We start from the raw sequence: 143,716 nt of genomic DNA, 5'->3' as shown, positions 1-143,716 counted from the left end.
ATGTTATTTCCCTCATAGTCAACATTCTTTTAGGTTTTTGGTTGAAATGCAGCTTGCATGTTGCCATTAAATGCATTTCCTAATTATGATAGGAACATCGTGTATCCAAATGTCCATGGGAAACTCGTTGTTTGCCTGATGTTTGGCAAAATCTTATGCCACTGTTGTAGCTGCTGCAGCTGATGACCTGACCGCCTTCAGACTAACTTGAAACCAAACATTTTAACCAATCCTTCCATGTAAAATGATCTGGCAAAATATGTTCTGACCCAATGTGGACGAGGCTTACTGTATTCTAACGCCAGATGTAAAGGGGGCCAAATATGAGAAATGTTTTGCCAACAACTGAACAGAGGACACAGGGAGATGTTGCTCTTGGCCGTCATAAGGGGATGTTTGGGAACGATGGTGTCATCACTGTGTCAGGTCATTGTTGGGGGACTGAGAAAGCACAAAACCCAGCACATGGAAGGGCAGGAGTGCTGCTGATGCGCCACTTCAGTGTCGAGCTTCTCCTGAAGTCAAAGCTGCCCGGAGGCAAGACCGAGAACCAGCCTGATCCCAGTGCAGAACCACGATATGCCCTTCATGGAAATAAAGCTGCAGGCTTTACTTGGTAAGTCAGTCAGCCCATCTACACATGTGGTTACAGCTATTGCCAGGCGGCCATTTCTTCCTTCTATAATTCATGATAAACTGCAACGGCTGATTGTTTTTCTAAATCTTTGCCCTTTCATTTACCAAGTTTTCTTTTCACAACACTATAAAACAATTCCAATGTAAGAATGCCATTTAAAGTTACAAGAATATAACGTCTCTAAATGTATTACTGATGTAAAAACAAAAATAAACATTTGGAGTAGCCGCGGTTACTCAACTGCTTATACATAGTAATTACAATGTTTCATTTTACATGACTTCTAATCATTTTCAAGCTATTGTAATGTAATGAGACTTGCTTATGGGCAAGGGCACTAGCCGCATATTATATCATTTATAATAAAAAAATATTCATAAAACCAACTGTCGTTTGCTTGCAATCGTTGCATCGGTTGCTCGCTCCTGCAGATTTCTCCTCTATAACATCAGGAGGATTCACCCATTCCTCACTAATGAGACGGCACAGGTGCTCATCCAGGCCCCGGCATCGGCCATCAGACCTCTGGAGCTTGTTCAGAAAGCTGCAGCTCGTCTGGTGTTCAACCGCCCTAAGTTCTCCCACACAACCTCCCTTCTCATGTCCCTACACTGGCTCCCAGTAGCTGCTCGCATCCAGTTTAAGACTCTGGTGCTAGCCTACAGGGCAGTGAAAGGAACAGCTCCTTCCTATCTCCAGGCCATGGTCAAGCCCTACATCCCCGCCTGACCACTTCGCTCTGCTGCCTCGGGGCGCCTGGTTGCCCCGTCGCTCAGAGGCCCCTGCTGCCGGTCGACCCGGTCATGGCTCTTTTCTGTCCTGGCCCCACAGTGGTGGAATGAACTCCCCACTGATGTCAGGACAGCAGAGTCGCTGCCCATCTTTCGGCGCAGGGTGAAAACTCACCTCTTTAAGAGCTACTACCCTGTTACTTGCTCTTAGCACTTATTGTATTCATTCATTTACTTTTGCGCTTTTACTTTAGCACTGGTGTTGCTCTTAGATGCTTGTTTAGATGCACTTATGACCTCTGATGACTAGCAGTTCTCCTGATTTCCTACGTTAAATGCACTTACCGTAAGTTGCTTCGGATAAAAGCGTCGGCTAAATGACTGTAACGTAACGTAACGTAACGTAATGTAATGTAAATGTAATGTAATAAAACAACATGAAATCACATCTTGTTGTGCTAACATTGTGCTGGATAGTCTTTCGGTTATTTGTTTGAATAATGCGTTTTTTTTCTTTTTTTTCTTTTTTTATAACTTGCGTTCTAGAACGCGTCAACGGCGACATTCCAAATGGAACGTGTCTGCAGACTAAATGGAACGTTCGCACACTATAAATAGGGGCGACGGCTCAGTTCAAAATCAGTTAGTGCCTCGATCCCCAACGTAGCACTACTGCTTCTGATTGCTCCTTTGGACTCGACGCTTATTAAGAATTTCTCCAACACCTCTACTAGTGCATCGATCCCCAACGTAGTACTGCTACTTTTGATTGCTCCTTTGGACTCGAGGCTTATCAAGAATTTCTCCCAACACCTCTATCCATGGATTGGATATACGATAATGGAAGGGTCTTTTACAGACCTCTTCAGGTGAGTGGCAGCTGTTTTGTTTTTTTCTCTCGCTGAAAATGGAAAACGTTTTGAGTTTCGTATTACGAGCTGCAGGCAAGTGTTAATGATGTAAAGCAGTTGTATTTGTATGCTTTTTACAGGACTTTTGCAAACAGCAGCTGTACACTCGGTGCCTGGACCTCTGCTGGTGCACCGACTATCTCATATTGGTAAGTTCAATACTTGTTTCAGGCCCAGCACAAACATAAAGATCAAATTAATTTTGGTGAATTGTTTCCATGTTTTCAAACCACCTCTCGTCTCTTCTCTATCCACACAGAGGAGGATAATGACCAAATTTCTGCTCCTCCACATTCAAATGAAAGTGCCGGTTCACCTTACCACTGAGCTACTGGCAGAATGGTTGGTGGAGTGTGGAAACAAAGCTGACAGTGTGAGGTAAGTGTATTCTACCCAGATACAGTCCACTGGAGCATCTGTCAGTAACTGTTGTTTGTGTCAAGTCGCTATATTTGGGGTGAGAATAACAGAAATAAACGATTTCTGTTCTTTGTATTTGAAGCCAATGGAGGAGGTGTGTTCTCGAGATGGAAGATAGCAACTTGCAGTCTTTACTTATGATGGTAAGTACATTATCAGTTAGTATTAATGAAACTGAGTTCAAGACTTAATGCAATCAAACTAAATCCATACAGTGAAAAATTGCCCATATTGATAAGTCCTTCCTGTTTCCTTTTCAGACCTGGGACTTGAACATTGCGTTGAAACTGGGTGACATCGATTTTGAGGCTCGCATGTTGCTCGCTTCACCTGAAAGCGACTGCGCCTCTTCTGAGTAAGTCACATATGTCAAGAACAAGACAAGGTTAAGACAATGAGGTGAAATTGCTGGTCTTGATGATGAACTGATGAGCTGACCTGTAATCCTTACATTCTCCAGACCGATTGAGGAGGTTATCGAGCTCCTGGTGAAGAAAAAACGGGAACAGCCCAGCTCCAGCCTCCTTAGTTTCCAGCAAGTTGTGGTAGAGCTTATTCCCAGAGTGCTCCAGAGGCTCTGGGATCATCCGCACAATGATTTAACCATGCCCTCGCGCGATCTGAGCGATGTGGCTATTGGGATTGCAAAGGCTGTGATGGATAAGCTCCCTGACCTCCAGGACCGCAAGGTCCATTTCCCCAAAAAGGACTGGGACGAGAAGGTCCTAGAGATAGTGGGGAAGGTCGCGGTAGAGTTCAAACCGCATCAGCTGACTGTGGAATTAATCCTCACCGGGCCTAAGCTCCTGAAGGCTGTGGTCAACATTATGGCGCTTGAAGTCCGTTTAATGCTCGAGGCCGTCAAAGCGGATGAATCTCCTGCCGAGGACATACCGGATGTCAACACCGAGGAGGTAAGAAACAAATCAAAAATCATGAAAGCATGGAGGACCAGTACTGGATACACCAAAATGTAAATTTGCAATATCTGATTCATGGCTCATCTCCTTCCTTAGTGTGACCTGAATGGAGACCAGAACAACGCCCATGATTTAGATGGAGTGGATGGCTCCCTGGGCCCCGCTGGTGAAATGGACAAGACGTCCCCAGTGGTCCAGGACTCAACAGCGCTCGACACTGCCGTTGGCCCGATAGCCCCGGCTCAGGGTGCTTCTCAAACCAGCATGGTCGACGCAAATTCTTGCAACACCACCGACGGTAGGGTTCATTCATAATTGCTTGTCAGTTGTCGCGGCCTTTCACACCACAGCAATGGCCAGTTCCACCATAACGAACCAATACATTTGGCTCGCTTTTTTTCCCAGGGGTCAGCAAGCCCAAGAGGAGACTCATCTACAGACTGTTACGCTTCTTCTGCTGTATAACCTCGATGGAAGACGTCGATTAAGTCCCACCGCGAATGATTTGGGTGGACGGAAAAAGAGGCAAAAAAAAAAAAAAAAGAAAAAAAGAAAAAAGAAAAAAAGAGAGGCAGCGATGAAACATTTATTTTGTCCCCTTTAGAAGGGGGGGGGGGTGGTGGAGAGGCCATTAAAATGGTCCGGGCTTATCGTGTAACGCAATGTATTTGGACCCAACAGCAGAGACGAGGCCGTTGTTAAATATTAAGGCGCGTTACCGGACACACAATAACCAAAAACCACTGCCAAACAGGGCAGGCACAAATGCAGACGCGAATTAACATAAAATACTAAACACACCGAGGAGGCAGACGAGGGTTCAGGAGACACGGGCATCCGCAGACCGACGCCAGGCTTCTCCCAGACTCGACAGCGTCCGTCTGCAAAGCACCCGGTCAAAGAGTCCCCAGCACAGGTGCACCTCATCACAGCCAGGTGCCACTCATACTGGCCGACAGGGACGCGTCACACCCGTTGGTTGCTGACCCTCTGGCTAGTGATCGTGTCAGTAGCCCCCCCCCCCCCCCCCCAGGGACGGCACCTGACGTACCCCTGGCCCGGCCCGGGCCACGGCGCTGGAAATCGCGGATGAGGGTCCGGTCCAAGATGGCCCGCGCCGGAACCCAGCACCGTTCCTCCGGCCCATAGCCCTCCCAGTCCACCAAATACTGGATGGGCAGGCGGCCCGTCGATCAGGCGAGGAGGAGGCGGGACATGGAGGAGACAGGCTTCAGGAGAGACACATGGAACACTGGACGGACCCGCATGGAAGCAGGCAATTGCAACCGGTAGGAGACTGGACCGAGCTGCGCCACCACGGCGAATGGACCCACGAAGCGCGGAGCCAGCTTCCGATTCTCCGCCCGCAGGGGGAGGTCCCTGGACGACAACCACACCTTATCCCCCCGGCTGGAAGGAAACGGCTGGTTGGCCTGCTGAGGGTACCAGGACCTGGCATGTAACAGCGCAGCTCGGGCCCTCCTCCAGGTCCGCGCACACCGCCTCACAAAGTCGGCTGCTGCCGGAACCCCCACTTCAGCCTCCTGGTCCAGGAACAGTGGCGGCTAGTACCCCATCTGGCACTGGAACGGTGACATGCCGGTTGAGGAGGACTGCAAGGTGTTGTGCGCATACTCCGCCCACAGCAGCTGCGAGCTCCAGGAGGACGGGTTGGAAGCAGCCAGACAGCGCAGCATGGTCTCTAGATCCTGGTTCCCCCTCTCCGTCTGCCCATTGGACTGAGGGTGGAAGCCGGAAGAGAGGCTGGCAGCGGCCCCGAGGAGGGAGCAGAAGGCCTTCCAGAAACGGGAGACAAACTGAGGACCACGATCCGACACCACATCACGAGGAAGGCCATGCACGCTCCATCATCAAGGCAGCGGTCTTCCGAGCGGACTGGAGCTTGGCCAGAACCGATCCACGACGACCAGGATGACCGACTTCCCCTCGGACTGAGGGAGGCCGGTGACGAAGTCGACCGACAGGTAGGGCCAGGGCCGACGTGGGATAGGCAACGGGCAGAGCAGGCCGGGCGGACTTCTGCTGGGCACAGGTGACGCAGGCTGCCACAAAGGAGGAACCGTCCCTCCGCATGGTCGGCCACCAAAACCTGCGGCCCACAAACTCCCGAGTCCTCCTCTCCCCTGGATGGCCCACCAGATGAGACGAATGCCCCCCACTCCAAGACCTGTGGCCGCACCGCAGGGGGCACATACAGACGGTCCCAGGCCCTGGATCCTATCCCCCACAGGACCGGTGCGAGGATGCGGGATGGGGCCAGGATGGGCTCGGGCTCCGCACTCCTCCCTGTAGCGTCAAACTGGTACGACAACACAAAGTCAAACCGGTTGAAGAAAAGAGCCCCACCTGGCTTGCCGGGGGTTCAGCCGTGTGGCAGTGCGGATGTAGGGCAGGTTTTTGTGGTCGGTCCAAACCACAAACGGATGCCTCGAGCCGTCCAACCAGCGCCGCCGTTGTTTCCGAGCCTCCACTACTGCCAGCAGGTCCCGGTCCCCAACGTCATAACTGCTCTCCGCGGGGTTGAGACCCCGGAGGAAAGAAACGGCACACGGATGGAGCTCACCGTCCGCGGGCGCCTTCTTCTGCTGTAGAACCGCGACGGAAGGCGTCGATTGAGTCCCACCGTGAACGATTTGGGACGACAGAAAAAGAGGCAAAACAAAAGAAGAAAAAGAAAAGAGAGGCAGCGATGAAACATTTATTTTGTCCCCTTTAGAAGGGGTGGTGGTGGAGAGGCCATTAAAATGGTCCGGGCTTATCATGTAACCCAATGTATTTGGACCCAATAGCAGAGACGAGGCCGTTGTCCCCAGCACAGGTGCGCCTCATCACAGCCAGGTGCCACTCATACTGGCCGACAGGGAGACGCCACAGCGGTTGGCTGCTGACCCTCTGGCCCGTGACTGTGTCAATAGCAGAAAAGAGGCACTCGGAGAAGTCTCTTTACTGGACCTCAGCGAAACACCAAACTACAAAAGACCACTGCCAAACAGGGCGGCGGCGATGCAAATAAATAAACGACCAAGTAGAAGGTTTTTGTCTCGTTTGTTTAACTGGGTCCTCTTTATCCACGTTTAGGACTCTGGTGATGTTTTAGGCCATACTTACAGAACATTCTCAAGGGTTCCCAAACTTTCAAGCGCCACTGCACATTTTGGGATTATTCCTTCTTCTTTCTTTTTTTTTTTAATGCTGTTCACATTGGACATATTCAAGACATCTATGTGACGTCATTGCTCCAAAGTAATGGGTGGAAGTGGGGTAGCAGCGTGTAATTATGACGGATTGCTGTCCTCGGTTTTACATCTTCAAGTCTATCACGGCAAAGCAAACAGTGAATAAATACTAGTAGTAGTAGTGGTGGTGGTGGTGGTAGTAGTACTAGTACTAGTAGTAGTAGTAGTTTTTTTCCCTCCCCAATTGTATCAGGTCAATTACCCCACTCTTCTCTGCTCCACCCCTCTCTGCCGATCTGGGGAGGGCTGCAGACTACCACATGCCTCCTCCCATACATGTGGAGTCGCCAGCCGCTTCTTTTCACCTGACAGTGAGGAGTTTCACCAGGGGGACGTAGCGCGTGGGAGGATCACGCTATCCCCCCCCCCCAGTTCCCCCTCCCCCATCAACAAGCGCCCCGACCGACCAGAGGAGGCGCTAGTGCAGCGACCAGGACACATTCCCACATCCGGCTTCCCACCCGCCCGACCAAGCCGGAGGTGGTAGGCCACAGAATAGACCGCCATGCTACCCGGACGCCCGATATCATCCTTTTTTTTCTTCAAAAATTTATTTCTGATTTTTCCCTTTTTCTCCCAGTTTGGTGGCAAATCGATCCCTATTTTAGTTCAAACACCCACCCTCGTATAATGCACGCGTTCGCCAACTGCGTCTCTCCGGCCGGCAGTCTGGAAGGAGACGCCTCCCCACTTTAGTGACAAGGTGAATCCAGGCCGAACCACTGCTTCCCCCCCCCACACACAGAGACGTATTCATGTGACGAACACAAGCCGACTCCGCCCCCCTCCCGGAGACAGCGTTGTTGCTGCTTCATCGAGTCCGGCCATAGTCGGATCTGACGGGACCGGGGCGCAAACCCCGGTCCCCAATGGGCAACTGCATCGACACAAAGCCAATGCTTAGACCAGTGTTTCTCAAACCCAGTCCTCAAGGAACCCCTATCCTGCAGGTTTTCTTTGCAACCCTGAATAGGTACCCGTTTGTAGTAATTCAGCAGTGAATGTCAAGAGTTTGCACACCTTGCACAATTAAGTGCCGTGAGATGATTGGTCGAGTAAGTGCAAGCAGAGCTACCTATGCGGGGTTACAGTGAAAATCTGCAGGATAGGGGGTCCTTGAGGACTGGGTTGAGAAACACTGGCTTAGACCGCTACACCACCGCGGACCCGGATAGCATCCTTTTTTATATTAAAGCATTTCTACTGTCACACCAACGGGGGGGGGGGGGTACTCTTGAGTCTTGGAAAACAACTAAAACTGAAGCAAAAACTCACAATCTCTGGTGCTTGAGTAAAATAAATAATTTAATTTGAATTCAGAGTCTGTATGAAGGTTGGCTGCTGGTGTCATGCTGCTGCTGTTACCACAGATAACACATCACTCCAACTACCACATCACATGAATGATGGGCCGAAGATACCAGATACCTATACATTTAAATAGTTACGTTTAGCTCAAGATAGTATTTAATTTGTTTATAGTCATCATACATGGTACAACACTTGCAGTCTGCATGCCGTGAAAGATTAAAAGAGTGAGGATTTGGATGGAAAAACATCATACTATATTGTGGGAGTGCAGGAATGAGGAGACGGAGAGATCGAGTCGAGTTAATTCCGTTTCCTCGCCACACAAAACGACACCGATACAGCACAATCCCTCGTGGCAACAAGCTAATGGCTAGTCAGTAGAAAACATGGCTCCACCCCGGAAACTCTAAACAGTGCCTACGTCAGAACTCTGAACGTCTGCCCTCAAGGAGCAGCAGCCCCTGTGGAATATACCCTCATTTGTGTATCATCACACAGGCCCCCCCAGAATTCACCATCATGAAAAAATGCAAAACAGTAATGTAACACAACAGTATTCAATGAAACACAAACAGCCAACAGGCGAAGTCCCCAGTGAAACAGTCAACGTCTCGGGGGGGGCGGACCAGGTGGCCAAAACGGCTGCGCTGAACGGGTATGGGGGCAGGGGCAGGGGCAGGGGACAGAGCTGGAGCTCGGGCAGGGGCCGAGGCCAGTTCGACCGGCCCACCCAGGTCCAAATGGGCAGGCTTGAGACGGCCCACCAGGGCCTGCTTCGGCTTGCTCCCCATGTCCACCATAAAGTTGTTAGGCCCCGCTTCAAGGACGCGGAAGGGCCCGTCGTAGGGGGGCTGCAGGGGGGTACGGTGGCTGTCGTGGCGGATGAAGACGTACCTGGTAAACAGCAGATTCTTGGGGACGTAGGACTGAGGGCAGCAGCCCGATGAGAAGCTGCAGACCAGGGGGCCACGGCATCCGGGAGAAAAGTCCTCCGGGACACGCAGCGGCTGGCCATAAACCAGCTCGGCAGACGAGGACTGAGGTCTTCCTTGGGGGTGGCGCGAAGGTCGAGCACGAAGCGGCCTTCATAGACCGATTAAACCGCTCACAAAGTCCGTTGCCCTGCGGGTTGTATGCCGTGGTGCGGTGGAGCTTCACCCCCAGCCCCTCCGCGACTGCAGTTCAGACGTGAACTGCGCACCCGTCGGAGGTGAGGTCAGCCGGCGTGCCAAAACGGGCCACCCAGGACCAGATGAACGCCCGGGCCACCTCAGTAGACATGGTCGAGGACAGGCGAACAGCTTCCGGCCACCTGGTGGTCCTGTCCACCATGGTGAGAAGGTGAGTGAACCCGTGGAAGGCGGACAGGGGGCCCACCAGGTCCACATTCACATGGTCGAAACGCCTCTCGGGCACCAGGAATGGTGCCAAGGGGGCTTTGGTATGACGGTGTACCTTGGAATGCTGGCACGCCACGCAGGAGTCAGCCCAGCTCTTGACATCCTTCCTGAGGCCGAGCTAGACGAACTTGGCCCCCACCAGCTTAGTGGACGCCTTCACACCCGGGTGGGAAAGGCCATGGATAACGTCTAAAACACGGCGCCGCCAGCAGGTGGGCACCATGGGGCGGGGATGGCCCGTGGGAAAGTCGTATAGGAGCATGGCGTTGGCGCTGTCAAACACCACATCCTCCAACCGCACTTCCGTAGCGGCCGTCCGATAGGTCTCGATGTCCGCGTTAGCGGCTTGGTCTGCAGCCACGGCAGCTTAATCGAGTCCCAACTGAACGGACCCTGCCAACGCCCGAGAGAGGCAATCGGTGACCAAGTTGTCCTTGCCAGCCACCTGCCGGATGTCTGTAGTAAACTCCGAGATGGCAAAGAGCTGACGCTGTTGGCGCCCGGACCACGGCTCGGAGGTCTTGGCCATGGCAAATGCCAGCCGCTTGTGGTCAACGAAGGTGGTGAAACGGAGGCCTTCCAACAGGAACCTGAGGTGTCGGGTGGCGAAGAAGAGACCCAGGAGCTCCCGGTTGAAGGTGCTGTACTTCCTCTCGTTGTCTTTAAGCTGTTTACTAAAGAAGGCTAGGGGCTGCCAGGCGCTGCCCACCCACTGCTCGCACACCGTCCCGATCACATAGTCAAAGGCGTCGGTCGTGAGAGCAATCGGGGCGGTGGGGGACGGGACGCCAGCAAAGCGGCGTTGGCCAGCTAGCCTTGGCGTCGTCGTAAGCTTCGTCCATCCCCGGGGACCAGTCTACCTCGCCCTTGGCTTCCTTGCCCCGCAGGGCCTCGTACAAGGACTGCATGCGGTGAGCTACGCAGGGAATGAACTTGTTATAAAAGTTCACCATGCCCAGGAACTGCTGCAGGGACTTCACATTGCGGGGGCATGGGAAACTGGCAACGGCGTCCACTCTGGCGGGAAGCGGAACGGCTCCCTGCGGGGAGACGCGGTGGCCGAGGAAGTCGATGGACGACAGGCCGAACTGGCACTTGGCTGGGTTGACTATGAGTCCATGCGCACTGAGCCGCTCGAACAACTGCCGGAGCTGCGTCAGGTGCTCCCCCCGCGGATGCATTGGCCACGAGAATGTCATCCAAGTAAACAAACAAGAACGGCATATCCGGTAGCACAGAGTCCATCAGCCGCTGGAACGTCTGCCCTGCTCCCTTGAGGCCGAAGGGCATCCGCAGGAACTCGAAGAGTCCAAACGGCATGATGACCGCTGTCTTGGGCACGTCCCGAGGGTGGACCGGTACCTGGTGGTAGCCCCGCACCAAATCTACTTTGGAAAAGGTGGTGGCCCCCACCAGGTGGGCGGAGAAGTTCTGTATGTGCGGGACGGGGTACCGGTCAGGGGTTGTGGCATTGTTCAGGCAACGAAAACTGCCGCAGGGGCGCCAACCGCCGTCAGCCTTAGAAACCATGTGCAGGGGGGAGGCCCACGGGCTATCCGAGCGGCACACGATACCGAGGCGTTCCATGGTGGCAAACTCCTCCCTGGCGATCGCGAGCTTAGCAGAGTCGAGGCGCCGAGGACGTGCGTAGACCGGGGGGGGGGGGCGTCGGTGGCAATATGGTGCTCCACGCCATGCTTGGCCACCGCTGACGAGAACGGAGGTGTGGTGAGGTCGGGGAACTCTGCGAGCAGTCGTTGATACGTATCTCCGGTGGCGAGCATGTTTGACAGGCCGAGCGTCCCTGCACCTCCCAGTGTGCACGGGTATGTAGCGAAAGAGACAGTATCGATCAAGCGACAGTTCGTAACATCCACCAGCAGCCTGAAGGCGCACAGGAAGTCCGCGCCCAGGAGGAGAACCGACACCGCGGCCATAACGAAGTCCCAGCCGAAACACACCTCCACATACCTGGTGCCGTAGGTACGTATGGGTGTGCCGTTCGCGGCATCCTTAGGGGGGCCTTGACCGCCGGCCATGGTGTCCGCGGCCGATGCAGGTAGGATGCTACGCTGAGCGCCCGAATCGACCAGCAGCCGCCGGCCAGATAAGGCGTCCTCGATAAACAACGGCGCTCATAGCTGCTATTGAGCGCCGGCGCTGGCGTTTCCCTGGACGCTGTAGCTGCATGGCGGGCGACACTGCTTGGCCCTGGCACCGAACCTGTTGTGGTAATAACACCACCCGCTGTCACGTTGACGGCGGGCAGCCACCGCAGCCGCGGTGCCCGCTGCGTCCTCCAGCGGCGGGGGCGAAGTCTGGGCGGGGAGCATCGCATGAACGAACTGCTGCCGGTTGGCGAGGAAAACCCTGTCCGCTTCCGCTCCCAGAGCGCGGTAGTCTTTGGTGGAGGAGAGGGGGGGCGGGGAGCTGGCTAGCACTGTGCGCACAGGCGCTGGGGGCTGCCGCAGAAAAACATGGGTGAAAATGAAGGAGGGGTCCGCCGAGCCCAAAACGGCCAACATCTTCTCCAGCAGCTCGGAAGGTTTGCTATCGCCGAGTCCGTTGAGTGACAACAGGCGATCCGCCTGGAAGGCCTTGAGTGCGCCGTATTGTCCCACAGCCGGGGGGCTTCCAGTAGCCCCTTAGCTCGGGCCGTCGTCCGGGCATCCAACGCCGCCACCACATGGAAATACCTCGTAACGTCCCGCGTTATTCCTCCCAGCTCGAACTGGGCTTCAATGTGCTGAAACCATGGCCGGGGACTGTGCTGCCAAAAGTCGGGCAACTTCACCGTCGCTGCTGAGATGCTAGCGCTAACATGAGCCGTACCGGTGTCCTCGTCGTTGTGAGTCGACATGTTCGTTGTCAACGTGCGGGGTCACCAATGTGGGGGCGCAGGAATGAGGAGACGGAGAGATCGAGTCGAGTCAATTCCGTTTACTCGCCGAACAAAACAACACCGATATAGCACAATCTCCCCTGGCAACCAGCGAACCGCTAGGGCTGCTGCAAACATGGCGCCACCCCGGAAACTCTAAGCAGCGCCTACGTCAGAGCAGCAGCCCCTGGTGAATCTACCCTCCGTTGTGTATCGCCACACTACGTTCGTTTTGAAGAGGTCATCACAGTAGTCGCGCTGTCGGTTGTACAAATCGTACAGATGGTAAAAACAAGCAACCGCGTTTTTATCGCACGCCCAAAGGGAAAACTCCAATCGAAGACGAAGAAGACAGGCGTGGATTCATGCGATCCGTCGGAGGACCGGAAGCCGTGGTCAGAAGAGCAAATATCAAACACGAAGCCTTGCGGAGAACATTTCCTATCTGGTATGTATCCGTTTCTTACACAAATAGGTATTGTGACTGATCATACGTAAGTAACGGCTCTAAATGTGATACTGTCCTTGTAGAGCAACTGCCAAACCAAAGTTCGAGTTGTTAATGCCCAGCCTTCCTCAAGTTTGACAATGATTCCATCAGCTTTCTTGTGTCATGATGTCTGAGGTCATAGTTTGACTCCAGCCTCGATCTCATAACCATACAAACAATTCAACTTTAGTTGAATACAAACAATACGACGCTTCCGGCCGTATTTGCATGGCAGCCACTTCCTCATCCGCACCAACCGCGCCTCACTTACCTGGCTCCTGAACTTTAAGCTGGAGGCCCTTCAAGGGTGTGACTTGGAAATCCAGCATTGGGTGGGGTGACATCGTGGCAACGCCGACGTACTCTCCCGGCGCGCCCCCTGTGCAGCATTGGAGTGCCGCTACTGCCAGCAGCAAGAGGAACAGTGGCGGCTGTCCAGACTGACAGCAATGAGGAGAGGTGGTTCCCGTTGACCACGCAGCAACTGTTGCAGCAGCAAGAGGCAGACCCAACCCTGGTGAGGGGGGCTGGTTGGAGATGGGCAGCACCCCTAGTGGACAGAGGTGTCGGCGCTGGGGCCCAACGTAAAGCCCTACTACTCTCAATGGGGCAACTTTGAGCTCCACAACAGGTTGGCATACTGGAGGTGGCAAGCTCCCAGGCGAAGGAGCAACCTCCTGCAGCTATTGGTGCCCTGTGTGCTCGGTCCCCATGTTCTCCAGACGGTCCATGTTTCGGTGGGCGTGGGGCACTATGGGAATGCCAAACCCTTCCACCGCTTTTGAGGGTGGTTCTACTGGCCTGGCTGTTGACGAGACGTGGAGCTGCACGTGCACTGCTGTGCCTCCTGCACTACCCTGAAGGGACTTACCCAGCGCTCCCACACCTCACTGCAGTAGTAATTGATGGGAGCCCCAGTGGCGCAAATAAGGGTTGACATTCTCGAGCCTTTCCCTGTCACTGACTCTGGCAACCACTACGTCCTCGTGGTTATGGACTTCTTCACAAAGTGGTCAGAGGTGTATGTGGTGCCAGATCAGAGCACCACCATGACAGCAGAGAGGCTGGTGGAGATGTTCGCCTGCTTCGGAGTTCCCACGGAGCTGCACAGCGACCAGGGGCAACACTTTGAGTCCCAGGTCTTCAGTGAGGTCTGCCAGCGGTTGGGGGTGAAAAAGAAGAGGAGTGTTGGGCTGGTGACGGGCTGGTGGAGCGGTTCAACTGCTACCTGGTCACCCAGCTTGCCATCCTCACCAGCCAACACCAGTGGGACTGGGACCACCACCTGTCCCTGGTCCTGTGGTCCTACCGGAATGCTGTCCAAGGACTCCAACCAGTGCACGCCTGCTGCCCTCATGTTTGGGTGGGAGCTCCAAACATCGGTGGACTTGGTGTTCGGGACCCTCCCTGAGCTTGAGATTGCTGGGGGAAAAGAAATGGACTACCTCCGGAGATTGAGGGATAACCTGCAGGTGGTCCACAACCACAACCGCTGGGTCCAGGCCAAGTCTCAAGTGTGGCTGAATAGGGCCTATGACACACAGCGCCTTGGGCAGGCTTTCGTGCGAGGGGACAAGGTATGGGTGTATTGTCCTGTTCACAAGAGAGGGATTTCCCCCAAGCTTCACAGCCACTGGCAGGGGCCCGGCAAGGTCGTAGGCTGGTTGTCTGAGGTAGTGTACCGGGTGTGTATGCCCAGTCAGGGGCACATGGTGGTGCTGCACCAGGACAGACTCCCCATACCGCCCCTTTGTTCCACCTGTTGTTGGGGCCGGGGGCGACAGTATCACCCAGTGCACTGATCAATGTGTCTCCTCCCCAGTTGCGCAGACTGTGAGCCCAAGGCTGCCTGTTTGCCAGCGACTGCACCCTGGACATTTGGGGGACTATGTATTGGTTGATGGGTTGATGGGGTTATCGAGGATAACTGACCCCTCATTTGGGGGCTATGTAGCGACCGGAGGAGGTGGTCACTCTTGACTGTTGGCGGTTCTGCGCTGGGGGAGCGCAAAGGCTGACGAGACTGTTAACGTTCATGTTAAAACTGTGTGTTAGTGATGTTGTCTTCATGTTTTGGTTATTGTGTTGTTTGAGGATTCGATTCAGATGGGTAGATGACCGTTTTACTGACTGACTGTAGGACCGTGACTAAGACTGGTGTTCTTAATAGTGGGAAAGCCATTGTTTGGCAGCCGTTTTGGGGGCAAATAAAAGAGCTCTCCTGGGGGATCGTGCGGTGTATGGGACATGGGAGCTGCCATTTAAAAGGAGATTTCTGCCTCTTGACTCCTTCTTGCGTGCCGGCTCGCCGAAATACTTTGTTCGGCTACTTACCTCAAATTAACTCATCACACTGACTGACTCAGGCTGACTATAGAGTGCGTATGCGTGCGGTTTTGTGTGCGTGCTTTCTTTCACCATAGTGAAGCTCGGTGCCCACACAGTGCTCGCCGCTGCGGCAGGAAACCGGGAGGGTGGAGGGCATCGCCCGGGAGCGCCAGTCTGCCGACCAGATATTTTTATTCAATCAATAGCTGTTCGGCAGGGCAGGCTGTGCACAAAAAGGAAATTATTTATCTATCAAATAAAAAAATACAGAAAAAACCCCAGATGAAGGGCCCTTTCTCTCTAAGAGGCCACCCCCCCCCCCTTTGAGGTCTGGCTTTGCACGTGCCTAACTCCAAGCAAATATTTACTGTGGATGTAATGTGTTTTTGTATTTAAACAAAGTTATTCTTGGGTTGACAGTGTACCAAGAAAGGATGCCATACTGGACCAAGTTGGGCGCTTTAGTGCCTCCGAACTCTAGTATTCTTATTGTCCTTCCACTTTTGATGCCTACTGGTTCAGTTAGCCACATTCATACTTTCTCATGGGAGGCAGAATCTTATGAGACTTCTTATTTTATTTCCCAAATGTGAAAGGTGAGATGAGTCCTCACATGTATACAGTAAATCCGTCTCATTTTGATAACTTGGCTACCTACAGTGTATTTTTAAAAGGTTACTGTCTTCAGTGTCTACTACTACTACTACTACTACTACTACTACTACTACTTTTGGCTGCTCCCGTTAGGGGTCGCCACAGCGGATCATCCATTTCCAACTCTTCCTGTCCTCTGCGTCTTCCTCTGTCACACCAGTCACCTGCATATCCTCCCTCACCACATCCATAAACCTCCTCTTTGGCCTTCCTCTTCTCCTCTTCCCTGGCGGCTCCATATTCAGCATCCTTCTCCCAATATACCCAGCATCTCTCCTCCACACATGTCCAAACCATCTCAATCTTGCCTCTCTTGCTTTGTCTCCAAACCGTCCAACCTGAGCTGTCCCTCTAATATACTCGTTCCTAATCCTGTCCTTCTTCGTCACTCCCAGTGAAAATCTTAGCATCTTCAACTCTGCCACCTCCAGCTCCACCTCCTGTCTTTTCATCAGTGCCACTGTCTCCAAACAATACAACATAGCTGGTCTCACAACCATCTTGTAAACCTTCCCTTTAACTCTTGCTGGTACCCTTCTGTCACAAATCACCCCTGACGCTCTTCTCCACCCACTCCACCCCGCCTGTACTCTCTTCTTGACCTCTCTTCTGCACTCCCCGTTACTTTGGACTGTTGACCCAAGTATTTAAACTCGTCCACCTTCGTCACCTCTACTCCTTGCATCCTCACCATTCCACTGTCCTCCCTCTCATTGATACTGTCTTCAATGTGACAGCTGTTTTTTGACCCGCAGCTGAATACCAGGGTCGAGTATTGGTGAGACTCTGGCGATACGATACGTATCACGAGACAGGGGTTACGATTCAGTATATTGCGATACTGTAAGAAAGACGATATATTGCGATTTCACAGGCCCGTGTTCTTTGTGCTTATGCTACTTCCTGTCTCGGTTTACGTTGTTGCGTTGGCGTGGAAGAGTCAAATGGCTGAAGATAGATTACAACACTGGCATCTAGCGGTCACGGGGTTACACACAACACATGTAAACAATTGGAAAATCGATATGGTGGTTTTGAGAATCGATACAATATCACAAAAGATACTATCGCGATACTCGAGTGTATCGATTTTTTTCCCTTACACCCCTACCGAATACAGACACTAGTCCCACTATGAATGTCCCTTACTGATACCCCAGCTGTCCTCAGTCATGGCTCATACTGTCCATCAGCAGGAGGAACTCACGCCATCGTCACCCTCCTTCAGTTTGCTTATGAGGGGTTGTTCTGGAACAAAAATAACCGTCGCTGGAAACGAGTGGCACCCACCACTGCACCACAACTGGTGGCACAAAACTCAAACAAATCATAATGCCTTTCATTTCAAAGGACACCTCACTACTCTTCTAGCCTGTGAATCAAACCATTGTCACGGTTTTATTTGACTGTCCTCGGATTTTCATATTGAAAGTGAGAGGTGACTCGTTTCAGAGGCCATTGGGCTGTTGGGCACGTCTGCAGGAATGCATGGGCGTTGATTCATCTTGTCTTTATGCGTTTCAGTTTGGCTTATGCCAAGAGCGTCTTCTTCGTAGGTTGTGGCCCTGATTACTGTTTTACTTTTTTCTTAGCTGGTTTTGCATAGCAATGAAGATGTGCTGTTTGTGTATGTGACTGTATGCAGATTAACCAAAAAAGGAGTCTTGTCTGTGGTAGTTCGTACTCTCCCGGGTGCTGATTATGCCACAAGATATCAACCCCACAATCTTCAAATGAAACAAAAGGAGAACCGTTGGGTATTTGGGTTGTGGTCTATTCAACCTACATGTGAAGAGGTTTATCACCGGAATAAACTTTAAACCGACCAAACGAGCTGCATGAAAACCTCCAGGCTGAGATGGTGTAACTGGGCACCGTGACGGTGGTGTGATTAAACTTCAGAGTTAGCCCAGAACAGTGGTGCCCAACCCTGCTCCTGGAGAGCTACCATCCTGCAGTTTTTTACTCCAACCCTAATTTAACACGCCTGATTCTACTAATTCTCTACCGACCAAGACCTTGATTAATTGAATCAGACGTGTTAAATCAGGGTTGGGGTGAAAACCAGCAAGAGGGTAGCTCTCCAAGAGCAGGGTTGGGCACCGCTGGTCCAGAAGCTGGGCCTTGCTGTGGCCCGTCACGCCGACCGCAGGGTGGACGGGAAGAGTCCGGTCCACAGGCCTGGTGGCTAACAGCTCCTCACCCAAGGCGCCGCGCCCCTTCCGTAAAGGTTTGGGTAGCAGCTGGATTGATGGGGACTGTCGTGAATAATTTAGCCCTGCGTTAAACTGGGAAGGAAACGGTGACTCATCCGAGAGGAGAAGCTGAGAGAGGCCGCTGCCTGGTCTCGGGGCCCGGCTGCTCTGCTTGGTTTCAACTGTTTATGAAACGGGCTGACGCACTAAGCTGTGTGGTAATTCGGCGTAGATGACACCACGGTGTAAAAAGATTAGTCGGTGCGTAAAATCAGCAACTGCCACTGATGGGATTTTCAGCAAGTGGACATCTGTGCAGATGCGTGGCATTGCATTGTTCAGCTCCTCTCTCTTACACACTATACACACTATACACGCACACCTACTCTTTGTGTAGGTTAAGGCTTTTTAGATTTAGTGGCTCGGCCTTCTCCGACTGAGCTGACAGGGGAAGGGGGCGACGTCCCCCATCCGCCCACTCGCTAGCTGGTAGGCAGCCCACCCGCCTTTACGTCCCTGGATCCGGTGAAGAGACGACTAGTAGGAGCTCGTCAGACCTCCACCCCGTGTAACCATACAGCGTGCTTGGGAGCCGGGCGCATAGCGGAGTGCTCTATAAATAGACCTCCCCTGCAGCTCCAGAGTCCAGAATAGATTCGGTGTGTGCATTAGCGGCGTGGCATGCAACTGGAAAGACTGGGGGACTGACCGAGGGGGGGGGGGGAGGAAAACAGCCAGGCTCTGAATATACCGCAGGAAGAAGCAGCCTCCATGGTGCTTTTACCAGGGATCATGACTGTGACTTGCTTTGACATGCAGTGAATGATGAAGAGGAGGGGCTGTGTGACCTCACTCCAGGTTCTGTGGCTAGCAAGAGTACTTTAGCAGTGGGCACCAGACTGTGGATTAAAGATGGTTATGTACACATATTCAGAGTAACAGCTCCTGCATTATACATGATGGGCAGTTCTGTGGCCACCTGCCTCCCTCAAGTTGTCAGTGTTTGCACAAAGTACGTCGTAAAATGTGAACCGTATCGAACTCCTGTCTCCAGATCTGTAGGAAAGTCCAGCGTGGACTCATTCGGCACTATTGACACGACAGGGTTCGTCCTGTGACGGGGTGCGGGTCCCGCTGCCGTTGCTGCCGGGATGTTTAGGGGGACCCACAGCTCAGGACTTCTGCTCGTGAAACGGGCGTGCGCGTATGGCGGACGACGGGACTATAACCCCGCATGCCCTGCGGAAGCCGACATGAGCCCTCGGTCGGGGTTCGTGCCCTCGGCTTTTACGTAACTGCGGGGAAGGCCGGAAAACCACGCGAGTGTTCTGCTTCTGACCCGCTTCTGTCTGCACGGAGCCCGCGGTTCTGACCGGTACCTGATGCGATGGTTCCCGTCAGCCTCCCTCACTCGGCGATGTGAGACCCAGTCTTCGTGTCACAAATGGTACAAGACGAGCAGGGGCCGGACGAGGTGTTGAGACTGACTTATGTGCGATATCACACATGTTCAATACCAGCTCCTACTGTTTGGGGCCTTATTTGACATGTATTGTGAAATTCACGTGCACATTTCCACCGTGTATCGCGGATGACAGAAATATCATATCCACTGGGGCGTCCGGGGGCGTGGCGGTCCATTCTGTTGCCTACCAACACGGGGATCGCCGGTTCGAATCCCCTTGTTACCTCCGGCTTGGTCGGGCGTCCCTACAGACACAATTGGCCGTGTCTGCGGGTGGGTAGCCGGATGTGGGTATGCGCCCTGGTCGCTGCACTAGCGCCTCCTCTGGTTGGTGAGGGCACCTGTTCGGGGGAATAGTGTGATCCTCCCACGCGCTACGTCCGCCTGGTGAAACTCCTCACTGTCAGGTGAAAAGAAGCGGCTGGCGACTCCACGTGTATCGGAGGAGGCATGTGGTAGTCTGCAGCCCTCCCCAGATCAGCAGAGGAGGTGGAGCAGCGACTGGGACGGCCCGGAAGAGTGGGGTGATTGGCCGGGTACAATTGGGGAGAAAAAAAATATCCATACCTTATGGAAGCTAATGTAAGCTGATGATGACATGACATGACATATATTATATCTATATTGTCCAAGCTCTACTCAGGGTCGCTGGAGCCTTCCCAGTGGACATTGGGAGGCAGGCGGGGAGACACCCTGGACAGGCCGCCAGTCCATCACAGGGCCAACACACACACACACACACACACACACACACACACACACACACACACACACACACACACACACAGATTCACACCTAGGGACAATTTAGTACGACCGAGTCACCTGACCTACATGTCTTTGGACTGTGGGAGGAAACCGGAGCCCCCGGAGGAAACCCACACAGACACGGGGAGCACATGCAAACTCCACACAGAGGACGACCCGGGACGACCCCCAAGGTTGGACTACCCCGGGGCTCGAACCCAGGACCTTCTTGCTGTGAGGTGACCGCGCTAACCACTGCGCCACCGTGCCGCCCATATATTATACATAACACATATTTTGGTTTATTTTAAACAACATTAACTCTGCATTGACGCTTCCGTTTGACATTTTCTTTTAGTCTTAATTTAATTAGGTAACTAATTAAACTTATTAAAACTGAAGAAAATTGTCATGCAACTACCGGTCTACTAATTCACACCATAGATGGATCGCATCATTTCCTGTTGAATATGATTGACCCTGTTTTTTTCTGCACAGCTGATCATCAGATGAGTTATCTGCTGTCATAGTAACAGATCATTAGATGAGTTATCTGCTGTCATAGTAACAGATCATCAGATGACTTACCTGCTGTCATAGTAACAGATCATCAGACGAGTTACCTGCTGTCATAGTAACAGATCATCAGATGAGTTACCTGCTGTCATAGTAACAGATCATCAGATGAGTTACCTGCTGTCATAGTAACAGATCATCAGATGAGTTACCTGCTGTCATAGTAACAGATCATCAGACGAGTTACCTGCTGTCATAGTAACAGATCATTAGACGAGTTATCTGCTGTCATATTAACAGATCATCAGATGAGTTATCTGCTGTCATAGTAACAGATCATCAGATGAGTTACCTGCTGTCATAGTAACAGATCATCAGATGAGTTACCTGCTGTCATAGTAACAGATCATCAGAGGAGTTATCTGCTGTCATATTAACAGATCATCAGATGAGTTATCTGTTGTCATAGTAACAGATCATCAGATGAGTTACCTGCTGTCATAGTAACAGATCATCAGATGAGTTACCTGCTGTCATAGTAACAGATCATCAGATGAGTTATCTGCTGTCATAGTAACAGATCATCAGATGAGTTACCTGCTGTCATAGTAACAGATCATCAGATGAGTTATCTGCTGTCATAGTAACAGATCATCAGATGAGTTATCTGCTGTCATAGTAACAGATAATTAGATGAGTTATCTGCTGTCATAGTAACAGATAATTAGATGAGTTATCTGCTGTCATATTAACAGATCATCAGATGAGTTATCTGTTGTCATAGTAACAGATCATCAGATGAGTTACCTGCTGTCATAGTAACAGATCATCAGATGATTTATCTGCTGTCATAGTAACAGATCATCAGATGAGTTACCTGCTGTCATAGTAACAGATCATCAGATGAGTTATCTGCTGTCATAGTAACAGATCATCAGATGAGTTACCTGCTGTCATAGTAACAGATCATCAGATGAGTTACCTGCTGTCATAGTAACAGATCATCAGACGAGTTACCTGCTGTGATAGTAACAGATCATTAGATGAGTTATCTGCTGTCATATTAACAGATCATCAGATGAGTTATCTGCTGTCATAGTAACAGCTCATCAGATGAGTTATCTGCTGTCATAGTAACAGCTCATCAGATGAGTTACCTGCTGTCATAGTAACAGATCATCAGATGAGTTACCTGCTGTCATAGTAACAGATCATCAGATGAGTTACCTGCTGTCATAGTAACAGATCATCAGATGAGTTATCTGCTGTCATAGTAACAGATCATCAGATGAGTTATCAGATGAGTTATCTGCTGTCATATTAACAGATCATCAGATGAGTTACCTGCTGTCATAGTAACAGATCATCAGATGAGTTACCTGCTGTCATAGTAACAGATCATCACATGAGTTACCTGCTGTCATAGTAACAGATCATCAGATGAGTTATCTGCTGTCATAGTAACAGATCATCAGATGAGTTACCTGCTGTCGTAGTAACAGATCATCAGATGAGTTACCTGCTGTCATAGTAACAGATCATCAGATGAGTTATCTGCTGTCATAGTAACAGATCATTAGATGAGTTATCTGCTGTCATAGTAACAGATCATCAGATGACTTACCTGCTGTCATAGTAACAGATCATCAGACGAGTTACCTGCTGTCATAGTAACAGATCATCAGATGAGTTACCTGCTGTCATAGTAACAGATCATCAGATGAGTTACCTGCTGTCATAGTAACAGATCATCAGATGAGTTACCTGCTGTCATAGTAACAGATCATCAGACGAGTTACCTGCTGTCATAGTAACAGATCATTAGACGAGTTATCTGCTGTCATATTAACAGATCATCAGATGAGTTATCTGCTGTCATAGTAACAGATCATCAGATGAGTTACCTGCTGTCATAGTAACAGATCATCAGATGAGTTACCTGCTGTCATAGTAACAGATCATCAGAGGAGTGATCTGCTGTCATATTAACAGATCATCAGATGAGTTATCTGTTGTCATAGTAACAGATCATCAGATGAGTTACCTGCTGTCATAGTAACAGATCATCAGATGAGTTACCTGCTGTCATAGTAACAGATCATCAGATGAGTTATCTGCTGTCATAGTAACAATCATCAGATGAGTTACCTGCTGTCATAGTAACAGATCATCAGATGAGTTATCTGCTGTCATAGTAACAGATCATCAGATGAGTTATCTGCTGTCATAGTAACAGATAATTAGATGAGTTATCTGCTGTCATAGTAACAGATAATTAGATGAGTTATCTGCTGTCATATTAACAGATCATCAGATGAGTTATCTGTTGTCATAGTAACAGATCATCAGATGAGTTACCTGCTGTCATAGTAACAGATCATCAGATGATTTATCTGCTGTCATAGTAACAGATCATCAGATGAGTTACCTGCTGTCATAGTAACAGATCATCAGATGAGTTATCTGCTGTCATAGTAACAGATCATCAGATGAGTTACCTGCTGTCATAGTAACAGATCATCAGATGAGTTACCTGCTGTCATAGTAACAGATCATCAGACGAGTTACCTGCTGTGATAGTAACAGATCATTAGATGAGTTATCTGCTGTCATATTAACAGATCATCAGATGAGTTATCTGCTGTCATAGTAACAGCTCATCAGATGAGTTATCTGCTGTCATAGTAACAGCTCATCAGATGAGTTACCTGCTGTCATAGTAACAGATCATCAGATGAGTTACCTGCTGTCATAGTAACAGATCATCAGATGAGTTACCTGCTGTCATAGTAACAGATCATCAGATGAGTTATCTGCTGTCATAGTAACAGATCATCAGATGAGTTATCAGATGAGTTATCTGCTGTCATATTAACAGATCATCAGATGAGTTACCTGCTGTCATAGTAACAGATCATCAGATGAGTTACCTGCTGTCATAGTAACAGATCATCAGATGAGTTACCTGCTGTCATAGTAACAGATCATCAGATGAGTTATCTGCTGTCATAGTAACAGATCATCAGATGAGTTACCTGCTGTCGTAGTAACAGATCATCAGATGAGTTACCTGCTGTCATAGTAACAGATCATCAGATGAGTTATCTGTTGTCATAGTAACAGATCATCAGATGAGTCACCTGCTGTCATAGTAACAGATCATCAGATGAGTTATCTGCTGTCATAGTAACAGATCATCAGATGAGTTAGCTGCTGTCATATTAACAGATCATCAGATGAGTTATCTGCTGTCGTAGTAACAGATCATCAGATGAGTTACCTGCTGTCATAGTAACAGATCATCAGATGAGTTATCTGCTGTCATAGTAACAGATCATCAGATGAGTTATCAGATGAGTTACCTGCTGTCATAGTAACAGATCATCAGATGAGTTATCAGATGAGTTACCTGCTGTCATAGTAACAGCAGGAGCAACAATGTCGGTTATTTTTACACTGCATCTGTTTCCCTTTATCTCTTACAGACACTCATCGATGGTGATGTCGTTGGGCCTTAAATTAGACCGAGGACGCCACTTATATGAAGACGGAAAGTGGCGACGTCGTGTAAACGGCATGCACATCCACACCGGCGGGCCCCGGACACTGAGGAGGAGGAGGAGGAGGAGGAGGAGAAGAAGAAGAAGGGAGTCGCTGTGCTGGTGGGTTCTTTATTCTCAGTTTGTATAAATGAATAGAAGTTTAAAGCCAAGTCCAGGTGAACAACAGTCTTCTACAAGTCTTAACTGACAAAAGAGTGATTGAACACAACAGGCAGTGAGAGAGAGGGAGCGAGCGAGCGAGAGAGAGAGAGAGAGAGAGAGAGAGAGAGAGAGAGAGAGAGAGAGAGAGAGAGAGGTTGAGTTTACTCCTTGCAGGGCTATACTCTGTGCGGGGCCTATTTGTAATGGCAATACTTGTGCTGCATCAGATGAGGAAGGATCAGGACTTGCATTGTGTGTGTGTGTGTGTGTGTGTGTGTGTGTGTGTATGTGTGATGTGATGTGATGTGTAGAGCGAGCATGGCGACAAAGGGGAAGAGCGTTTGTGGGCGGAGCTAGCTAGCTGGGGATTATCTGGATTCAAATGAAGGGTGTAATTACAGCAGAAAGAGCAGGCATGTGGCACTGGTGCAGATGTGTTTACACAGGGTGCACAGCCGGGGTTGGCTCGTTATCAGCAGCAGAAGGAGGCGCGCCGCCGCCGCCGCCGCCGCCGCGAGGGCAATCCCCTCGCTTCCCTCCCACAACGAGCTTGGCACGCAGGGGCAAGTCGACTTCAGAGGAAAGCTTACATCTTGAGGCAGCGATAAGCTGCTCCCTAAACCCTCCTGTTTTACGGAGGGATGGCAAAAATGTGGGAACTCTGTGTGTGTGTGTGTGTGTGTGTGTGTGTGTGCGATAACATGGAGATAGACATCAGTGTTTTTCCTCCTTCTTTGAGGAGTCGGTTTTGGCCACCACGTTGACGGGGATGGAGACCTCAGCGGCCTCAATAGCCGGTCTGGTAAGAGGAGCCTCCACGGTCAGCACGCCTTCGGGGGACAGCGAGGACGTCACCTTCTCCGCGTCGGTGGACGTGGGCAGCCTGGAGGTGGGTGAGAAAGTGCCGTCAGATTGCGGGTCAGTCAAACACGGCGAGGCACAGCGCCTCCGAGGCGAGGCCGTGCGGCCGGCCCCGCTAGCGCTACACAGACAACAGAGTGTTTACGGCTTTCTAGCTTGAACACGCCGAGGTGGCAGAGGGCCGGTGGCTGGTGGGGCTCTGAGTGTGTGTGTGTGTGTGAGTGTGTGTGTGTGTGTGTGTGTGTGCGCTGTGGCCCCTGGATGGCAGCAGAGCCACACGGAGTTGCCGCTCAGCCCAGACTGAGGAGACTCGACTCGGCTGAACTAACCTAAACTACAGAGAGCCCCACGGCCGCGGTGGCGAGAGAGCGGCGAGCGTTGTGGGTTCGGCCCGAGAGCCGTGTGCGGGTCAAGGAGCCGCTGTGAAGTAGTGGAGTCGGGTTGTGTTACCGCGAGAGCTGCAGCAGGTCTGAGTGTGTGCGCACACACGGCCTCCCTCTTGTGCACACGAGGGTCAAGAACACAACAAAAAATAACACACAAACCGCCTCGGCCAGTGTGCAGCACTTCAGGTCTCAAGTCTACGTGTTTGTTCTTCCCGTTATGACGCACGGCAAGTGTATCACGGCCTCATTTGTGCAGCGTCGGGTGGTGTAAAAGTGTTGCGGTACGTACGTGTATTTCCTCGTGAAGCATCTGGATATGAAGCCGTGCTCGTCTTTCCTCTCTTCGTGCTTGCCTGTTGACACAGAAAACACACTTTTCAGTGGCAGCAGTGGGGGAAACCCTGAGCATGTGAAGGAGAGGAAGCAGCAGGGTGGATGACCTGTGACCTTGGGTCCCCCTACAGAGAAGCTGCACTTCGAGAGGGCCTCTCTCATAAACACCGGCTACGGAGCTGCTTAAGAGCCACGTCTGTTTTTTAATGTCGAGTTTGATTATTTATTTATTTTTTGGGGGGAGTTTCACTTCCGGTGTGGGAAGATGGCGGCGCGGATTCAGGTTTGCGGCGGCCTCGCCCGGTGTCGTCCATGCAGTGTTTTTGTCCACGCCTGCGTCTAAGTTTGTGTTTTCGTTTGATGGCCGGGAGAGCTGGCGCTGGATCGGCTGGGAGACCCTGGTCTGGGGGTGTCCAGTGGGCCCAGGGACCACGGCCCTGCCTGGAGTTGCGCACGAGGAGGAAGCACCGAGGGGGGTCTGACAGGACGCAGAAACGGGACGGGCTAAGCTAGCTGCTAGCCCCTGCAGACCGGCAGTTCTGATAACACTCGAGGGCGGTCTGGCGGCGGCCTCGCCTAGCCTTGACTGTGTTTTTGGTGTCATCGTGTGGGGTGCGGGGAGGTGTGTCGAAGGTGTCTGGCTGGGAGAGCTGGCGCTGGATCGGCTGGGGGACCCTGGTCTGGGGGTGTCCAGTGGGCCCAGGGACCACGGCCCTGACTGGAGCTGCGCACAAGGAGGAAGCACCGAGGGCGGTCTGACGGGACGCGGAAGCGGGACGGGCTAAGCTAGCTGCTAGCCCCTGCAGACCGGCAGTTCTGATAACACTCGAGGGCGGTCTGGCGGCGGCCTCGCCTAGCCTTGACTGTGTTTTTGGTGTCATTGTGAGGGGTGCGGGGAGGTGTGTCGAAGGTGTCTGGCTGGGAGAGCTGGCGCTGGATCGGCTGGGGGACCCTGGTCTGGGGGTGTCCAGTGGGCCCAGGGACCACGGCCCTGACTGGAGCTGCGCACAAGGAGGAAGCACCGAGGGCGGTCTGACGGGACGCGGAAGCGGGACGGGCTAAGCTAGCTGCTAGCCCCTGCAGACCGGCAGTCCGGCAGTCATCCTGGCGTTTGCTCTCTTGGACAGTATTTTCTTTTTGTTGATATGTTGGATATGTGTGTTGTTGTAGTTTTCAGTAGTTTGGATATGTGTGTTGTTGTAGTTCGGATGTGTGGTTTTGTCTTTGTGTGGCACTGCTGTGGTCTGGGGGGGAAACGAGGTTTCGTTTCATTTCGTGTGCGCAGGTGCATGGAACGAAATGGCTAAGTGCTCCTGATCCCTGATCCCTGATTCCTGATCCTGATTCCTGATCCTGATCCTGACTGTGGGGGGGGGGGGGGGGTAAGATCTGCCTCCTTGCTGTCTCCTAAAGACCGCGGCGTCCGCCTCTTCCGGACTCCACTCGGTTGCTTGGCTGGTAACTCGCTGGGTTGCAAGGTACCCGGCAGGCTGCGGCGCCCCCCCCCCCCCCTCAGCAGGCGGCGTGTATGGAGCGCACGTCCGGGCGGGGGACGCGGGCGGGAGAACGGACGTGCGTCTCCGGTCCTCGCGGCGTGCGCGAGCGCCGCCACAGACACGAGGAAACGGGGCAACGCGGTGTGATTAATGAGGCTTTAGCCGGGGTGGGGGGGGGGGCGGAAATAGACCCGGCCCGGTGGCATTCTGCAGCATTAACTAGGCTTTGTCTGTCTCCCGCCACCTCCCCCGCAGACACACACACACACACACACACACACACACACACACACACACACACACACACACTTGTTGCAAGTGATGGAACATGGCCCCTCGTCCTGGCGCTCCGTGTTGTGTTTGTTATGGCAACAGGCGGATTAAAGACCGTGCTCCGAGGGGACCTGCCCCTCTTTCCACCAGACACCGGCCACAGCGGGCGTTGGGTCCGATCGGACCAAGCAGACGGTCTCAAAACCAGCACAGGCCCCGAGTGCGCAGTCATGTGGCGGAGTGGGCCGCTGCGTTGTGCCCGCTCTGCCACGCCGGGGTTGTGTTTTGGGGGTTTTCAGGGGGTGATTTTGGGTTAGGTCCTGCCTGCCCGCCACGGGGGGGGGGGGGGGGTCGGTCACGTAGCGGCGAATATAAATACGAGCACACGCTGCACCCTGGAAAGGGTCCAGCGGCCCCATTTAAAGCAACACAAACAGCGGCTGACTCACAACGTTGACGCCCCGAGTTATGCGGAGAGGCGCGGATAAAACGGGGGGGGGGGGGGGGACGACTGAGCCGGAAAACGATTCAGCGGCTTAAAGAAAGCGTCACAATTTAGGAAAACCCGCTGAGCCTCCTTCCCCCCCCTAACGCGGCTCCTCGGCAGCCTGAGATGAACTCTGAAAACACCGCCTGGCAACTACAGGAAAGGGAAGAAGCAGAACGCGGTTCTGGCTCAGCGCTCATCTGACGCCGGACTCCAGCGTGTCCCGTTGTGACTTTCCTTGTGTGTTCCCGGACCGAGGAATCCGGCTATCTACCGGGCGGCGGTCCAAGGCCTCTCCCAACCCCCCCTCCCCCCCTCCATGCACGGGGCTCTGCGTATTGTCTGAGGGTGTTATGTAACTCTGCAGCGCCGCATCCGCCAGCACAACACTCGTCTCACTTTTTCTTGTTCTTCTGCCTGGGAACTTGTGCAGGGTCCGCTAAACCTGGCGCCGGGGGGCCCCGCTGGACGGACGGTGGGGTGTGAGGTCCGTGTGCGTGACTTGTGGGTCGCACGTCAGTGAGGACGGCGACACTATCCAGGGCTTCCTGTAATGGCAGCGCGTAAAGAAGTGTGACGTTCTCGCGTTCGTAAGAGCTGAAACCTCCCCCCCGGTGTTTAACCCAACAATTCTGGTGCCTGTCGGGACCACGGACGGCTGCTTTGTCGACAAAACTAAATCAAAACTCTACTTTGACTGTATAACGTACGGCATTAGTAGCATAAAGGTGAGCTCAACGACTCACGTACCCGTTCGAGGGGGGACCCGGTGGGGGGGGAAATAGTTTTGCACACTTCAGAAAGTTCCTGACAGGAGCTTTGGACCGAGTATAACACAGTGACAATAGAAAAGCCCTCACCAGTGATCTCCACGACGCCATCTTTGGTCTTCACCACCAGCTCCTCGGGGGAGAAGTGGTTGACGTCCAGAGTGACCTTCCAGTTGTCCGGCGTCTGCTTGATCTCCGACACGCCGCTGCTCAGCTGGCGGGTGAACGCGCGGGCCTGCTGGGCCTGCTGGGCTTGCTGGGCCATCGCGGCAGCAGAGGCCATCACCGGGTTTGGTGCCATCATGCTCTGGGCCATCATGGTGTTCATGTCAGGGGCCAGGATGGAGGGCCGCATGTATCCGGGCCAGTGAGTGGTGGGGAAAGAGGGGAATTCCTCAGGCAGGGTCGGCATGCCGAAGGTTTGGTCGAAGATGCGGCTGCCCTGGTGCCAGTCCCGGAACGGGTCCCAACTCGGGGTCCGGAGCAGGGTGAAAGGGATGCGCCTCTCTGTCATGGTCTCTGGTTTCAAGATGCGTAGGCGAGAGAGCTGTGCTGGAGAGCCGCGGGACGCTACAACGGAAGAGCAGCCTTTCTTTTGGTCTCTCCGGAAAAAAAGGTTTTCTGGAAGTGCCGTGTGCCTCGGAGTTTAGAGCTTTTATACAGACTGACACCCACCCCAACCCATGCGGCCCTGCCCTCTGTCTGGAACCCCCTCCTCCCCCAGCCCCCTTGTCTATTCATGGAAGGTACTAGAATGTCTATTTGTGGCAGACGTAGCACTAGAATGGAATCCAGAGGAAAGCTTCCCCCCACCCAGCACACTGTTTCATCTCCCCCCCCTCCCTCAGTGCCATAGAGGACCAGAAGAATCTAGAGGGTACTGTTACTCCGGTCCACTTTACACATACAAAGGCCGGACTTGACTTGGACAAACAGATGGTTTCTGACTGGGCCCTGAACAGGACCTGATGTGACATACAGGGCACGCCTGCACTGTCGGCGCCCTGATACAGCTGCGAATACGCAATGGAATCTCAGTCATTCGGTTGTTACAGAGACAGTACGCGCGCGCGCACACACACGCCTTTAAAAGTTGAGCTGAAACTGAAGTTAAAAAAAAAGATAACTGCTAAGGCAGCCAACTGTTCTGTCTGTCGCGTCCTTTCCTGATATCTCCGGTTTTATTCCCAAGACGACTCCGCTGGGAACAAAACACACCGGTGAACGCCACAGGAAGTCGGGGGGGGGAGGGGGAGGGCCGGGACCGGGCTGCAAAGATTAGCAGGGAATTAATAAGTGATGCTTTTTCGGACCAGGATTATAATGGCTGTAGTCCCGTATCTTCATCTAGCAGGGCTGTGTTGGAGCCCCCAGGCTGTGGCACGGTGGAGATAAGTTCCTGAACACTTAGTCAGCATTGGCATTCGCATGAGCGGCTCCCCCATTCGAACAGGGGCTTCCGGTCTCGCTCCACGGCTCACAGTCTCCCACAACCAATCAAAAGTGGCTTTGTTTACCGAAGCCGTGCTTTCAGCAAGACTTACGTAAAGCCCGCCCGCAAGTCGTCCCGCTCGTCTGTTGTTGTTGTTTTTGTCGTCCACAGTTGTGTAACGATGGCCCCTTTATCTATAATCACCCTGCCAACCGACTGCGTTACCTGTGGTATAACTGTAATCGATGGCCATCTTTGTCCCGGAAGGAAGCAAGAGGGTGACGTCACGCCAGGGCGCAGCGGAACGCTCTAGGCGTCTTGCTGAGGTCACAAGTTTTCTCGAGAGATTTGGCGCCACACACATTCGCAGCGCCCTCTGTAGGCCAATGTGCGTACAGCACGTACAGAACGGTGAAGGTATCCGGTCCTATTTTCGAAAGTCCGGTTTCGCGTAACTTTGTACATTTTGATAAAGAAAAAAGAAACAAGCACACGCAAGACAACACTGACATGGAGCCATGTTCCCATTTGTTTATGTTTATTGTCAGGAATAATTTTTTTATTTATTTTTTTTTACACTACAAATTATGACTCTTACAGAATCAAAAGGGCTAATACTTGGAATAACTGAACAGGTTTTGCTGACTATCTGGTTACACGGGGGGGGGGCGGGAATGTTTACACTTTGAGTGACGTGAGGCTCGACGAATGGGAAGGAAGACTTAGGGCGTTCCCTGATTGCATCATCAGTTTCTCAACCAGTCGAGGACTGCGATGGAGGAGCACTTGAACGTGTGTGCAGAGCCGGCCGGTTTGCCGCGGCAGATCAGACTTTGTGTGTGTGCGTGTGTGTGTTTGTGTGTGTACTCTTCTGAAAACAAGCCCAGAGGAGCCCATTACATGGGAGACACTGTTGGCTGACAACGTAGTGTAGCAAATGGTAGTTTAGCCCACACAATTCCCCACTTCCATGACAACATTCCCCACTTCCATGACAACATTCCCCACTTCCACGACAACATTCCCCACTTCCATGGCGCGGAAGAAAACCAGAGCTCCGGGTCAAGGTTTCTTTCAGCGGACCCACGTGGACCACGGATGAAGTCTGACGCCTTGGCTCCTCGCGCAGGCAGAAGCTGCGTGACAACTCGCACCCAAAAGGAACCGTTCGGACAGCAGCCCCCGCGAGCGGCACCGTTAACGCACGTCACAGACGCGAGTCCCGCGGACGCGCTGGGTCTCGCTAATCTTACGTCATAAGCGAGCCTTGGTCATCGTCATGACGACTATGAGGGTGAAACGCGGGACGACACGGATACATTTTCACACGCGGATACACATCTGCAGCAACCTCACGCGAAGACACGACACACCTCTGGGGCGTGGTTACGCCGCTTTTAGAGCGCGTGGCAAGAAACATAGAAACAAAAAAAACACAGAAAAGATTCATATTCAAATAAATAAAAAGATAATAAATAACCAAAAAAAATAAATAGGTCAATAAATTAAGATTCATAAATAGGTGTGGTTAAAACAGACCCACGTTGAGTGCATGGATGCTTTTTGCAGATAAGTTTTCCTTGTACAGCAAGGTGGCGCTGCAGCCACCTCGCAGGTCACACAGAAACAGTCATACGTAGCAGAATGAATATAGAATCACGTAGACAGGGGAGAGAGGAAAAGTACATCACGGATCATCTTCTTGTTCCCCTCCGCCGTCCCCGTCCGGCTCGGCACGCCGGTGGTGGAGCTAGTAGTGTAGGGGCCAACGGGCGAGGGAGGGACGGGTACATCCTGGAGCCATCACCGAGTCCAGGTATCCCAGGCCTGGGAGCAGCAGGTCTCTCTCCTCTCTCCTCTCTCTCTCCTTATGCGGCATGCTACGTATCCACCAGACAAGCCTTCTCCAGCTATATGGAATATACAGTGCATAGTTTACAAAAGCCAGAGTTAAGATCTATACAAGGCCGGCCTATTATCGTACAGCTTTTAAGAGTTAAAAAAAAGTTGTTTTATTTTGCACCTCATTTCATCTGCTGAGTTTTTATTTACTTATTTACTTATTTTTGTTCTGACTTTTGTTGATCTCTGTGCTTTGATCAAACAGAGCAGTTTGTGGTAAATAATGTCACGGGATGGGGGACAGGGGGGGACGGGGGGGACGGTGTTTCCGATCTAATGTGTCCTTGAAAATGGACGCCCGCCGACGTCTCCTGTTTTTATCTCGTACCTCCGCCGTTATGGGTTTTACTGTATATTCTTGTTTTTCTTTTTTCTTCGGCGAATTCGTTTTTGCTTGGTTTTGCGTGGTGGGAAGATAGAAAAGTGCTCACGCACAGCAAGATTTGTTCTTTAGGCTCGGCCAATTGATTTCTGACTCGGGACAACTCTTGTTTTTTTTTTCCCTCAGGACTAGCTTGCGCAGGGGAATGCACCACGGCGCTACACGTTTCAAGCAGGACTCCATACTAGTAATGCACTACATCAGAACTCTGGTTTATCCGGGCTCTGCGGTGGAAAGAGGTCCACAGCACGGTACGTGGTGACAGCTAGGGATGAGTAAGCAGGTCTGTGCACGGTGTGGTTCAAGATACACGTCATAACCAAACCAGAGCACAGTTAAACCTAACCGAAACCTCCTCTCTCTCCTTTTTTCTCTCTCTCCCCCCATTTCCTTTTTTGCCTCTTCTCACGTCCTGGTGCGCTCAGAAGCCAGGGCTTTCGTAGCTGCTGTAGCTGTGGTTGCTGCGGGAGCGGCTCCGGCTCCGACTCCGGCTCCGGCTCCTGCTCCGGCTCCGGCTCCTGCTGTGGCTGTAGCTGCTGTAGCTGTCGTACGTCCGGCTGCGGCTGCGGCTGGAGCGGGAGGGGCTGCTGGCGGAGCTGGAGGATGAAGGGCTGGGCCGGTAGTAAGGGATCGGCCGCTTCCGAGCGCTGCGGAGAGGGGCGGAGGAGGAGGAGGAGGAGGAGGAGGAGGAGGGGGGAGTGTTAGATGGAACGAAGACCACAGTTAAGACGAGTTAGTGACAGGCGGGACCAGCTCGTTAATTTGCTCTCCGCGGGCCTATTCTGTGATCCGGAGGGGGACGGGGAGGGGTGTTGAGGTAGGTGATAAACCCACACGGGCCTGACTAGTTCTGGGGTTGACTCGGGAGCTGCTCGGCCAGCGGAGAGCAGATTAAAGGTCGGGTCCCAGAAGTGGTGTTATCGTTAAGATCAGTTCAGGCTCTGTGAGAAGACTGAAGGCTGCTGAAAGAGAGCAGCAGTGAGGGTTAATAGAGTCCAACGTGTCTGAGTAAACACAGAAACACCCTGCAAGCACCTGTGCTTATGAGCCCCCCCCCCACACACACACACACACACACACACACACACACACACACACACACACACACACACAAAGCAATCAAATGTGCTGTGGCGTCTGAAGCAAAAAGACCGGCTTGTTAGTAATCACCTGGACAGGCTACCTGTAAGTTAAGAACTGTTAGCTGCCAAAGAAACCTCTTTTTTCCCCCCAAGACATGGGGGGGGGGGTCACCCCAAAAGTTAGAGTCAACAGCGCAGAAACTGATATCAGCGCTATCAAGATACGCCCGCTGCCATGAGGGACACTACACATTACAACGTTATGATTTCCACACAACTGTGGGTTCTCCCAGGCGGGCACTGTGAGACACAAAACCTTCACAGCTCAAATGGGAAACGAGCTCATTACAGCTCCAGTTTGGATGTTAAAAAAAAAAAAAAACACAATTATTTGTCCTCAGGGAAATAAATCTTGATAGCGCATTCATCAACGTCTCTGTCATGAAACATTAGTCCGTACGGCCGTGAGTTTGATGCTCTAAAGCTGGCGTGAGTTTTTTTAATCGTGTGATTTAGAAAACAGGAGATGAAGAGGGAGGAGAAGGGAGGGAGGGAGAGAGAGAGAGAGAGAGAGAGAGAGAGCGCGGAGTGGGCCAGGTTTACTCAGGGAAGGGCTGTGGTTTAGAGCTGCTCAGCCAAGCTTCAGGAGACGGACTAGCAGAGTCCTGCTGCACGGCAACTGTTACCAGGGTAACCAGCCTGCAGCTCGGCTCAGCTCAGCAGCATCCCGCTGTCCTGGCCTCAGGAAAACCTTGTGTGCTGGAGTGAGAGAGTGACAAGTACACACACCGTTCACTTTCATCTACATACACTAGTCCGACAGAGGCGACACGGTGGCTGTGTGTTTGTTTGTACTGAGTTTTCCCCTTAGACGTCACCGACGAAAACCAACATGACATGTTTGTACTGTGCTTCAAATGACGGTAAACCAAACCTCGACTTACAATCAAAATACTCGAGTTAGGGTTTTGATGAGCTGTGTCGCTTACAAGTTCACTTTAATTCAAACATGTACTTAACGCCTCTGGGTGGACTGACTGATGCTCCATCCATCCGTCATCCAAACCGCTTACCGTTACTCGGGGCCGTGGGGATGCCGGGGCCCATCCCAGCAGTCACTGGGTGGTAGGCGGGGAGACGCCCTGGACAGGCCGCCAGTCCATCACAGGGCCGACATACACACGGTCACGCCTAGGGCCAATTTAGTACGGCTGATTCACCTGACCTACATGTCTCTGGACTGTGGGAGGAAACCCACGCAGACGCGGGGAGAACATGCACCGATAGTCCATTCTCCTCTCATAAAGCCTCGTTTTTACCAGTCTGGCGGTTCTGGTTTAGGGATGTTGGTGAAGAATGATCCGTTTTAATGCCAGCTTGTGTTCTCCTACATAAGAATTCACTTCATGCCGTCAGGTTGCCGCCACTGGTTTACGGTCACGGTAACGGCTGGTCTCCGCAGAGACGGTGTTGGGTACTTTTATCGAAGGTTACTGGTTAAAACAGTTTTGTAGACCAACACCTGCTCGGTTACTCGCCAGCCAGTGGCGCCCACTGATTTTTTTTAGATACTACGCTCACCCACGCCGACTGCTGTCGCTAATGGTAACGTAAAATTAAACGACGCGGAGAACTGCACCAATACTACTTGTGTAATTATGGCACGTTACAAGTGGAAGGAAACCACTCCTGCATACACGCACCTGCACGGGTTGACTGACCATGTGACCACAGTAATTAGTCAGTAATAATACTGAACACAAAATGTCCCGTTACACAGCAAATCCAACAATGAGCGTGTCGAGAAAGGAAAGATTCATCTGCTAGGGTAAGGCAGACGTGTCGTTACCGGCAATCTAGCGAAAATGATTGGCACATTTCCTGCCTTCACACATCCGACTTAATGTCATTATGCAAAACGCCGCTGCTTAACTTCAGGGGGAAATAATTTTCTACTCCGAGAAAGACCGTGAAGGCAGCAGGTGCAACGCGGGGAATTGGGTGTTGAGCAAATATCCTTTATGGCATGTCATAAAAGAAATGGCGGCACGGTGCCGCAGTGGTTAGCGCGGTCGCCTCACAGCAAGAAGGTCCTGGGTTCGGGTTCGAGCCCCAGGGTAGTCCAACCGTGGTGCGTCATCCTGGGTCGTCCTCTGTGTGGAGTTTGCCTGTTCTCCCCGTGTCTGCGTGGGTTTCCTCCCACAGTCCAAAGACATGTAGGTCAGGTGACTTGGCCGTACTAAATTGATCCTAGGTGTGAATGGGTGTGTGTGTCAGCCCTGTGATGGCCTGCTGCAGCCTATCCCAGCTGGGATAGGCTGCAGCATCCCCGTGACCCTGAGAGCAGGATAAGCGGTTCAGATAATGGATGGTAAAATATTTCATGTATGTTCAGAACTTCTGGTGCCCACAGTGCATATAATGTGTGCAACCTCTCGGTATCAGCACTGACACTTCTTAACGCCAAATATATTCATGTGGAGCATAGCGGTTTGCTTTACTTCCTGCAGAAGATACTGGATCACCGGGTCTGCATGTCTCCTCTTCACAGAGCTACGAGACGTGTCTGACAGAGGGTAACTTACTAGGCTGTAATCTTCACATGGCGTTTAAAGCTGGGTCAGAACCGTCTTTGTCCCACCCAGTGTAAGATCATATACGCTACACTTCACCCACATGTGTGTTATGTATGAGTGCTGATATATGTGGCGACAGGAAAAGGATTTGAAATCGGGGTGAAAACATATCAGGCATGAGAATAAGCTGCCCCGTGGATGTCTGTTTTGCACTTATACTTTGCAAGGGGGTGGGGGTGGGGGGGCAAATCCACAGTGGTATGTAGTACAAAGACAGCTGAGTACATGTGTCAATATACAGGGTAAACTTTTGACAGCTTCTGTGGTGCCTGCCAGCCGGGATACCTGGTGATCCTGCGAGCTTCCATGAAGCTGGGTGAGTCTCTTCTCCTTTTGCGGATTGGCGAGTAACTCCGTGAGCGACGGCGAGCTCGGCTGTCGGTGTCGGAGTGGTTAGGACTGTCTCTCTCCCTGCGTGCCAAGAAAAGATCACCGTCAGAGTGGCAACGTCAACAGGACGACAACAACATCAACAAGAGGCAGTGACGTTGAATTTGCAGTGAAACGTGGCAGCGAGTGAGGGGGTTTCACCTGGAGTTGTTCTGTCTTTTGTGGGGAGACTTCGCCTTATTGGGGCCTCTGTCCCGGGAGGCGGAGCGCGAGGACGACCGCCCGCTGCTCCAGGAGCTGCTGCGCTGTCGGTGGTTCTGCCCGCCACGGGACTCGCCTCTCTTCCTTGCCGAGGTATGCGAATGGCGTCCCGGGGCTGCCGACGGGCTCCTGTGGTGTGCCTGGCCCCGGCCGGAACGGTGGTGGCGCTTGGACGAGTGGCCACCTTTTGTCCTAGGAGTAGTCCGGACAGAAAATGAGGATGACACGCTTTTAAAATGAAGAGAATGTCAACTCTTCCCCCTATATATGGTTCCCAGCTCTGGTGCTAATCCAGGGGGATGAGTGAGAGAGGGACACCTGCACACACACCATCACTTTCATCCACTTACACTTGTCCAAGAGTGCACAGGGCTGCAGACTACCACATGCCTCCTCCCATACATGTGGAGTCACCAGCCGCTTCTTTTCACCGGACAGTGAGGAGTTTCACCAGGGGGACGTAGCACGTGGGAGGATCACGCTATTCCCCCCAGTTCCCTCTCCCCCCCTGAACTGACCAGAGGAGGCGCTAGTGCAGCGACCAGGACACATAACCACATCCGGCTTCCCACCTGCAGACACAGCCAATTGTGTCTGTAGGGACGCCCAACCAAGCAGAGGTAACACGGGGATTCGAACCGGTGATCCCTGTGTTGGTAGGCAACGGAATAGACCGCCACATTACCCAGACACCCTGACCTACATGTTCATATTAGTCTAAACTGTTGGCTCATCCCTCTATAGGCGAGTTTTCCTGCCCTTACCTAGGGCGCCGGGGTGGGTGCATTGTTCTTCCGGTTTAAACATCTGTAGCTGGATGTATGTAAACATGCAAGCCTAGATCTGCGACATCTTCAACAACATTAAACATTAACAATGGACATTAGAAAATAAAAAAATGGTTCAGGGGCACATTGTGCGGTGCGTGGCTGTACTAATACACGGAAACGCCTGAACGAGTGGTAGGATAGAGAGTGTGTTGCCCATCGACCTGCCACAGAACGGCAATGTCCCTGCTTTCCATTGTTTTCCTTCCACAGAAAACCAACAGCAGATTTCGAATCACGGATGTGGTTGAAGGCTTTGAATTAGAAGAAACCACCGAAAAACGTCTTTGTTTGTTCCCATCACTTCATTGCCAAAAAGCCGACCAAGGAAAACCCTTTCCCTGAACTGTGGTAACTAGGTAGCTACTCGTTACACCGGAAAAGAAAAGCACAGGGCGGAAATGGACCGGAAGTGCCGCGTAAACTTGTCTCTAAAGGTGGGACCAAGTCATTGTTTTCCAAGTCACAAGGAAGTCTCAAGTCTCAGCAATCACGTCCCAAGTCCATCACTTTCAAGTCTTAATCAAGTCATTACGCTCTTAATTAATTTCATAATTTTTTCATCAAATAAAATTCTTCTCGAAATCGGAAATTTTATTTCCCAATTTCCGCAGGGAATATCAATAACCGTAAATTTAAATAACACAATAAGATAAAATTCACAAATACTTAACAGAATTATTAAATGATAAATAAATTCAAAAATACTATTTGGAAATAAAGAAATTAATTAAGAGCGTTTTTAATCAAATAATTCTTTTCAAAATGATTCTTCATCAAATAAAATGCCACTTCAGAGTTTTAACAACAGTTAACGTACTAAATTTATGGAAATCCTGAAGGATTTTTTAAAATTTGTGATAATTGCCGATTGATTCAAAGTGGATCTGTAATTTCTTTTGAATGAGTCGATCGGCTGCACGCCTTCTAAAAGCACTTTATCTTCGGGCTTGGAGAAGGTCTCAAGTCATTCGAGTCAAAAGGCTCGAGCCCAAGTCGAGTCGCTGGTGTTGAAGTCCAAGTCCAGCTGCAAGTCTTTCAATTTTGTCAACAAATTTGTGATTCGAGTCTGACTCGAGTCCCAAGTCATGCGACTCGAGTCCACACCTGTGATTAGTACTGATTCGAAAACAAGTCAGTTACAGGGAGGGGCCTTGAGGGAAATACGATAATCCTGTATGACGTAATATACATATGGTATAGGGGGGGGGGGAGGGGCTGCTGCTTACTTCCTCTGGTGCTGGGAGCTCTTCCCTCGGTGTGTGTGGTTGTGCGGGGAGTGGGCCGAGTCGCTGCTGTTAGCGGGGGAGTGGGAGCTTTTCGCCTGGCCTCTCTGGCCGCCTTTTCTCCTGGACGACTGGGCGGAGGCGCTCCCCGCGGCCACGTGCTTACCGTCCCGAGCGCCCGCCTCCTCCGCCTGGCCCGCTTGTCCAGCCTGGCTCTTGCCGTGGAGTTTGGGCTCTCTCGGGTGAGTGGCCTGGACGCCCGCGGAGCCGGCGGTGGTCAAGCGGAGCTTCTGTAAACAAAACCATAACCAACAAACGGAAAAAAAAAGAAAGGAAAAAAAGAAAAAAGGAGTAAAAGAAGCATTAGAGTGTTTCCACATCGGCGATCGAGTGCTACGGTGTACTTTTCAAACCAAGGTAAACATCTAAAAGAAAAAGTTCTAGTTCTCTTCATATGGCTTATAGATAGTCCTCTATGGTGCAGCGCATGCAATACTTGGCATGCAAAACCATAATGAGTTGAGGAAATCATAATCCCAAAAAACAAACGAACAAAAAAAGAAAAGAAAAAAAAGAAAGAAAGAAAAACTAAGAAGAGGAGCGAGAGAGGGAAAAATAGAAAACTGTGAACCAAATTAAGTTGAAGAGCGGAGGCAGAGTAGAGAGCTACAGAGTTTGTAGAGTAGGAAAAAAAAGAGGACTTCTTCAGTTTATTCTTTAGTAATGGTTCAAAACAAATATGAAACAAAAAAAAAAAAACAGAAAAAAAAGAGTAGACAACTTGACGGAACATCACAGAAATGGAAGGAACAAAATAAAGATTCACAATTATTGAATCAAATCGAATCAGAAAACAAATCGTTTGCTACTCAATTTCTGTTTGTGGATTTATTTATTCATTTTTTTTTTCCTGTAGACAATTGCTGAGATGTGAACAGCGACCCATTTTCTTTGCTTTTTTTTTCTTTTTTTTTTTTTTTCAAATCTTGTTTTAACTCCCTTCTGGTTAACATCCACTTACCAATAAAGTGGTATTCCCTCCTTTAGTAGGTAAGGTATGAAGAAAAGGGAAAAGTGGGGCAACATAAGTGCATCATTAGATTCACAAAATGCAAGAGAAAAAGACACAAAACCCTTCCCTGCCAGTGACTCACGAGACAATGCATGGAAATCAATGGAAAACAACTCAAAAGTAAAGAGGAGAAACACCAATGTGCAGGGTAACCCTCGCTCGTCCTCCGCGGGGCCCGGTCACCTTCCCCGTCCCTCGCGTGCCCGAGGACGGCGGGCGGCGACGGTGACCGACGGGCTCAGCTTTTCTGTACCGCTCTCTTTTATCGGGGGAGCATCCGTCCCCCGGCCCGTTTTACACAGTAGGCTAAACTCCACGGTTACGGTCGGGGTTTCAGCCGGTCCATGCCTTGACTTCTAACATGCTCACTTCATAAGCTGGCTTATCGAAGCGGCGAAGGCCTCTGCTTATCGGGGGGGTACACACCGGGGAGCTGTTCGCTATATCGTAATACGAAAATATAACATGACTGCGAGTGCTGAAACCTCATTAGAGGCGATTACTTAAACGTGTCTTGGATGCGGTCATCTTGCTACAGACAGATACGACCCATCGTTTCTACTGTGTTGTGTTTCAAAGAGTAGCACTTGGGTCATTTTAGCCATTTCAGTCCCAAATAGACTAAATTACCTTTAAGCCAGCAGCCGTCCCAACAGTTATACAGATAATCTGTGTTTTTCTACACGTTTACATTCATTTCAGCTTCAGTTTGAAAGAGAAACGGCGACAACACGGTTAAACCACCCACCAAAACGACAGGACGAGGGACTCATGAAGCGCCTTGGGAACGTAAACTCCTTGGGCAATTTGAGCATTTGACATAGTTGTGTATTACCCCTTGTTGGATGGTCCTGACTAGAGGGTAGCTCTCCGTCACACGTGTTACGTACAGCTGGCTAGTTCACACTTATTCTCCACTTCCTGCCAGCGAAACCTTGTAAACTAGGATACAGCAGAAGCACAAACTGTTCCTCACAGAAGAGCAGAGGGGGGGGGGGGAGCCGTTCTCCGCTAAAGCAGAATGTGACTAGGCGGCGTAATATAGGGAACACACAACCACTGACTCTAGAGTACAGTTGTTTAGAAACAGTCGAGGAACTCAAAGTGACGAAATTCACCAACAAACAGAGAAGATGCTGGACAAACAGGAAATGCATTCTACCAAAACAGGAAAAAAAAAAAAAAGAAAGAAAACGGACAAAAAGAAATGGACCTGAAAAGATAGAAGAGTGGGATACTGGACTTCAGACTGACGTTTAGGAGGAAAGAGCAAAACCAGAGCTCTAAGTAATCCTTTTTTTTTTTTTTTTGGTTAAAGAATCAAATCATAATTGATGAGGTAAATGAATTTGTCTTGAAGACCACTGGTAAATAAAAGAAGTAGAAAGAGAGGAGGAGGAGGAGGAGAGAGAGAGAGAGAGAGAGAGAAACATGGACGTCACTCAGGCTAGGGTGCTTCTCACATTCTCATCTGCATAAAGATCACGTGCGTAGGCAAAGCTTTACCTACCTTCCATGTCAATCAGTGACACGTATGCAATATCAACAAAAAAACAGGAAAGAAAGAAATAAAGAAAAAGGAGAAAGGAAATGTTCTCTGCAGCGAAATGGGAAAAAGACAATGACCTCTTTTAGTATCAAAGCTACATATCTGTCCAGAGGATAAGGGGACAGAAATAAACAAAAAAAGAAAACAAAATGAAGTGAAAGAAAACAGAGGGGGTGGGGGGGGGGCGGGGGGCGGGGGAGTCCAGGCGAAATTCAAATCAAACTAAAATCAGAAGAAGAAGAAGAAGATGAGTCTATCAGCTATATGATTTGCCGTCTTTTTCGCTTGTACAAATGCAGCCGTATGTGTGTCAGAGGGGGGACGGGACGGAGGGACGTGGACATTGTAGGGTTAGCAGTTGTGTTAGTCCAACATCCATAGAGAGAGAGAGAGGAGCTAAAGGGAAGGAGGGAGAAGGGGGCATGCAGAGCTGGCAGATGACAAAGATAAAGGGGTGAGGGGGGGTGGGGGGGATGTCAGGACAACAGAGTGAGACGTGAGTCACAGATGACACAGATGAACAGATAGGGGGCAGTGTGTCGGAGGGGCGGTCGCTGCTAAAATTGACAGCTAGAGAGTCAGCACATTTAAAAGGGACCCCGGTCACATTCTGTGAACAACTGCACAAAACCCCTCGCCAACTTTGTCCCCCCCCCCCCCCGACCCCACCCCACCCCCCACCATCGGCCTATCTTCCATCCAGGGGGCCATTGTTTTGTTTTTCCTGCTTTTTAAACGAGGTGTGGCAGGAAAGACACTTGGGGGAGCTTGGCCAGCTCACTACAATGTTTTTACATTCAAATGGAGGACGGGTCTCGCGTCCAACATGCCTCGGGTCCCTTTGAAATACAGATGTTCGTTAATGTGCGAGTCGCCCAAACTTGATTTCGGAGCTGCACTAAAAACCTGCACACTTTTATCTGAGGTGTTAAGAGACATCCGTTAATCACAAGCAAAAGCATGAGCACCTTTACAGCAGCAGTCTGAGATGTAAAAGACACAGGTTAAAGAAACCAGTTACCGTACATGAGCTGAACAGCAGCGCTACCACAGTACAGTCCAGACAATAAACCTGTGTGTTGAGCCTAGGACTTTCAAAAACATCTAGTTGTCAACATCAAACATTGACCATCCCACGGTATAAACTGGAGACTAAGAAAAAAGGTAGAAGAGAGGTTTTAGCTTCCGGAGGAGACTCACGAGGGCGGGAGTGTCCCGTTACCGGTACAAAGGTGCTGCGGAAAATTTGACGGATTTGAGCCAACCACATGCTCTGTTGTTGACAACGTCAAAAACTGACTGGCTCAAATCTCAACGATCCAAAAAGGCCTCCCTTTTCATCCTCCACTAGGCATGGGACAGACGTGATACTGCCACCTAGAGGCCACATGCAGATTAACATTGTGAATCAAAACAAAGTCAGTGGAGAGACGGGCTTATTCAACACCCCGGTGGTTTGGCAGCAACCTCTGGAGGAGAAAAAGACCTACCCCGGAGCAGAACATGTGCTTGAAAGAAAGACAACTGTATGGACAGGAAGAAACATACCCATTTAACCTACTTGGTCCAGTTCCAAAGCATATGTGTGCTTTTTACACAAACAAGACAGAGAGGTTTGGGCATTTATTCATCAGTGAATACCACTTGGATGCATTGGAAAATACAGAGGAAAAAACAGTTATGAGTGAGACAACCAAAGAGAGAGCGGGAGACAGAGAAAGAGCGAGAGAGAGAGAGAGCAGGTGACATCTTGTAGATACTACATGCAAGTTGTAATAGGAAATGGGAGGCAGCATTGCTAAATAATTTCTGGAAGAGATTCTGCAAGGGCTAATAATCTGGAGAGGTTATCATGGCCCTGTGCAGCCCATTTAGTTGCTTATTAAGAAGTGAAGGACTATTTCACTAGCTAGAATTCGGTCTGAGGGCTGCTGCATGCTTCAAACAAATTGAGGTTCACAACTTCAGATAGGATTTCCCACATCCAAACTGGGGAGTTTTACGTCCGAACAGTTTTACAGCCACGAAACTGACATTCTGCAGGCTGTGCCCACGTCCACCAGGGATTAGCCAGGTGTGCGTAAGTGGGACAATGTAGGGGGGGCTTCGTCTGCAAGTCCATCCATTATCTGAACCGCTTATCCTGCTCTCAGGGTCGCGGGGATGCTGGAGCCTATCCCAGCAGTCATTATGCGGCAGGCGGGGAGACACCCTGGACAGGCCGCCAGGCCATCACAGGGCCGACACACACATTCATACCTAGGGACAATTTAGCACGGCCGATTCACCTGACCTACGTGTCTTCGGACTGTGGGAGGAAACCGGAGCCCCCGGAAGAAACCCACGCAGACACGGGGAGAACATGCAAACTCCACACAGAGGACGACCCGGGTCGACCCACCAAGGTTGGACTACCCCGGGCTCGAACCCAGGACCTTCTTGCTGTGAGGCAACCACGCCAACTACTGTGCCACCGTGCCGCCACTTTGTCTGCAAGTCCATCTGTTCATTCTGTCTGTGTTGACTGCTCACCATGGACAGCTAGCTTCGAGGAAAAAGTGTTCGCACAAAGTGTTTGCATTTTCCACATTTTCCGCATTTGACACTTGGTGTCGTGATTACAACGACTTCATGTTGATGATCCTACCCCTCTGTATGATGGATGGCTTCTCACCCCACCGTCCCAGTTCAGCTAGTTGGAAAAAGGTATGAGTGACTTGGCCAAAACGACCTGTCCAACATGACCGGATGGCGTGTCTCATAACTGGTTTGTTTGAAGCGTGCAGAAACCTTCAGTGAAGTTCTTTGTGTCCTTAGTGGGGTGGTGGTTTTACTCTTACATAATGACTGTCCGCTTAGCGCCAACGGTTAATTCACACCGTGGAACATCAGGATGGTTTACATAACAGCTGGTTTAAACCCCAATTCAGCCTTTTCCACCAGAGACCAACACTAGGGGCTACTGTTTTAACACTAGAACGACCGGGATTTCACTCCTACCTAACACGACCATGGGCGGTCAAAATGGCCACCGGTTTTTAAACTCTATATCCTGTCAAGATAAATACCCAACTGACATATTAGAGCATTGCATATGTTAGTATATCTGTTCGGAAACTGACACCAAAATTAAAATTTTAACAACTTTAATACTATTTTTCAAACAATTTAAAATGGCCGCTGTCCAACGCCTGTAAATACCGCAGCGCCTCGGTGGTAGTCATGGTGCGTCTGTAACCAGACATGTTGGAAATCATCCAAAATCAGGTGTAGACTATTTCCCTCCGCTGGAGGACGCTAGTGTGTTTCTAGGACAGAGCAACGAACTTCGCGAAGGAAATGACGCGACCAGCACACGTCATAAATACTGACATGACGCGCACGATGACGCACAAATTATGTTTGGTCACTTTGACCGCTCGTGGTCGTTTTAGGTAGCTCTTACCATAACTGTTTCTGTGCAATTGATCTAAAACTCATTTTCATGCAAATATATGCAATTTTAGGAGCATTCAGGGAGCAGCAGGTCTGTATCTTTTTTTTCCCCCGCAAAGTTATTAAACGTTGAAAATCCTAAACCGTCAAAATGACCGGCTTGGTCGTTCTAGTGGAGCCAGAGCAGAGGAGCAGCTCCAGATGGAAAAGCGAGTGAATAAAATGATCAAACCTAATTGTGATATTGATATTTTCATTGTGTGTCTTCAGATTTATTTATTTATTTATTTATTTTATCATATTTTGGCAAATCAATTATGACCAGAAACGAGACTATTTGATGAACAGAGCCTACTTTGTCACTCAGTGGACACTGTGTGTATAATTATACAATTTCTGTGAATGGGATTATTTAAGTTACCTTATCTTATATTATACTATCCTTGGGCGCTGACTTTGTCAGTTCATGCTTGGATCAAAATGGTTCCCTTTCTATCTTATGACTGGATTAGTCAGCTCAAAGTCATATCTGTCATGTTTTTAAAGCACCCAATGGAAAGTCGGACCCTGATTTGAGCAACGTTAATCAATTAAAGGCCCGTTGCAGTGGAAAACAGCTGTTTTAGTTATCCGGATGGTTTGGGGGAATTAGGGTGCATCTCAATGTGATTAAAAATCAAAACTTTAGGTTTCACATGTTTGTTTTCCCCCCTCTCCTGGAGAAAAGCAAATTGATGTTGTTTTCAAACTGGGTAAAATACTTGACATGTTGTTATATCACACATTTTAACCCCTGGGTTAGTTTGTTTCTCCCGCCTGTCAAAGTTCTGCCCAGTTTTTAATCCCCCCCTATTCTCAGCAAGTTGCTTACAACATGCCTTAACCAACGACCGGGATTTCACTGCGACCTAAAACGACCATGGGCGGTCAAAATGACCGCCGGTTTTTAAACTCCATATTCTGTCAAGATAAATACCCAGTTGAGAGGGGGACGCTAGTGTGTTTCTAGGACAGAGCGATGAACTTCACGAGGGAAATGATGCGACCAACACACATCATAAATACTGACATGATGCGCACGATGACGCACAAATACACGTGGTCATTTTGACTGCTCATGATCATTTTAGGTAGATGTTCTCATAACTTGTTTTGTGCAATTGATCGAAAACTCATTTAATGCAAATATGTGCAATTTTAGAAGCATTAAGGGGGCGGCAGGTCTGTATCTTCTTTTTCCCCCCACAAAGTTATTAAACTTTGAAAATTCAAAACCGTCAAAATAACTGCCTTGGTCATTCTAGTGTTAAAGTGCAGTTAGCTCAGACATGCAGTCGTTGTTCGATACCTGGGTGTCAATAGTGAGTTTACACACATTCACAAAGAGGGAATGTGTGTGCATATCATATGTGTGCATATCTTTCACTGTAAAATGCTGAACTAATCCGTTTGAGCCAGGTCGCTTTGCAGGCCCCGTCCCTGCAGGTAGCGCATTATGGATTTTCCTCAGTATCATCCATTTTTAATCGAGCTTACCACCGCTACATCGTGTAAGGAAGATATGCTGTATTTACAATTTTCCTGTTCCCCTCCGGTATTTGACCTTCTGTCAATTTGTCAGTCTAACATCTTTTGCAAAAAAAAAAAAATACAAAAAAATACAAAAAAAAACATACACTCCCACACAAGAGTTGTGGTGAAATTGTTGGTGCATAAAACATCTAGCTGAAAGGCTGGTAAATGCATTATCTCATTGATTTCTTGCACATTCTCTGCATTTTTCTGCGATATTTGGATGATTAAAAAGCACTGGAATGGGTTTTACGGGACTTATCTGCCACATATCTAAGAAGCTTTCCTTATAAATTCAAATCAGAGCATTTTAAGGTTCTTCATGTTTGATATATCTTGCCATACAAGGACCTTCATGAGAAACAAATGTGTGATGCTCTCATACGGTCCCTGGTTCGACTGATATGTATCTCGTGTGTTAGCAGGTAAGGGCTTAAAGGAGACACGTTTTCTTGTCTGTTCATTAAGAATCGTTGGTTCTCTGTGTTTCTGGTATTAACGTGCTGCATGTGGCGTGCTACTGCTGTGCTCCGACTGAGAGGCCCTGACCTGTCCTCAACAGAACCACGACAACCCTCTTCCTCGCCCTCTTTCTCTGACACCACAGCAACAGAACCAAGATGGCAGAGGAGTCAAAAGAGAGGCAGAAACAAAGCAGGAGCAGCAGGAGCAAGTCGTACACAGGACAGGATTGTGATTTACACTTCAGGAAAAAAAAAATTGGCTTACAAAAGGAATAACTTAAAAGTCAACACAAAGAAAATGTCTAGACAGTAAATACCAAATCAAAGGAGAGGAGAATTCATGTCAAAACAACACAGAATGTAAGATAAAACTCAAGTTAACTTGAGGAGTCTGTGGTAGAGACCACTGGCGTGGGGTTGGGGGGCAGTGGTGTATTTGAGGGTGGGGTGGGGGAGGGGGTCGGGGGGCAAAATAGAGGAGATTACATACATCGTGACCCTTCTCGCTCTCGCTGTGGTTGAGTCGGCTGGCCTTGCCGTTGCGGCTCCGCTGGCTGTGGTGTCCGTTGTGCCACTTGGTGGGACTGGTGGGGCCGGGGGACAGCGAGGAGCTGGATGCCTTATGTCCATCTGTCTTGTGCTTGGAGGAGTCTGGAAGTCTGGACAGGCAGACAGGCAGACCAAATATAAACCACAGCAAACCACCCCCTCCTCCCCCTTTTTCTGCAGGGAACGAGTCAAATGATGCAGTGTGAGTAATCATGGGCATTTAATGGAGTGCATTACAAGATACTCTGAGGAGCACCATTTGCATCATAATCTATCCCCTGACGTTTGAGAATAATTGGTCGCAGTGAGAGAGTAAGTCTCAATAGCAACTGTGCGACATTTTTAATCAAATCAGTATTCGTGTCTGTCATGTGGCCCTAGTACAAGACATAATTTGAACCAGTGAAATATCAAGATTTGAACAACTTGGCACATCACTGTGTGTGTGTGTGTGTGTGTGTGTGTGTGTGCTCAGGGGTCTACCTTGAAGGAGACTTGGAGGTACTCTGGGTGGAGGAGAGAGAGGCGCTGCGAGAGCTACAGCAGCTGCCTCGGCGCTGAGACCTCCTGGTTGGGGACTCACCAGGGGACCTGCTGGGTCACACACACACACACACACACACACACACACACACACACACACACACACACACACACACACACACACACACAAAGAGTAAAATATCATGTCACATATAAATAAACAGATCCAGGCTCTGAGGAATATACACAGATGCACATACAGATGCACATGGATGGATAGATAGATAGATAGATAGATAGATAGATAGATAGATAGATAGATAGATAGATAGATAGATAGATAGATAGATAGATAGATAGAGAGTGGAGGAAAATCGATTCACGTAAGAATCGCGATTCTTATCTTCTACCGTTCTGAATAGACTCACAAATAAAAATGAGATTATAAAAAAACGTTTTTATACGCTGTGCAAATTTGGGCCGTCTCAGACGAAAGATGAGTAAACGTGGCGAGATCTTTGGTCGTGGCTCCAAAACGGCGGTCCTACGTCGCACTGTGAGACAGGCCCAAAGACGGCCGTTGTGAGGATCTTGCGACCGAAGGTAACCCGGGACAAACCGTCTGACAGCGTAAAGAAGTTTAGGACTCGATTCGTACTTGGCCTCATGTTGCTCCAGCGGCGTAGGTTGATGACGCGCACTGATGCGGGGCGCACGCTGATGACGTTTATAAGGCGTTGCGTCGTAGCCTGCGAGTCAGCAGGTGTATCGTACAGTCTACATACGTCAAACCTGACGTCGTACCCGAAGTTTATTAGATCCACATGGCACAGTGTGGCTTGCAATAAACTTATAGGATTGCTAAACTCTCTCAGTCTGTAGGAGGCTTCGATTAGCCGCCGCGCTGCTAGCGATGCGCGCACCTGTTCCGGCGTGGGTGCCATTTCTGCTCGGGCACAATAGCAACTCGGGGGGGGGGGTCCTTCGACTACATATGACGTCACGGGTTATGTCGCTAGCTTGCGCTGCTAGCTTCATAGTTATTTAGCTGTGTTTTTCACAATCCACGTTGACATAGAGTTGGTTAGCAAAGGTGGGAGGCCCGTGCTGCGTCTAATGGAGCGAGGCCGCAGGCTCCAGGACGAGCGAACGGGCCCGAGCTGCGTCTAACGTCAATCATACTGTTTCCCGCTGTTCCTAAACTGAACTAGACCCTACCCCGGGCCCTAGACAGCGAGAGTTACGTCAACTCCGTAGACGTCAATGGGCCACTTATTTAACAGCAATGGCGGATCATGGGCGCCCCGGATAGTTCCAAACAGTGCGCATAGAATATGCGTCACGTTGGAATATAGCTATAGCTATATTGTAGCGAATTCGGGGGACAACGCAACCACAGGAACTGCCGCGGCCGGGACGCGAACCTGTATCGCCCGCACCGCAGGAGGCATCGCTAACCGCTAGACTAAAGGGTCAGACCCGCGAGCCAGCGGCCAGCGTGTCTACTAATCCATGCACGTTACAATATATAAATGTAAAAATCTGAAAATATTGGTTCGTAGTGTAAACTACTAATAAGACCGTTAGCCAAGCGGTTAGTGACGTCGCCTTGTGGTGCAGTACACCTCGTATCGAATCCCGCACCGGGCAAGAAAATAACCGGTTACATTGGTGGCAGCGGTGGGAACCGGAAGTGTGCAGATCCTCAGAAGTCTCTTCGGAGCGCGGGAATAACAAAGCGCGGGGAGGGTGACGACTGTAAACTACTAATAAGACACGTGAGCCCCTAGCTAACGGATCTGACCCTTTAGCCGAGCGGTTAGTGATGTCGCCTTGTGGTGCAGTACAACCCCGTATCGAATCCCGCACCGGGCAAGAAAATAACCGGTTACAGTAGTAACCAGAAATCGCGGCTAAGCGGTTCATTTAAATGACCCGCCAAGCTTCGTTCGGAACTATTCGGCGGCCACATGAACCACGTGACCCTCTCGCGTTCTGACCCCCCTCATTGACGCAACTCGCTCTTTCTAGGGCTCTGGCCCGACCCAAACCCCTACCCAATCATAATGCGCCAGTCGCTACTAGCGTTAGCTCTTAGTACCCTTTCTAAAAAAAATGGAGCCCCAACAAATTCAGCCAGCCCCATCGTCATTGAAGGCAAGCGTTTGGGCGCATTTTGGATCTTATAACCTCCCGGGCAAGAAGGAGCTTGGCATGACTCATTCAATACGCCCGATTTGCACAGTGAAAGTTAAGCATTTCGAGAACACCACAGATGTTAGGTCTCACAACATACGCCATCACCCAGAGGGGAAAGAAGTGGAGCTTCTGCAGCTCTTTACCGAACTCCCAGCCAATTCTGGACCGGCAAAAAAAAAAAAAAAACCCAAAACCGATCCATCACCTGTTTCATTTAAGACCTGCACCCCTACATGCGGGTCTTCTGACAATGAAGGATTTCGATTTATTATCCAGACAAGCGAGCCAAAGTACGCCATACCATCGCGTTGGTTCTATTTTTAAACTGAGAAAGGTTAGGTGTGCCTTTATGTGTGCACATTATTGCAATCAATTGATATAACTTGTTCAAATATATAAACTATATAATCTCATGCACACTTAAGCCTTTTTTAGCGCACACCGGACTGGAGTAGACCGTGACATTAGCACCCCTATGTACCGTAGCGAATCCGGGGGGCAGCCGAGACGCGAGCCAAGGTCTGCGCTAACCAGTCGACGAAAGGGTCCCGACCCGTTGTCAAGGGCTGGCGAGTCTAGCCATCCGCGGTCGTCGCAGTACCAGATTCGATTTTGAATCGGGAATCCTTTTGAATCGGAAATCGATACGGAATCGAATCGTGACCACCCAAGAATCAAAATCGAATCGTGAGATTCTGAAAGATTCTCACCCCTAACAGATAGATAGATAGATAGATAGACAGACAGACAGACAGACAGACAGACAGATAGACAGATAGACAGATAGATAGATAGATAGATAGATAGATAGATAGATAGATAGATAGATAGATAGATAGATAGATAGATAGATAGATAGATAGATCCATGGACAGACAGAGCAACACAGCAGCAGAGGGGACAGAATAACTGATGTGCAACCAAATCTTTATATTCTTGTAGAGTCTCTGGGCCTGAGCCTGACATAAAAACTAACAATTTATGGGGAACTGAACAGTCACGCTTGTTTGTATTCCTGCTGCAACCATTATCAGTATTGAATGATGCCCGCGTGTAGTTCCCCCGCAGGCAGGAGACTGGCTGCACCTCACTCATTCTCACATCCTCAAATACTATTCAGAGTAAATATGCTAATGCTGTATCCTTTCTACAGGGTAAGAATAAGAAACTGTTCACACGAGCCGGCTGTTATCAGGAGGCGGAACCCCAGCTGATGGATTCTAGGTGAGAAAAGGACAACCTCTTTATCTCACCTCTTTCTCTGTTTGTTCTTGTCTTTGTGTTTGTTCTTTGGGCTGCCCGATCTGGAAGGAATGTAATGAGTTATGAGACGGTCTGCACAGGAGAGAACAGGAAAGTTGCATTCCCCCCCAAATATAGCTGACCAAATATAGCTGACCAAATGTAGCTGACCAAATATAGCTGACAAAATATAGCTGACCAAATATAGCTGACCAAATAAGTGATACAGATGGCTGAGTACCGACCGCGCCACAAATAATCTACATGACATGAATTTGGATGTTACAAATGGAGCTTCACTGAACTTTTTTTTTTGGGGGGGGTGGATTTCCCCCCTTTTTCTCCCCACTTGTCTTGTACCCGTCCAATTACCTCACTCTTCTGAGCCGTCCCGGTCGCTGCTCCACCCCCAATCCGGGGAGGGCTGCAGACTACCACATGCCTCCTCTGATACATGTGGAGTCACCAGCCACTTCTTTCCCCCCCCCCGACAGTGAGGAGTTTCACCAGGGGGACGTAACGCATGGGAGGATCACGCTATTCCCCCCAGTCCCCCCCCCCTCTCCCCAAACAGGCGCCGTGACCAACCAGAGGAGGCGCTAATGCAGCGACCAGGACACATACCCACATCCGGCTTCCCACCCGCAGACACGGCCAATTGTGTCTGTAGGGACGCCCGACCAAGCCGGAGGTAACACGGGGATTTGAACTGTTCAACGCCGTCTTGTTAGGCAACGGAATAGACTGCCACGCCACCCGGGCACCAAAGCTTAACTGAACTTTGTTAAAAAATAAAAACATTTTGGCAATAGTATTTTACAATAGTAACTTACACTACCACAATCATGTGATGATGTACAATGTGTTGTCCCTTGTCATACACACCTATGTCTCCTCTTTCTTCTGGAACCAGATGCAGATCTGCAGAGATAAACCACCACAACCGTTATCATCATGCTGTCATGACAGCTATACACTGTACACTAAATTTAAGAATCGATCTTTGCTTCTCCTCTAGACCAGGACAGCTCCAGTACTATTTGTGAACACGAACACTCTTTTCCCATGATGCATATCTGTAATGTGCAGATATGCATCATGGGGCTCCATCTGGTGATGAATACATTGGAAAAAAGCTAGAACCTCAATCCAGTTTCATTTATTGGCTACAAGTACATTTAGGTACACATTATCCTTAATTTTATTTTATATATATATATTTTGGCGGTCAGTCGGGGTCGAGTATGACCATGCTCCCTCTGGGTCCTCATTTGGGTGTAGAGGCCGATCCTGGAGCCACATAATGGGAGGATGCCTGTGTGTGACAGCTTTTTACGTGGAGAGGCTGATGCGCCTGCAGCCACCCCACGGTCCTTGGCAGGGGGTGGGGCCAGATGGCAGTCCAACGGCATGGGGAACCAAGACGATTGGGGACCACCCTCTGTTACAGCCTTCATCCGCCTTCACTGCCGTTGTGAGCTGGAGACATCTTCCACCAGTTCCACCGTTGAGGTCTTTGTTGGATTGCGCTTCATCGGGAACCTCCCCCTTCCCTTGACCTGTCCACCTTGGGCGACCCTACCAGGAGCCAAGCTCCGGACGGCGTAGCTCTTGGGGTCATTGGTACACACAAGCCTCTCTACCGCGGCAAGATGGAGATCAGTGAGAAGATTTGTGACGCAAGTCACACACATCCTCATATCTTGATCACAAACAGCCGTCTAAACATGAAAGTGCAACATTACTATGGAAATACAATTTCCAGAGGAGGAACAACACTGAACATAATACGCCAGTGTTTCCCCACACACGTTGCCTTCTTCAATGATGTTTAAAGGCTGCTGGTTGTGGTTGTTTGCAAATAAATCACAGACTAAATGCTGCCATTGTTCTGACCAAATCATTTACCACCATTATACAATAAACAGCAGCTTGATTTACGAAACGGGAAATGAAAGTTTTACGGTGGTTGGCAAAGCCACCCTCGCAGTGCCGTCAGCCGCTCCTCTGGTATGTGGCGAGCAGAGCGAGTCCAAGCCCCATGTTAAAAACGCAGCGGTAAAATAGATGATAATCCGTTTTAAATGTTACCCTATTTTCTACCTGCCCTGGGCGATGCTGATGGTGTGGCGGGCCATCACCGAACGGGAAACGCTGCTTGCCGTTTCCACGCCCGAGGATCGCGGCTAACATTGTCCGGCCCCGGCTAGCGTCCTTGGGTTGTAGGCCACATCTGAGACGATGAGTTCAGTATCAAGTCTAAGTCAGTTATATTTCTATAGTGCCAAATCCCAACAGAAGTGATCTCAGGGCATTTCTCATACAGAATTGATCCATGTGATTTCGTCACACTTGTGTGTCATCAGAAACAATACGCTACTGTTAATGATGTGCACGCTAACTTATACCTACTGAGGGATTGATGGATGTGAAACTCGAACAACCGCGTTGGAAATTCCCCGAACGGCTTCTTACGCTAAACTCTCACGTCATTTCACAGGTGTTTTTTTTGCAACATCTGCATATTCATGACATCCCTATAATGCTACTGTTACTTCTAACCTGCGGGTCTGTGAGACACTACTCGATTGTGAAGTCCAGGGGTGTTCTCCTCACTGAGCGTCATTGGAGGGAGAGGCGGGCCACGCTGGAGTCCTCACTGCTGGACTGACATGTCATCTCGCCGTCACTCCTCTCTTCATTCCAGTTTCCATGGCGATTAGCGGAGAACGGTCTCCGACGACCGTTCTCCGAAAGGGCCCTACGTTTCCCCGCGCTGCGTGCACACACCTTCAGCCGGGGCGGGAGGGAGAGGCGGGAATAAGAAGGGTGTTGAGTGGAATGGCTCTGTGGCGGGGCGGGGGGGGGGGGGGTGCGAGCCGAGTAATAAAGCTGTCAAGGTGATGTATATGGCTGATGTACGGCTTAGCGGCAGCAACAGCGGCCCCTTGTTTTCTCGACTCGGGGATTCAACCGGGGGGGGGGGGCTCTGCAGGGCCTTGTTCTGCAGAGATCACTGACCCCCCCCCCCCCCCCCCCGCTCCCTCCTTTCTTTGTGAGACTTCACGGTCCCAGTTGCCTCCCTTTGCCCACGGCTACCGCAGCAACCGTGTACAGATACCGGTTTGAAATGGGTGTGAGCCATTACGCGCAGTAGCGAGCTGCACATAACACACGGGCAGGGCTGCGGGTTGCACTCTCGCAGGATCGCAGCGCTCACTACTCAGAAGGAGTCAATCGTCAAAGGCGGGGCGGGGGGGGGGGTGGTGAGTTACGGTCTCTGGGGAGGAACCCTGCATGCTTAGTCCCCCCCCCCCCCCTTCCCCTACATATCCTCCCTACACATTACACATCAGCTAGACCTGCAGTGCAGAGCAGCTGTGGAGTTATCTGAGGCGGGAAGAGGAAGGTGGACTGGGTGTGTATGTGTGTGTGGGGGGGTGGGTGGGGGGGGGGTGGGGGTGCAGAAGAAACAAGTGCAGGGCAACGCGGTGATGCTCAGCAATTTGATGATGGGCTCATTCGTCTTGCTCTCTGCACGCCCACGTACAGGTGGGTTTAATAGAGCGGCGGCGGCGGGCTCCACTCCCCGCAGCCAGGCCAGAATTAGGAGGAGGAGTCGTCCGCTCTTTACAATTGTCTTGTCTCTACGTACCCCAAGGTGTTGTGGGGTTATTATCTCTCGCCCTCTCGTTCGCTCTCTCTCCCTTGTTTCCGTCTTTTGTCTCGCTATTCCGCACGTACGTCACAATCGTCGTCTCCCAAGAGCAACAGTTACCGTGCGCGCTTTCCAACTACGACAGAATTGAGAAAGCGGCGTTCTTCTTTCCCAAAGGAAACAGATTAAACATATTAAACAGCATCCACAATCAAACCAGAGGAGGTCGATAGCTCCTCTCTGATGTTCTCCTGGACGTGCTTCTGTTTCCTTATCGACCCGCAGGTGTTGCCGTGCAGAGCACAGCGACGGACCCATTACCGGGGCAGATCCACGGAAGGCCACTACGTTACTTATACTTCAAATACCAGTTCAGATTCAAAACCTGCGGTGTCTTCGTCAAAACCCCACCCGTCCGTATCGCTCGTCTTCATCAAAAGCAAACATGAGTTGCGGCACCTCCCTCGTAATTACGACACACAGACACACAAAGGCAATTATCCTCACCTGTCTCGCTTGTGTTTCTTCCCACTCTTCTTCTTCTTCTCTCTGCGAATGGGTGAAGAGCTGTCAAACCTACAATAATAATCATAATAATAATGTAGCGAATTCGGGGGGGCAACCCGGGAACCGCCACAGCCGGGACGCGAACCCGGATCTCCCGCACCAAGGGCGACTTCCCGGGCTGCCGCCCCCCCCCCCCGAATTCGCTGCATTGGTGTCAGAAGTAGGATGGTGAGGCCGTAAGGCCATCGGACGCACATGCGCCCAGAGGTGTGAGGGAGGTGATATCCCGAAGGAGGGGGGTAGTGTAGCGTGCACGGATAAACAGACTCACTAGCGCTTGGCTAATGGGTCGGACCTTGTAGTCGACAACGCCGCCCGTGGTGTGGGAGACACGGGTTCGTGTCCCGGCTGTGGCGGTTCCCGGCTGCCCCCTGAATTTGCTACAACAATAATAATAATGGACAGAGGGGGAGAACACTCGCCGTGATCACAAAATAAACTAGCGAACCTCTCTGAGATGAATGGCTGCTCAGGTTACTGTGTTCCAATATACTACATTAACACTAGAAAGACAGGGATTTCACTCCTACCTAAAACGACCATGGGCGGTCAAAATGACCGCCAGTTTTTAAAGTCTATATTCTGTCAGGATAAATACCCAATTGAGATATCAATGCATTGCATATGTTAGTATGTCTGTTATGAAACTAACTGACACCGAAATTAACATTTTAACAACTTTAATACTAGTTTTCAAACAATTTAAAATGGCCGCTGTCCAACGCCTGTAAATCCTGCAGTGCCTCGGTGGTAGTCATGGTGCGTCTGTAACCAGACATGTTGGAAATAATCACAAATCAAGTTTAGACTATTTCTCTGCACTGGACGACGCTAGTGTGTTTCTAGGACGCGTTATTATGACTCCCACGGCACTTCCGGGCAAGACACGCCCCGCATAGCATTCAAGCGCTAGGATTGGCCAGATTGGCCAGTACTCGTTGCCTCTGTTGGTTGGGTGGGTTAAGGTTAGGGTTAAGGTTAGCTAATCAGAGGCAGAGTAGGGGCCGGTCTTCCTAGAATCCTAGCGCCTGGGCGCTACGCGGGGCGTGTCTTGCCTAGAAGTGCCGTGGGATTCATAATAACACCTGTAGGACAGAGCAATGAACTTCATGAATAGTGACATGACGCGCACGATGAAGCGCAAATTACAAGACGGTCATTTTGACCGCTCATGGTCGTTTTAGGGAGATCTTATCTCAACCTTTTTGTGCAATCGATGTAAAACTCTTTTTAATGCAAATATACGCAAGTTTAGGAGAATTCGGGGAGCGGCGGGTCTGTATCTTTTTTTTTTTTAACAAAGTTATAAAACTTGGAAAATCCAAAACCGTCAAAATGACCGCCTCGGTTGTTTACTGTTAGCTAAAGTCTTGTGCTTCAGTCCATCAGTCATCACGACACCTCCGCCAGGGAGCTCGTGTCCCTCACTCCGTTCACCTCCCCATGCATCTTCTCCTTTTACAGCCTCTCTCACTCATCTGCAGCGCCAATTCTCCTCCTCCTCCCTGTAATCTGTCTCTCCTTCTCCTCCTTGCTCCTGTTCTATTGCTGACCTTATCAAGAGAACACAAAGGGGGACTTGGTGGCCGTGCTCCGCCAATCACTCTTAACAGGATTCGCATTCCCCTACACAAACCGTGCAGGCTGCAGGCCTGCTCGGGAATATTTAAATGAGACAAAATGGAGTTTCCTCCATCACAACAACACAGTGGGAGCGTTCCGGTGTCGCGGCGGGGAGGGGAAAAAAAGATTCGTGGAGGTGACTTTCCACTCACCGGCTCCTCCGGCGGCCAGATTTCTTCTTCTTCCTCTTCTTTGGACGAGGGGATGGAGAGCTGCTGGATTTTCTCTTCAGTCTAATTCGCCCATACAGAGAAGGAGAGAGAGAGAGAGAGAGAGAGAGAGAGAGAGAGAGAGAGGGAAGTGAAATACATTAAGACGTACTCGATACGACGACAGTGTTTACTCCGCAGAATAACATTCCGGTTGTAATTATTTGATGACTAGTCAGTAACAAGGCCGTCACATCAACACCACCTGTCTTATTTTCCCATCTCCTCCGCCGGCTCTGCTACAACCTGCACGGTGCGCGTCACGTGCAGGAAACAGGAAATCACTTCCAACAAGTCACACATACGTTTAATGTTTTCTGGGAATTGACACACACACACACACAAGACACGACGTAATTAACCTGGAGTATATTGGTTTTCAACAACAGATAATGGCGTGTGCTTGTATCCTGGGCTAAATGAGCTCCGCGGGTGGAGCTGAAGAGCATCTGAATCTGATAAGATGAGGACACGTCACAAGGCCAAACGACACAGCTCATGGCGGGCTGATGTTATTTACCAAACCAGGAAGTGGGACAATGTGTGTGTGTGTGTGTGTGTGTGTGTGTGTGTGTGTCAGGGCTAGCTATATTTTGAGAACATCCTGCCACAGACTCCCCCCTCACGTCTGCCCGAGAGCCTTGTGAACACAAACTAATTGACAGCAAGCAGGCACCAACGGAGACGCCAGCTGTGCAAAGCACTCTCCTGATTGGCTGATAACGGATCGATACAGAGATCGTTTCCCGTCTCCGTTTCCGGCGGCCACGGAGACCGGATTGTTCGCTCAGTGCGCCTACTTACTCATCCTGGCATGCCTAACAACATCAGGCAAAGGGACTGCCGATGGAAACGAGCCTATTAGCTGGCGAAGGTGAATGTTGATTAACGTACATTGTCCCTTCCCAAATAAACATTCAAACTAAACTAAACTAAGCACGATAGCTGTACTATATTATAATAACTCTCATCTCATCATCAGCTGCTTCTCCAGGGTGGGGTCGCGGTGGCAGCAAGCTAAGTAGGGCACTCCAGACGCCCCGAGGAGCTGGAGGTCTCCAAGGCATTCCCAGGCCAGATTGGACATATAGTCCCTCCAGCGAGATCTGGGTCTACCCCGGGGTCTCCTCCCAGTTGGTCTTGCTGGACCAGTCTGCGATGCCGGAAGTCGACACACCCCGGTCCCCACCTTCGCCTGCTGCCCGGCCGGCATGGCAGCCTACCCCAATGCTCAGCCCCGCGGGTGGTGGGTCCATGGGGTGGTTGGCTTCATGTTGTTTTTTTGGGCTGAGCCCGACCGGGCCCCATGGGCCATGGCCTGGGCACCAGATGCTCGCCGGCATGTGGCTCCAGGAGGGGTCCACTTATAATATTATAATAAATATTAGAAAAAGTGTCCTGAATCAAAATCACCAATAGTCCCTTTAAAGCACGTTTTATGTGGCCGGTTGAGTTTTCCTAAGACCTACGCGATGTGACAGAGCTGATCTCGCGTCCCAACCCCTCGCCAAGCCCTCTGAGCGTTTGCCGGTAGGCTGCAGCGAATGAGAAAACGTTGTATGTCGATAACAATGCAAACGCGGTCTACTGGTGAACTCGGGACTAAGTTTTCTCATTCACGGATTTCCCCCCTGCGATGTTTCTAGGGGGTATACTTTCAGCAGCCCTTCAGAGACGCACCGAGAACCACCCAGTGCCGTGGCTGCTAATGGAGCGTTACCCTGACAACCAGCGATGCTGTGGATGCTGTGGTACGTATAAAAGGTGGCCATCATCTTCAGTCTGTACTGTATCACATATATATATATATATATATATATATGTGATATATATATATGTAATATATATATATATATACATACACACACATACATATATAATATACATACATATAAATATTAAATATATATATTTAAATACACATATATACATATATGTGCGTGTGCTATATGAAGAGATGTGGTGACTGTGAAGGTCGTAGCATGTGATTTACAACATTTTCATCCTCATCAAACCATCCGGTGACCCCTCGTGCCCTGTGGATGGGGGCACTGTCATGCTGGAAGAGACCCCTCCCATCAGGATACAGATGTCTCATCATAGGATAAATGTGGGCACTCAGAATAACTTTGTATCGATCTGCGGTGACCCTTCCCTCTGAGGGGACAAGTGGAGCCAAGCCATGCCAGGAAAATGCCCCCCACAGGATAACAGAGCCCCCGGACCCCCCCCCCCCCCCCACTGTAGGGGTCAAGCAGTCAGGGTTTTCCTTTCATTTGTCACCCGACTGTATGTATGTATGGATAGATAGATAGATGGCCGGATGGATGGATAGATAGCTAGATAGATGGCCGGACGGATGGATAGATAGAAGACGGATGATGGATGGATAGATGGATAGATAGCTAGATAGATGGCCGGATGGATGGATAGATAGATAGATAGATGGCTGGACAGATGGATAGATAGAAGACGGATGATGGCTGGATAGATGGATAGATAGATAGATAGATAGATAGATAGATAGATAGATAGATAGATAGATAGATAGATAGATAGATAGATAGATAGATAGATAGATAGATAGATAGATAGATAGATAGATAGATAGATAGATAGATAGATAGATAGATGGCCGGATGGATGGATAGATAGAAGACGGATGATGGCTGGATAGATGGATAGATAGCTAGATACATTCAAGTTGCAGAACAACTGTTAGAAAAGTCTTGTTTGCATTTTTCTTCGCAAATGTTTCTATGACATTAGCCAGTATGCATTACAATAACGGCTTTACGTCCAAATTAGCATATCCAATTACATTTGATAAAGGTTGCTTCGTCTAAATTATGCGTTTAAGCCACTTCTGACAGAACGCACAAATTGCAATACACATTTTGTATATCGCAAAAAGTTTTAAAAAATTCAGATATTATTCAGCCGTCTCCTCCACCCAGCCCTAGTGTGTGTGTGTGTGTGTGTGTGTGTGTGCGTTTTACCTGTGTTCACTATGGTAATAGTAGCCTCCCTCCTCATATCCAACCAGTTCTGGGTCAACTTCGTATTCTTCGTCATCCTCGTAGTGCAGGTGGTTGACTCTGAAAACACAAGGGTCAAGGGGTCAGTACACATACTTGCACGTACAGGTACTCGAGTACTTTTGAGTAATCGCAGCGATGGTGAAAAAAGTACTTGGAGATTATTTTTTGGGCTCTGGTCTCCATCGTGAACAGGTTTACTGTAGATGCCGGCGTGCCGGTGGGTGGAGGCGTGTGGACCGCTTCACGGCCCTGTTTATTCGGAGCGCCGTCTAACCTCTCACCCTTTCAGCTCAACAGCTTGCGTGACCGCTGCCTTCCCTCTTCTTTCCCACACGCACATGCAGACAGATGGCAGCACCCTGCTATGTAAACCTCCCTCTCTCTTCTCCCCTCCCCTCCTCCCTCCTCCCCTCCTCCCTTCCCTCGCACATGCTGAACTGCTTGTTGAAACCGAAGAAAACGCTCCGCAACCGCGACTCAGGACTCAAACCGCTCCCCGTGTGCCCCTCTCACAGCCAGAAACACCCATTTTAGTCAATCCTGACCTGGGGTATTCCAGAGATCCCCGGGGTTAAAATAAAGATGGCGGGGACAGACGCCCACCATGACCACTCATGCAACCTCCGTTGGGGGAGAGGCTTACCGAAAACCATAACGAGACGGAACGAGTCCGGCACTGAGCTGGGGTGGAAAACCAAGAAGGAGGACGAGAATAGCGACCGGGGAGAGCAAACGAAACGGCGGCCCGCGAGTCGGGGCTTACTTCACTTCCTCTTCTCGGCGGCCGAGAGGGAGGGAGGGAGGTAAGCAGGCAAAGAGCCGCTTGTGTGCGTCGAGTGTGTTGAAGTATCTGATGAGAGGGGCCCGTAGTGGCTTGGAGAGGTGCGCTACGGAGGCCTGTCTGATACGGATAGCCAGGCCAGCGAGCCCTTGATTGGCTGAGCACTAGTGGACAACGGAGGGGGAGGCCAAACACCGGCAAAGCCACCTGACTTCACAGCCTCTTCCACGCACATGCATGCAAAGAGATGCACGCATGAATACACAGGCACATGCATGTAGCACACACGCATGTAGCACACATGCATGTAGCACACATGCATGTAGCACACATGCATGTAGCACACACGCATGTAGCACACATGCATGTAGCACACATGCATGTAGCACACATGCATGTAGCACACACCCCACAACAACAGAAACAGTCTCAATAAGCACAACGAACTGAGAAAGGAAGCTTTGCAACGTTAGAGGCGCGACGGAGAGCTCAATCAGACCTGGCACCTTTAGAAACGGTCCGTGGGTGAATTTAGTCTGGGTGACACAGACGTCGCATAAATCATACGGTTAAAGGCCTAAATCAAGGTCAACGTCCAAGTGTAGCCGCGGGCCTCTGTGCCTTCTGCTTATGACTAACATCTCTGCGTGGGCACGGGAGTGAAGCAACAAAACTAGTGCCCCTCAGGCCGCCTCATTAGCGATAAATCGACTGCTTCCCCCACCCTGCGTCTGGCTCTTAGCTAATGACAGATCCCCAAAAATGCTAGCAACAGCTACCGAGATGGGGAACGTATCCCTGTTAGGCAGACGAGCGAGTGTCCCCGCGGCCGGATGACAGCCTGGTGAGGCAAGGGGCTCTCTATTTTAGCTGCTGTCCCTGCACCCCGGCATTGACAGACAATGGCCATGGCTCTCCTCGGGGGGGCTGCTGCACAAGGTAGAGCGACTCATTCATATCTCCTGCCAAGGGAGCTGCTCTGCAAGCCAGGGACCCGGCACACTTCTGTCACTGGAAAGAGTCATAGTCCGTTGCCCTGAAACGGGCGAAGTAGGGGCTTTGTGCGGCTGTGGCGGGACAGGGTTTATCGCTCTCTAGTGCGAGGCTGGGGCTAAGCGAGCTGCTTTAGCGTGGTTGTAGTGGGATGATTGGTCCGAGACTATAAGATGAGACACAGTAAAGCTGAGGAGATAAATGCCACAGTCAGTCCTAGGGGGGGCAACATCTCAAAGCTCTAGACGCGTGATACGTGATGCTGAAATGAAAAATATTTCTGTTTTCAGCATGAAAACATGTTGGTCTCAGTCACTGCTTCACACAGTGAATGACTAGAAGACGCCCAAGGTCAGTTTCTCCTTTTGGTCCTCCTCTGATCAGATGGCCAAGATGTTTAAGCCTGTGTGGCTCTGACAGGCTCTGCACACTGCACTGTCTCTCTCTCTCTCTCTCTCTCTCTCTCTCTCTCTCTCTCTCTCTCTCTCTCTCTCTCTCTCTCTCTCTCTCTCTCTCTCTCTCTCTCTCTCTCGCTCTCTCTCATCCATTTTAGAAAGAAATCAATGTGGAAGCATTGGGGAACAGAAATATGAGCTGGCACAGCCATTCTGACTACTGGGTGTTTATTGCTCGTGCGTAAGAGTATTAGTCTCCTGCCGTGGAGACTAACCTGTCAATAATACTAGCCCCTTGAGAGACGATGGCTTCTGAGTAAAACCGCCCATCTAATACGATGACACACAAACAGCAGTATAGCTGCAGCCAAGGATTGTTTTAACTTCTGCTTTGCATTTTTCCACATGCGATTTCAAGTTAAAATTTAAAACTTGATTTCAGTAGTTAGTTAGGTGGGACGGTGGCGGCATGGGCTCACGTTTGCAGTGGCCTCCCCCAATGTCCACATCTAAGTTTGGGTCATCGTGTGAAGTTTTTACTTTGATCGTCGATTTCACTTGGCCGGGAGAGCTGGCGCTGGATCGGCTGGGAGAGCTTGGTCTGCTGCGTCCTGTGGGCCCGAGGAGGAGGCACCGAGGGCGGTCTGACAGGACGCAGAAGCGGTGCAGGCTAAGCTAACTGCTAGTCCACGGCCCTGCCTAAGAGGAAACACCAAGGCGGTCTGGTGGCGGTCTCGCCTAGCGTCGACTGTGCAGTGTTTTTGTCTGCGTCTGCGTTTGTGTCGCCGTGTGGAGCGCGGGGGAGGTGTGTCGGAGGTGTCTGGCTGGAGAGCTAGTGTTGGATCGGCTGGGGGAACTTGGTCGGCTGCATCTGATGGGCCCCAGGAACACGGACCTGCCCGAAGCTGCGCCTGAAGAGGAAACACCGAGGGCGGTCTGACAGGACGTGGAAGCGGGGCAGGCTAAGCTAACTGCTAGCCCATACAGACTGGCAGTTCTGATAGTCATCCTGGCTGGTCTTCGTTCTCTGGACGGTGGAGCTTTTGGACTGTGTTGCACTGAGTGGACTGTGTTGTTGGCTGTTTGTGTTTTTTTTGTTTTTGTTTTGCTTTGTTGTCTCTGTTTTTGTATGTTTTTGATGGCGGTGTTTTTGGAGGTTTCTGGATATGTGTCTTTGTCTTTTGTGCTGCACTGCTGTGGGCTGGGGGAAACGGAATTTTGTGTCTTCTGTGTGTGTAGTACATAAGATTAAATGACAAATCAATTGTTCCTGATTCCTGATTAATTCATGAGACTACACACAGCTTGTCCCGTTGCTCAGACTGTGCTCTAATAAAACTAGTAGCCTCCTAGTAGGTCCTTCACTTCACTGTGGTTGAAAACAACAGACCAAATGAGGGCCCATCATGCTTAGTTGAAGTTAACTTGGCAGGTGTCCAAATAGCCTGAGATCCATTCACTTAAGCACATTTATACTTTTAGAAACGGAGGTGTCTAATGATGCTGTGGTTTTTGATTTGTGGAGTATTAAAAAAAATGCATTTTTATCTGCCTAGGCAGGTAAACACCTTGCGGTGTGAAATGAGCAGTATTTGACTAGAATAAATTTCAATGCACTTGCAGAGCTCTGAGTGACTTAATCTTTTGAATTATTGATTTTGAATCTATTGATTTAAAATAAACTAATTTTTGCATCTATTCATTTACATTTCTAAGGCACTCGGAATTACTGTGCAGTAATATGCTAGCATTCTGACTCAGACGTTCATGGTTTGAACCCTAGTGTTGCTTCAGCCAGGAAAGGTGCACAAATAGCAGTCATAATTCATCATAATTGTACAGTATCATGTTTGAGTCAGAACTTTCTAACACATACAACCTTCTCTCTCATCAGTTTACACCGCAGTTCTGCAGCCCTATTTTCTGAGCCGTGAGATATGGTTACACGCAGGCAATCTTGTGAGTAATTACAATTTCCTCAACTGTGCTATGCTAGATTCTACTGCAGTCTTTGACCAGAAGAAGTTAAATCATCTCTGCCCTCACATCATTCCTCACGTGGGAATATGGCGGCGCGAATTCACATTTGTAGCGGCCTCACCCAGTACCGGTGTGGGAAGATGGCGGCGCGAATTCACATTTGCGGCAGCCTCACCCAGTACCGTCCATGCAGTTTCTTTGTCCATGTCTGCGTCTGTCTTCGTTTGATGGCTGGGAGAGCTGGCGCTGGATTGGCTGGGAGAGCTTGGTCTGCTGCATCCTGTGGGCCCAGGGACCATGGCCTAGCCCGAGCAGTGCCCGAGGAGGTAACACTGAGGGGGGTCTGACAGGACGCGAAAGTGGGGCAGGCTAAGCTAACTGCTAGCCCATGCAGACCGGCAGTTCCAATAACACTGAGGGCAGTCTGACAGCGGCCTCACCTGGTGTTGACTGTGATGTTTTTGATGTCGTCGTGTGGAGTGCAGAGAGGTGTGTCGAGGGTGTCTGGCTGGGAGAGCTGGCACTGGATTGGCTGGGATAGCTTGGTCTGCTTTGTCCGGTGGGCCTGGGAACCGCAGCCCCTGCCTGGAGCTGTGCCCGAGGAGGAAACACTGAGGGTGGTCTGACAGGACGTGGGAGCGGTGCGGGCTGAGGTAACTGCTAGCCCATGCAGACCGGCAATCTGAAGGTCATTCTGGCATGTGTTCCTTCCCTTGGACAGTGATTTTTTGTTTAGTTTGGATATATGTGTTAGTTTTGATATGTATGTTCTTGGAGCTCTTGTATTTTTTGGATGAGTTTTTGTCTTTGTGTTGCGTTGCTGTGGGTTGGGGAAAGTGTTCCTGATTCTTGATTCCTGGTGTGTATACCTTAAAGAGAGACTCTAGAGAAGAGAAGAGCCTTTGAACTCTCAGGCTTTACTGGAAGAAACTCAGAATCCTCAGGTTCCTGTTAATGGTTGCTCCACAGATCCGTTCTCTGGAGACGGCACTAAACCCTTACTTCTGAAAAAAGTCTGAGGAATTTTTAATTTTCTTTGGAAATGAAATCACCAGCCTTAGAGAGCAGAACACCTCAGTTACTTAGCTGTTTCTTCCCAGACTGTTGCCACACTTTTTTCAGTCTTTCCGTATAGTCTCTACAGACTAATTAAGACCATAGCCAAGACGAAACCCTCCACTTGTGCCCTTGATATTCTGCCCACTACTTTTTTAGAGAAGTGGTTGAAACAGTTTGCTCGTATACATTGTTAATTAGTCGTTTCTAACCACCGTCCTCACCCTCTGTACGAATACTTTAGTTAAACCTCCCACTCAGTAAACAAGTCTTGATCCTCAATCACCAAAAGATTTGACCGCTTCCCTTGATATTCATGTCCTTGGCACAACCATGTTCCCATGTATGAGCAGAAACGGTCCCTAATCTAGTTTTAGAGCTGATCATAGCTCCGAGAAAGCTCTTCTTCAATTCTGAATGTCTTGCTTTGATGTGAGAAAAACCTCTATTTCAGTTCTGCTACATGTGCATATGCAGATTGTTACACTCATAATTCTCTCCTTCTTCCTTCTTGCTAACCTAGACCTCATTAAAATGTTGGGTATCATTTAGAATCACACACACACAAAAACATAAAAGATTGCTTCAGTATTGAGAAATACTGCTGAATTTGCTTCAAAATAGTCCAATGGGGCCACAAACCAATGATATACTGTAAGACTGATATACTGATATATCCCCTTTAAAACTGATATATCCCCTTTAAAACGGATATATTTCCCTATAAAACTGACATATCTTCCTTTAAAACTGATATATCTCCTTTTAAAACTGATATATCTCCTTTTAAAACTGATATATCTCCCTTTAAAACTGATATATCCCCTTTAAAACTGACATATTTCCCTTTAAAACTGATATATCTCCTTTTAAAACTGATATAGCTCATTTTAAAACAAATATATCTCCCTTTAAAACTAATATATCTCTAATATATACTTTATTTAGTATGTATATATTTATATATATATATATTATATATATATATCGCGTCTCCCTCTCGTAGCCCCCCATCCACCCCTGTATGTCTGTGTTGTGTTTATCTGTTGTCTTGTTTCCCCCCTTTTATTGTAAAGCGACTTTGAGTGTTAGAAAAGCGCTATATAAGTTTGATTTATTATTATTATTATATTCATTCATTCATTCATCATCAGCTGCTTCGGGTCGCGGTGGCAGCAAGCTAAGTAGGGCACTCCAGACGTCCCTCTCCCCAGCAACGCCCTCCAGCTCCTCCTGGGGGATCCCAAGGCGTTCCCAGGCCAGATTGGACATGTAGTCCCTTCAGTGAGTTCTGGGTCTACCCTCCAAAGGAAGGTGCCCAGGAGGCATCCTAATCAGATGCCCGAACCACCTCAACTGGCTCCTTTCGACGCGAAGGAGCAGCGGCTCTACTCCGAGCTCCCTCCTGATGTCCGAGCTCCTCACTCTATCTCTAAGGCTGAGCCCAGACACCTTCCGGAGGAAACTAATTTCAGACACTTGTATCCGCGATTTCACCCTTTCAGTCACTGCCCAAAGCTCATGACCATAGGTGAGGGTTGGAACGAAGATTGACTGGTAAATTGAGAGCTTTGCCTTCCGGCTCAGCTCCCTCTTCACCACAACGGTCCGGTACAACGTCCGCATGACTGCTGATGCTGCACCAATCCGCCTGTCAATCTCCCGCTCCATCCTACCCTCACTCATGAACAAGACCCCGAGATACTTGAACTTCTTCACTTGAGGCAACAACTCATCCCCAACCCGGAGGGAGCAATCCACCATTTTACGGTAAAGAACCGTGGCCTGAGACTTGGAGGTGCTGACTCTCATCCCGGCCATTCACACTGCTGCAAGCTGCAAACTGCCCCAGTGAGCGCTGGAGGTCGCGTTCTGATGAAGCCAACAAAACCACATCATCTGCGAAGAGCAGAGATGCAATTCTGAGGTTACCAAAACGGACACGCTCCTCACCTTGGCAGCGCCTTGAGATCCTGTCCATGAATATCACAAACAGAATCGGCGACAAGGGACAACCTTGCCGGAGTCCCACACCCACCGAAAATGGTTTTAAAAGGAAATATTATTATTATATCTCCTTTTAAAACAGACAGATCTCCTTTTAAAACTGATATATCTCTTTTTAAAACCACTATATCTCCATTTAAAACCGGTATATCTCCTTTTAAAACTGATCTATCCTTTTAAAACGGATATACGTATCTCCATTTAAAACTGATATATCTCCATTTAAAACTGATATATCTCCATTTAAAACTGATATATCTCCATTTAAAACCGGTATATCTCCTTTTAAAACGGATATACGTATCTCCATTTAAAACTGATATATCTCCATTTAAAACTGATATATCTCCATTTAAAACTGGTATATCTCCATTTAAAACTGATCTATCTCTTTTTAAAACGCATATACGTATCTCCATTTAAAACTGATATATCTCCATTTAAAACTAATATATCTCCATTTAAAACTGGCATATCTCCTTTTAAAACTGATATATCTCCTTTTAAAACGGATCTATCCTTTTAAAATGGATATACGTATCTCCATTTAAAACTGATATATCTCTATTTAAAACTGATATAGCTCCATTTAAAACCGGTATATCTCCTTTTAAAACGGATATACGCATCTCCATTTAAAACTGATATATCTCCATTTAAAACTGATATATCTCCATTTAAAACTGGTATATCTCCATTTAAAACTGATATATCTCCATTTAAAACTGATATATCTCCTTTTAAAACTGGTATATCTCCATTTAAAACTGATGTATCTCGATTTAAAACTGATATATCTCGATTTAAAACTGATCTATCTCCATTTAAAACTGATATATCTCCATTTAAAACTGATATACTATCTCCATTTAAAACTGATATATCTCCTTTTAAAACTGATCTATCTCCATTTAAAACTGTTCTATCTAAATTTTAAAACGGATATATCTCATTTTAAAACTGTTACATCTCCTTTAGAGAGGTACAGTCAGAGTGCAGCGTGCTGTGCTCTGAACTAGCAACACGCTGACAGCAGTTAACTGCGAGCCAGTTAATAACACATATAATGTTATATAATCCCAATTTAACATGACATTTCATGTCGACTTACAAGAACAGACGTCAACGTATTCGGAACATTTTAGCATACTGGCTCTTTTTCGCGTCACAACCGACAGCGGGACGGCGTCTCCTGTGAAGCCGTCTCCATTCCTAAACCAGGTTTCACCCTGCAACCCGAGTCTCTGTCGGCACAAGCACGAGGTTTCGGCAATGAGGGAGTCTTTCATTTAAGCTAATTAAAGCTGGCTCCAGCTGCATACATCTTGATGGTGCTTCAGCATCAGTTACGCCACTCGTGAAGTCCAAATTCTGAGCAAGAGCACCTTGGGTAATTACTTCAGCTCTCAGCCAAGAGGAGCACTTGTAAGGTTTGAGTGCGTGTGGGTGTGTGCGTGCGTCCACGTGTGTGTATTTCTGTGCGCCCGTGTTGATTCTAGAGTTAGCGGGCTTGGCAAACAAAAACCCCCTTTAATTTTCCACATCAGGGCCTTGCTGGGTCCGGAACGTGGCTCAATTTGAGACGCGTTTACTGTCGGGCCCAAATGGGTCCCTTGATAGCGACCCACTGCAAAACACACCTCTTTGCATTTTCCTGCCAGATGAATGGTTCCTGCACCATCTTCCAATTTATTAATCCTGAACCCCTTTCTTTATATCTTTAACCCCCCCCCCACACACACACACACACACTCCGCCCCTTCCATTAGTGTGGTCTAGGGAAATGTCAGGTCTCGTCTGTGCTGCAGAGAACAGAGTCATTACTCTAGCCCGGGTGACAGGAGGCATCAGAATCATTACCAGTCATTAGCTCACAGGCAACAGGTCACACCACCGCCGCCACCGCCACCACCACCACACCGACTCACTCAATCAAACAGACGTAGACCACGACGGGCCATGTAGGAGGCTAACCCTCCTACACCCGGCTGGTGTCATTTCTCATGCTTCTGAGAGTGGTGTGTGTGTGTGTGCGTGTGTTCGTCTTCATCTATATTTGTGAGGGCCAATTAGGGTGAAAGCAAAGTGAGAATATTTTGGGCAGCCCTCACTTCTCCATGGGTTAGGACTTGAGTTTAGGGTCAAGGTAAAATTAGGGTTAGGTTAGAGTAAGGGTCTAGGAAATGAAAGTAGTCAATGAGGGTCCCCACTAGAATAGAAAAACAAATGTGTGTGTGTGTGTGTGTGTGTTCATATGTCCCCCCCCCTTTTTCTGCCCAATCGAATTTTGGCCAATTACCCCACTCTTCCTAGCCATCCTGGTCACTGCTCCACCCCCTCCGGGGAGGGCTGCAGACTACCACATGCCTCCTCCCATACATGTGGAGTCACCTGCAGCTTCTGTTCACCTGACAGTGAGGAGTTTCACCAGGGGGACTTAGCATGAGGGAGGATCACGCTATTCCCCCAAGTCCCCCCCACCCCACCCCACCCCATCCCCAAACAGGCGCTTCGACTGAGCAGAGGAGGCGCTAGTGCAGCGACCAGGACACATACCCACACCCGACCTCCCACCCGCAGACGCGGCCAATTGAGTCTGTAGTGATGCTCAACCAAGCCGGAGGTAACACGGGGATTCGAACCGGCGATCCCCGTGTTGGTAGGCAACGGAACAGACCGCCACGCTACCCAGACCCCCCCCCCCCCCCATATGTCTTTTGCTGATTTGGTTCAAAGTTTTCCAGGCGTTCAATCCTTCTCAAGTCTTGCCGCTCCATCTATTTTTGCATCAGCCTGTGTAGTGTAGCAGAATGCAGAGCTCCAACTGAACGGACACCCCACCCCATCACCCCTCCACCCTCTGTCTCGCTGCACTCGCCATTAGATGAGTTCAGAATTGTTTTTTAAAACGCTATCGATTCTTCCCCAAGGCAATCCACGGCTCGGCCTCGGCCCGTACGGCGGTACGGTGTGACGTCAGAGAAGGCCTTGTTCGCTGAAAACTGGGACGAACGCTAAAATTAACCGCGCCTTTGCAATTAGGACCAATTTTCCTCGGAAGAGACCGTTTTACCACCGTGCCCACCGGCTTCAGTTTCAATTTCAACACTAAGAAGGGGCATCGCTCAAACTGGTATCGCCGTCTCGTTTCATTAATATGGTCGTTTTGTTTATAGGAAAATAAAATAAAGGACGCTAAAAAACAGGCAAAGAAGGGAACATTATGTGTGTGTAAGAAACGTAGAACAATACAAGTGAGACAGAAAAAGGGACAGACAGATAACGGGAAGCATAATGAGAGACGACATACAGGCTCGACACAGAGCCGGACACGGACATGCGAGTCCACCACCACGACTTACATGGGCTGCGTATGGGCGCCCTCTCTGGTGATCACCCCCTCCTTGTCCATCAGCATCTGTCTGAACGTGCTCACTTTCTGCCGGATCTCTTCCTCCGTGTACCTGCAAAACAAACACAGGACGCACAAAACCAGAAGTTAGCGTGGTTATTTCTCTTGGCAGTGGGCCGACAAAGTGATGCGTTGCCTGGCGTCTACCGGGCGGAGGAAAATAAAGACTCGGCACCGGGAATACAAACAGGGGCTCATGGAGAGCATGGCGGCTCGGCGGCGGAAGCGGTCGTTGCGTGAAACTCATCATGACTGCCAGATGCTCACGTAGGCGCCGTGAGGTTCCCCGCCTACCACAGACAGCACAGCGTCTGGACGACTGACGAAGGCCCTCTTCTCACTGCCCCCTGACCCAACTGAGTTGGGTTCGGAAAACTCGCTGTGCCGGTTTGAGTCCTAGCCGGGTGTTATTCTGTGTTTCGCAGGCAAGCAGAAGAGCACACGGAGGGCAACTGCGGTGCAACACGAGCCGGTAGGAGCTCTCCAACAAGCTGTGGTACAGAGGATACCGTGGACGACTGCTGAACACACGCGAGCGTAGCTTCAGGTGCACGTCGCTCAGAATATTTCACTTTTTTCCATTTGCTATTTTATATTCACATTTTGGCAGCAAACCACTTACGGTTGAGCAGAGGAATTGTCCTAATCCTGTCCCTCTTCATCGCTCCCAGTGACAGTCCTAGCGTCTTCATCTCTGCCACCTCCAGCTGCGCCTCCTGTCTTTTCGTCAGTGCCACTGTCTCCAAACCGTATAACATAGCTGGTCTCACAACCATCTTGTAAACCTTCCCTTTAACTCTTGCTGGTACCCTTCTGTCACTCATGACACTCTTCTCCACCCACTCCACCCTGCCTGCACTCTCTTCTTCACCTCTCTCCTGCACTCCCCGTTACTTTGGACAGTTGACCCCAAGTATTTAAACTCATCCGCCTTCGTCACCTCCACTCCTTGCGTCCTCACCATTCCACCGTCCTCCCTCTCATTCACGCATAGGTATTCCGTCTTGCTCCAACTGACTTTCATTCCTCTTCTCTCCAGTGCATACCTCCACCTCTCCAGGCTCTCCTCAACCTGCACCCTACTCATGCTACAGATCACAATGCCACGAACATCATCGTCCACGGAGACTCCTGCCTGATCTCGTCCGTCAACCTGTCCATCACCATTGCAAACAAGAAAGGGCTCAGAGCCGATCCTTGATGTACTCCCACCTCCACCTTGAACCCATCTGTCATTTTAACCGCACACCTCACCACTGCCGCACTGTCCTCATACATATCCTGCACCACTCCTACATACTTCTCTGCAACTCCTGACTTCCTCATAAAATACCACACCTCCTCTCTTGGCACCCTGTCATATGCTTTCTCTAAATCTACAAAGACACCACGTACCTCCTGCTGGCCTCCTCTATACTTCTCCATCAACATTCTCAGAGCAAACATCACATCTGTGGTGCTCTTTCATGGCATGAAACCATACTGCTGCTCGCTGATCGTCACCTCTCCTCTTAACCTAGCTTCTATTACTCTTTCCCTCATCCTCATGCTGTGGCTGATCAACTTTATACCTCTGTAAAATGCAGCACTTAATTTCATGTCATTATCATCCCAGTTTTACTTGCGTCGATAAGTATTCACTTAACCACAAATCAGAGTTGTTTCAAAATTGAATAAACGCAAGGAAACAATAAATAAATGCAGAGAACACAATTTACACGTCCATCGTGTTTTACCAACAACAATGGTGAATGACAAATGTCTTTTCCTGGACAAAAATACGAACTACAAGGGCATCCGGGTGGCGTGGCGGCCTATTCCGTTGCCTACCAGCACGGGGATCGTCGGTTCGAATCCCCGTGTTACCTCCGGCTTGGTCGAGCGTCCACAACTGACCGTGACAGTGGGTGGGAAGCCGGATGTGGGTATGTGTCCAGGTTGCTGCAGTAGCGCCTCCTCTGGTCGGTTGGGGCGCCTGTTTGGGGGGGAGGGGGAACTGTGGGGGGGGGGCATAGCGTGATCCTCCCACGCGCTACGTCCCCCTGGTGAAACTCCTCACTGTCAGGTGAAAAGAAGCGGCTGGCGACTCCACATGTATCGGAGGAGGCATGTGGTAGTCTGCAGCCCTCCCCGGATCAGCAGAGGGGGTGGAGCAACGGAAGAGTGGGGTTATAATACAATTGGGGAGAAAAGGGGGGGGGTATGATTTACAAATACGTATTACTTTACATAAAACGTCTTCATTTTTTTTATTTCAAGTTTTGAATCTGAATTTGCGAATGGCAACCAATGTGTGGACTGGCTCACATTTGTTCATAGATTTTGTGGACAAATGTAGCCGCGAGCTCGAACCCTCTGACGCACAAGTGCATGTTTTCCAAGGGATATTCACCTCAGTGGCTCGCACGACAGTTTGTTCTGCATCGTCAAGTGCTTTTGGGTAGAGCTGAAGGGAATACGCACCATGCAGATGTGGTGTATGAGGAGGCATCATTTAAGTGGCTAATATTTACAGAGACCGACATAAGCACCGCTCGCTACGTTAAGTGTGCATCACGAGGGCCTTACTCAAAGAAGACAGCGCTGAGAGCCTAACACATCCTGAAATACATTGGTATTTCTAGTTGGGAACCCACTAATCCCGAGTTTCAACTGAAGTTATATCTGTATACGTGCCTGATTAACTAAGTAAAATGAAAACAATAGCAGAATCCTGAATTAACCCCCTATCTATTTATGATCACATCTTCTGTCCGCATCTATCCTGATGTCCACTGTTTGATAAAAGATCTATTCATCTATAAGTTGTGACTTTTGACCACTGACCAGAATGATGATAATGATGATGATGAACCAAACCCGTTGAGCCAACTGAGCTAGTGCAACCGGGTATCACGAGATTTCGTGTAGTCACGAAATTCACTCTATGAAATCGTGCTGGGGGACACGATGTCACTAACGTTTTCTTGTCCGGCACCATGAAGTTGTATGGGCCAAGTTTTTCTTGCTTGAGTCACCTTATCAAGATGCTGGCTCTGGCTGGTCTGGCCTCCTGGGAGAATGCCGGTCACTTACGTATATTTAAAAACACAAAAACTATGGCGGTTAGGGTTAGGGTGGTTTTTGACAAATATATGTAAGTGACCGGCATTCTCCCCGGGAGGCCAGACCAGCCAGAGCCAGCATCTTGATAAAACTTGGCCCATACAACTTCGCGGTGCCGGACAAGAAAATTTCAGTGAAATCGTGTCCCCCCAGCGCGATTTCATACATTACATTTCGTGACTATGACACGAAATCTCGTCATACCGGGCTGGCTACTGAAGCACTGGCTTATTGCCAACTTCCATCCATCCATCATCCGAATTGCTTATCCTGCTCTCAGGGTCGCGGGGATGCTGGAGCCTGTCACAGCAGTCATTGGGCAGCGGGCGGAGAGACACCCTGGACAGGCCGCCAGGCCATCACACAGGGCCCACCCCCCCCCATACCTAGGGACAATTTAGTACAGCTGAGTCCCCTGACCTACATGTCTCTGGACTGTGGGAGGAAACCGGAGCACCCGGAGGAAACCCACGCAGACACGGGGAGAACATGCAAACTCCACACGGAGGACGACCTGGGACGACCCCGAAGGTTGGACTACCCCGGGGCTCGAACCCACGACCTTCTTGCTGGGAGGCGACCGCGCTAACCACTGCGCCACCGTGCCGCCTGTTGCCAAGATAACAAACAATTTTCAAGCCTCTTGAGGTTTTCTGCTTTCAACAAGGCAATTTCATGCTACACACTGATACAGTACTCCTGACTACAGTCAGTTTCTCTGTTTCTTCTTTCGTAAAGGTTAGCTACTTAATGTGATGCCTCTTTACACTCTGTGCACCCCCTCCTCTCTGAAGATGACAAGGCTGAGCCTGTTGATGCAAAGCAAACTATGGTGCGGTTGAGGGACGTGAATATTCCTTGAAAAACAACGTGCTTGTGGATCGGAAGACTCGAGCTCACCACAGCGGTCTCAAAAGTCTGTAAATGAATAGCCGATTTGATTTTCGTAAATGCAGATTCAAAGCTTTGAATACAATGTCAATATATTAACTGCTGAATAAGATGATTTAAATTATAAATATATTTGTGCTATTATTTTCTCCAGAAACAAGCCGATGGGGATTTGTGTCCAGGGGAAGACATTTGTGATTCACTATAGTTTCTGTAAGACACAGTGCACACGTGTAATCCCTGTTCGCTGCATTCCTTTATTTTCAAACAAATCTGATTCCATTAAAATGAATAAATAAATAAATAAATAAAGGTATAATCTTTGACATCGCCGAGCTTTGGGTTACAATTTCTGCACAGCATGAACAAAGACAGTGACAACTGCAGGGGTGGTGAAGGCCACAGTACCGCCTGCCTGCCTGAGTTGCCTGGCAGACGGGGGGGTGGGTCGGGAGGTGGGGTCTAGCTTCTGTTCTGTACAGCTAATTCTCATCTAATTCTAATACACGACTGCTGTAAGTCTGCTTGCAGTAAGAATGGCTTCATCAGAAATCTTTCAGCCACTGACAATACACGGCCATTGAAATGCGCTACACACTCTCCTCGTAGTGAATTCACATATTCCACATGATCTGTTCAAGCCTTAACATTCTGTTCTTCTGTTCTCAAGAGAGAAGTGACAGAGAGAGGGGGAGGGAGAGAGAGAGAGAGAGAGAGAGAGAGAGAGAGAGAGAGAGAATTGGGTACCACTTTACATTACAGCTCGGTAATAACAGGGTAATACCATGGTAACTACCATGGTAATTAAACAGACCTATCTGGTTCCGTTTACACAAGTTTTCCCATTATCAGGAATTACAACAAAACAAATTCATTCAAAAACTCGAAACAAAATACCAAAGGAAAAAAAAACCTCACATATTCAGAACCAAAGAATTCTGTCTGACTGAACACAGCACATCCTGTGCACCCCAAGTTTCAACAAAACTTTTCTTTTTTTGTCAGTCTATAAAACTCAAACTCCACTCTGAGCCGAGCTGCCAGCAGCCCAGTCAGCCTCGGAACCACGTCTTCTGACCCCCTTGCACCTCACACGGGTTTCCCTTGTTTTCCAAATAGCTAATTTGGCCAGTGCTGAACTGAAACTCATTAAGAAAATGCTTCTCCTAAGCCTTGAAACTATGGCTGTAGTAGGCTGAATAGTCTGACCAGTCTGGAACACTGAATAAATAGATGGTATATCGTTTCTGTCTGCAAGCAGAAAGGACAGCGTCCCCTGTGCCAGGATTGAGGTGCACCAGATGCCTGGTTGTAGCTATGGACCCATGTACAATCCTCCACGGGAGGTCACCTGTCTGTTTGTTAACAGGAGGTTTGTACAGGGACCGCCCCTCGAGGATGATCCCATATCAAAAAACTCTGTCCACCTCGACACCCACACCCCTGCCAGGGGAGTGCAAGTTTGAAACCTCCCTGCCAGGGGAGCGCAAGTTTGAAACCTTCACGCTGATGTAATAAACCCTAGTCTATCTCATTCTCTTTGTCGCTGTGCGTTTTCTGCAAAACGACTAAGTCTACTCTTTTCTGCGTGATCATTCCTGAAATGACTGCCATCTTCTGTTGATCTCTCCCGCCATTAATATTCAAAGAGCTGACCCTCACCTTGTGAATAAGACTGAGAGAGATGATATAAACAGTTAGAGGAAGATCACCCAGTGCAACACACTCATCATGACCTTACTTGTGAAATCTTTAACCTTTTTGAACATTTTCCTTTATTGTTCTTAAGCATCTTTCTGAGACCTGTTATGTGTTTTTTTTTTCAAATGGATTTTTCTTTTCATCTAATAAATCAACATCAACAACTTTCTGCCAAGTCAACACACTTTTAATAAATTTTCCTGTATCTGGAATATACTCAGATACTTTCACAGATTTTCCAAAGGTTTCATCTAGGAAACCATTAATTTCCTCTAGCGTGTACAGATCTCCACTATGGGACTGTGAGTCTGTAACAGAGATACAGTCAGAGTCAGTATCATACTCTATTTCCTCCACCTTATCCTCACCGGCAACACTCTCCATAACACACGACTCTCCCTCTCACCTTTGCATCAGCAGCCTGACTTTGGTCAGGTTCAGCTGCTGGCCTTTTTCCGCTGCTTTCTCCTGCTGCTGGTGCTTCCTCTGCTCCTTTCCTTTCTTCTGTTGTGACACTCGGGACATCAGTTACATCTCACTGCCTGAATCCACTCGCTGTTCCCCTGCCTGCTGTATCCCTCTCCTGCCTCTTATTAGATCCACCAATAAGAGGCTCCTCCACTAACCAGTACAGGGAGACTGGTGGCTCCAAACATCTCTTTTTAAAAAGTTGCCAAGCCTTAAAAACTCCCTTATAAAATTTAGGCAAAGAGGACAGATTTAAAAACCTTGAATCCATTAAAAACAAAGCAGTGTCAAGTACCAACTTCTCAAAATACTACTTGCAAACATCTTCCACACTGGGTATTTAAACCCAGTCAGAAATGTTGCCACTCTACTTGCTAGTTTTGCCATGCCTTGCCCTCCTCTCTTCCTTTGGTAAGTAAAACACACTTTGAGGTACCCAATGCATCATATCCCAAAACAAAATCTACTAAAACTACTTGTAATTTTGGGGAGTAAACTGGTAGATGGCTCCGTACAAGCTAAAGGATGCCATAGTGCTGATGCTACAAGATTATTGAAGACAAGAGCTCTTCTTCTAAAAGGAATCTGAGAGAGCAGCCATTTCCACTTGTTAAACTTTCCCTTCATCTTTTTTAACATGTCCTCCCAGTTTCTCTTAACCATCTCTTCATTACCAAGATGAACATCTGGATATCTGATACCATCTTTTTTTCCATCTCAACCTCCCCCCCCCCCAGTCAAACTGGAAGACCACCAAACCAGTTTCCAACTGCCAGTGCTTCGCTTTTTCTCCAGTTCATCTTTGCAGCAGAAATAATAACAAAATCAAACACAAAATTTTTCAACAATATTCATTTCAGATTGGTCTCTAATAAGGACCACGACACCATCAGCATAAGCAGATAAAACGTCTAGTATTAAAATCTGCTAAAACCAAACCATCAATACAGGGCCTCGTTTTGTGTACCAAGGGTTCAATAGATAATGCATAGAACATTCCAGATAGAGAGCAGCCCTATCTGACACTTCTGTGTACTGTGAAGGGAACACTCAATCCCCCATTTATCGTCAATACACTCCGAATGTCTCTGTCCAAAACCTTGATTATAGCAATGAGATGTGGGCTGAGACCAAACCGCTCCAAAACCTTCTAGAGATAAACGTACTCAACCCTGTCAAATACTTTTTCTTTGTCTAATGAGACAAGACCAAAGTCTGTGTCCAAAGAACAAGAGACATCCAAAATATCCCTGATTAAAGACATGTTGTCTATGAAGGACCTACCAGGCACACAGTAAGTCTGGTCCAGATGAATTACTTCACCATCACGTGTTTCATCTGGTTAGCCAGACCCTTGGACAAGATTTTATAATCTGAACAGAGGAGGGAGATTGGACACCAGGTTTTAATGTCCCGAAGGTCTCCTTTCTTCATCAGCAGAGTATTCACTGCTCTCCTGCAGCTCAGAGGCAGAGTCAGATTTTCAAAACGTTCATTGCAAACCTCTGTAAAGTCTCGACCAAGTTCATTCCAGAAGATCTTACAAAACTCCATAGGAAGACAGTCAATACCCGGGGCTTTTTCTTTGTCCCTCCCCTACAGGACTGCATACAGCTCCTCTAAGCCAGTGGCTCCTTCAGCTCAGGATGGTCATCTCTGGAGACTGTAGGCAAACCCTCACAGAAACATTCAAACAGCCATTCATTATCCGCATGCTCTGTTTTGTACAGCTCAAAGTAGAACTGCACTACCTGTCTTCAGATTCCACGAGGTTCTATGTGTTCTTCTCCATCAGCTGATCTTAAGGTGTAGATGCTCTGTCCATCCTTCTTATCCAATCCAAAGAAAAACTTGGATGGAGCATCCATCTGGTTGTTATGTCCGCTCACAAAGCTTTTTTTTTTTTTTGGATTTGAGGTTTCAATATGCCCTCGATTTCCTGTGGACTCAATTAAATCTTGGAGTTCCACTATCCCAATCTGTAGAGCTTTCGTTGATCTAGTAATGTTTCTTGTGACATTTAGTATGTATAGCTGACAGAGCTGCTTGACTTTAACCTTCCAAAAGTCCCACCACTGTCTCAAAGAAGCACAACTGTTCTTTTCAGACCTATGAATCCTCCAGAAAAAGCCAAAAACATCTTTAGAATTAGCATCATATGGTAGATTGGTGTTGAAATAACTGTATGCACTCCATGTTTTGACTTTTGTAATAAAAGCAATGCAGGCTGCTACAAGTGATCACTAAAATGTACAGGTGAAATGCTACACATCTTAAAAACGTTAAAATGATGTTTGAAACAATAAAACATTTCTAGTCTAGCCAGGAAAATAAAATGTTCTCTTTTATGAGCCCAAGTCTACTGTCTGTCTTCACTGTGCAACCTTCTCCAGGCGTCCACTAAGTCATGTGTTTTTATGACTGTTAGTTGCTCTTTGAGAGGCAGCATGAGGGTCAACATGATTCCTGTCTAAGGAGTACAATTAAAATCACCTCCTAAAAACAAAAAGATCATCCGAGCTACTAGACACAGTGTCACTTATTTATAAACTGGACTCTATCTGAGCTGACATTTGGAGCATATACACTGATCACAGTGGGTGTGAAACACTCAAACTTGGCTCTGACCACCCTCGGTTTTCCTCTATAACTTCTTTAAGTCCATAAGAAATTGGCAGGGACCTTTTGGAACTCACTGAGGTTAAAGAGCTTAAGATGACTTCCCCGTCCCACTCTGACCTCCAGTCAGTGTCACTGGACGTGTCAGTGTGTTTCCTGGACAAACATCACATCAACACTTTTCAGCTTCATCAGCTCATATACTAGCTGCATCCTTTTCCTGGTGTCTCTAGCTCCATTCAAATTCAATGAGTCAATTTAAAAATCATTCACTGAGACTAAAAATAAAATAAAAAGGAGACAACCAGATAGCACATGTGGACTGACAAAAAGAAATCTTCTAGCTTGATTCATCACCATCTTTTTCAAGCAGCTCTTCTTGCCTGACCTTCATCCCTTTTTTCTTTAATCTGTAAATCTCCTGCTCAGTAAAAGCCCCTTCGCTTTTAATCGTCATTTTTGATATGACCAACTTAAGAAAAGTATCTTTATCTGGGAAATAATATTCCACTTTCACTCCCTTTGCATTCTTTGTTTTTTTGTAGAAACTGTTTTTTTTTCTCAATCCCATAAATCCGCTCGCTCACACTCTCCTCATCTACCAGAGCTCTATACCTGCACTTTCTGCCAGAATCTCCTCTGGCCCAGCCTCAGCTGTTTTACTGTCGTCCTTCTCCTCCTCCCCTTCAATGTTTTCATCGCCACCACCTGTCTCGCTGCTCTGTTGAGACTCACTCGTCTCCTCTCCTTCATCACTCAGGAATTCACTGTTTAAAGCCTATTTTTCTTCCTCCCCTTTTCCACCATCGCTGTTGTTGTTCCCGCCTATCTCCTTACTTTCCTCCATCTTAGGTGTGCTCCTTGTCTTTCTGCCCTCTCCAGTAGTCCGATCAGAAGCTTTTTGCCATGCACCAGCAGGTTTCCTCTGGACAAACTCTGATCACGTCCCTCTCTGCCAACAGCCAAAGCATTTCATATCTTCTGACGTAGCAAACAAAATATAATCAAACCCATCAATTCTCAGCCGAAAAGACACGTTTAAGTGCTCGTTCCTGTTATTCAAACTCGGGAATAACTCTAATAAAGCTCTCCTTCCAACACTTCATCTCTGCTGAAGGGGGGGGGGGATGGGGGGGCTATTAGACAGAATCACCTTCCTGGTCGGTGAAGCCAGAGGCAGCACCATGGATGCAGTATAGTAGAACTGGATACGGCGCCGCCGCTCAGCCTTGCAGCCATTTTTTCCAAGTGGTCACTCGCAGTATTGCAGCGGAAAATCCCCTGCGGCCCAAAAAGCGTTTTCCTCACAGACCACCATCGTAAAAGAGACGCCTGTAAAACTGTTGACAGGACACCTGCAGCTATAATCATGGTCAATTATTACTCTTTGCATTGTATAGTTTTAAGCCATGGGGTTTTAATCCTATTTTCTTTTTTAATTCCAAAGCCCAGAAAAATATTTTTTTTCTGCATGAGCTCGTTCTCATGCGGTTGGGAGGGCGGATGTGGGTATTTGTCCTGGTCGCTGCACTAGCGCCTCCTCTGGTCGGTCGGGGGCGTCCCCCGGATAGGCAGAGAGGGGGTGGAGCAGCGACTGGGGCGGCTCCAAAAAGAGCGGGGTAATTGGCCAGATACAATTGGGGAGAAAAAGGGGGAAATTGGAAGGAAAAAATAGCCTAGTGTGGTGACCCACATCTATATATCGAGAGACATTCACCTAAGAGGACGGTGTACCGTTAAGGGAAGAGGTGAGGGGTCAGATAATGCACTTCCGCTTCCGGTTCACAGTTCAGCGTCGTTGTCGATTGTATGACATGCTAAGTTGGAGCTAGTAAACTACCTCGACTACGTCTACGCTCACGTCTCCTGTCTCGTTGTTTTCTAACGCCACACTAGAGGCATAACGGGAGTAACACTATTGCGCATATTCAGTGGGCCGCGTGTACCCGGAAGTAACCCGGAAGCCAGAAACTGGGGGTGGGGACGGGGGTCTGATCTGATAAATGACACATAAATTCATACGAATAAAAATATTTATTTAATTCATCAGTTTTTTTTAGTGCAGGTAGAACTGGTGACCTGAACGAGGACAGGGGAATGTCACTTAATATGCGCAGTAAGCCCGTATACATGTTCGTTATCAATACAAACGACAGGGTTGACGTCAGGTTACAATGTGTCTCACAGTAAAACACCAAGCTCATCAATCTCATTTAGATAGCTGTCCTCGTCTGTCAAGTTGTAGCGAGAATATCTAAATCTTACCCGGATACAGCAATGCTATTATTTGATTGGCTGTTCGGCAGATATGTTCTTTAATTTGATTGGCTGGTGCGTGGCAGGCCCTTCTCGACGCTATGGGGAATCCACTTGATTCCCACCTGTTCCACTGTTATAAAAAAAATAGTGGGCGTTACCCTGGTTCTCTGCGTGAGAAATACAAGGTGTGAGCGTGTGAACGAGTTGAAATGCGTGTGTCTCACTCGAGAGCCCTGAAACACTGAGAAAACAAAACAGCTAACCGACAGGGACACACACCCCAACAACAAATTAACACGGTATGAAAAAAAAGCAAGTTAGAAAAACTCACTCCCTCTGCAGGCCAACATTCGCTGAAAGAAGCGATGGTTTGTCACCAAGTCCGAGCAGAGATCTGCACCCTGAGTGCACTGCTCTAGTATCAAATATTAATTCCATATCAATGGAATATGTAGGCTTCATCAGCCTCAACACAACCCAAGAAGACTGTTAAAAAAAAAAAAACTTCCATGATTCCTTTTGTTTCAGTGACGACAGTTCATACCAGGGTGATATTAGATGCTGGTGCCCAGCATTTGATGGTTTCAACGAATGGCAGCCTGCTTACAACAGCTTCATGTCACCAGAAAGAGCAGAAAATGAATGGGGGGGGGGTACTGTCTATATCATGTCAGTTATCTACAATACTTGTCATAGACTGAGAGATGTACATTGGAGCTATTTCTAGTCAGACTTGTGCTATCTAATGTGCACACTGAAGGTTTTGATTTGTCTTCCCTTGGGTTTATCGCACGGGATTACTCAAAACCGTGGCGTCTTTGTCCTTGGCTTCAGTGCCCTGGAAATACGGATCGTGGGCTTACTGATTTTCACGTATTTCTGCTGATGTATTACTTATAAAAACGTGTTTCTTGTTCCACTGTAATGAGGACGGCTGTATTTGAGGACTGAAACAGTATCTCCCCATTAGGGACACTAATCACAAAACAAGCGTAACAAAATACTCCTCAACATGTGAAATACTTCAGGCTAGCCCACATTTTTGTCTCTGAGAAATCACAAGCAGTACACAACACAGATTAAACCCATCCATCCATTATCCGAACCGCTTATCCTGCTGTCAGGGTCGCGGGGATGCTGGAGCCTATCCCGGCAGTCACTGAGCGGCAGGCGGGGGGAGACACCCTGGACAGGCCGCCAGACTATCACACAGGGCCGACACACACACACAAACACCCACGCATATTCATACCTACGGACAATTTAGTACGGCCGATTCACCTGACCTACATGTCTTTGGACGGTGGGAGGAAACCCACCCAGACACGGGGAGAACACGCAAACTCCACACAGAGGACGACCCGGGACGACCCCCAAGGTTGGACTACCCCGGGGCTCGAACCCAGGGGCCTTCTTGCTGGGAGGTGACCGCGCTAACCACTGCGCCACCGTGCCGCCACAGATTAAATATCAAAATAAATATCACATCCAAAGTTGAGCCCCTTAATCACAACTCGTTTCCATGTAGCTCGCTGACTGCTAACACCATGATTGTTCAAGGTGTGTTGTTTTGGCTGATTCCTATACTCCCTAAAACACAGCATATGATGTTAACAGTCCCATGCCGCTCTCTAATGCGAACATGAGAGCATCATTGCGTTGTCTGACTCAAACAAATGACAAATCTACTGGCACATGTTGCAGGAAGCACCATTCCTGATATCATCTAATCTGAAAGGTTGCAAGATGGAATAAGCTTGCACGGGCATGTCACTGGCATTGCCAAATGGGCATCTTCCTTCACCGATGAGTTAGGCCAACAGCATCAAAAGACGCAGGCCCACAAAATGCTGGAATCCATATTTTTCTGTGAACAGTGTGCAGCTATTAAACATATAGTGTAGCGTGTCTGCTCATCGTTATTAAAAGCCCCACCGGGCAGTAGGAAAGAGGGGCATGAGACATTCTCACTACATACCCCTGACATCCTTTCTAAAGGAACCCGCTGCCCAAATGAGGGGGGTGAGATGATTAAAAGGATGGGCTAAGCTGCCCCACATAATATGAGAGGGATGTTGGCTTTGCAGTCTGGCTGTAAAGGTCACCATTAAAAAGACAGCACAGTTAGACAGAAGGGCCCATTCATGTAGAACCACTAGCTGGACTGGACGTGTAATGAAATCTGCCCTATGAAGCAAACTGTCAGCCACCGCTAAGCTGACTGGTCACGCAGTTTCCCTTGATGACCCATATTAAATTTGATAGCTCAGCTGTGGGGAGGTGACAAATTGCTCTAAAAGGTAGAACGAGTAGGGTTTTCCTAAACATCAATGTATAGATCCCTCTCAATCATCACTGATGACCCATTAGATGTGCGTAGCAATTTCTGTAACTCTAGAGCAGTGTTCCTCAACCGGGGGTCCGCGGACCCCTAGTGGTCCGTGGTGTAATTGCAAGGGGTCCGTGAAAATAAAACATCTTTTAAAAAAAAGATCCTATGACATTTATAGAAATAGGATTATTTTACTCAAATGTGACTGACACCTTTATCTACCTAAACTACAAAGGGTAACGTGACTTTTTCCTCTAATTACATGTTTCACAAGTGTAATTTATTGTATTTTAATAAGAGATCTCGCTCCCGTTTGCATTGTTAAAAGTTACTGCATAAAAATTCTGTTGTTACATATATCTGAAAGTTACTGAATACATATTCTGTTTTGTTACATATATCTGAAAGTTACTGAATACATATTCTGTGTTGTTACATATATCTGAAAGTTACTGCATAAGAATTCTGTTTTGTTAACTATATCTAAGCTACAACCGAAAGCTCTTATTTTTGCCCCAAAGAGTGAATAAATGCTATAATGCAATTTAAAATGCAGTTTCTACTGTTTCCACCAAATTGCAACCCCCTCCCCCAAGATCAGGTGGAGGGGGTCCTCAGTGTAGATCAAAAATACGCAGGGGGTCCAGGACCCCAAAAAGGTTGAGAACCACTGCTCTAGAGAGACCCTGTCCTCTGCCTGCATTTTCTTATTTTGCCGTGTACGGGATGTTTCTGCGCATTAACCAGCGGGACTCTACAAAAACGTTGTGACCAGGTGCCAGATCAAGACAGTCCAAGAGGATGCTACGACAGCGGCGGACAGAGCGCTGGAAAGATGTAAATAAAGTGAGACAAAACGCCAAGTGGACGAGGGTCATTCCGAAACGAGAGTGAATCTGGGGCTGGCTTTCACCCGCTGGCGAGTGCTTCAGGAGAGGATGGGCATGAGGAGCGACGCAGAGTGGGTCCGTACACTGGGATGTGTTCTGGCAACCGGGGTCAGGGGGCGCGCGCTCCTGGTTTTGTCGAGCCGTGGAAAGGGGGCCCGACTTTGAAAGTTGTCTACAAACCGCAACCGACAAATCCTGCTCATTCTGCCTTTAAATACCACTCCAGCTGTTTAGAGGGAACCAATTAAGAACATTTGCGCTATTTAATCAATATCCGGTAAGCTTTCTAATTCATTTACACCCTATTTGGCAATACCCTACCTTTATTTCTTGTTTTATATCAGGAAACCAATGAGTGCCCCAAACAGGAAAGGTACATTCAAAAAGAATGACGTTAGAGTCAGAAAGCAGTGTACCATAATGTGACGGTGAGCACGACAGTACAATTTCTTACGTCAAGGTCCGAGTCCAGCCATTAAATGCTAGTCGTGGCAGGGTAGTTCCTGAGTCAACAAACATCACATTTCAGTGTAGAAATGGCAGGAGTGTTGGCCTTTTACAGATTGCATGTTGGCTGCCACCAGTAGGTGCTACTGGTGCAGTGGTGGCACAGAGTAGGAGATGGGCAAGGGGAAGGGGATCTAACAGGAACAGGGCATCTGGGTGGCGTGGTGGTCTAATGCCGTTGCCTACCAACACAGGGATTGGCGGCTCGAATCCCCGTGTTACCTCCAGCTTGGTCGGGCGTCCCTACCACAATTGGCCGTGTCTGCGAGTGGGAAGCCGGATATGGATATGTGTCCCGGTCGCTGCAGTAGCACCTCCTCTGGTCGTTCGGGGGGGGGGGGACCGGGGGGGGGGGAATAGTGTGATCCTCCCATGCGCCATGGCCCCCTGGCGAAACTCCTCACTGTCAGGTGAAAAGAGGTGGCCGGCGACTCCACATGTATCGGAGGCGACGTGGTAGTCTGTAGCCCTCCCCGGATCGGCAGAGGGGGTGGAGCAGAGACTGGGGGACGGCTCGGAAGAGTGGGGTAATTGGCCAAGTAAAACTGGGGGGGAAAAGGGGTAAAGCATCAACAACAACAAAAAAAAAGAAAAAAGACATAGCAGGAGTGTTTGCCTTTTATACAGATTACACGCTGGCGGCCATTTTCATATCTTCTAAAGTAGGTGCTGTTGGTGCAGTGGCGGCACAGAGAATGAGATTAGGAGACGGGCGAGGGGAAAGCGATCCGGCTGGAACGGGACGCGGCAAGAATGGCAGCCGTGAGCCAGTGTGAGAGCGCCATCGGGTCCTGCGGTACAGCAATCTCTCAACCCAGCGGCGGTCGGGGCGGCGTAATAAGAGGGGCCCAAACACACTTTATATTCATAGCTTTCCAAGCATGGAGCAGGATCCATCACCATACGTTAGCTTCAACACAGCCCCACAGCCCTACAGCACTGTATGGTTTCAGCTATCTGCTGTGGATCTAAGAGGCATATAATAAGCGAAGAGGTGAGAATAGACCCCCCCCCCCTCTGATAGGGGATGTTCTATGACCAAACAGACTCCAGGAGCTGTAGGCCTCTGCTTCACACTGCGCTGCTGATAGTGAGGGTTGTCAGTGCCAGGGGGTGTCAGACGATAGTGAAGAGAGGTCAGAACCTGGAGATGAAGCCTGTGTTGACATGTGGGCCAGAAATCCTCCTCCTCCTCCTTTTCGTCTCCCCCTTCTTCACCTCTCACTGCCCTTTCTCTGAGCTGAGGGGGTCCTACAGCAAAGCCAGATCTACCGCCATAGTGTAAAACACTGCACAGTCCTATTGTCCTGGATCGGCCATGCTTTTCAAGTTGAGCAAGGTTGAGGTTCATGAGTTATAGCCACAGGACCCCTGTGGAACCAAACATCTGCTACAGGTTGATGAACAGCAGTCAGGTTCAGCAACAGAGAAAAATTATGAATGAATGGGCGTCCGGGCGGCGTGTCGGCCTATTCTGTTGCCTACCAACACGGGGATTTCCGGTTCGAACCCCCGCGTTACCTCCGGCTTGGTCGGGCATCCCTACAGACACAGACACAGTTGGCCGCGTCGGCGGGTGGGAAGCCGGATGTAGGCATGTGTCCTGGTCGCTGCACTAGCGCCTCCTCTGGCGCCTGTTTGGGGGGCGGGGGGCTGGGGGGAATAGCGGGATCCTCCCACGCGCTAAGTCTTCCTGGCGAAATTCGTCACTGTCTGTTGGAAAAAAGCGGCTGGAGACTCCACATATATCGGAGGAGGAGGCATGTGGTAGTCTGTGGCCCTCCCTGGTTCAGCAGAGGGGGCGGAGCAGCGACCGAGACGGCTCGGGAGAGTGGGGTAATTGGCCGGACGGGGAGAAAAAAAAATTATGAATAAATGTAAAGAACGCATAGCTTTAACACCCATCATATGGTCATGGCAGATCATGCAGATGAGATTAGTTCGTGTTTATCTGGGCTCTCCAGCTCCCTCTCGTATGAATAGACAGGCTTTTGGGGCGGCATTTAAAAGAAGCCGGGGGGGGGGGGGGGTCGATGAAAAACCAAAAATGGATATGCATAAACGGGCACGTACTGAACGTTGGCGAGACGCTGCGAGGCAGCACCCAGCCAAACGTCCTGTATCTCGTCAGCACATTTAATCAGCGCCGGGTTCTGCCCAACGCACCATCTGTTTTACTCCAACAGGGACACCGTTGCTGACGGCCCGTCAGACAGAAGAGGGCTGATTGGAGTGGTCAGTCTCAGCCAGGTGGGGGATATCTACGTTCAAATTAATATTCATATTGAAATGAATGTGACACCCGTGTGTGTGCGTTCTCGTTAGTGTGTGTGTGTGTGAGATGAGATGGTTTTGTTAAGAGGGCCGACTCAGCTGAGCGGAGCCGAAGGGGAGGCCATTTAGCGAGGGCCATTGCCTACAGCGTACAAACTTCTCGGCAAGTGGGGCATGGAGGAACAGGGGACATTGATCAGAGCGGTGGGGCTCCGCACCATCACAGCCGTGACAAATCACCACGATTAAAGGACTTGAGTGAAGTAATTAGACATCCTCAAGCATCCACAGATCCCTCCGTTAGCTAACAATTGGGGGAATAGTCGCAGCCCAGAGACCGTCCTCACACCGATAGCCATTGATTCGACGGGGTTGGAACAAAATGGGGTATGCATATGTGTGTGTTTGTGTGTGTTTGTGTGTGCTCCTGCCGACTGCTCGTTTTATCTCAGCATGTGGCGTCTGAAATGCCTCCCCCCCCCCCACATGTCGTCCCCAGACGGCGACGCGCACCTTTGAAACAATGCGGTGCTCAATCGTACCGCGACGAGTTGTCAAGAGTGGTGCTAGTGTAGTTAGTGAGATTGGATAGTTCTGGGCACATGCGGAGGTGGAGGTGGGGGGGGGAGTTATTTATATTTCAGGTAACAAATTAAAATGACCCACCGGGTGCCACAGTGGACGCTTTAACTGTCACGTGGAGGGGCCTTTTCATTTGGCGAACTCTTAGTCATAGATTTCCTCGTTACACTGAGTGTTTCTTATGAATACACAGCATGCTAACGGTGTGGGAAGACGGCGGCGCGAATTCACATTTGCGGCGGCCTCACCCAGTGCCGTCCATGCAGTGTCTCTGTCCACGTCTGCGTCCTAGACTTCTGTCCTCGTCTGTTGGCTGGGAGAGCTTGGTCTGCTGCATCCTGTGGGCCCAGGGACCGCCGCCCTGCCCAGAGCTGCACCCGCGGAGGTAACGCCGAGGGCGGTCTGACAGGACGCGGAAGCGGGGCAGGCTAAGCTAACGGCTAGCCCATGCGGACCGGCAGCTCCGATACCACCGAGGGCGGTCTGGCGGCGGCCTCGCCCGGCGTTGACCGTGGTGTTTTTGATGTCGTCGTGTGGCTGGGAGGGCTTGGTCTGCTTCGTCCGGTTGCCACAGGGGCCACGGTCCCTGTGCCCGAGGCTAGGCTAACTGCTAGCCCATGCAGACCGGCGGTTCCGACAGTCATCCTTGGCTGGCGTTCGATCCCTTGGACAGTGATTTTTTTATGTTATTAGTGGGGGGGGGGGCAACTAAACCCAAAAGCATTGCGACGAGCCGGCGAGAGGCAGAGACCTCTTCTTAACCCAAACTCCCGGGGCCCACACACCGCACGACCCCGGGGGGGGGGGCGCTGTTTCACTCACACCGGCCAGGACGGACCGGAACTGACAACAGCGGAGTTAGTCCCCCGCCCCTCCCCCCCCCCACGGCGCGAGCGGCGACCTCAGTCTCAGTCGCGGTCCCGCAGTCAGTTAGTCAGTAAACGGGGCGTCCGGGTGGCGTGGCGGTCTGTTCCGTTGCCTACCAACGCGGGGATCGCCGGTTCGAATCCCCGCGTTGCCTCCGGCTTGGACGGGCGTCCCTACAGACACAGTCGGCCGTGTCTGCGGGTGGGGAAGCCGGGTGTGGGTACGTGTCCTGGTCGCTGCACTGGCGCCTCCTCTGGTCGGTCGGGGAGGAGTTGGAGCAGCGAACGGGACGGCTCAAGAGGAGCTGGGTAATTGGCCGGATACAAATTGGGGAGAAAAAAGGGGAGAAAAATTGGAAAGGGGGAAATTAATTAATTAATAAAAAAGTTATTCGGTAAACGGTCTCCTACTTAGTCTGAGTCGAACCCCCAAAACAACAATAACACGAGAATAACCGCAACACGAACACCACACCATTAAAACACAATTTTAAATCTGACGTTACCAGTCCCATCAGCCATTGCGCTCCCCCAGCGCGGAACCGCCGACAGCTAGAGCGATACAGCATGGTGGCGCCATTTTGTTTTTCTCTCTGTAAGGCGGCCGGTCCGTTACGGAAACCCGATTTGTTCGAAGGATGCGCGAAAACGCGTCTACTTCCGGTCGGCAGTATGCCGAGGCAATTGACGGAACTGCCTGACATGATCCATGATCCGTGGTCCATGAGCCACGATCCAGAATCCGTGATTTCAAGGCGGGGAAGACGCTCCTCAACGACGTTGCGAAACGACAGCGGCGACGGGAAGAGGACGCGTTTCCGCGCATGCGCCGAACAAGTCGGGTTTCCCGCAACGGATCGGGCAATGACGGCGCGTGTGCTTATTAAAAATGTACGTCATTCCACGCAGCCCCAGCCCACTGTTTACAATAAAGGTACGTTTTATTATTATTAATTATTATTATTATTATTGCATTTGTACGTTAGGAAAAGTTAGGCACACTGTTAGGTCTAAGATGTTACACAGCCACCTGCCACAACTGAGGAGGGGGGGCTGCAACCACCACTAGGGGGAGCTGTAGCCCCCCTTCCCGTGTTAATGCTCGGCCACTGCTACTCTCTCTGTCTGATCTTCCCACGGACTGCCTCTCTGACCGCAGCATCTGAGGCTATTTTGTCCACTGTGGTTATTAGTACTACTACATGTGCTACTTTGGGCTGCTAAACACACTCTCCCCCTTTCCTTGCTCGGTGAAGCAGGCAGGGTAAATTATCCCCCCCTCTCCCCTTAGTTAAAATGCTCTTTCTCGACTAATTTACATATGCTACTAAACTGTGTGCAAGAGCAAATCTTAGCACTGTGTTGTGCACGCCACTTAGTGTGTGTGTGTGTGTGTAGTGTGTGTGTAGTGTGTGTGTGTGTGTGGTGTTTACACATGTAAAGAGTAAGTCAGCAGCTTGTACTGTATACTGAGTGAGACAGTGAGGCCCTGTGAAGAGAGCTCATTAGAGAGCTGAGGAAAGGCCGAGACTCTCCACAGGGGATCCAACCACGAACAATTATCATGGCGCAGAATGTGTGGAAAACCACCCCCAAAATAAAGGAGTCTGGACCCTCACACCCCCAGATCAGCCCTGCAGCTCCGCATCAGTCACTGGACTACGTCACCACTACACAGTCAAAGGAGCTTAAAACTAGACTCTAAAGCGCGCCGTTTGTTAAAACTCCACCGTAGATCAGAGGGGAGAAGTTACCCGGGATAGTTTTCAGTGTTTTGTGTGCCCCCCACCCCCCCCCCCCACCACCACCCCCCGCCTCTCCATCACTACGCTATTGTCCGGCAGATAATGCCAGCTTGACTCCCGGAGAGCTGTTCTCATCTCAAGCTACCGGGCAGCCATCGAAAGCCCTCATGCTGTTCCACACAGACCAGGACCCTTTTCCTGTGTAAATGGCGCGAGACGTATCCTCCAGTCCACCTAATGCACACAATAGACCGGGGTTCCCTGCCGAGGCAGAGCACTTTAAGTGCCAATAAACGGGGGGACGCTGCCAGGCTTTAGATAGCGATGAGCAGACTCCTTTAATTGCTGAGCTCCTCTAATTGGGTCCCAGGGTGAAGCCGTCGCACATGACAGACATCTTATCCTGGTCTTAGCTCTGGAGTGACGGAGGCGGGTGGTGGATCAAGGGCTATGAGTGCGGGGAGGAGTGTGCCGCTGGTGGGGCTAGAGACGGGGGCAGACGTCCAGCCTGTCCCTCAGCCTAATCCCTAACCGAGGCTTCTTTTAGGATGGAACCGGGGGCGTGGCGGAGGCTGAGGCCCGCTGGCTTAAATCCGCAAAAGATGAAAACATACTCCAGCCACCATTTTAATTGTGTCTAATGCCGAGCAAAGCCCTCCCTCTCTATCCTCCTTTCTATCCCTTAATCCTGCACACATGCATGCACACTCTCTCGTTTAAAGAGGCACATTAGAAACTGGAGAGGCAAGAGAGGCTATGCTTCGCCAAGCTGCCAAATGAGATTGTTTTGTTTTTTGGGGGGGTTTTTTGTTTTCTTTTATCACGCTTAACCAGACAACGTGGGTCGAACCCGAGCTTTAGCCCTCAACCGAGTGGTTGCCGTCCCCCGAGTCTAACCGTCCAGGTTCGATGACTGAACGAAGTTAGCCAGCCTGTCTCTCTGGTTTCCCCATATTTGGTCATCATTCGCCGAGTAACCAGCTGCCGCTAAGCTGCTCCGCTAGACATCACGATTCCTCCGCCTTGTGCTCAGAGAGGGGGCATCCAGCTCCGCTTTGAGCCACATTGGAGAGGGCCTTTTTCGTGCGTCTCATCATGTCTCATTTCAGCCACACCTATCTGTTCCAGCTCCAGGATCACCCTCCAGCTCTAATGACGCTCCATTGCCTGCTAGCCTCCTCACCCTGGCTATGAGCTACTAGCTTGAGGGTGGAGGGGTGGAAAGACGAATAGAGGCTCCAGTTAGACAGTTGATAATGCATAACCACTTACTGGAGTTCCCCCACAGGAGCGATGAATTCATTCGTCTCTTCAGCCTTCCCATACAAAAAGGGGAAGGTTATAAGGGGGCAAGTGTGGTGATAGAGGCTTGTTGAGATCATACTTGGCTGAAGTAATCGCTTGTGAATCTACAGGTGGAGAAAAGAGGGGGGGGCACCTTGTAAATCTAAAAGGGTACAGGCCGCTGATTGCAACAGGCTTTTAGTTTCGCCATCTCTTCTCAAATGGCGCTCTTTAGATAAGACCAAGCCTAAACATTAGCAGTCAAGAATATATACTCTGTCTAATGTACAGTGGTTGACTGACAAAATTCACAAAAATTAATACGTTATAATCGTACGTGTGTGATTACTCATCATCAGTGTTGGGGAACGTTACTTTTAAAAGCAACTCGTTACATTACTACGTTACTGCCGTTGAAAACAACTCGTTACGTTACAGGTTACTTATTGATAAAAGTAAGGCGTCAGAGTACTTTACCGTTACAAAAGACGAAAAGCCCTTAGAGGTTCCTTGCGCATGTTGGTTAGATTGTCCACAGAGTGCATAGCCTACTTACTGCACACCTACTTTTGAATGTATTGACCCTACCGTCATTGCATAGCTTAGTCTATGGCACTTAATCCGTAACTCTGGAGGCTAATAACAGGAATCGGCTCCGTGCAACAACCGTAGTCCACTGACTTCCGGTTTCTACTGCAGCGGGCATACCAGTTTCCTGTTTGTTGGCGTGCGCTATTCACAATGGCATATTTTTCGCGACGCCTGCAAGATTTACCATGGATAAATGTCAACGACGTGCACAGAGTTGTCGTCAAACTTTCACCTGCACCTACAAGCAAACGGGTGAAAAGTTTCAAGTTATACTTAAGAATCAAGATTCTGTCACTCCATTGCGTATTTTTCGCCTCGAATGTTTTCTGAAACATATTTTAGTGCGCTGTTTAGCGGCAAAATGAGATCGTGATCTAGCCGCCATGTTGAAAACGAACCAAAACCAAACGCTTTTCCTTCTCTCGGTTTATTGGCGATCGCAAAAAAAACTTTAAGGTGCCTACCGCCACCTACTGTACAAGAGTGTAACAGCATGTCATCTTACCCTATTAAATTCTACCCATCAACCGCCCACATGGTCTGGCAGGGATGAGCAACATGATCCAGTCTACAAATCAAGGTCCTTAGTGTAACGTATTTAAAACGGGACTCAAGTCTGAGTTGGGAGCCCGCTTGGTTATTCCGCAACGAGAACAGAGCTACGGGTGCTGTGTAGGGCCAGAACAGACTGCAGCTACGGAAGGTAAATATGTTACATTTCCCCTCTTAAACCAAAATAAACATTCACTGAACTTGTGCAAATAAAAAAAAACCCTGTTTAAATCTAAACGTGATACTACACACAATAACTTGGAAGTGTTTGCCGGCGCCTCACTTTCTCGACAACTCAAACATCAAACTCAACCACTTATAGATTCAGTCTGTCAGGAGGCTTCACGACTCTGCCCTGCCTAGTGGTAAGCTGTTCGGCTGGCCAGGCTTGAGTGGGGCTCAAAGGTATATTTTAGGTGGTGAGTGCGGCAGTTGAGGAAGCGCTGGAGGTTGGGGCTCCTTCTCAATTGGCGGAACTGATAGTTCTGTCCAAGGTTCATCCTGAAGGTGTTGGCTGTTGCGGGGGTACTCCTTGTTCCCACAGTCCACAACATAGGACCGCGGAGCACTGCGTGGTTTAACTACAACTCTCGGGGACCATTTGTGGTTGCCAGGATAGGGTGACATCCTAACCTCGTCCCCAGGCTTAAGAGCAACACGAGGTTTGCCTGCTCTCAGAACTTTTGGAAGTCCTTACTCTTGTCCAACAGACACTTTGAGAGGGTCACAGGCTGTTGGTGCGAGTAGCACACGAGCAGTAGGCAGCTTATTACGTGGCCTCCTACCCATGAGCAGTTGAGCCGGCGACAGGCCTACTGACTCAAGTGGAGTAGTTCCGTAGTCCAACAGTGCAAGGTGTTTGTCTGGTGCTTTACACCGCAGCCTCTTCACAGTCTGCACTGCACGCTCTGCTTCACCATTTGAGCGTGGCGTGTGTGGTGAAGATGTCTTGTGGGAAATACCATATCTCTTACAGAAGTCTTTAAATTCATCTGAGGAACACTGCGGACCGTTGTCTGTCCGTACAGCGCCAGGGATGCCATGTCTGCTGAACTGAGCTTTCAGTGTCTATGGTGGTGTGACTCCGCATGTCTTTCAGTTCATTAACGTCAATAAATTTTGAGTGATAATCCACTGGGAGGATATATGGTTTGCCTTTAAACCCAAACAGCTCGGATGCCACCTCCTCAAATGGCAGCTCGTGGGTTTCTGTTGGCTTGAGTGGTTGTCTGAGCAGTTTATTTCGGAAATCAGCACACTTGCCACAATTTCTGACTATTTCTTCGATTTCAGCACACGTGCCTGGACAGTATAGCACTTCACAGGCTCACTGTTTACTCTTCACCATCCCTAATTGAGATTGGTGTATATAAGCCTTAGCATGTGCTCTCACGTGGTGGGGGCACTACTATACGTAGTCCTTTGTATACAACTCCATCAGATAACACAAGCTGGCTTCTCGAGTCCCAATATGGCTGAACAGGAATTGGCACTTCCCGTCTGTGTTCTGGCCAGCCATGCTGAATTGTCTGTTGGAGAAAGGTTAGCTATTCTTTTGTGTGCTCCTGCAGTTTTATGCACTTCTAAATGCAACAACGTTGAGCATGGAGACACACTCTAGGCCATCCATCTCAGGCATGCTCTCTGGAAGCTGTGCTCTGGACAGTGTGTCAGGCAGCTTCAGGTCCTTTCCTCTCCTGTACTTGGTGGTTAAATCATACCACTGTAGTCGAAGATGCATTCTCTGGATGCGCATGGGGGTAGACAGTCGTGATTTTTTAAAGATATCTTCCAGAGGCTTGTGGTCATTGTATACTGTGACATATGTTCAATGTTGCAAGGGAGGTTGTGTCCGCTGTGCTACAGTCACACATTATTGAGTGGGATGCTGGTCCCAGGACCCGTACTGTTGAAGTGTTGCAGTACCTACCTCAGTTGGCACCGCCTGGTCAGAACAAGTGTGAGTCATCGCTCCAGAGGACACGTTTCCACTGCTCCAGAGACTAATGGCAGTGTGCTTCACATCACTCCAGCCAATGCTTGGCATTGCACATGTTGCTCTTAGGCTTGTTTGTGGCTGATTGGTCATAGAGCCCATTTCATGATGCTCCCAACGAACAGTTATTGTGCTGACATTGCTTCCAGAGGCAGTTTGGAACTCCGTAGTGAGAGTTGCTACCGAGGACAGATGATTTTTACGCGCTATGAACTTCAGCACTTGGCGGTCCCGTTCTCTGGTCTTGTGTGGTCTACCACTTTGTGGCTGAGCTGTTGTTGCTCCAAGATGTTTCGACTTCACATTAACAGACTTAGCATTGACCAGGACAGATCTGTTGATCGAGCCGAGACTGGGGACAGTGTGACGGCTGCATATTCCCTCTTTCAGAAGTCGGTCCTTTATCTCCCGGGCAACAACAGCGGGCCTCTCTTGGAATTCTGCAATCTTCTCCACAACGTTTAGAGTGATGACTTCTGGCTTGTATCCTCCTGTCAAACCAGACTTGACACTGCCTGTCTTGTAGTACCATGCCAGTATCTTACCGATACATCCGTGGGTGACCTGGAGCAGCTTATCGATGTCACAAGGCCAAATATGCTGTTGGCCCATGTCCACAATACGCTGCCGGACCACGTCCGGAAGTGAGTGGCCCCTCACATAAATCCCACTTCTGACACCATGTAGTGTATGTAAAACGGGACACACAGCTCAGTTGGGAGCCAGCTTGTTTATTCCGCAATGAGACCAGAGCTACGGGTGCTGTGTAGGGACAGAACAGACTGCAACTACTGAAGGCTAACACAATATGTTACACTTAGCAAAGCCTATTGGTTGACTAATGGAATCAGGTGTGTAATTGCTTGGATGGAACAAGACTATTGGTTGAGTAATAGACTCAGGTGTGTAACTGCTTGGTTGGAGCAAAGACCTGCACCCACACCGGCCCTCTCTGGATCATGTTGCCCATCCCTGGCTGGTGCGTCCAGATGCTTCCTCGCCGGATTCTGTTTCTGCACCTTAAATAGCAACATCACCTCTCACCGGTACACACAGTATATATAAGTATGGTCATCTTTGAACAGTAGTGGTGATGGACTGCTTCTTTGAAATAGTAACTAAGCACTTGATTACTTGAATTGCAAAACTATCGCATTAGATTACTCAGAAAAACAAACAGGTATTCCCCGACACTGCTCGCCGCTCATGAGCGACTTGATGACAGTTGTTATACAGTGCAGCAAATAAGTTGTCTTTTGCATCCATTGGTTATCTATACCCCCTTACTTCAACCCAGGGTCTCGGGGACCGTGCTCTTCTCTTGTGGTCAATATACAAACGCTGTTGCTGCTTTGTGCAGGAGAAATACAATAGTCAGAAATGACAGCACAGGAGACAGGATTGCTCGGATCAGTAAGAACACAAATCAATAATTTCAGGGGAGATGAAAAAAAAATTGGAAAGAAACAACGCAGGCAATAATAAAGGTCATCTGCCTGGGTGTGCGCTGATCTTAATTGACATTTTTTATCAAACAGTAACAAATATTTTGCTGCTTACACCCGCAGTGAGAAATCAGTGTTAACATTCTGCTCGTTACACACCAACTAATTATCAAAGAACACTCATTTAAAAAAAGTCCCCCCAAAATGTCACCATTACCGAACCTTCGTCTGTCCGACCTATCGAGGGTTGTCTGCTTTTCTACACAGCTGAGAAATATGAGGAGTCAGACCTCACGAGGTCCCCTGTGGGGAGGTGCGCTCGCGCCACACCGACGCAGGCTCGCCCTGCGGTCCGCCCGGGAGCTGCGGCCGGCCACGCAGCGGTGCGCATGCGCGTGCAAATCGGCCCGCGAGACGGCAAGGGCCGCGAGCCAACTGCGGTCACGAGCGGCCGTAACGTCGGCGCCCGCCCAGAATCCCTCGCTCAGGGTTGCAGGACGCGGGGGATGCTGATGAGAGGGACGCGGGTCGGGGCTTTGTCTCTATGGAAACCGCATTCTGACAACTTGCGGGAGGGTAGCGAATCCTGACCAAACGGGTGACAAGGCAGTCGGTAATGTTGCCATGGTGAGAAGATGAACGCCGGAGCTGCAACACCTCTCCCTGCAAATTCTCTGCATGAATGGTTCTGTCGGAGGGCGGGAGGGGAGGGGGTGCTTTTGTTTCTTGTGGAGAACCGGGGCTCTCTACCTTCTCCTTGCGTGGGCTTCTTTTGTTTATAGCGCCGTGGAAAACGTCTTTAAGCAGGTTGCTATGTTTGTGTGTACTGTCTGGACGATGCTTGTGTACTGGGCATTCCTGCGAGTGCCTGCAAATGTCAAGCCCCCATCTGCATCTACACTGCCTCTACGTCTCGCTCCCTAACCCTAACCCTAACCCTAACCCTTACCCCTAACCCTAACCCTTACCCCTAACCCTAACCCTAACCCCGACCTGCGCGATAGTGACACCGGAGGCGGAAAGAAAAGGGAGAAAACCCAACGCATCACCGGAGGTTTATGAGGAGTTCGCGGCTGTAATTTCTGCTCCCCAGCAGAAACCCTCCGCTTTGCTCTACTTACCCCTGCTCCTCCATCATCTCTTGCAGCTCCATGCACTTGAGCTCCACCCTCCTCTTACGCTCGTGGTCTAAAATCTCTCTGTGGGGCTTTTTCGCCAACGCCGGCTCCGCTTTGGCCCCCTCCTCCTCCTCCTCGTCCTCCTCCTCCTCCTCTCCTGGTTGGGCCCCCTCGCCTTTGGGCCCCAGGGCTGCTGCCTGCACCGACCCCCCGGGCCCTGCAGCTGCCCCCGCCCCTGGGACCGCCAGCTGGGACACTCCGTTTGCACCATCCTTGGGGGATGGGACCCTTGCCTCATCGTACATGGTCAGAGTTCTCTGTGGAGACATGGAGACAACAGAGACAGACGTTAGCTAAAGGAAGAGAGACAGCCAGCGGTGGGTGATGGGGAGAGTCCCTTTCAAGGGTCAAAGAATGTGGGACCATCTAAACTCTTTTATTAAGCTTTTAAGCCAATGTCAAGCTGGCTGTGGCAAATCTGCACCACAGCCGGACCTCCCTGGCACAGAGACAAGGACACAGTCGGTCAACGAGGGCACAGCAGCCCACTTATTAAGGCTACGACTTAAAAACACCAGAATTAAAACAATTTAAAATACACACACAAAAAATGAACTTTGTTTCGAAAAGTATTTTTGGTGGGGACAGAGCCCAGTGGGGCCATGTCCCCGCAGCCTTCAGCCCTGTCCCCGCAGCTTTCAGCCCTGTCCCCGCAGCCTTCCGCTCTGGCTCAACTGTTGTGTCTTCATATGGGGCGTTGACGCCATTTTTCTGTCCTGAGCCAGTTCTACTAACTCAGGACAGCTGGTCCAAACCCCACTCTGCCACACCAGCAAATGTGAACATCAAATGTGTAGTATCTCTGGGTGGCCTAGCGGTCTGTTCCGTTGCCTACCAACACGGGGATCGCCGGTTCGAATCCCCGTGTTACCTCCGGCTTGGTCGGGCGTCCCCACAGACACAGTTGGCCGTATCTGAGGTTGGGAAGCCGGATGTGGGTATGTGTCCTGGTCACTGCACTTAGCGCCTCCTCTGGTCAGTCGGGGCGCCTGTTCAGGGGGAATGGCGTGATCCTCCCACGCGCTACGTCCCCCTGGCGAAACTCCTCACTGTCGGGTGAAAAGAAGCGGCTGGCGACTCCACATGTGTCGGGGGAGGCACGTGGTAGTCTGCAGCCCACCCCGGATCGGCAGAGGAGGGGATGGAGCAGCGACCGGGGCGGCTCGGAAGAGTGGGGTAATTGGCCGGATACAATTGGGGTTGAAAAAAGGGGCAGGGGTGGTGGTGGTGGTGGTGTAGTATCAGTCAATGAGTTACAACAGGCATGCAGTGGTGATGTGAGATGTTGGTGCATCAGGAGCCACAGCGCCGCCAGCAGCAGCGGCAGCAGCAGCTGGTGCTCCGTGAGTCCGCAGCCCGGTGCTGCCCAGGGCAGGTTGGGGGGGAGGCAGGGCATTAACGCTGGACTTCATGACGGGGCTCTCTCATGTTTTAGACGCAGCTCAAGGTCGCCTACGAGCGGCAGGAGCTCTGGCGGAAGACGGGACGGCGAGATGTGGGCGGCTCCGGGGGGGCACGGTGGCGGGTCTTTCGGGGGCAGCGAGAATGTGGAGACGGTCGAAAACTGTAATTACCGACTATCGTTACTAGCCCAACTCTCGCTGCAACACGGGTTTCAGACTTTCGCAAACCCCCCCCCCCCCCAAATTTCTGTGAAGCTGAAGTCAGGCTGAAAATGAAACCACGAGGTGTCAGTCTGGGGATGAAGAGTCCTCCGGTACAAGTGCTGGATGCGCTAGGCTCTGAGTAAGACAGATCGGCCTCTTATGGACGGTGTCGCGCAGGCTGGGGGAGAGGAAGGCCTTCATATGCCCGTGAGCTTCGGCTGCCCGGCGCCACCACCCCCCCACCCCCTCCCCCTCCCCCCCACCCCCCGACACAAGTAATGGCTTCATTTTTCACTGAGGAGTCAAGAAAGCCCATGCGAGGCACTTCATCACTTTGCACGCCAAACCCAAGAGAGGACGAACCCCCCCCCAACCACCAGACACCACCCCCCCCCAACCACCACGTTCGACCCCAGCTTGTCTTATCCAATGAGTGCGAGCACGCGAGCTGCCTGCTCAGAGTGCTGCAGGCGGCTCGCGTGCTCCTTCTGCCGGTGCGTGACTGGATAATGGCGACATGCTTGTTTTTTGCAAATAGCGACGCAACCCTGAGCTGAGCTGACTGACAGCAGGTGGCAGGACAGCAGGACGCATCGGCACCCAATCCGTCACCCAGTCCATCACACAGCGCACCACCGCTCGATGTTCCGGGACGGTCATCCTCCATCTCAACAGGCTGGCGGCCGGGCACGTCTTTAGGAGATTGTGAGGACTCACGCTCCTCTAGAAGGAGTGGGATTACACTCCCACCTAAAACGACCATGGGCGGTCAAAATGACCGCCGGTTTTTAAACGCTATATTCTGTCAAGATAAACACCTAATTGAGATATTAGTGCATTACATATGTTAGTGTGTCTGTTATGAAACTAACTGACACCAAAATTAACATTTTAACAACTTTAATACTATTTTTCAAACAATTTAAAATGGCCGCCGTCCAACGCCTGTAAATACTGCAGCGCCTCGGCGGTAGTCATGGTGCGTCTGTAACCAGACATGTTGGAAATAATCAGACATCAAGTTTAGACTGTTACTCTCCACCGGAGGGCGCAGTGTGTTCCTAGGACAGAGCGATGAACGTCGCGAAGGAAATGACGCGATCAACACGCGTCGATATGACGCGCGCCATGACGCGCGAATTACGCGCGGTCGTTTTGACCGCTCATGGTCGTTTTAGGTAGATCGTATCCTAACTTTTTTGTGCAGTCGATCTAAAACTCCTTTTAATGCAAATATATGCAATTTTCCCCGCAAAGTTATTAAACTTTGAAAATCCAAAACCGTCAAAATGACCGACTCGGTGGTTCCGGTGTTAAAACCGACTTGCAGAGGATGGACTGGGGATGTGCAGTTGGTAAGATACCAGCAGCAGAAGGAGCCTTTATTTGGGTTTATATATTCAGCAAACTCTTATGGGATGGATGCAGAATGCCTGAGAATAAAAGCAGCACGGCTCCCTCTTCACAGCTCTCCACCTGGTTGAGCGGCATCATTCCCGCGCCCTTAATGAGACCAGGTGCTGTCCCCGGTAGCCCAGGGCCCTCGCTGCTGAGCCTCCACCTCATCTACTCAGGTCTGACTCCGTCAGCCAGAGGAGTGGACATTACCCATGCTAATCACATTCAGCCCCGCCGTCGTGTCCAGGCTGCTGCGGGGTCACCTCAGGTGAAGAACACACACTACCCCTACCCCCCCCCCCCCCGTTGCGGCCACCATATGCACCCAAGCCGAGGCCTAAAGCTGTCCGGTGAGCCGAAATGCAAATGAAGATGTCACAGGAAATCAGCACAAAAGGGTCCTTCAGTCTATAATGAAATTCTCTGTGCCGAAAGACGTGGACGTGGGAGTCCTCGACCCCACGGGCCGAGGCCTCAACTCTTTGCTGTGCGTATCGAGCCATCTCGTTATGCTAATGCATCATTCCACAGCTATTCCCTCTGCTCCCAAGGGGGGAAACACACCACACAAAAAAAAAAATCTGTTCTCTCTCAAGTTGAAACAACTAAATCATTTAATTGTGTAATGAAACAATCATCGCAGAACGTCAGACTCGTCAGAGGGCCGATAAGGCGGCGGCGAACACGCTCAGTTGTGTTCGAGTCCTCTGCTGGGTGCGAAGGTTATCTAGAGTTCCAGTTTCCGCTGTCGTGGCAAAAGGCCTACGAGCCTTTCGCAGTGGCGCACACGATTTATAATTATTCATTACGCCCAGTGGAGCTGATTAGCCACACGCGCTGCGCCTCCCATCAATTACCTCGAACCACAGGGTTGGGGGGTTCGTGCACTCACGCTCGCTGAACGTACCACTCGGAGCCGTGACATTAATGACCATGGGAAACGGGGGAAACGGAGCAGCCATTAACTCGCGCCTCCTCGCCGGGGAGGTAAGGAAAGGGCCTTTGCTGCGCACGCAGCGGACTCCTCTCATTGGCTGTGAGGAAGTTGCCTTCTTCTCTCCATATTCACGCAGGCGGTTTCCTGTACTGTGTGCAGGACGAGGTGCTGCTGCAGAGCTCTTGCTGTGTCGGCACTGCAGAGCCTGTGTTCTGCTGACAGCACATCTTACGCAACACAACAGGCTTAGCATAAAATAACACCCGATCACACCGGATACGCCGGGTGCCGTTCAAGGAGCGAACGCACGCCTCGGAACGGGTGCCACAATCCCTTCGGTTACGCGGTCTCCAACGCCGGCTGATTCACCGAACGCATCGACGGCTCGGGCACGTAAGGTTTAATTGACGAGGACGACAGCATGGCCTCAGAATGGAGCAATCTTCTGGCAGAAATGGGCCTAATAAGACATCAGGGATGGGAATCACCGAAGAATTAAGCCGCAGTGTTAAGAATGTTGATTCTTAATGTGGCAGCCCGTGTAAGATTTTCCCCAAATATTTCATTTTTTAAATATAACATGACTGTACACTGGAGCCGGTCTGCGGGAATCCCCCCCCCCCCCGCAGGCACATCTGCAACCCCATTTCTCTCAGGCGAGCACAGACCTTCTATCGCTGTCAGTCCCTAAAGTTTACATTGAGGATGTTTTGATAGACTGGGGTGGAGCAGCGACTGGGACGGCTCGGAAGAGTGGGGTAATTGGCCTGATACTATTGGGGGGAAGGGAGAACCCCCCCCCCAAAAAAAACATGCTTTTGATGGAAAAGCTATGTACCAATTAGCAAAAAAGAATCCTCGTTTAGAAAATTAGTAGAGACCATCAACTGTTTCAAAGCTATCAATGCAAACACAGTTAATGAGCAGGAAGTAGTGAAATATTAATCATTTCTTCCCTGGCACACAAACTGTATTGTTCCCAGGGTGCCCCTGTAAGCTAAAGAAGGGGAAAGTGTAAATGAGAGGACAAGGGCGCACTCGAAACGCTGACTTGCACCTCCAGAAAGTTTGGGAACTTGTTTTAAGGCGATTCTATTTCACCGGCCACACTTGAAAATGAAGAGCTGCTGATCTCCCCCGGGGGCATTTTCCCCTCCACAAAGAGCCAACTCTGATTCCCTCCCTCCCTCCCTCCCTCCCTCCCTCTCACTCACTCGCTCGTCCTCCTTCTTTTGTCCCCCTCTCTTGTCGTGCGTCTTTCTATTCGCAGCATGCCTTGGGTCATTGTGTCTGATCAGCGCGACTCCAATGATCGAATCTCACTCGGCGGAGGCTGCACCTTTACCATGACTGCAGGGTGGAGGCAACAGGGGACATGACCTTGACTACGACTGATGGAGAATAGCTGAAAACCTTTGTGGGTGGATTTTATTTTATTTCTTCTTCCCGGATTAAATTGTCACATTTGGAGCCTAGGTGGGGGTCTCCAGCACCAGGCAGAGGTGACTGTTTCTTCTTTTGACCAGTGTGCCCAAGAGCGCTAGCTGGGGGGGGGGGGTTAACATGGCGGGCTCTCATCCTCCTTTATCCATCGCTATCTCAATACTTCCCCTCTCTCTCTCCCTCTCCTCTCACACCTATCCTCAGAGATAATCTGCCCCTTGGCTGAAAGTGTCTGGTTTGTTTTTAGCATTTTGGCACCCAGAGGATGTGTTTAGTTCTCCCCAAGGTCAGCCATCGTCATTCCAGGCACGTGGATTTACTGTTAGGTGCCAGGAAACAAGCAGCCTCAAACTCCCCCCACCCCCACCCACCCCCCTTTTTGTTCATCAGCTTCAGAATGGACGGGGGGGGGCATACGAAATTGAGTGGTGAAGAGCTGATGAATGGTAAGGCAAACGTGGACAGAAATAGTCATGCACAGCATACAGCCTTGTTTGAAGCCTGATTGGGGGATCAGAGGATGGGGCCATCTCTCTAATTTCTCATTCGCCGCTATGCAGCGCAGTCCTGCTGTAGATAATTACTGAAGCTGGATCTCGACTGATCCTGCCAGTTTAAACTCGTGCAAAATTCAATAGCAAGTCACGAAGTGGCAGCACTAAATAATACACGAGTGATGAGAAATACTTAAGCCAAGGCGTCGATTTTCTAGTCTTGAACAACCCGCTGACCCGGGTTGGGTGAAATCTAGTATACTTGCAGGAGAGAGGGGATGGAGTCATATCTGAATGAGTGCCGCGCTCGTTGTCCTATTTGGTCCTCAGCTGTGTAGGCCTAAAGTAAGCATAAGCTGCCCAAGGTAGCTGAGAAGGACAGGGAACTGAAAGACGGAGACGGACCCAGTCTGGAGCTGCTGTACTACAGAATTTCACAGATAACATTAACCACCGTTCACGGCAGGTCATAGACATCGAGTACGAATTGGGTCTTGAGTCCGCATTTTGAAGGTCTTGGACACGTCTTGGTCTTCCGAGCATTTGATTTGGTCTCGGACAGCGCAGACAGACTCACGAGCATTTTTCAGGAAAGGTTGAGTTCAAGACTCTAATTGGGTTCTTTTAATGTTTGAAATGAATGTCAAATATCCATTGAAGAAATCAATCAAGTGCAGTCTAATTTGATTTGCTTCTTTTTATTACATTAATTTATAGCGCCGAAACATCGATACATGGGAGTCTTGAGCACTCCGTCCTTGATGAAGGAAAACAAAAACCTAAATAAATATTATAGTGTAGTGAAATTGTGACTGTTACTACGATGGTAGACTACTACAGTTACGATCATGGTGTTTGACTGGACTTGCGCTGTTCTGGTGTCAGTTTAAGTGAGTTTTGGCCCCACTGGTCTTGAGCTGGACTCACCACCTTAAAGTCTTGGACTTGACTCAGACTCATCCGCCCTAAAGATTTGGTCTGGGCTTGGTCTCGCTTTGGGTGGTCTTGACTAAAATGCTAGTAAAAAGCCTGGTCTCACATGCAGGCCAAACCGGAAGTTTTATGTGTAGAGCAAAAAGCTACAGCCAAGCTACACAACATGTGCTGCACAGAAGCAAACAGTTGAAGGACAAACAAGTTGCACGCCAACCTATTCTGAACTAATGAGCTACCTTCTGACATGAAGGCACGGGAAGTCATGATAATGTAGATGTAGCATCAGTGGAAGGGGGGCAAGCTTCTCATAGCATTGCTCGTCTGCCCCAGTTCTTATACTACGCATAAAAGAAAGGAAAGAACGAGAGAGGGAGGGGCCTAGTCTCTGGCATATGGTTCAGCTCTATGCTGATGATACTGCTGAATATGTGACTCAGAGTTCAGACTGTGACCTCAGCCAGTGTGTTTCTGTGTCGCTCGGGGATCAAACTCCTGTTTTTGTTTCACCTCTTCTCTTCAGCCAGTTTACTTCTGCTCCACCTGGCTGACAGTGCAACTACCCCCTACCCCCCAGTCCCCAATATTTATTGATCTCACATACTCTTTTGCAGTTATGTGCAGTATTGTGTTTTGCTGTGTTGTGTTCTGGTTTACCGCAGTGCGTGAAGTGAGCTGGTGCTCACCGACACAGCCATGCCGACACGTCTACCTTTTGTTCTTATCAGTACCAGGGCTTTCTCTTGCATACCTCCACTTCTTATAAGCTCTAGTTACGCACAGTGTTTATTCATCCACCAGCTTCTCTGGCCAGCCCCCCCCCCCCAGAGGACTCTGTGATGTGCTGTAGTCCACAGCTGTTCAATTTTGTGAGCCCTTGCTAAATGTCAAATCAAATCAAAGAACGTCATTACCCACATTACCAAGTCCCACGCTGCTGCTGCCCGACCATTCACTTTTACAGTCCCCCTGAGGAAATATCATGTTTTAAGGTTTTATATTAGTTTTATTTTATTTATATTCTTATTTCTGTTTCATTTTGGAATAAACTGAATTCATTGCCACTTGCATAGCAGGAATAGGGAAGCATAGCGGAGGAAAACGACCATTTGGCTCGTTGTGCTTCTGTGTAAGGACGCCTTGGGTGATGAAGATCTTTTTTTTTTGGATGACGGATCAGACCTACAGCACACACAGTCTCACACCCAAGAGATGGTCCATGGTAATACAATAGCGTGGTCCCTACTTGTAAAGCTTCTAATTACAGTTCGCAACTGAACTGCCTGTCATTTTAAGTGCAGAAACACATGTTGAGGAAATGCTCACTGTTTTAGTTACTGTCGAAATGTCACACTCAACAACCTTGCTCATGGCTCACAGCACAATGCCAGTAAGGAGTGTACCAGTGGGGTTTTTTTCCCACTTCAAGCGCTGCTGTGTTGTGCTGATGTGTTGAGCTGTGTTGTGTTGTGTTGCGTTGCATTGTTGTGTTGTGTTGTGTTAAGCTGTGTTGTGTTGTGTTGTGCTGAGTTGTGTTGTGTTGTGTTGTTGTGTTGCGTTGTGTTGATGTGTTGTTGTACTGTGTTGAGCTGTGTTGTGTTGATCTGTGTTGTTGTTTTGTGTTGAACTGTGTTGTGTTGTGTTGGTCTGTGTTGTGTTGCGTTGTTGCATTGCATTGTGTTGATCTGTGTTGTTGTGTTGTGTTGTTGTGTTACGTTGCATTGTGTTGTGTTGTTGTGTTGTGTTGTGTTGCGTTTTCCTGTGTTGTGTTGTGCTGTGCTGTGTTGTGTTGATCTGTGTTATTGTGTTGTGTTGTTGTGCTGTGTTGTTATGCTGTGCTGTGTTGTGTTGTGCTGTGTTGTGTTGTGTTGAGTTGTGTTGTGTTATTGTGTTGTGTTGTTGTGCTGTGTTGTTATGCTGTGCTGTGTTGCGTTGTACTGTACTGTGTTGTGTTGTGCTGTGCTGTGTTGTGTTGACCTGTGTTATTGTGTTGTGTTGTTGTGCTGTTTTGTTATGCTGTGCTGTGTTGTGTTGTGTTGATCTGTATTATTGTGTTGTGTTGTTGTGCTCTGTTGTTATGCTGTGCTGTGTTGTGTTGTGTTGTGTTGAGTTGTGTTATTGTGTTGTGTTGTGCTATTTTGTTGTGCTGTGTTGTGTTGTGTTGCGTTGTACTGTACTGTGTTGTGTTGTGTTGAGCTGTGTTGTGTTGACCTGTGTTATTGTGTTGTTGTGCTGTGTTGTTGTGCTGTGCTGTGTTGTGTTGTGCTGTGCTGTGTTGTGTTGACCTGTGTTATTGTGTTGTGTTGTTGTGCTGTTTTGTTATGCTGTGCTGTGTTGCTGTGTTGTGTTGTGTTGAGTTGTGTTGTGTTATTGTGTTGTGTTGTTGTGCTGTTTTGTTGTGCTGTGTTGTGTTGTGTTGCGTTGTGTTGTGTTGCGTTGTACTGTACTGTGTTGTGTTGTGTTGAGCTGTGTTGTGTTGATCTGTGTTATTGTGTTGTGTTGTTGTGCTGTGTTGTTATGCTGTGCTGTGCTGTGCTGTGTTGTGTTGTGTTGAGTTGTGTTGTGTTATTGTGTTGTGTTGTTGTGCTGTTTTATTGTGCTGTGTTGTGTTGTGTTGTGTTGTACTGTGTTGTGTTGTGTTGTGTTGTGTTGGGCTGTGTTGTGTTGATCTGTGTTATTGTGTTGTGTTGTTGTGCTGTGTTGTTATGCTGTGCTGTGTTGTGCTGTGTTGTGTTGTGTTGTGCTGTGTTGTGTTGAGTTGTGTTGCGTTATTGTGTTGTGTTGTTGTGCTGTTTTGTTGTGCTGTGTTGTGTTGTGTTGCGTTGTACTGTACTGTGTTGTGTTGTGTTGAGCTGTGTTGTGTTGACCTGTGTTATTGTGTTGTGTTGTTGGGCTGTGTTGCTGTGTTGTGCTGTGCTGTGTTGTGTTGTGCTGCGTTGCGTGGCATGTCCCTGTCAGCATGTGAGTGCAGGGCCTGTAGGGAGTAGCGATTAGCATACTGCTGCTTCTGATGAGATTAGCGGGGTCGCTGGCGGGGGGAGGGACACACATCTGACCGTCTGTCCCTCCTCGTCATTACACCACATCCAACACAGTCTAACCACAGTCCCGCTACTCACACTGTGAGAGCTACACACCGTGAGAGCTACACACCGTGAGAGCTACACACCGTGAGAGCTCCCCGCGAAACAAACCCATGGCGTGCTCGAGAAGTCAAGGTGCAGCTCCTCTGGTGGGGGTTCAGCCACAGAAACGTGGTTCTGGGTGAACAGCACTGTGAAGTACCGGGGTTTCATAACAGCACCGAGAAGTAAGGAGACTGAACCACACGTGAAACTGGTCTTGCCCTGAAGAGTGGAGGCTGGTAGAACTGATGAAACAGGACACGGTGCAGTTGGGATCTTTTATCTGAGCTAGGACAAAATCAGTGTAGATTATCTTATCAATTAAGAATAATGAATTAATAATAACAAGAAACAACATTGCAGCGAATTAAGGGGGGGGGGCAGCTCGGGACGCCGCACCCGGGATTCCCGCACCGCAAGCGACTACGTTAACCAGCCGACTGAAGGGTCCGACCCGTTAGCTTAGGGCTACCGAGCCTATTCATCCGGGATCGTTACATTGTCAGCCCGCCCTCAGTGTTTCCTCCTCGGGCGCAGCTCCAGGCAAGGCCGCGGCCCCTGGGCCCACAGGACCCAGCAGGCCAAGCTCTCCCAGCCGATCGCACGAAGACACAAACTTTAGATGCAGACGTGGACAAAGTCGCTGCCGCCATCTTCCCGCACCGGAAGCGGAAGTTTTCGGAAGTATTTATTGGTTTTCTTACCATTGACCTGTTTGTTTTGTTTTTTGTTTAATCGTTTTTCCTGACAAAGTTTGTCTATGGAGTTTTTCCACAACCGAATCAAGGGTGTCAGGATAGGGGGCGTCGTACAATGTGCAGAAGATAAATAGGACTGTAATGCCCTCCGGAACCAGAGGGATTGGGATTTAGAGCGATGCAAATAAATCTGACTTAACTTTGTGTTACCTTCCCTAAAACTCCCCTTTAACTGCCCCACTGGGTTGCAACAGTGTGTTCTGGGAGCAACCTAAAAACCTGCTACGTACAAAGTACTGCAGAACCTTCCTCCGGCCTGTGCTCTCCGTCTGGAGTCCAACTACCCGGTGCAGACGAGTACCGAAGTGGAGCAGTGGCAATATGTTAATTACCCTCCTCTTTCAATGCAATACAATGCAATCCCAAAAGGATACAGAAATTGGTTCTAGAAGTTTCCGTTTCATGCTCGTGGGACTCGATTTGAACCACTCACTGTGAGCGTTCGTCTCAGTTAGAGCGCAGCAAAACTGGACAGTGGAAGTTACGCCAAACCCCCCCCCCCCAAAAAAAATGGCTTTCTTCTTTCCAGATGATATAAGAAAAATGTGTTTTCGCTGCACCTTTCACCTCCCTTCTTTTCTCTCTCGCTGCCTTGCCAGAATGGCAGAAGGCCCGGTGGGGATTAACCTTCGCCCATGCGCTTTAAATCCAAACCCACCGCCCAGTACAGAATGAATCACATGTCTTGTCAGTTCACTAAAATTAGGTCATGTCGACGCTGGCATTTATGGCTCTGCATGCAGCGAGTGGCCCGTAAGTCATCATAAACTGACAGGACTTCTGAAGTTGGTTTCTCAACTTTTTTCAAGCCTTCACATCCTTCGAAACCCTTATTCCCACTGGTCAGGCTGATAGATTCACACTGCCCCTTAATGAAGTTGCCCCTTCGTGAAGAAACTGGATATGTTTCTAGAGCATTACCAACATGCTGTTGTTCCGAGGCTGAGATGAGAATCAGATGCAGCAGCTGTACCACATCAGGACGTGTTCTCCATACTTCTGGGATCAGGGTTTTTTTTTAAGTATTATAATAATAAGTATATAATAAGCCGGGAGTACCCAGTGTAGGGTAGGCTGAGGTGGCGTTTCCCTCTCCAACAGAGGCTTGAGAACAGTTCTGCCTCTGTCACAGAAGGTGAATCAGCTCATCTGGACACCACGTTTACTGAGAGAAACGTTTCACCATCATCCAGGTGACCTCTTCTGTCTCAGCTGACTGCAGGTACCCCCACCCCAGTGGCATAACCACCCAAACCAACGATCAGTTTCATATCCAACGGGTGTGACCACGACCAAGGCCGTCAATTTGACGGTTTTGGATTTTCAAACTTTAATAACTTTGTTGGGGGGATACAGACCTGCCACTTGCTGCTAAAGTTGCACATGTTTGCACTAAAATCCGTTTTAGATCAGTTGCACAAAAAAGTTATGATAAGATCTACCTAAAACGACCATGAGCGGTCGAAATGGCGGTGCGTAATTTGCGCATCATCGTGCGCGCCATGTCACTATCTATGACGCGTGTTGGTCGCGTGATTTTCCTTCGCGAAGTTCATTGCTCTGTCCTGGAAACACACTAGCGTCCTCCAGTGGAGAGAAATAGTCTAAACCTGATTTTTGATTATTTCCACCATTTGTGGTTACAGACGCTGTTACAGACGCGCCATGACCACCACCGAGGCGTTGCAGTATTTACAGGATCTGGACAGCGGCCATTTTAAATTGCTTGAAAAATAGTATTTAAGTTGTTAAAATGTTAATTTTGATGTCAGTCGTTTCCTAACAGACATATGTAATGCATTAATATCTCAATTGGGTATTTATCTTGACAGAATATAGAGTTTAAAAACCGGCGGCCATTTTGACCGCCCATGGTCGTTTTAGGTAGGAGTGAAATCCCAATTGTTCTCGTGTTACATAAGCCCCCTTTTCCTAGCCTCTTCCACATTTGGCCGAAGACAAGCAAGGGCTTCTCGTGCCTTTTCACAGAAGTCTTCCCTAAAGGGGATTTTCATCTCGTTGTGGATCTTGGCATTTTTGGACATCTTCCAAACTTTATGGCGGACAGTTCTCATAGAAAAATGTAAGTCAGTAGGAGCAAGACGGAATACCTACGCGTGAATGAGAGGGAGCACAGCGGAATGGTGAGGATGCAAGGAGTGGAGGTGACGAAGGCGTGTGAGTTTAAATACTTGGGGCCAACTGTCCAAAGTAACAGGGAGTGCAGAAGAGAGGTGAAGAAGAGAGTGCAGGCAGGGTGGAGTGGGTGGAGAAGAGTGTCGGGAGTGATCTGTGACAGAAGGGCACCAGCAAGAGTTAAAAGGAAGGTTTACAAGATGGTTGTGAGACCAGCTATGTTGTATGGTTTGGGGACAGTGGCACTGACGAAAAGACAGGAGGCGGAGCTGGAGGTGGCAGAGATGAAGATGATAAGATTGTCATTGGGAGTGATGAAGAAGGACAGGATTAGGAACGAGTATATTAGAGGGACAGCTCAGGTTGGACGGTTTGGAGACAAAGCAAGAGAGGCAAGATTGAGATGGTTTGGACATGTGTGGAGGAGAGATGCTGGGTATATTGGGAGAAGGATGCTGAATATGGAGCTGCCAGGGAAGAGGAGAAGAGGAAGGCCAAAGAGGAGGTTTATGGATGTGGTGAGGGAGGACATGCAGGTGGCTGGTGTGACAGAGGAAGATGCAGAGGACAGAAAGAGATGGAAACGGATGATCCGCTGTGGCGACCCCTTACGGGAGCAGCCGAAGGTAGTAGTAGTAGTAATAGTAGTAGTAGTAGTAGTAGTAGTTCTCATAGAAAAATGTAAGATGATCTTCCTCGGCCTGTTAGCTCTGTTTTTCTGGGCCAGCCTGTGCACTTTATTCACCACATTTTTCAGTTTCTCAGTTGAGAGGGGAACAACCTTGGCCAAGATTCTAATCACTTCTCTGTTGTTTTCCTCCTTTCTCTCGGGGACGCCATTCAGCGGTAACCGCCATCTTCACTTGTACCTTGCATGCTCCAGACACGATTCATGGAGTGCTGCCTTCTCTTTCTGTATTGTAACCACCTGCTTCTTCAACTTGACCACTTCCTCTATTATTCCTCTCAAAGCTAAAGTATTCTCATCAGCTGACTCTGACCGCTTTGGTATTTTCCTTCAACTGCAACTCGAAAGCTTGGATATGGTCACACTGGATATCGAATTTATGAGTGGGACTCTGAATGGTGCTTTAGAGGACGCTGTTGGAGATTTCTGCCTCCTGAACAGAGGACATCTTCAGTTTCTTCAGGTTTGGGCGTTTCAACGGGGTATTGTTGCATGTCTGGTCGTGAATCATGACTCAGGTTCTGGGACACTTCTTCTCTTTTTTGTTTCATCCAAATGAGACCCTCTTCATCACACACTTGTTGAAGAGCGGCTAATGAGCATCCGTGACCTTTGCTCGCTCCAGCCATAATTTGCTCACGTTAAGAAATGGAACTTAAGACGTGTTGAAGTAGTCTTTTCTCGATGTAAAGACTTTGTGCATGATAGCAACTATGTGTTTTCAACGTTTGACTGTAAGTTTTAATGATTTGAAGGTCTTTAAAAATCAGGTCACAGGGCCTGAAAAAAGTGCGACCGCCCAACTCCACCCCCCAGACCAGAACATGTTCCCAGATGATCCTCTACAATATTTGGCTTCCTGATCTACTCACAAATCACTCAGGACTGGCCCAGTGATTTCCAACATGTTTGATATTTACGACTGGACATCCTGTAGAATGAGGGGAACAAACACCCACAAAGAGAACGAAACCGATCGAGAGGCAGAAGTTTCCGAATAATATATTGTAGCGAATTCGGGGGGCAACTGCAGGAACCGCCGCAGTCGGAACGCGAACCCGTATATCCCACACTACGGGAGACATCACTAACCGCTCGACTGAAGGGTCTGACCCGATAGCCATGGGCTAACGTGTCTACTTCTCCAGGCACGTTACACTGCCCCCCTCCTTCGGGAAGCGCGTCCGCGCGTATCCCACTTCTGACACCAATGTATCTAATTCACGGGGGCAGCCCGGGTACCGCCATAGCCGGGACGCGAACCCGTATCTCCCACTCCGCAAGCGACAGTCGACTAAAGGGTCCAACCCGTTAGCCAAGGGCTACCGAGCCTATTCGGCTGTGATCGTTACATTGCCCCTGCCGTTGGGAAGGGCGTCCACGGCCGGGGCGCGAACCCGGGTCTCCCGCACCGCGGGCGACATCGCTAACCGCTTGACTAAAGGGTCCGACCTCTTAGCCAAGTGCTGAGGTGTCTAATTCTCCGTGCAAGTTACACCCCCCCCCTTCGGGAAGCGCGTCCGCGCGTATCCCACTTCTGACACCAATGTAGTGAATTTGGGGGGGGGGGGGGCGCTGGAACTGCCGCAACCGGGACACGAACCCGTAACTCCCACGCCATGGGACACATCACTAACCGCTCGACTAAAGAGTCCGACCCGTCTACTTCTCCATGCACGTTACAAGCCTGACATGTTGTGTCGGACAGTTAACCTCCACTGTTGTTTTGCTCTAAACTCACATTGGATCGCAAGAGTTTCTGAGTCTTCTTCTTCTCCTTTGGGTTTAAATGATAGCGGTGAGCATGCAAAGTGCTGCATTGCCCCCGACTGCTGGTTTAAAATAAAACAGTTCTCAGAGTCAGGACTCGGACCGACGGCTAGGGTAACCATCAAGTGTGTGATGTGTTGTCTGGTGTATTCGCTCTGACAACTGGGGGGGGGGGGAATCTGTGACATCTGTCCTTTGGTGTGTGGCCTCCCGTATTTTCAACATCGGTTAGGATTTGAAAAGCACTCTTGTGTGTGCCCAGCCTACACCTCAAGCGACAGGATATGGAAACGAAGAGGCCTCGTTGCCGTCTATATATCATACTTGGGCGGGCGAGCCGACCAAAATGGGGGGGGGGGGGGTTTGAGTGGAGTCAGCGTCCTCATCAATCTGAAGCTGATCTCCAGAACCGCTGCAGGCCCAGAAACGAGGCTGTCCTCCTCTCCACCTGCCTGCTCTGCCGCCCCTTAATTGACGCGGCGCTTCTGGAGCGCGCAGCAGTCCGCTCCCCGACACAAAGCGGTGCCTGTCAGTTCCGGCAGATGTTCCGGCTGCAATCCCCACCGGACTGCGGGAAGATCCCTCTGAGACCTCTCCGCACAGCCTCTGCACTTGCAGCCCCACATATCAGCGCCGGCTAACAACCTCCACCCGCCACTCGGCAAAACAACAGCAACCATGAAAATAACCCTCGGCGTGTCAGCCGATGCCCCGTTCCTGTCCCACGGGAACGGAACTTATCGGGAGTTTGTGAAGGCGGTGTTCCTGCCTGCTTGCTGTTGTGACTCTGCCATAGGGGCTGGCTCTAAATAGAGGTTTAGTGCCTACACCTTCTGCAGCATCGTAATCACCAGCCACCGGCAGGCAGCATCTCCCGCCACCACGCCGCTTTGTGCTGAACAAAGGGGTAAAAAAACAACAACCCCATGCAGGCTGATGAGTCATGAGCCGCAAGTCCGGCTTAATTACACGAAGGATGAGATCCTTTGTCACACTGGGAGCAAACCTAACTTATTTTACCACTGGTTCATCACAATCTTCACAGTGTATTCTTATTATTATGATTCATATTATTATTATTCGTTTCAGTTTTCATGTAAAGCTCGTGCTTTGTAATGATTCGCTGCGCATAGTGGTTAATGGATAAGTGAACGTTTATTAACCTTAGCAGACGGCTCGAAATAATTGATAATAGCCATACAAGCAAAACAGAAGAACATTTAAAAACAATATTAAATCCACTTTGTGCACAACTGTAGCCCACTGACTTCCGGTTTCTACTGCAGCCATTAAAAAAAAATATGCCATTGCCAATAGCGCACGCCGACAAACAGGAAACTGGTATGGCCGCTGCAGTAGAAACCGGAAGTCAGTGGACTACAGTTGTGCACAGAGCGGATTAGAATTCATGGCCGGGCATTTTATGAACCTGTTCACGCACAAAGTCCTGAATGGTTCATGTTAGGCCACGTCTTTTGGTCTAGCCTAGTCTGCTAAATACTGTTATCAGACTAGGCCCAACAGATCCATTATTCATGTTATTCTCTGCAGCTGTGTTTATCCTGCTATGTTTACGTCACAGAGTGCCAAGACCAGCCTGCCATGCCTTTAACTTTTCCATGGGTTTTAACCTGGAGATGTCAGCAGACGCACTAAGATGGTCTAGGGTTTAGTTTCTCTTTAAACAACTAAGCGCCGCTGTATATGAGCAGCTGTAGTGCCGGATTTATCGAGAGAGATAAATGTGTAAACCTAAAATTTCAGCTTCTATTTAAGGAAGTGGCTTTTGTCATATTATTTTATCTACAAGTGTTGTTAATGCGTCCAATATAACTTCATGTAGGGAGGTAAGCACATTAGCAAGGCTCAGTGGGGTGCGGTGAGGTCAGTGGCTGGGTAGACAGCGGCTGGGTAGGTCAGTGGCTGGGTAGGTCAGTGGCTGGGTAGGTCAGTGGCTGGGTAGGTCAGTGGCTGGGTAGGTCAGTGGCTGAGGTCAGTGGCTGGGTAGGTCAGTGGCTGGGTAGGTCAGTGGCTGGGTAGGTCAGTGGCTGGGTAGACAGTCGCTGGGTAGGTCAGTGGCTGGGTAGACAGCGGCTGGGTAGGTCAGTGGCTGGGTAGGTCAGTGGCTGGGTAGGTCAGTGGCTGGGTAGGCCAGTGGCTGGGTAGGTCAGTGGCTGGGTAGGCCAGTGGCTGGGTAGGTCAGTGGCTGAGGTCAGTGGCTGGGTAGGTCAGTGGCTGGTTAGACAGTGGCTGGTTAGACAGTGGCTGGGTAGGTCAGTGGCTGGTTAGACAGTGGCTGGGTAGGTCAGTGGCTGGGTAGACAGTGGCTGGGTCGGTCAGTGGCTGAGGTCAGTGGCTGGGTAGACCAGTGGCTGGGTAGGTCAGTGGCTGGGTAGGTCAACGGGCATTCACAAATCCAAATGACATCCTTTTGTGCTCTCTTAACGTTTTATAACAACCTGATCCTTCTTCATTCTTCCAACTGCCACAGAATTCTAGAATATTGTGCCCCCCCCCCCAGCCCCGGCTGAACTACACTCCAAATGAAAACCTAAACAACAATATTGTCAAATTATATTCTAGTTTTATATGTTTGTTTGGTTTTTATAGCTGTGAAATGACTAAGTAACACCACTGCGTTTCCTTAGAGCTCCCAAACCATTGGGGGTTTCATTGCGGTCGCTACAGACAGCAGTTATGAGACAGTATCTGTAAATATTGTTGAAACATTACCTGAAAAGAAGGACACAAACACGATGCAAAGAAACAACATCTGTAGTAAAAACACTTAATTTAATATATGTAAATTATATACAAATACATATTGTAACGTGCATGGATTAGTAGACACGCTGGGCTGCGGTTCTGACCCTTTAGTCGAGCGGTTAGCGATGCCTCCTGCGGTGCGGGCGATAAGGGTTCGCGTCCCGGCCGCGGCAGTTCCTGTGGTTGCGTTGTGCCCCCGAATTCGCTACAATAAGTAGTGCCTTTTCCCCTTCCGTGGATTTCGCCTTAAGCTACGCAATGCGCACGCGCAAACTCCGACGGCCTCGACGTTAGAGGCGACCCTGAAGCAGCAGAGCCCCGCCCCCGCCCCCGCCCCTTGACAACGTGGGCGTTTCGCTCTGAGAAGTTTAAGGACTTAAAAAGGACACGGGCGTGAACATAGCATCGAAAACACGTTGTGGCACAGCAGACTTGTAAGCAGGGTGAGAGTTTGGTGTGTTGTTATGGATTTGTTGTGTGGTTATTTTGACTGAATTAGAGCACGTCATTGGCCAAGCACCTGCTTAATCTAAAGCACTGCCGCCTTTGCCTCCATCATTATGTACCAGTCATCAAAGCACATTACGTAAACCCATAATTATTTTAAGAAACGTTGACTGATCAGCTTGTTCCTCTCTGCTCTCTGAAATCCCTTACTGAAAGACGTACAGTGAAGGTGTTTCCACTTGATATTGGTAAAAGCGTTGCGCTTATCTGAGGGGATGGACGAGGGCAGATGGACGTTTGTTATTTCTGCAGCCTTCCACTCTCAGTGCCAGAGGTAACAATACAGCCTTGGTACACTGGCTCTCTGAGTGTTCGTTTTTAGTCAGACCCAAACCAGATTTCCGCCATTTGAAAGGCTTTCACGCTTTCCAAACCTGCCCGTTAGATTTAGGTCACAGCATAAACATATTCCTTTATATTTTTTTTTAACCTTTGTGCATTCAATGCTAATGTGGCTAACACGCTAAGCTAACAGCTACAATCGCTAGCTCACCGGAATAGCAAATGTTCAAAGTTCGAAGGACGAAGTAGCAGCTCAGACTTAGCTCGTGAACTTTAACTGTGACTCGGTTTTCACTCCAAAAGCTCCGACGGACCGAACCACAACCGAGGACAGAGGAAGGGGGGGGAAGTGCGACGAGAGAAAGCCGATCTTTGCATGCGGAGGCGGAGCATATCAAAGCGGTTTTGTGTGTGGGGGGGGGGGGGCTGGGGGGGGCTGTGATGGTCTGGCGGCACTGTCGAGGGTGTCTCCGCACCTGCTGCCCAGTGACTGCTGGGATAGGCTCCAGCAACCTCGCAACCCTGATAGCAGGAGAAGCGGTTCGGATAATGGATGGATGCAGTGATCTCGGTCCTTTGTCTGCTGACGGATATGGGGCGAGACCAGATAACCCAACTACCCTCCACGTTGAAAGTTGACGTTAAAGAGGTACCCAGGGCGTTGAACAGTGACGAAGAGGGCTGCTGCTGACCAAGCGTCCATATGTGACGAGTTGGGAGTAAGAATGTGTTCGAAAAACAGGACAAAAGGATGGGGACATGAGAAACACAACAGTAGGATTTCAACACATGCAACTAAGCAAAATGTCCCATTTAATTGTGTATGGGGGAGGGGGCGTCCGGGTAGCATAGCGGTCTATTCCGTTGCCTACCAACACAGGGCTCGCCGGTTCGAATCCCTGTGTTATCTCCGGCTTGGTAGGGCGTTCCTACCGACAAAATTGGCCGTGTCTGCTGGTGGGAAGCCGGATGTGGGTATATGCCCTGGTTGCTGCACTAGCGCCTCCTCTGGTCGGTCGAGAGGAGTGATCCTCTCACGCGCTACGTCCCCCTGGGGAAACTCAGGTGAGGAGAAGCGTCTGGCGACTTCACATGTATGGGAGGAGGCATGTGGTAGTCTGCAGCCCTCCCCGGATCGGCAGAGGGGGTGGAGCAATTGCTCAGAAGAGTGGGGGTAATTGGCCGGATACAATTGGGGAGAAAAAGACAGCAAAAAAAAATTATTCACAACCATATTTCATGCCCCATATAGTCACCGGGGAACAGGAAAATGTACTTTAAATGTCTTATTTCAACCTTACTACCGAAGAAATCTGACTTGTGATCAGACGAACAAGCATGGGCTTAATTGTTATTTGCAAGGTGGACACACTGAAAGAAGAAGGGTGTTGAGGTTGAGCAAACTGTGAACTCCTCTCGTAATTCTTTCCCCCTTAGCACCCCCCCAGCCCCACGGCAGTGGCTCTCGACTCGGGACCCACAGAACCGCTGTTTTCCTATTCTACCAGCTATCTAATCCGTAAGCCTTTAGACCTGCTGCAAGTGGTCGGTGTGATTACCAGAATAGTAAAATCAGCGGTACTGTGGAGCAGGAGTTGAAGACCGCTGACCCAAGGGCTCACCGTGGGAGTGTTTCATCTCCCTTACAGCACAACATGCACACGAATGATTTTGCCCCCCTGCATTTTATTTGCGGGTGAAAGTCACGGATGATAACACCCTGCAAACAACAACAAACCCCCCGCATAGAAATGAGGACGTGCGTGCAGAGTTCGATGTGAGTGGCATAAAAATCACCATCACTGGGGGATTTCCGGAGAGACAACGGTAGCCAGCCCGGAATCGCGAGATTTCGTGTCATAGTCACGAAATTTGATCTACGAAATCGTGCTGGGGGACACGATGTCACCGACATGTTCTTGTCCGGCACCTTATCAAGATGCTGGCTCTGGCTGGTCTGGCCTCCCGGGAGAACATACATATATCTGATTACACAAAAACTACCCTAACCCTAACCCTAACCCTAACCACGCAAGAAAAACTTGGCCCATACAACGTCATGGTTCAGCGGCATCGTGTCGCCCAGCACGATTTCCTAGATTAAATGTCGTGACTTTGACACAAAATCTCGCGATACCCGGTTGCAGCAACCATCTACCTTGTCCCTCTGCAAGGCATTAACAAGCCTGCTATAAAGCCTGACATCCTGGTCACCGCTATGTCTGACAACCTAAAGCAGGAGGTACATGCTACACTCGATGTGAATAAATACATGAATCAGATTTGGAAGTTTGGTGGCCTGGTGGCCTGTCCAGGGTGTCTCCCCGCGACCCTGAGGGCAGGATAAGCGGTTCGGATAATGGATGGATGGATGGATGGATGTCGTAACCTGGTTTTGCAGCGCAGTGATTCAAGACGCAGACGATATCTGAAGACAACAGCTTCATCATTACTCCTATTCTAAATATATCCATAATACGGTTATGGTTGTGTTTGTTTGTGCATGTGTGTGTGTGCGCAGCTATTTATTTCAGTTGTGGCATCTTTAATTTTGAGCTCACCAAATTAAATTCCATGTACTGGTTGCTATGGCAATAAAGTAATGAATCTTGAATCATCGTCTGCCTGCGGGCTGTGGTGTCTGCAGTGCTCTTCAAAATTGAAACTACATTTCTTGGAGGGGGGGGGCAATCTGCTACTTAAGCCAGTGTTCTGAGGAATGATGGACATATTTCTCCTTAAAATTATTTATATACGTTAATTAATTACTTCATTCATTCATTCATCGTGAGCCGCTTCTCCGGGGTCGGGTCACAATGGCAGCAAGCTAAGTAGGGCACTCCAGAAATCCCTCTCCCCTGCAACACCCTCCAGCTCCTCCTGGGAGATCCCAAGGCGTTCCCAGGCCAGATTGGACATGTAGTCCCTCCAGCGAGTTCTGGGTCTAACCCAGGGTATCCTCCCAGTTGGCCGTGCCCGATAAACCGCCAAAGGAGGGCGCCCAGGATAACCGAATCACCTCACCTGGCTCCTTTCGATGCGAAGGAGCAGCGGCTCTACTCCAAGCTCCTTCCGGATGTCCGAGCTCCTCACCCTATCTCTAAGGCTGAGCCCAGACTCCTTACGGAGGAAACTCATTTCAGCTGCTCGTATCCATGATCTCACCCTTTCGGTCACTACCCAAAGCTCCTGACCATAGGTGAGGGGTGGAACAAAGATTGACTGGTAAATTGAGAGCTTTGCCTTCCGGCTCAGCTCCCCCTTCACCGGTACAACGTCCGCATTACTGCTGATGCTGCACCAATCCTCCTGTCAATCTCCCGCGCCATCCTACCCTCACTCGTGAACAAGACCCCGAGATACTTGAACTCCTTCACTTGAGGCAACAACTCATCCCCAACCCGGAGGGAGCAATCCACCATTGTCCGGTAGAGAAGCATGGCCTCAGACGTGGAGGTGCTGACTCTCATCCCGGCCATTTCACGCTCGGCTGCAAGCCGCCCCAGCGCGCGCCGGAGGTCGCGTTCTGATGAAGCCAACAAAACCACATCACCTGCAAAGAGCAGCGATGCAATTCTGAGGTTACCAAAACGGACACGCTCCTCACTTTGGCTGCGCCTTGAGATCCTGTCCATGAATATCACAAACAGAATTGGAGACAAGGGACAACCTTGGCCGAGTCCCACACCCACGGAAAACGTGTTTGACTTTGTGCCGAGAATGCGGACACAGCTCTCACTTTGGTTATACAAGGACCGGATGGCCGATTTATATACAGTTTTAGGATACAAGACTCTCAGATAACAAGATATTGCAGCCAAAAGTAAACAAAAGCATGTTTGGGGAGGACGGTAAGTCCACAAGAAACTGAAACAGTGGACAGGGTTAAATCGTTGCATCGAGCCTTTTTTCACTTTCAAGCTGTTTTAATGTTACGATGTCCTTCTCAATTATACCCCTTAATCTATGGAGCTTAAATCAACGTTCCATCTGTGCCTTTGAGGGTGGATTTAATCCTACTATGCAGTAATTATGGAAATACCATCTACTTCACCGCAGATACAGATACCTCCCTGTGGCCGCTGTACCCTTCTCAGGGAGTGAGTCACACTTTGTTAGAACCATGAACTGTAAGGGCTCTTCTGAGTCATGGCATCCACTGCTGTCGGCCAAGCGCTCCAGAGCCAAAGCCGTCAATGCAAATCACATGGAGGTTTCTGTTCCCCGACACTGATAAGTCGATACATTGAAAACATGTGTGTGTGTGGGGGGGGGGGGAATGCAAGTCGGATCAGCATTGAACAACGCAGCAAAATCAATCATACTCTTACAGATAGCATCTGGCCCATGCCATTATTATTACCAACTTGCAATGATGGATCATGTTCGGTATTTTGCTGAAAAAGGAAAGGGGATGGTCGGTCTAACCACTAGGACACCAGGGAGGATAGACACCAATATCATATTAGTGATTGGCTGCTGACAGTCCACAAGGCTGCTCCAGACAGAAAAGAGCCTTCATATAATTAGGAAGCAGCGAGTATTTCAGACCACCGCAGATGTCGCTGCCCACCGCATGGGCAACAACAGGTGATAGAATACGAGGGAGAGGGCATCCGGGTAGCTTAGTGGTCTATTCCGTTGCCTACCAACACGGGGATCGCCGGTTCGAATCCCCGTGTTACCGCCGGCTTGGTCGGGCGTCCCTACAGATACAATTGTGGATGGGAAACCGGATGTGGGTATGTGTCCTGGTCGCTGCACTAGCGCCTCCTCTGGTCAGTCGGGGCGCCTGTTCGGAGGGGAGGGGGAACTGGGGGGAATAGCGTGATCCTCCCACGCGCTACGTCCCCCCCCCCCGGTGAAACTCCTCACTGTCAGGTGAAAAGATGTCACACGCCCGCATTTATTTTTAGATTCTCACTCGCAAACATTTCTGGGGGGGGGGGGCTCCAACAAACACCCCCACCCATCTCCCTCGTTCCCTTTCACAATCTACACAGACGGTGCAGCTAAATACGAGACATTAATCTCACTTTGTGAGCGAGTCGGAAACCAGGTTCATGAGGTGATTTGCATCTTAAAATGACTACTCTCTATAACGCTGCTGAATTTTCACTGATAAAGAAGCAGTTTCCATGCTGCCTCTCATACGTGATTTCAAATTTGCCACCAACTGGCACGGAGCTCAAGCCCTCACATGGGTTGCTGGTGTTGGCGCTGCCCATAGCACTGTTTCACTGGTTAACAGTGTGATACCTCAGGCACTTAGATGTCTACGCTTTCTTCAGCTTCTACGTAGAGATTAATAAAGCTTAGCTTATCCTAAAACTTCCTGCATATCCATTTTCAGTATCTGAGTAAAGCAACTGAAACAAACTTTTTATTTTCCGCTTCCGGTGTGGGAAGATAGCGGCACAACTTCACGTTTGCAGCACCCTCACCCAGTACCGGTGGCGAATGTTTTTTTTTCCTAGGATGAATCCGGAAAGTTCCCGCCCTCAGGCGCTACGATTGGCCAGATCTGCCTGTCAGTCAAGGCCGACGCGAACGCGCAACAACCCTAACCCTAACCCTAGCAACGTTTGCTAGCTAACTATTAGCCATTAGCCACGTTTGCAACCAAGCTAACTGTGCCAACTTAACTGTGTGTGTACGGTAAGCGAATATTTTCCTCCTAGGATGAATCCGGAAAGTTGACTGACAGGCGGATCTGACCAATCCTAGTGCGTGAGGGTGGGAACTTTCCGGATTCATCCTAGGAAAGAAATATTGGAGTAGGGGTGTGGGAAGATGGCGGCGGGAATTCACGTTTGCGGCGGCCTCACCCAATACCGTCCATGCAGGGTCTTTGTGCACGTCTGCATCTAAGTTTGTTTTTGTTTGATGGCTGGGAGAGCTGGTGCTGGATCAGCTGGGAGAGCTGGTCTGCTGCATCCTGTCGGCCCAGGGGCCACGTCCCTGCCTGCAGCTGCACCCCAAAGAGGTAACACCGAGGGCGGTCTGACAGGACGCAGAAGTGGGGCAGGCTAAGCTAATTGCTAGCCCATGCAGACCGGCGGTTCCGACAGTCATCCTGGCTGGCGTTCGTTCTCCTGGACAGTGAGTGTTTTGTGTGTGTGTTTAGTTTAGATATGTGTTTTAGTTTGGATATGTGTATTCTTGTAGTTCTTGTAATTTTTGGATATGTGTTTTGTCTCTGTGCTCAAGTGCATGAAATGAAATGACAAAGTTTTTCTGATTCTGATACAAGCATTAATAGAGTACAACTGCGCACTGGTCTTGACAAAGCGACGGCAAAGACAAAGTCTGACAATATTTTCCAGTGATATTCCCCTGACTCGGCAAGGTAGTCCTCGCCCCCACCCATGCCGATGAAGAGCTCATCTCTAAAGTTTAGCAGAGGCCTTTCCTCTGATGCTTCTGTGGCGCTACAAGGAAGACGTGCTCCTCAGCATGTCTCCAAGGCATCCCATTTCTGTTTCATTTGAGCCGGCAGCTCTTATAAATCCAACACAGATTGGCAGCTTCACTCTATCTTCAGCAGAGAAGGAGATTAGGGGCAAACCGTTACCCCGCCAGTAGATTGCTCAGTACCGCGCACATTCTTCCCCAGAAGCAATGTGCTGATTCAATATGCCTGACTGACTGGGCCCCGACTCTTCAACCGTAATTTGATTACAAGAAAAAAATGGCATTTCCATCCCACCAATTACTACTTTCTAGGGATTTCGTCAATTGTCTAGCCTAGCCTAATAATCTGAACCTTGAAAGAGGATGATTGACTGGGGTATAAGCCAAATGCCTGAGCATACAGGTCTAGCTTAAACCTCCCTGACATTCTCTTTCTATTTCACGGCCGGCTGCTTGTGGATGTAGTCACCAGTAGGAATAAACATGGGTATTATTTGCCTGCACGCTCTAATTAGAGATGCTGGCGGCTGATATCTAGATTAAGATCCCGCTGCTGGTCCTGCAGCAGCAGCAGCATCGCCAACAATAGCAGGCCATACGAGAGCGAACAAGTGTCGCTGAGGACCGGCAGTGTACATTGTGTTTTCTGTCACGCACTGCTCTTTTCCACACACAGAACGGATCCAAACATCCGCCCACACATCCACACACAGCCTCCTTGTGCAATTTAGGATTATACACAATCAGGGATACGGAGCAACGATGGCTGTAGTCTGCAGACATCAGGGATCAGGAACGCTTTATTTCTCGAAACGACATCGCTTCCCCCAGCCCACGGCAGTGCAACACAAAGACAAAAACACATATCCAAAAAACTGCAAGAACTACAACAACGCAATACTAACCAAGAAATATACCTAAACTAACACACATATCCGAACTACACAAAAAAGAAAAAATCACTGCCCAAGGGAACGAACGCCAGCCAGGATGACTGTCGGAACTGCCGGTCTGCATGGGCTAGCAGTTAGCTTAGCCTGCCCCGCTTCCGCGTCCTGTGACGCCGCCCTCGGTGCTTCCTCTTCGGGCGCGGCTACAGGCAGGGGCCGTGGTCCTTGGGCCCAGCAGACCAGGCTGGGCCCTACACCAACTCTCCCAGCCAGACACCCTCGACACACCTCCCCGCACTCCTCACGGCGACACCAAAACGCCCCAGTCAACGCCAGGCGAGGCTAGCAGTTAGCTAGCTTTTATTGTAGCATAATTGTAGCACAATGTAACATGCTTTCATTGTAGATAATAAGGGCAAAGGCCTACTCAGGACATAAGTAACAACAACACCTCCAGATTTTGTGATTGACAATCATTGCCGATAGCAGTTAGCTAGCTTTTATTGTAGCATAATAGCATAATTGTAGCACAATGTAACGTGCTTTCATTGTAGATAATAAGGGCAAAGGCCTACTCAGGACATAAGTAACAACAACACCTCCAGATTTTGTGACTGACAATCATTGCTGATACAAAACAATGTCTTGCCAATTTCTGAAACTTGTCCTTTGGCATTCCTGCCAACTGTAAGCCCCTTGCTATGTGCCGGTGGATATTGCCTGCTCTGCCAAATAGAAAGACATTTAGTTGTAATGTTGTTGTTTTGCTATACATGCAGGCACACAGTAACACACACACACACACACACACACACACACACGTCTCCCGTTCAGTGAAAGTAGATGGACAGGATAGTTTCGCTCTGCACCACATTTCCCTCCTTTGCATCCGTAGTGTGTTGAATGCCTTTCTGTTCTACGTGCACACGGGTGGAGGATGGTTGGAGGTCCGCCGGGACGCCACAGAAGACTTGCAGACGGATCAGCAACCCTGTCTGAATCAGCGCCGCGGGAGGGTGATTAAGGGAGGTTTCATCATTTCTCGAGATATTTTTGGGCCTCGTGGGCGCCATCTTTTTCTCCACGCCAGCACTGACAGGTCTGCAGCTTGTCAGAATAAGGAGGCTTTCTATTCATAGCAGGAGGACTTGCAGTGATTGTTTAACACCGGCGGGGTGACGGCTCCCGCTGAGTCGAGGTCAAACTGGCCACATCTTATGAGGGATTGCTCGTGAGGACTGTTATTTCCCATCTTCTCTGCAGAAATAGCCGAGCTTATGAGGGCCCGGCACCCGGACCAGGTTAAAGAAACAGGACGAGCAGCTTCCGAAGGGAGGGAGAGACGAGGACAAAACCCTTCTGCCCCAGATACCGACTGGCTGCAAGTGCACAGAGAGAAGAGGGGGAGAGACTGCGAGAGGATGCCGGGGAACGGGAGACTGACTGGTGTAACCGGTTCTTTTCTTGCCCGGTGCGGGATTCGATACGGGGTGTACTGCACCACAAGGCAACATCGCTAACCGCTCGGCTAAAGGGTCAGACCCGTTAGATAGGGACTAACGTGTCTTATTAGTAGTTTACAGTCGTCACCCTCCCCGGAAGCGCGCCCTCGCGCTTTGTTATTCCCGCGCTCCGAAGAGACTTCTGAGGATCTGCACACTTCCGGATCCCGCCGCTGCCGCCAATGTAACCGGTTATTTTCTTGCCCGGTGCGGGATTCGATACGAGGTGTACTGCACCACAAGGCGACATCGCTAACCGCTCGGCTAAAGGGTCAGACCCGTTAGCTAGCGGCTAACGTGTCTTATTAGTAGTTTACAGTCATCCCCCTCCCCGGAAGCGCCCTCGCGCTTTGTCATTCCCGCGCTCCGAAGAGACTTCTGAGGATCTTCACACTTCCGGATCCCGCCGCTGCCACCAGTGTAACCGGTTATTTTCTTGCCCGGTGCGGGATTCGATACGAGGTGTACTGCACCACAAGGGTCTTATTAGTAGTTTACACTGGTTTACTGATGAGTGAAGGACTCGACACGGAGGTTACGTCTATCTCCTGATCTCTCCTGACCCCGGGCCCCAGCCCCGCCCCCCCCGTGTTGTGCGAAAAGCGAAAGAACAGGGTGTGCTCTGCATCAAAGGGTGTGGGGGTTGGGGGGAAATGGAGGGACAGAGGACAAACTGACAGCTACTGTATGTTAGTGGCAGAGGGGGGACGGCCATCTGTCATCGGCTCCTCGCACACCTGACTGCACTGCAGACTCACGCACATGCACAAACCGGAGACTGCGCATATGTTGTGTGCGCATCCGCACACACACACACGTGCACACATACTCAGATATGCACACACAACACACACACTAGATACACAATAATGCTGCAGCTGCAGAAAGACGAGGGGAGAAACATGCTATATGTTCAGTGGTCTTTCTTGCAAGGTCAAAGAGACAGCAGTCACTCTCCCCTCGTCCGCCCCCCCCGCCCCCCCGCTTCAAGTTGGCCTTGCGCTTTATACTCGTCAGTCCTTGGCCTCCCGTCTCGGGAGCCACACGCGCGCAGCTGAGTGAAGTGCCGCGGTTATGACAGAAAATAGATAACGAGAGACAAACAGCAACGCCGCGGTAGAAACCCACCTCCCCCTGCCCGCTCACATTTCACATCTCATCTGGCCACCTGTCAGGAAGGACTACCCCGCTATTACGCTACGCAAGCAGGAGATGCGGCAGCACGAACCCCGCCCCCACCACGCTGCCTCTCGGACGGGGTCTGTCCGCGCGTGCATGAAGGCAGCGGGGCCTTTGAATATTTTGTGGGTGTGGGGGGGGGGGTTGTTTTCGCTCCGGTCCAAGGCAAGCTTTCCAGGCTAATCGGCAGCAGAATGTGCTTGCGAGGTTGGCAGGGGAGGGGATATTGAATAAGATCTTCAAAAAGCAGGGGCCCGTAATCTGCAACCGAGGGGCAAGATTAAGGCACCTTCCAGAGGAGTCGTGTCGCTGTAATCCCCAGTCTCTGCACAGACTACACAACATATGCATACCCAGACTGGGGGGGGGGGGCATGACGATAGAAAACTTGGTACACTGCGAGAGGAGTGACTGGATCGGTAAGGGGCTCCACATATGCTCGTCTCTGATATGCCCCGGTTCTTTATTTTATTTTATTTTTCATGTCAGGGTCTAATGTTGACAACTTCAAGACTGAAAGTCTGTGTATCTCCGGGCAAGTAAGTTACAATCCTGAGGATTTACATGTAGCGTTTCATGCTGTACCGAATTAGAGCGGCAACCACAGGAACTGCCGCAGCCGGGACGCGAACCCGTATGTCCCGCACCGCGGGAGACATCGCTAACCGCTCGACTTAAGAATCTGACCCGTTAGCCAACGGCCCACGTGTCTACTTATCCATGCACGTTTTCCCGAAGGAGGGGGGGGTAGTGTAACGTGGATGGATAAGTAGACACGTTGGCTGACGGGTCGGACCCTTTAGTCGAGCGGTCAGTGATGCCTCCCGCGGTGCGGGAGATTGTGGGTTCGCATCCCGGCTGCGGCAGTTCCTGTGGTGGCCCCGCCCCCCCACCCGGATTCGCTACAATACTTTCTACTGCTGGCGTATTTACGACAATATCTTATCGGCATATAACAGACTCGCTTTACCGCCAGGTAACACTTTCAAATGTAAACAAATACACCACGTGGTGTCTTACGACTCCAACACACCAGCAGCCACCCAACAGTGGAGGATCAGAATCAGAAATACTTTATTTGGCCCCGGGGGGCAATAGGGTCCTATTACAGACACAAAACTAACAAGATACAAGATGACAAGAAAATATAAATAAATAGAAACAGAAATAAATAGAAACAGAAGATACCAGGTAGCTGTGAATCTGAAAAAAGTAGAGGTGTATCTCACAAGCAGATAAGGCGTCTAGCTGCCAATGCAGGGAATTCGGGGGGCGGCCGCCGCAGCCGGGATTCGAACCCGGGTCTCCTGCACGACGGGCGACTACCTTACTGTTGACGTCAGTGGCGGCTGGTGCTAAAAATGTTTGGGGGGGGGGCGCAATTTACCTTGGCGCAGCACACCTGACAGCTGCTTTAATGTCCACACAGCCACAGAGTTATTAAGAAGCACAGTGTAGCCTGTAGATTATATCAGGGTTCGTATATGAACGGTGGATGATTGACAGTCGAGACGAGGCGTCCTGGTGGGTGTGAACATGATTGACAGCCACAAGAACTGTCCAGTCACATTAGATCAACAAACGTTAAAACAATACCAATTCACTGCCACTAAAAGTGGGCGTGTCTGGGGCGCACAGAACTGCGCCCCCTGGAAAATCTGAAGAAACCAATCAGACAGCAGCCTCAGGTCACCTGCTGCCAAAAGTTTAAGGGCTCACATAAGGTGTCGTTTGGCTCCGCCCCTCACCCAGGAAGGATATGTATTCAGACACAAATCAGCCAAATACAATTTGACGCTCACAGGCTGGAAAACACTTCTATTTCGTTTGCATCATACAACTAAATTATATTTAACGTGTTTAAGTAGATTTTCATCTCTTGATATTTGAAGGGGGCGGCGCCCCAGCGCCCTCTACCGGCCAGCCTCCACTGGTTGACGTCATGAATTCAACTCAAAACCAAGCAAAAAAAAGAAACAGGACTAACTCTAATGTATTTTTTTGGGGTTGTAATTTGTGGAGTGGAGTTTAAGGAAAGTCTATTATGCGTGTGATTGATGAGCCGGGCCTGGGTTGGCAACTCATCAGCGGGTGCTTCAGACAGGGTCAACCGCAGGCTAATGAGAAAAGGCATTAAGTCTCAATTCGTCTCCTCGCCGCCCCAGAACTGGGGGTGTTAACTCCAGCAAGGGGAACAACAAAAAGCTGTGTACCTGTTATTGAGTCCATGGATTCTTTTAATTTTCCTTCAGGGGATCTGTGCTAATTCTGCTTTAACCTGTAGCAAGGTGCACACGCACACGCACAAAATCCAGTAATCATGATGTGGACAAAGAGCCAACAGCAAAGCCTCCCTGGCCCAGGGGTTGGGCAGTAATAAAGGTAAAGTTAATGGCAATTTGGGTAAGAACACCACACTGGGGTCGTGGATATATTAGCAATGTGCATCCTTTGTTCTGGCCTCATAAGCACAATGACTCCTGAATTCTCACCCTACCAAAAACCGCAGCATACCAGAGTACCTTATTTATGTAAGAAAGGCCAGTCGCATTACAATTGGCTGGATTTTGGGATGTAGTTATGCTACGGAGACAAACAGATAGCGATGCTGTAACATCACTTGCTAGCTACCGCTAAAACATATTATAAGGGGGGCGTCCGGGTGGCGCAGCGGTCTATTCCGGTGCCTGCCAACACGGGGATTCGAACCTCCACACGGTCGGAGGTAGGGGGTAACGCGGAGATTCGTGTCTGCAGGCCGGATGGGGGTATGTGTCCTGGTCGCTGCACTAGCGCCTCCTCTGGTCAGTCAGGGCACCTGTTAAGGGGTGAGGGGGGGGAATAGCGTGATCCTCCCACGCACTACGTCCCCCTGGCGAAACTCCTCACTGTCAGGTGAAAAGAAGCGGCTGGCGACTCCACGTGTGTCGGAGGAGGCACGCGGTAGTCTGCAGCCCTCCCCGGGTCGGCAGAGGGGGTGGAGCGGAGATCGCGACGGCTCGGAAGAGTGGGGTAATTGGCTGGATACAATTGGGTAGAGGCTAGTTCCCATCGATGCAGAGAACGGCCAAATGAGCATGCGCAAGTACTCGTCGCCTCCGTTGTCTGGGTAGGTTAAGGTTGGGGTTAGGGCGGGGTTAGGGTTAAAGTTGGCTAATCTGACGCAGAGTAGGGGCTTCCTAGAATCCTAGCGCCTGGATGCTACGCGGGGCGTGTGGAGGCGTGGCAGAGGCATTTCGCGCATGCTCAGTTGACCGTTCTCTACTCCATTTCCGTTCTCTGCATCGATGGGAACTAGCCTCTACCGATACAATTGGGGAGAAAGAAATCGCTTGTTGGACTCCGGTTCGCTGACTCGTTCCAACGGAAGTGACGCGGGAAACCGTTTAGGTCCACTCTGCAAGATGATTGGTTCCTATTTTTGCGGATGAGTGAAGTCACCAGGCATTGGCTCGCTCGCTCGCGCTGTGTGAGGAACTGTGACACACAGCATGGCAGCACCAGCCCCCCCCCCTTCCCGGCTAATAGACACATAGACTGAAACCCTCGTTAATGTTGCCAATTTATCATTCACCAACATCTTGCCATCCTTGAATTAGAGACTAATCAACTCCTAGTTTGTATTCTGGGTCTGATTCCAGCTCCTTCTGATATGGCTGAACAGATAGCTGCCATATTGAAAATACATAAACTAGCGCAAGCTAACAGATGTTAACAAACGAGTGGATAAACCCATGTGGACGTGTTTTCATTTCACCTATCTGTCCAAACCTGAACGGAAGGGTCTCAGCACTGTGGACGTGGCCACGGCTCAAACAGGGTTTTGGGCACTTCCGTGAAAAACTGTGTATATAAAACATCCATCCATCTATCCATCCATCCATTATCCGAGCTCCTTATCCTGCTCTCAGGGTCGCGGGGATGCTGGAGCCTATCCCAGCAGCCATTGGGCGGCATGTGGGGAGACACCCTGGACAGGCCGCCAGGCCATCACAGGGCCCCCCCCACACACACACACACACCTAGGGACAATTTAGTATGGCCGAGTCACCTGACCTCCATGTCTTTGGACTGTGGGAGGAAACCGGAGCACCCGGAGGAAACCCAAGGACCTTCTTGCTGTGAGGCGACCGCGCTAACCGCCGCGCCACCGTGCCGCCATTTAAAAACAGCATGTTTATTTAAATGAATGCTTGTTGAAATGTACCAGAAGCAGAAGACCTGCCACGGGGAAACGTCACTGAGTCAGTGTTTACTAGTGACTCCGAGCTGCGAGGGAAGACCTTCAAGTAACGATAACACATCCACGGGAATTGTATAAATACCCTAATGGAAGTATTGCTTTTCCTTAAAAGGAAAGTATATTTGACGACCCAACCAAATCAATTATGCTTTAATTCAAACACAACAGCGGGTCCCATGTGGGAGTGCAAGTGGTAGCAGCCAATTTACTTTCTTAATTTGAACGGCTCCACGTTCAGGTAGCTGCTAAGACCTTCCTCCCCATGGATGTGGTGTTTATGGCTGTTTGTTTAAAGCTGGGGTAGGCAATTCCATAATAACCTTCCAGCATATTGTAATTCAAATGGTCTGAGAGAAAACTAGACTTCTGCACCTCCTCTTGGCTCTGTATTCAGGCCTCTGCCCCTCCTCTTGGCTCTATATTCATGCCTCTGCACCTCCTCTTGGCTCTGTATTCAGGCCTCTGCACCTCCTCTTGGCTCTGTATTCAGGCCTCTGCCCCTCCTCTTGGCTCTATATTCAGGCCTCTGCACCTCCTCTTGGCACTATATTCAGGCCTCTGCACCTCCTCTTGGCTCTGTATTCAGGCCTCTGCACCTCCTCTTGGCTCTGTATTCAGGCCTCTGCACCTCCTCTTGGCTCTGTATTCAGGCCTCTGCACCTCCTCTTGGCTCTGTATTCAGGCCTCTGCACCTCCTCTTGGCTCTATATTCAGGCCTCTGCACCTCCTCTTGGCTCTGTATTCAGGCCTCTGCACCTCGTCTTGGCTCTGTATTCAGGCCTCTGCACCTCCTCTTGGCTCCGTATACAGGCCTCTGCACCTCCTCTTGGCTCTATATTCAGGCCTCTGCACCTCCTCTTGGCTCTATATTCAGACTTCTGCACCTCCTCTTGGCTCTGTATTCAGGCTTTAAAAAAATCTGGCCTGGAATGGAAGATTTTAGAAGAAAGAGAAAGCCATGAAACCTGTTTTCTGCGTTTAACCCATCCTGTTCTATAGGACCAATGGGCAGCTGTGGTCTTTCCATTGTCTTGCTCAGGGGCACAGGCAGGGGTATTAACCCTGACATGCATGTCTTTTTGATGGTGGGAGGAAACCGGAGCACCCGGGGGAAACCCACGCAGACACGGGGAGAACATGCAAACTCCACACAGGAAGGGCCCGGGACGGCCCGGGGTTCGAACCCAGGACCTTCCTGCTGACTGCTAACCACTGGGCAAGTGTGCCTCCCGAATTTGAGCCGATCACGGTCATTTTACAAAGACAGCGTTTCTATTGGCTGTTCTACAAACGCAGATACGGTTGCTAGTGGTTACAACCCTAACCCTAAAAATCAACCAGAACAGCTCGAGATAGTTTAATTAACAATCATCATGAGCATATATTACCCAAAATGCCGCACAAAATGAACTCTGAAATATGTGTGGGCGTTTTAAAAAGAGGTTTCGTGTTGGTATCATGCTTCATATTACCAATGGCTCACTGTGACGGACCTCACTTGGGTTCTTAAACATGGCATTTCTGCACATGCAAGCAGACGTCACCATTTATAACATCAATGTCGTGTGAAATTCTCTGTGACTATCAGGATCATGTTTTCTGTCATCCAATAACGTCCCCCTGGGGTATAGCTGTTTATCTGCGCCGTTAGCTAACCGACCTGCAATGCCTGCTCTGCCATTTCTTTTTGGGAGGCGCGGTGGCCCAGTGCTCAATGCTGTCGCCTCACAGCAAGAAGGCCCTGTCCAACCTTGGGGTGGGGGGGTGGGGTCATCCCAGGTCATCCTCTGTGTGGAGTTTGCACGTTCTCCCCCGGATGCTCCGGTTTCCCCCACCATCAAAAGAAACATGCATGTTAGGGTTTCTACTCCCGTCTGTGCCCCCGAGCAAGGCAGTGGAGCTGCTCCCCGGTAGCCCACTGCTCCTCGCTGCAGAGATCCCAGCTAGGATGGGGCTGATTTGCGGTAAGTGAATTTCCCCAAGGAGATTAACCACATTTTTTGACCAAAATTTTTTTTTTCCATTTCATTTTTTATTTGTGGCGCATCATGGTGCCCTGCCATGTAGCAATGATCTCGGCTCCGCCCCTTCTCTACCCAGGCCCACACCAACACACGTGCTATGCTGTGGTATGAGGGCCAGCCAGCTCCCCGTGGGAGCCAGGGACAGCGGCAAATCCAGCTTTTGAGGCCAAAGGCAGGGAGGGGGGGGGGAGAATTGGGTGGCGTCAGAGGGATCCAGAAGAGGGAGAGCCTGCGGGAAGGCCAGAGAAGGAGCTGCAGAGACGGAGCGAGAAAGAGGCCGAGCTGCGGAAGGCGGCCGAAATGTCGAAATGGGAGGTTGGGCTGGGGTGGGCTGGGGGGCGGTAGCAATGAAAGGACTCATAAAAGGTCAGGTGAGCCACCTGCTCCCCCTCCAGAGGGGCTGCTGCCCGGCGCCTAAAAGGTTAGACGGAGCCTTCGGCGGCACCGGAGGCGACGCGAGAGGCTGTTCTTGCACATGAGAATGCAAGAACAGCCTCTCGCTCCAATAAAGCTCTGCAGAAAAGTCAATATTGACACCGCGGCAGCGAGGCAGGGCTTTCATCAGAAATCCAGTTCACGCTAGGTGGGGGTGGGCGGGGGGGGGATACAAAGTCACCCCTCGTCTTCCTATTGAGGCCGGGTGAGAGGAATGAGATGAGAAGGGGAAAACACGCCGCCGTGTTATTATGCAAGGCATGAACTGCCCCACCTGCTTGGTGATGCCTATGTAAATATAGCCCTGCCAAGTGCCCCTCTGTGAGGGGAATCGGATCCGTCGCCTTTGTTTGACACATTTTCTTTGCTCTTTATTCCTGAATTAAACAGAGCGGAGCGGCTCGTAACACTTGGACCCGAAGATGGCCCTAAACCACTAAAGACAGTCAAAGGGAGACGTTATCATAAGACACAATGACCAAGGGGCTGCAGTATCACTCCTTTTTCCTGTACAGCCCCTTCTCCCCCCCCCCACCCCACCCCCTGACCCCCCACCCCCCCAGCCTGGGCAGCCACCGTGACAGGCTTATTAATCCCTGGGGAGGAAGAGAGGAAGAGTGTTTCCAGGCTTTTCTGCAATATCCTCTGGTCAGCCACTGCATCTGTGTGTACCAACCCCCCACCCAACCCAGCAACCCCCCCGCCCCCTCCTCCCTCCTCCCCCCTCCCTCCGCCATCTGTTTCCTGCCGAGCACGCTGGCTGCAGTCCCCGGTCAACCCGGGTCTCTATCAGGCTTTTCCGGCTTACTCGGAATATGTGCCCCGATCAGCAGCTATGACATGTCAGACCACACGGTGGCAAGACAAGATTGTCATGGAGGGGACCTCGCTCGGCCAAAATTAAATCATAGGCACTCGCTGTGTCCAACTTTATTCCTACATGTCCAGTACGTACCGAGTCCTGCATGGTTGTGGTGACGTCAAATGTAAATTTCAGTCAGTAAAACCATCCACCCATCCATTTTCCGAACCGCTTATCCTGCTCTCAGGGTCGCGGGGATGCTGGATCCAATCCCAGCAGTCACTGGGCGGCAGGCGGGGAGACACCCTGGAACCAGACTATCACACAGGGCCGACATACACCCACACCCACACACATTCATACCTACGGACAATGTAATACGGCCGATCCACCTGACCTACATGTCTTTGGACTGTGGGCGGAAACCGGAGCCCCCGGAGGAAACCCACGCAGACACGGGGAGAACATGCAAACTCCACACAGAGGACGACCCGGGACGACTCCCAAGGTAGGCCTACCCCGGGGCGCGACCCCAGAACCTTCTTGCTGTGAGGCGACCGCGCTAACCACTGCGCCACCGTGCCGCCCTCAGTAAAACCACTGGTGTGGGAATGTCTTGGCGCTTTTGAGGTGGTGCTCGCTTTCCAAGTTCCTGTTGCTTCTGGTCTTTGCGTCAGAGAGCTCCTTCCATCGCCGAGCCTGATACTTCTGGGGAGCACGTGGTTGGCAGTACCCTTCTTCATTCTGGCAATCCCAGCATTCCTCTTGAGAAAGGTCAGCTAACTGATTCTGATACACCTACCCTGCAGCTAGCTACACCAGAGACCACCCCCCCGCCCCCCCATCTCAATCACTTCCTCTAAATCCTGTCCGTCTCTCACGCTGTCGTTGGTTGACATCGTCTTCCTTCCTATTTTTGCTGCTAAATAATGAACGGCTGACATATTCTCGCTTGGATAGCTGGAAAACTTCACCATTGCTAAATCCAAGAGAACATGTCGGACCGCTGGGAGGAATGAGCAACAGTTTTGAGCTCAAGTATTAGGTTGGTTGGCAAAAGGGTAAAGTTCATTTTCTGGCCAGGTTTGTGACTAACGTGCACACGCCTTCCTATTCATGACGTGAGCATTGAAGGGTTCACGCTCCGCAACTTCTAGCCGCCGTCCCCTAAGGAGGTAGACTTGCCTGTTTCTCCCTAATAGAAAAGGCACTGGGCATGAAATTTCCCCTGACAGCAGACTCCTTTAAACCAGGCAAAAGATCTGCTCCATGCTGTGGGGTTAATCGATGGGCTGCAGGGAGAGGGAGGAGCATACAGAACACAGTACGAGAGAAAGGAGGGAAAGGAGGGAAAGGAGAGACAGAACATCACACAAATCCAATTTCTGGCCTCCTTCTTCACCGGTCTCTGACGGCGTTCTGTGGAGCCCGGGAGAGATTAAACTCCAGCAGCTGCTGCATGCTTGCCTGCGTAGCGGCCACATGTCCTTGTTAGAGGCCCCCGGGCTACTAGCAGACACTTCCCATTGTAGGACGGGGACACAAAAGGCCATGGTGGTGAGTGCTGTTGTGTTAGTATTAATCTGGTCAAGCCCCGACAGATAGGGGCCACTCGTCTCCGCTACGCCGGTAAAGGTCAGGCGAAACACTTTGCCCAGGGAGTCGCCCCGGAGGAGGGTCGCCTAGAAAATATGTGCCACTTCTCATTCCCAAAAGGAGACTGTGGGTGAGAATATTTAAACAACCCAAAAAAACAAAATGACTTGGAGCGTTTCACGGTCGACTTTTGGATCTAGCCATTAGAGATTGAACAGTTTCTCAAAGGTGCCACTGTGCACATTTTACTCTCACAGTCAGAGTACCCAACGGCGAGTGTTTAGCTACAGGGTTGAGTTTCGAACCAAGCTGATACTCCTGCGTACCCTTAATCATAGTAATTATTATTCCAAGTATGAATAACACCACCTCAAACCACGCAGAACATTCAAAAGGTTGGTAAGAGCAGTTTTTCCCGACCCAGTCCTCAAGTACCCCCTATTCTGCAGATTTTGGTTGTAACTCTGAATAGAGAGGCCCACTTGTACATACACAACAAATCAGCACTTAATTATAAGCCAGATTTGGCTATGCTATGATTGGTTGAGTAAGCGCAAACAGGCCTATTTATTCAAGGACACAACAGGGCAGGGGGTATGGGAGGCCCGGGGTTGGGGAAAATTCAGTTTCGAGAAGAGAAAAGGAAGGAAAACCTCAAAAACAGAATTCTACAGATCATCAACGGTCAGCAAAGTCGTTTCTTCATGCTCCTCTTGCAACCTCAGACCCGGACTTGTCCGTCGAGACGAAATTAGCCGCACATTCTCCTCGCTACGAAACAATCATTCACAAGTATCCGTGCTGCAGAGCATCATTAAAAGTAATAAGTCTGCTCTGCGAGTCAGTTCTCGTCCCATGGCATCATATATTGCCACTATTTTATATTTATTTATTTACCTTTTTTCTCTCCAACTGTACTGTTCCACCCCCCTTCTGCTGATCCGGGGAGGGCTGCAGACTACCACATGCCTCCTCCCATACATGTGGAGTCGCCAGCCGCTTCTTTTCACCTGACAGTGAGGCGTTTCACCAGGGGGACGTAGCGCGTGGGAGGATCACGCTATCCCCCCCAGTTCCCCCTCCCCCCTGAACAGGTGCCCCGACCTACCAGAGGAGGCGCTAGTGCAGCGACCAGGACACATACCCACATCCGGGTTCTCACCCGCAGACACGGTCCAATTGTGTCTGTAGGGACGCCCGACCAAGCCGGAGGTAAAATGGAGATTCGAACCGGTGATTGCCACTATTGACAAAGTGACAGTATATTATGTGGAGGGTAACCTTCGGCGTCTGTACGGCGAATGGTGTCATACGGGTGTGAGTACACCACAGAGCGATCAGGGTGTGGTAACAGCAACTTCCACGTCTGTACCTAACCTGTACGTCATTGATAGGGATGTCCCGAATACCCTTTTCTGGGCTTCGAATATACGGCAGCAGGGGTTCGAGGGAATTCAAAGCATGGCTACAACGGTGGGGGGGGGGCGATGCTTGGACTATAAAAAAGACTCAATGTAGATTTGTGATATGCCAGTTCCTTTTGACATATCTGGAGTCTTTCGGGGAGGTCATCGTCACGTTTCTGGATATCTTGCCAAACTAGCTGTAAGTCACTTCCTGTGACGTTGCGTTGGGTGTCGAAGAGACGAGAGCCATCATGCTGCATTGACCTGGACACCATTTTTCTCGTTGTTCCCTCGCTGTATTGTCCATGGCCATTTACCGTCTCATGGAAAATAAAGAATTCGAATATTGATTTTGCCATCGATTACCATGGTAACGATCAAAGGCTTTGAAGCTTCGAAGCATTCGGGTCAGCCCTGGTACTGTAACGACCGGGATAACTTGCCTTGCTAGCCCTTAGTTAACGGGTCGGACCCTTTAGTCGAATGGTTAACGTAGTCGCCCGTGGTGCGGGAGTTACGGGTTCGCGTCCCGGCTACGGCGGTTCGCGGCTGCCCCCTGAACGCTCTACATTGGTGTCAGAAGTGGGGATGGTGAGGCCCCTCGGTAAGCGCATGCGCCCAGGGGCGTGAGGGAGCTGGTATGCTGGCGTGCGGGGACGCGCTTCCCGAAGGAGGGGGGTAGCGTAACGACCACGTAACGTGGTGCGGGAGACACGGGTTCGCGTCCCGGTTACGGCGGTCTCCGGCTGCCCCCTGAACGCGCTACAATATTCAAAAATCAGGGCAGAAGATTCACACCGGAGTCTATGGAGCATCCGGCGGGTCTCTATACAGATGCCGCAGGGTTCCTTTCACATCAGTTTTGCGACAATTTGTGTTGTCACTGCTGATGTAAGGCAACCTACAAAGCCAGTAGTTCCTTTACGTTAAGAAAGTCTGTCTCCATAGTGACAGAGGGGGGAAAACAAGAAAGAAACAGAAAGTCAACAAATATTATTTTACGGGCGTGGAAAGGCTCCGAGATAGAGAGGTTGTCGGTGAGTCTTTCATCAGACTGCTCATGTAAGTGAGTCCCACTGGTAAATAGCAATGCTGTATCGCCAGCGAAGCGACAAACGCCGTGACGGGAACACAACAGCAATATTAAAATGTCCCTTTTCATCTCCATCTCCCGCCACGGCCTCGGCCTGTTATGAGGGAATTGAAAGCCACTTCATTTGATATTGTTTTCTAACAATGAATTTGCTATCTGCATGTATCCCATCCTAGGAGCAGTGGGCAGCTGCAGCGCCCGGGGACCAACTCCAGTTCTTCTTTCCACTGCCTTGCTCAGGGGCACAGACAGGAGTATTAACCTTAACATGCATGTCTTTTTGATGGTGGGAGGAACCCGGGGCACCCGCAGGAAACCCATGCAGACACGGGGAGAACATGCAAACTCCACACAGAAAGGCCTGGGAGTCGGACCCAGGACCTTCTTGCTGCGAGGCGACACTGCTAACCACTGCGCCACCGTGTCGAGGCTGTGACTTAAAGAGGGCGACGCAGCGGCCTTGAAGGACCGGAACAGAGTCAAACCTTGTCGAGCGCCTCCAACAACTAACCTATTTCTACTCCTCCCAGCAATGATCCACAGGGAGCAATGAAGCCAAGCATTCCTCCGAACAGGAGACCGGCAGTCAGGGCCCACAAATAGTCAAAGGCTCTCTAGTGCTGGAATTGTCAGCAGCCAGGACATTTCTGCTCCACCTTGCTCGTGTTTTTCTTTGTATGTATTGATTCAGTTGTCGTTAGTTGGGCCTGTTTGTGTCGTTGTGACACCTCTTTTCTTCTCTGAGATATCTCAGTGTCTGCCCAAATGACTCGTGAGGTTTAAACTTAGATTTAAGTGTTCTCGCGGCACGGCGGCGCAGTGGTTAGCGCGGTCGCCTCACAGCAAGAAGGTTCCGGATTTGGGTCCCGGGGTAGTCCAAGCTTGGGGGTGGTCCTCTGTGTGGAGTCTGCATGTTCTCCCCGTGTCTGTGTGGGCTTCCTCCATGGGCTCCGGTTTCCTCCCACAGTCCGGAGACATGTAGGTCAGGTGGATCGGCCATACTAAATTGCCCCTAGGAGTGTGTGTGAGTCGGCCCTGTGTGATGGCCTTGCGGCCTGTCTCCCCGCATGCCGCCCAATGACTGTTGGGATAGGCTCCAGCATCCCGGCGACCCCGAGAGCAGGATCAGCGGTTCGGATAATGGATGGATGGGGGGATGGATTGAAGTGTTCTACTTAAAAGAGACCAATGACTTTGACTGCTTTGGCATAACTTCCGGGAGCTGAATTCATGCAGCTCAATCAGGCTTATTAACCATAAGGGGCCTTAAAGTGGCATAAGGCTTGTTTGTTGAGGCTTGTTTATTAAATCAAGGTTGGTCAACATTGAAGTTGGGAAATGAGGGAAAATCCTGTGTAATCAATACAAACAGCCTATTATAGTAAGTGTGTGTGTGTGTGTGTGCTTGTTATCACAAAGACAAATAGAGAGCGAGAAAGAAAAGAGGATATCCTCTGCTCACATTTGAAACTTGATTTTTTTAACTAAATCTTGCAATAAGTTTGTGATAATGCAACAGTTTGAGAGTTAGGCTAAGCCTAACAGTTCACTATTCAACTTAATTTAGTCATTTTGGGATCTCAACTTCTTACAACTTCCTCTGTGTGACTGATCATCTGTGTCCAAAACTACCGGGACAAAGATGGCTGCCCCGTCTGTAGCAGATGGGAATTTAAAAATATATTTTTTTTTATTTTGCAGAAAACTTAATTTCATTCCTTTCAGCGTTATGCAATTGCACTCCTCGTATTCCATTTGCATAACATATGAGTTCATTGCTATTTCGGCTATGTTGCTAGCGGTGGCGGCTGGCCAGTACAGGGCGCTGGGGCAGCCACTAAATACTGGTTCAAATGGTGTTTGGTTGATTTCTGTCTGAATACATATACTTCCTGGGTGAGGGGCGCCGGCCAAACGACGCCTTATGTGAGCCCTCAACCTTGTGGCGAGCAGGTGACCCGAGGCTGCTGTCCGATTGGTTTCTTCAGACTTTCCATGGGGCGCAGGTCTGTGCTGCCCCAGACACGCCCACTTTTATTGGCAGCGATTTGGTATTGTTTTCATGTTTTTTTCATCCAATGTGAGTGGACAATCCTCGTGGCTGTCAATCATGTTCACACCCGCCACGACGCCTCGACTGTCAATCATCCACCGTCTACGACCCCTGATAAAATCTATTGGCTGCATTGTCCTTAATAACTGTGACTGTGTGGACACTAAAGCAGCTGTCAGGTGTGCTGCGCCAGGGTAAATTGCGCCCCACCCCCCAAAACATTTTCAGCACCAGCCGCCACTGGTAAGGTCATTGGTATAAGGTTAGTTAGCGTAATTAGTACAAATGGGTAAAATGCAGGTTCTTGTCGGGGTTAATTGTGCGTCGATCGATTGGTAACGCCTCAAGGCTCTCGCGCTCCTCCCCGTCACTCAATACAGACGAGTGAGGGCGAGAGACGTGTGCTGGTTTCTTCGCTCCTCCGCCCTCACTATTTCCCGCTTAAGGTAATTACCGTAAGCAAAACGCTATAAACTTAGCGACACGTGTTGATAATGGTTCCCTGTGAGAGCCAGAGGCGACTTTTGTACCTTGACGTTGTTGCTTTTATGTTGTGAGTTTCGGGCTAACTCGGTCAACCGTGTAAGCTAGCTGCTGCTATTGTAAACTACTAATAAGACACGTTAGCCCTTAGCTAACGGGTCTGACCCTTTAGCCGAGCGGTTAGTGATGCCGCCTTGTGGTGCAGTACACCCCGTATCGAATCACGCACCGGGCAAGAAAATAACCGGTTACATTGGTGGCAGCGGTGGGATCTGGAAGTGTGCAGATCCTCGGAAGTCTCTTCGGAGCGCGGGAATAACAAAGCGCGAGGGCGCGCTTCCGGGAGAGGGTGACGACTGTAAACTACTAGTAAGACACGTTAGCCCCTAGCTAACGGATCTGACCCTTTAGCCGAGCGGTTAGTGATGTCGCCTTGTGGTGCAGTACACCCCGTATCGAATCCCGCACCGGGCAAGAAAATAACCGGTTGCACTATTGTGGTGCTATAGCGCCCGGCTGTTATTCCGCCATTGTTAAGCTAGTCGCTGAGAGACTTTCTGCAAGGTGCCTAGAAACATGTCATCACGTCAAGAAGTCGGTTAAAGTGCGCAAGTTAAAAAGGTAAGTTAGTCCATTTTGTACACTGGTTAAAAATATCCATCCATCCATTATCGCGGGGATGCCTGGAGGCTATCCCAGCAGCCACTGGGCGGCAGGCGGGGAGACACCCTGTGGTTAATGGATGGATGGGGGGATGGATTGAAGTGTTCTACTTAAAAGAGACCAATGACTTTGACTAATTTACATAATTTAGAAAAACGTAGAACTTCTTTGTGGAAGCTGTGGTCCTGAGACTGAGTGTATTCCCACAGGGAGAGGTGTGAATCTGGGTGTACTGTATATAACCAATTCCAGAACTAAAGTATAGGCAGGCTTCACCTCCAGGGCACCGATGATCAAGTAGTGTTGGTCTTTTTTATCAGTAAAAGTCGTATCACATAGTCAACATATGTTTTATGATTGAATATGATTTTAAATGCCCGGGCTCACCTCCCCACGCGCAAATGCTCCACCAACAAGCCCCCCCCCCCCGACACTATTTTGCAAGGGCACCGTCGCTGCATCCTGGGCTTAGCACCGCCCAACATGATTGTGATGGGCATATAGAAATACAAACAAGCCAGAGCATTTCCCCCCCTATACCGGAATGACAGTGGGTTCAGCCAGAACCTTTCTCCAGCGCTAAAACCAAGTGCAGAGATAGGCCTGACTATGCAAGACTAGCTAGCCAGCGACCACCAGTTGCCAACGTTACAAGCCCTGTAACCGGTGCACTCTCGCTGTCTCCTGCTCACACAAAATGTGCGCATGCTCAGTGGTGTGAAGTAAATCTGCTGCTTTGATGACACACAGAGGACCCAAGGAGGGCGGCACGATGGCGCAGTGGTTAGCGCGGTCGCCTCACAGCAAGAAGGTCCTGGGTACGAGCCTCGGGGTAGTCCAACCTTGGTGGGTCGTCCTCTGTGTGGAGTTTTTGCATGTTCTCCCCATGTCTGCGTGGGTTTCCTCTGGGGGCTCCGGTGTCCTCCCACAGTCCAGAGACATGTAGGTCAGGTGGATCGGCCGTACTGAATTGCCCGTAGGAATGAATGTGTGTGTGTGTGTGTGTGTGTGTGTGTGTGTGTGTGTGTGTGTGTGTGTGTGTGTGTCAGCCCTGTGTGATGGACTGGCGGCCTGTCCTGCTGTCCAGTGACTGCTGGGATAGGCTCCAGCATCCCCGCAACCCTGAGAGCAGAATAAGCGGTTTGGATAATGGATGGATGGATAATGGATGGATGGATGGACTCAAAGCGTACTTGCGTTTTTGATCAACAATATCATAAAACATTTGGGGCCGTTGCCCCGGACACGCAGGGCTAACAACACTGC

General features: G+C 49.8%; 3 protein-coding genes across 3 annotated transcripts in view; all 3 read right to left on the bottom strand.

Annotated features, from left to right (window-relative positions):
• Positions 1 to 24,520: 24,520 nt before the first annotated feature.
• Positions 24,521 to 29,847, bottom strand: hspb1 (heat shock protein, alpha-crystallin-related, 1). The gene is made up of 3 exons (XM_056284425.1): positions 29,264 to 29,847; positions 26,104 to 26,167; positions 24,521 to 25,450 (listed from the first exon to the last, which is right to left on the bottom strand). Exons 1-3 carry the CDS (start codon positions 29,685 to 29,687, stop codon positions 25,282 to 25,284), a joined length of 657 nt encoding a protein of 218 aa, XP_056140400.1. The 5' UTR covers positions 29,688 to 29,847; the 3' UTR covers positions 24,521 to 25,281.
• Positions 29,848 to 33,310: 3,463 nt separating this feature from the next.
• On the bottom strand, positions 33,311 to 99,068 carry srrm3 (serine/arginine repetitive matrix 3). The gene is made up of 13 exons (XM_056285510.1): positions 98,767 to 99,068; positions 71,489 to 71,590; positions 60,873 to 60,971; positions 57,817 to 57,897; positions 55,982 to 56,050; positions 52,702 to 52,737; positions 51,828 to 51,878; positions 48,376 to 48,483; positions 47,834 to 48,002; positions 39,255 to 39,541; positions 37,139 to 37,390; positions 36,893 to 37,018; positions 33,311 to 33,536 (listed from the first exon to the last, which is right to left on the bottom strand). Exons 1-13 carry the CDS (start codon positions 99,066 to 99,068, stop codon positions 33,311 to 33,313), a joined length of 1,908 nt encoding a protein of 635 aa, XP_056141485.1.
• Positions 99,069 to 118,764: 19,696 nt separating this feature from the next.
• LOC130116540 (carbohydrate-responsive element-binding protein) overlaps positions 118,765 to 143,716 on the bottom strand; it is a 77,024-nt gene continuing 52,072 nt past the window's right edge. Inside the window, exon 18 of the transcript XR_008810583.1 lies at positions 118,765 to 118,793. The gene's annotated coding sequence lies outside the window, so the exon portion shown is untranslated. The remainder of the gene's footprint in view (positions 118,794 to 143,716) is intronic.

The sequence above is a fragment of the Lampris incognitus genome, chromosome 8 (genome assembly GCF_029633865.1).
Source record: "Lampris incognitus isolate fLamInc1 chromosome 8, fLamInc1.hap2, whole genome shotgun sequence".
NCBI lineage: Eukaryota > Metazoa > Chordata > Actinopteri > Lampriformes > Lampridae > Lampris > Lampris incognitus.
The sequence above is the reverse complement of the archived record's forward strand: the minus strand, read 5'-3'. Positions and strand labels throughout refer to the sequence as shown.

Bases quoted from the DNA above. Each gene is read 5' to 3' on its own strand.
- hspb1 (XM_056284425.1), bottom strand. From the start codon at position 29,687: ATGACAGAGAGGCGCATCCCTTTCACCCTGCTCCGGACCCCGAGTTGG. The intron at 26,168-29,263 runs GTGAGGGCTTTT...CTGTGTCAACAG, and splicing joins TGGCGTCGTGGAGATCACTG to GCAAGCACGAAGAGAGGAAA. The intron at 25,451-26,103 runs GTACGTACCGCA...ACCCACCTCCAG, and splicing joins TGCTTCACGAGGAAATACAC to GCTGCCCACGTCCACCGACG.
- srrm3 (XM_056285510.1), bottom strand. From the start codon at position 99,068: ATGTACGATGAGGCAAGGGTCCCATCCCCCAAGGATGGTGCAAACGGA. The intron at 56,051-57,816 runs GTGAGTGGAAAG...TTATTATTGTAG, and splicing joins TCTGGCCGCCGGAGGAGCCG to GTTTGACAGCTCTTCACCCA. The intron at 37,019-37,138 runs GTGAAACCCCCT...CTTGGCACGCAG, and splicing joins AAAAGACAGAACAACTCCAG to GGAGAGAGACAGTCCTAACC.